This window comes from Polyodon spathula, chromosome 8 (genome assembly GCF_017654505.1).
Source record: "Polyodon spathula isolate WHYD16114869_AA chromosome 8, ASM1765450v1, whole genome shotgun sequence".
In the NCBI taxonomy this organism is placed as follows: domain Eukaryota; kingdom Metazoa; phylum Chordata; class Actinopteri; order Acipenseriformes; family Polyodontidae; genus Polyodon; species Polyodon spathula.
In genome coordinates, this window is record NC_054541.1 from 15047779 (window position 1) to 15149109 (window position 101331).

At 40.8% G+C, this 101331-nt stretch overlaps 2 protein-coding genes across 2 annotated transcripts in view; both read left to right on the plus strand.

Annotated features, from left to right (window-relative positions):
- The first annotated feature begins 18945 nt into the window (after positions 1–18945).
- LOC121319503 (von Willebrand factor-like) lies at positions 18946–84131 on the plus strand. Its single transcript, XM_041256990.1, has 52 exons — positions 18946–19102; positions 21318–21372; positions 22024–22197; positions 22459–22561; positions 22931–23139; positions 23606–23727; positions 24242–24458; positions 25289–25411; positions 28779–28890; positions 29050–29096; positions 30723–30859; positions 32918–33056; positions 36205–36305; positions 37921–38116; positions 39005–39217; positions 39861–40101; positions 42125–42219; positions 42674–42828; positions 43411–43514; positions 43871–44009; positions 44562–44696; positions 45275–45421; positions 46174–46314; positions 48202–48300; positions 49078–49234; positions 50275–50433; positions 51353–51488; positions 52294–53747; positions 56490–56609; positions 59533–59676; positions 60133–60276; positions 61159–61323; positions 65181–65227; positions 67214–67391; positions 68064–68284; positions 70288–70480; positions 72852–73196; positions 73382–73587; positions 73966–74068; positions 74687–74761; positions 75334–75438; positions 75919–76124; positions 76674–76823; positions 76953–77072; positions 77513–77696; positions 78558–78598; positions 79900–80016; positions 80337–80435; positions 82596–82724; positions 82955–82994; positions 83360–83457; positions 83674–84131. Exons 2-52 carry the CDS (start codon positions 21318–21320, stop codon positions 83863–83865), a joined length of 8532 nt encoding a protein of 2843 aa, XP_041112924.1. The 5' UTR covers positions 18946–19102; the 3' UTR covers positions 83866–84131.
- Positions 84132–101280: 17149 nt separating this feature from the next.
- LOC121320214 (anoctamin-2-like) overlaps positions 101281–101331 on the plus strand; it is a 73917-nt gene continuing 73866 nt past the window's right edge. The window contains exon 1 of the mRNA XM_041258467.1: positions 101281–101331. This exon is cut by the window's right edge and continues 43 nt beyond it. Within this exon, the coding sequence (XP_041114401.1) occupies positions 101281–101331 (51 nt within the window).

Consider the following 101331-nt stretch of genomic DNA (forward strand, 5'->3'; position numbering starts at 1 on the left):
CTTCTTCCCTACCTCCTTTTTGCGGTGAGAGAAGTGCCGCAGAGTTCAACGGGGTTCTCCCCCTTTGAGCTCCTGTACGGCCGGCAGCCTCGCGGCATTCTCGACCTGCTGAGGGAGGGGTGGGAGGAGCACAAAGGCTCGTCTAAAAATGTAGTGAAGTATGTGCTCCTACTACGAGATCGCCTGGATTTGGTCGGTCGTTTGGCCCAAGACAACCTCAGATCGGCTCAGCACCGACAACAGCAGCATTACAACAAAAATGCACGGATTCGAACCTTTCGACCAGGGGACAAGGTAATGCTGCTACTTCCCTCATCTGAATCGAAACTGTGTGCTAAATGGCAGGGGCCGTATGAGGTGATTCGGGCTATAGGGAAAGTAAATTATGAAATTAGACAGCCCGATCGCCGAAATGAACGTGAAATTTATCATGTCAATTTATTAAAGCCCTGGCAGGCAAGGGAGGTCTTATTTATAGCCCCAGGCAATATGGAGGATGATTTAGGTCCCTGTTCAGAGACCCCGAGCACAAGAGCGATTTCTATGGGGGAACAATTGGTTCCGGATCAGCAAAGAGAGCTGCGTAAGCTTATTGAGGAGTTCAGCGATGTTTTTTCTGACGTGCCCGGCAGGACAAACTTAGTTGAATATGACATTATCTCTCCACCAGGTGTCACAGTGCGAGAGAGACCGTACCGGATCCCGGAAAGTCGACGAAGTGGCGTTCGCAAAGAGGTATGGGATATGCTCGAGCTTGGGGTGATTGAGCCTTCCAGGAGCGAGTGGTGCAGTCCGATCGTCATAGTGGCTAAGAAAGACGGCACCAACCGCTTCTGTGTGGATTTCAGAAAGGTGAACGCTATTGCTAAGTTCGATGCATATCCCATGCCTCGGGTCGACGAACTTTTAGACAGACTGGGAAAAGCGAGGTTTATTTCCACTCTGGACCTGACGAAGGGATACTGGCAAATCCCTTTAACCCGCAGCTCCAGAGAGAAAACCGCATTTTCAACACCAGAAGGGCTGTTCCACTTTAAAACCATGCCGTTTGGGCTACATGGTGCGCCCGCTGCCTTTCAGAGACTGATGGACCAGGTTTTACGCCCACATCATGAATATGCAGCAGCGTATATTGATGACGTGGTGATATACAGCTCCACCTGGCGAGAGCATTTGGCTAGGGTTGCAGCCGTTCTTCAGTCTCTAAGGGCAGCCCGGCTGACAGCTAACTTGAGGAAATGTGCGTTTGCCAAAACAGAGACTCAATATTTGGGATTTTTAATGGGGAATGGAAGGGTGAGACCTGTAGTCACCAAAATCCAGGCTTTGGTTGATGCAGCGATCCCCAAAACCAAGACTCAGGTGAGGTCACTACTGGGCTTAGCCGGTTATTACCGCCGCTTCATCCCCGAGTACGCCACAGTGGTTAACCCGTTAGTCGACCTCACCAAAAAGAGTGCTCCAAATTTAATTAAATGGTCAGCTGAGTGTCAGGGAGCGTTTGATACTATTAAGCGTACACTTTGCCAGGCCCCCACTCTTATCACACCAGATTTCACCAAGAGATTCATCCTCCACACCGACGCATCGAATGTAGGTTTGGGTGCAGTCTTGTCCCAAAAAGTAGCTGGAGTAGAGCACCCGATATTATACCTCAGTAAAAAAATGTTACCTCGGGAACGCAACTACTCCGTAGTCGAAAAAGAGTGTTTGGCCATTAAATGGGCTACTCACTCTTTACGATACTACCTGCTGGGACACTCATTTGATCTTGTCACAGACCACGCCCCACTCAAGTGGTTAAGCACAATGAAGGACAGCAATGCCCGGATAACTCGGTGGTATCTGGCATTGCAGCCCTTCATGTACCACATGGTACACCGTGCGGGGAAAGACCACCAAAATGCGGATTATTTTTCCCGGGAGGGGGGAGTAATGGGGAAGGTAGATTTAGCCGAGTGTTCCTTCGGCTCCACTCTGAGCGGTGGGATATGTGACGGAAAGATGAGTTCTGGTGATGAATCTTCCTCCCAACCTGTGAGGGCGCTAAAGAACGGGAGGAGAAGCATCTGGAAGGGCTGGCCTGACAGTTCGTTTCCGGGTCAGGGAAGTGGGTCAGCCTGGAGGGAAGCGCGACTCTGTTGTAAGACTGTATTGATTTGAGAGATAAACGAGAGGCAGCTGCAAGTAATAAGGCAGCTGCAACCGTTTACCTAGATATCATGCGGGATTACATATAGGGGCCAGGGTAACGCTGGTCTTTTCCTTCGTTTGGGTTAACGCTTGGAGAGAGAAGGAGCGAGAGAGGAGCTCTCGTTGTTGCAGAGAATTACGTGTTGTGTTTTGTTGTGTTTGTTTGTAATTGTCTGCGTTTTGCACCACCAGACAGTTAACTCACCTATCCGGAGCTGTCGACCAGGGTCAGCACAATCCGGATCACCACTGCACGGAACCGTCACGAAATACAGTGTCTTCACCCACCACAAGCACGTCTGCACTCACCCAGGACTGGTGACCTTGTGATCGTTTTGTTCGGGACTGTGTCTGTATTATTGCTATCCCCGTGCTTTACACATTGTTGTGTATAGCCGGGGATTTATTATTTAACGGTCACCAGACCTGGATTATAAATAAAAGCACCTTGTCACTGGAAACTGTTGTCTGCCTGTCACTCCTGCATCGCATCACCGTTATACCTGTTCCCCTCCACTAGCCACTTTGCCACAAGCCCATATAAAAGTCCCAGGAATCAAAGGCAGGGGGTGTTCAGCTCATTACAGGTAAGAAAATAGATTTAAAGCCTTGATATCACTTTTTCAACTGCTCTTGCTGTCCTCCAATCACAGATAATGTGCAGAAATGTGAACTGTAGCTTTTCAATGGCTGAATAAAAGTCTAAGACCCGTTTGCTTTGCTGTTTACTGAAGCCGCTGCTGAGCTGAGCAGTTACACAGTTCTGTTAGAATGTTAGCTTATTACCAAAACCCTGCTACCGAATGGGAAGAGCCCTCTACCCATGAGTCATTTCCCGTAAAAGCCATGCATGTGTCATCAATGGACAGCGCATGAAGCTCACTTACTCGTCTGGCAGACATGATGGCTATTAAGAATGCCACCTTCAATGAAACAGGGTGCAGTTCTTCTGACGCCCCACAATAGCCCCTGTGGCCAGGGGTGAGCTAGCGCGTCTACTCCCAGGGGGCCCCCGTCTCTCTCCATGAAGAACCAAAGGGGGCAATGAGTGGACTCGGCTGTGGCAAAGAGGTCGAAACCTTTCCCAAATCTGTTTCATCACTTGAGGATGCAGCACTCCGAGCTGTCTGGAGCTCTTCTGGACAGGAGGTCTGCTGCCTTGTTGTCCACACCGGGGAGGTGAACCACCCTGATGGAACGTAAGGATTGTCGAGGCGGCTGTCATCAGCCCCAACAACCTTTGATATACTTTGACCTGTAGGAGAGCGTCCGCTCTTTATAGGGAGAGTGTGGCCTCCAAAGACCGAATCCTGTCTTCCGACAGTGAGGCAAGCATGCTCGCAGAGTTTAGTTTGATCCCCAGTAACCCAGTGGACTGAGACAGTATAAAGTTGCTCTTCTGTTGATGTATTGAGAGCCTTAACTTCGTCACATGATGTTAACTTTGTCACATGACCTGTTTTGTGTGTGCCTCTGCGTATTTTTTGGAATACACGCAAACTAGCCAATTGTCCAGATAGTTCAGGATCCGAATACCCTGCAGTTCCTGAGTGGAGCCAGTGCTGCATCCATGCACTTTGAAAATGTGCGGGGCACATGGAAGCACGCAAAATTCATACGCGTTGCCTTGAAAGGCGAAGCGCAGATACTTTCTGTGCGCGGGACAGATTGGGACATGGAAGTAGGCGTCTTGCAGGTCGATCGATGTGAACCAGTCGCCCGGTTGGACGGACTGGAGGATACACTGTGCTGTCAACATGTTGAACTTCCTCTGTTTGAGGAACAAGTTGAGGACCCTGAGGCCACTAATTGGTCTGAAACCACCGTCCCTCTTGGGCACCAGGAAGTATCTGGATTAAAAGCCGCTGAGGGCATTGCTTGGATCTACGTTCAGTGTTCTTCTGTTGAAGATTGGCAAGCTCCTGTTGAAGGAGTATCGCTTTCGATGGTTCGACGGTGGTGAGGAGCACACCCTTGAAGGGTGGCGGACCTGAGCAGAAATGTAGAGCGTGTCCATGTCTCATTGTCGATAGCACCCAGGAGTCCTGGGTGCAGTGTTGTCATGGGTCATTGCCTTTGGTCAGTCCGGTTGTGAGGGGGGTTGGTGGCTGGGGCCCCTCAGGGGTGGTCTCCCTTGGGCTTAGGAGGGGGCGGGTCTCCAGCCAGAGAACCGGTTACCCCTGGCCGGCGGTGGTCCCTTGCTGCCGGCTCTGCCTCTGCCTGCTTGTCTGTTTTGGGGTGGTGGGTGATTTTCAGGCCCTGTTGCCCCCTCAGGTTGTAAATGCCGTCTTGGGTGCTGGCAGTAAGGTACGAGAACTTGAAGTGACCTCCGTGGCCTTGTAGGACCTTTCAATGCTCACATCAATGGTCGCTCCGAATGTCTGCCCTGGTGTAATAGGGCATCTAGTAGTGCTGCCTTCTTAGTCTCGATGACCTTGACATGTGTTAGCCAGAGTGGTCTGTGCTCGGCTACCAACACCGCTAGAGATGTGCCTGATGCATGACCTAACTCCCCCATTAGATTGGTCATCGCTTTTGTTACCACCAGTAACTCCCCTGTGCCTGCCTCCATTGCCCGCTCCTGCAGCCTCTCAGCTAGCTGTGTCTGGTACAGGACCAATATAGCTATTGCATTGGCCGCCCTGGCTGATAGTGCCACTGACGCATATGCTTTTTTAAGCATGGCTTCAGTTATTCTGCACGGCTTGGATGGGTAGGTCTGGTCTTTGTCCTCTCTGGTGAAGGTGGATCCCTGCACCAGTACTGTGACCATGTCCCCAATGGTGGGGAACGTGCCTAAGCCCGCTTCTTGGGCTCCTGCAATGTTTAGCAGGGCCACTGCTGTTCTAGAGGCAGAGGGAACGGAGGCTGGGTTACTCCAGCACTAGCGAACTAGCTCGAAGAAATCCTGGCACAAGGGGAGGGCATTCTGGGGGTACCCTTTCTTATGTAGGTAGCGGTTTCCCTTTTCTTCCTGTTCTGCTGGCCAGGGGACATCCGTGGCTGCAGCTGTATGCTGCATGATTGTTTGGAATTCTTCCTTTTGTGAAATATGCGGTAAGGAAGGTAAGGAGCCCCCGCTGTGGCTTGCCCGAAGGATGTGGTTGGGTCAGACACGTCTGACCTCGACGCTGTAACAGACAACTCGTCTGGGCTAGGAGGTCTATGCATTGGGATTGGGGAGCGAGAATTGGGAAGTTGGGGCTGCCCAGCGTTATGGGGCAATCTGCCCTGAGATTTAAGCAGGGTCTCAAGCACTGTCTGCTGACCCCTCACAGTCTCTGCCAGCTCCCGAAAACGCCACTCAGCCGAGCTTGGGCATTTCTGAGGTGACTGCGATGGCGAGCGTCTGCACCTGCGCGGGGAAGGAGAGCATCTGTCACCCAGTGCGCTAGACTTTGCTTCGATAGGGTTACAAAAGCATTACAGTAATGGCACTACAATGGCAATGCAATATCGTGAACTTCATAGGTACCAAGTTTCATCAACTAGGGGGTCTGCCAGGGTTTACTTTGGGTAATACACTGGGGTTTTTGAAATGCATTTGTTTGGTTTCAGAGAACTCATTAGCTTGTCACTTAGTCAGTATAGGGTCTCCATAAGGCCCTAACGGAAACATCATTCAACTGAGGCAGCATTGGTGCGCAATGCATTGTGGCCAATCTCAAGCAGAGAGAAGAAAATAACTGTCTCTGTGAGTTTTCTTTTCATGTTGAAATTTTTCAGTCATGATACGTATATGTCTATATTCTCAATACTATACAAATGTTTTTTATGTGAACGTCAGGATCTTATTGTAGTACTGTGGCTGTGAAATCCCCCACCTGTCCTCCGAAGAGGGAGTCCATGACCGTAAAGAGGAGCCAATCTGAGTGAAATCAATGTTTTTTTAAATTTTATTACTATATGTCCCAGATACAGAAACTTCAACAGATGCATACATGCAGAATACTTGGGCATCTGCTGCCCATTTCTGTTCTCTTTTTTACTAAGTATCTAGGCCTGCCGTCCTCTCCTCCTCATATATACAGCTGTGTGCACATGTATTAGAACACCTTATTGCGTCTGTTGTTTAGATTTGTTGTGCAGATAAAATCAAACCACTTGAACTAAAAAATCATGGATAAATTTCAAAACAGGAGAATTAGTTATTGTCTAATTGAATTGACGAATTTAACAGGCCACACATGCAATTCATTTAAAATAGTAAGAGAAAAGGAACACATAGCCACAAATGGGAAAATGTATGAGGCTTTTTGGAAGTTGTTTAAGATGCCTGATTAAAGCACAAAGTGGTCTAACATTTTCACACACCAGTGCCTGGTGTTTCTATATCACTGATTACTGACACCTTTGATGGAAATATAATGAGTTCTGCTTGGAAATCTCCCTCCCGACCTTTGAGGGCACGAAGTAACGAAAGGGAAAGTATCTGGGCAGGATGCCTGATCATTTCCAGGGTTGGGAAGTCGGTCAGCCTGGAAGAAGGTGAGACTCCGTTGCAGGAACGTAGTGACCTGGAAGGTAAACGAGGTAGAAGCTGCAAGTAATCAAGGCAGCTGCAATCGTTTATCAAGGGGTCATGCATGATAGCATAAAGGGGCCAGAGAATTGCTAATCTTTTCTTTCGCTTGGTTTAAAGATACGAGGAACTGGAAGGACCATGAGATTTCCCTTAATAAGGAGAGAGAAATAAAAGAAAGTTTGTGAGTGTTTTGTTTGTTTTGTCTGTTTAGTAACTGTCTGTGTTTTGTGATCACTAGATGGCTAAACACGAATCCGGAGCTGTCGCCAATGGCCAGCACAACACTGGATCAACACTGCACTCCAGTCACGATTAACATTGTTATCACCATTTCTTCACCACTATAGCACGTATTATATTGTACTGCACCACAAGCACTGAGAGCACTCACTTTGGACTTTGTGATCGTGTGTGTGTCTAATTGTGTGTGTTAAGTACTGTGCTTATTATTTACGAGACTGCAACCCTTTTTCACCACTGGTTGTATATTGCAAGCTCTTTATTATTTACTGGCTGGTCATCAGACCATTGGATTATAAAAATAAAACAGCCCATTTCACCCCTACTTTGTTGTCTGTTTGTTCTTTAGATTACTGCATCAACACTGCACCTGCTATACACCTGCTACTAATTACCACTTTGTCACACACCAGATTACTGATTACTGAAATTCTCACACCCAGAGGTTTTCATGCAGCTATGTATATAAAGGATAGAAAAGACCAATCTTGAGGTGTTCTAATTAATGTGCACGTTATAGTACATGTGGAAGATTTTACCCTCAGATATATTATCCATTTACAACCAGTGCTGAATATTGTCTGCTTGGGATATTCGCTCTTTATTTCACCCCAAAATATGAGTTTCTGCAATTGTGGCCAAGACTGCTGCAAGAATCAAACACATTATCTCACACCCAGACTGCTGTCAAAGTGTTGGCAGCATCATTGAACATGAGATTGTTGTTCATTAACATCTTAAGCATGCACAGTATTTAAAGAAGGGGCGCCTTACTACAACTATCTTTATTAGGGGTCTGGGTAAAATACAGGGGCTCAGAGAGGTATTTTTTTCCCCTCTCTCCACTAGTACATCACACTAGTACAGCTCGTGGAGGAACAATATGCCTCTTGTCTCATTATCAGAGGCACCAGTCAGGGCTGGAAAGAGCATTGCGCAAAACACTATCTGGCTGTTTTGCTAGCTTCAGTGCTGTCATTTACAATAGGGAAGTTTGCAACCTTTGGAGGGACACTTTTGAGCAAAGACTGGCAATTCAGAAATGTATTCAGTTATGTTTTTATTTAGTTCCAAGATATTAATTAACCCAATAGAACCAAATAGAATGCACAACTGCAATAATAATAATAATAATAATAATAATAATAAATAATAATAATAATAATAATAATAATAATGGTTCTGACTGGTACTAAGTAAGATTTTTAATTTAAGTTTTAATTTTAAGTTTTTCCATAGTTGAACCTCTTTTTCCATAGGGGGAAAGAAATTCAACACAACACAAATACATTTTAAAAATGTATGTGCAGTTCATGATTAACACACAGCCTGAATGTTTCCTAGTATTGCGATAGACTTGTCTGCTGACTGGCTGTCTCGAGGTCCTGTGATGATTTGATCATGTCTTTAAAGGGCTTTTGTCATGTGAGATCACACTTCAATGACATCATGATTGTCTGTCTGCTTATGTCATCTGTCAATGGCTGAGCTGGCAGATTAACAAATGATACTTTTACATCAGCTGGTGATTGGCAGGCTATTGGTAGGGCACTGAAGAGAGATAAACAAACACTCTGATGTCATACTATATGACTTGGTTTCACAGCTCCTAACCTTATCCCTGCCAATTTAAATACAGCAAAGATAAACTGACTTCATCAGGACTTCACCGGTAGCCTGTAGGGTTATATTGCTGTGGAAATGGAAATATAGAAATAGAGATTTCTCTTTTAAATGTAAGATCTATTCTACTGTGCATGCATAACATTGTAATAATAGAAACATAAGGAAGCTTTAAATATACACGTTAGTGTTCTGCATGCTACTTTATATTAGAACATGTCAATACTGTAAAGACATGTGTAAGTCTTCAAATCACATGCTCTTCAGTCCCAAAGTAATATTAACCCATAAAGTGCCACTATACTCATTTGAGAACTAAAATGTAATTTTCTGGAGCATTTTTAACTGGCATCTACCTGTTGTTTAAATGTTCTCTTTAACTATATTGTTATGATAACGTACTCTAAAGTCAGGTCTAAATGTAACTGTTCATTCTGCAAATTCAGCCCTTCACATGCTTTTATGATGCCTCGAGATAAAATAAAAAAACCGAAGCTTAAAAATGATCAATTTCTTGGTGTTTTCCTTCCTCATGGTGATGATAAAGCTTGATTTTATGTGGAGATATATTGATTTAGAATGTATCTGTGGCAAAGTGCCCAGCCCCTGGGCTATTTATTTGTGTTGTATGTTACGTGGGTCATTTTACAAATGCGGTGGCTTTTGGATCTGAAAATTTCTTGGAAATGAAACTCACCATTCATTAAGAAAAAGTTGTGTAATGCATCTGTGAACATCTTATCTTTCATACACAACTAATGTTAGAGCGTAATGAGTTATTTCAGTTATTTTAATATTTTTAATCAAATAGTGGTTGAGCTGCTCTTTTGTCAGTGGTGTTACTCATAACTAAAATGCAAATATGGGTTAACCACAATCTTATTTGTTAATTTTTTTTGCTCAACATGTTTAGGAAAGAAATGTCTTCTAACAATTTTAAAAGAAGATTTTTGTAATTATTTCTTTATTTTAAAAAAAGTAAATCTAAAATTGCATTGTATGCTATTTATCAATTTGACTGGCCCATTTTTCCTCTAATTTAAACAATAATTGAATTTGTTTCATCAAACTTGCATAAGTATGGCCTTAACATGTTGTCTTTCAAATAATGTTACAAGTAGGCATGTTGAAATGATGAATATTTAGTATGTGGCATTCTTGTTACCAGAACATCAATCCTCTGTGCAGTAACACCACTGACACAGTGTAACACCAGTGACATTGACACATTGTTGTATCAACAAACTTTATTAATTTATGAACTGTTAAGAAATATATCAAATTTTGAAAGCTAACATTAGTTTAAAATACATTGAAAATGATCAATTAAGATGTTTTATTCTAACAATTCAATCGTTTAAAATATTTAGAATACATTTTCTAAAGGAACAACTGTGCCTGTATCTTTTTTATTTCTCTGCTGCACTTTATTTTGCCATACCTGACAAGTCATGTGATAAGATATGGTTATGATATTGCAATACAGTAATGATAATATATAATATATAATAGAACCATCTGGCCAACTCCTTCCATGCTGGACTTTCCTCTATCCTCATTCTTCTCGATCTTTCCTCTGCTTTTGACTCTGTCGACCACCCCATCCTCCTCTCCACTCTCTAGCCTTGGCATCTCTAGCACACCACTTGCCTGGCTACAGTCATATCTTTCTTCATACACCTCTGCCGTTGCCTTCAATAACCCCCCCCCCCCCCCCCCCCCCCCCCCCCCCCCCCGACTGTTGGAGTCCCCCCCTTACTCTTCTCCCTGGAGTCCCACCCCTTACTCTTCTCCCTGTACACCTCACCCCTAGTAGCTATCATTTCCTCATTTAACTTCCGCCACTATTTCTTTGCTGATGACACCCAGATTTTCTTTTCATTCCCCTCTTTTACCCCTGACCTGGCCTCCGGTGTATCTGGTCACTATCCAATCCTGGATGCTGTGCCTTTACCTCTTCATCAACCCAGCAAAAACTGAAATCCTTTTCTTCCCCTCCCCCTCATCTCCTGCCCCACCATTTCATCCCCTCCCCTTGTCCCTCATTCCAACCCTCTCTGCTCGTAACCTCGGGGTCATACTCGATTCCACCCTCTCCCTTTCTGACCATATGTCAGCCAAATACGCACCTGCCATTTTCACCTATTCAACATCTGCAAAATACACCCCTCCATCTCCTTCTCCACTACCAAACTCCTGGTCCATTCTCTCATTTTCACCCAGCTTGGTTATGCCTTTACACCAACAAATTCAAAATGCTGCTGCCTGGATTATATTTAACCTTCCTCACTCCTTCCACACTTCCCCTCTCTTCCCCCAGCTACACTGGCTCCCTGTTTACCACTGTTGCCTTTTTAAATTTCTTACACTAGTATAGCACTAATTTCCTATTATATTTCTCCTCGTCCCTTACGCTCCCAATCACTACTGTCCCTCTCTGTCCCCATCCTCGCCCTGTGCCCAATCCCGTTTCCATTCCTGTTCCCTTCTTGCTTCCCTTCACTGGAATAAACTCCCACTCATCATAAAACAGTCACCCACTCTTCGCAGTTTTCACTCCTCCCTTAAAACTCATATTTTTTTCCCTAGCCCATCCTACCCTTACTCCTGGCCCACGACCTCCTGTTATGACCTTGCCTGCCCGATCCTGACCTAGCCTCTGGTACAGCTATTAATCTCCTCACCTTACTCCAATAATCTTACCCTCTTCACCCATTTTTTCAGATTGCACAAATTCTAAAAACTTGTAAAGTGCCTTGGTTAAAAGCACTATAATAAATGCTAAATAAATAAATAAATAAATAAATACTTTTTATGTTGAACATTTGTTTAGGAGCTGGATAACGTCTAAAAAAGACACAAATAGCCAGTGATCTTCCCCATTGCCAGTGGTGTTACCAGAAAGACCGGTAACACCTCTGACAGTAACACCACTGACAAATTTGAGGAATGAGAGATTTTTCAAGATGGTGACCATAGCCTCCCAGAAAAAAAGTTAATCAACCATTTATGTACCAGTAAAGTATTAAGTGTATTTGATATTTTTGCTGAAATTACATTTTCCCATCATTAAAAGGAGGTAACACCACTGATGCTTTTAAAGTGTGACACACAAAATAACCATATAGTTCATCAAATTTATGGGCAAGTGCAAGGGTGTGCTCACTCACCATATACTCATCGCGCAAGCCCCGCCTCCAATTACCTTTTGCAACAATAAGGACTTCTTGAGGCCTTTTTATTTCATTGTAATGGAGAATTTTCATTGTGGTAACACCACTGACATTAAATTGTGTGACAAATTTTAATTAAACATATTTAAATAATTATTTAAGACTACTACGTCTCCACATATATAAACAAATATTTAAATACACGTGTTTACAACCAAGCTTTAAAAACTATCAAAATATATTTTTTCACACTAGAAAAATGTCATAACACCTCTGCTCATAATATGAGTGACGGGCCAATTTTCATGATGTCACTGACTTTGAAATGTAAAATAAATTAAACTTTTGCAGCTAAAAATGTAGAAAATAATGTGAATATTCAGGACCTTAATTGAACTAAGTATTTTGGTATTTTGTGGTTATTTGCCATTTTTATCTGAATTTAATTACTATAAAGGTGAGTGACAGCATTTGCCACCGCATTGTAGAATGATCCATGTGTAGTGTGTTAATGTTGGTGTATAGTCATTAGTACACGGGATATAAATGGGTCTGTGAAACTCGAGTGGTTTAAAATGTATATTTGTATTTAGGCCCGAGGATTGCACAGCACTTCACATGCAGGTAAAATGTAATAATATGCGAGCATGGGGAATTGCACTTTATTAATTCACGTGCAGTTGGAGAAGGAGTGAGTTCCGGCACTCTGCTATCGGAAGTGCCTGGGTGGCTTGTAGTGTCCTGGAACACCTCCGAGGGTGTCCTGCATTGTATTGTGCTTTTTGAGTGGCCTATGGAGTCTTGACTACATAGCCCTGGCAGATCCTCCTCTGTCACAAGACTCCGGAGCTAAAATAAAGCTTCATGTATATGTGTAACTGGGAGAAACTAGTATACTGAAGTTTGAATCTGAAAGTTCTCAGCATGATACTCACTTCATACAGCTGTACAAAACAGACCCTACTGAGTGATTCACTTCTGTTAATGTTTGTTCTTCTATTATTGTAACATCACAGAAATCTAAATTACAATCTTAAAGTACATACGTTAGAGTACATAACTTAAAGACGTAAAGAATTAAGCTACCTTATTGTAATACTTGTGAAGTCATTGTAATTAACTAGACAAATTACAGAAAAAGGCATACTTACATGTCATAGTTACACTGTATTATTTAGCTTTCAAAGTTAGACAGGACATAAAATGACATAAGTATCTTATTGGTCCGATTTCTGTTTGCTCTGATTGGACTTCTAATACAATGCAAGCAACACATGTACATGTTGCTAATGTAACAGGGAGACTCACTTTATTTAGGCATGTTTTGATGTATTCACATTTGATTTAATGATAGTTTCTTTTTATTTTAACACATTTATAAAGCATGTGTGTGTATGTTTTTAATGGTTTTATATTTCAATATTTTAAAAGGCATTGGGGATTGTTCTTGAATTATAAGTGCTGGCACTCATGGCACTTCCTGTAGCAGAGTGCCGGCACTCGACACTCAAAATGTTCTAACTCCTACTGTGCAGTTGTACCGAGACTCCAATTGAATGATTGATTAGCAATCGAATCTCGGTACAGCTGCATAAAAGCAGCATGTTTTCACTCACTCGGGGTTGTGTGGAGAACGGGTGTGGAGAGGAGAGAATTAATAATAATAATAGTTATAGAAATACTATCTCACTGTGTTTGTCTGTTAGTCCGTTTTGTTTGTATATTTATTTTGGCTAAAGTGCCATGTCCTGTGTTTTGTTTGTCTTGCAACCTTTTATTTTCTGCACTTTTTAATTATTAAATGATGAGCAAAAACAATCACTCAGCTTCACCAAACTCCACCTCTCTGTTTATTCCTGTATTGGTTCCTGGTTCTGGTCTGACGTCACCCACTACAGCCGTCTTTGTGACAGTTTCAAATGACATATATACAACTCCTGTTCAGATTTTTTCCAGTTATAGTGTGACCATCAGACAGACTGATGGACGGACGGACTGACGATTGGACAAGGATCTGACAAGGAAGCTGTCGTATTATATATTGAACTAAACTTAATTATATGTAATTTAGGTTTGTTGTCTTTTACCCATTGAATGTAAATGCTGTTTAGAATATACATTTTGAGATTTTGGAGTTAACATTATGTTCATTTGAGTAGCCTTACTAAGTTAGCCAGATCTTGTTTGTTATATATGTTTTGTAAAAAATGTATTGTATTTACAGGGTAGCCCATTTTGAGTGGAAAAGCTGTTGTCCGATTAGTCTGTTAATCTGTGTTACCGGGAAGCCCATTTTGAGATCAGAACACATGCTTGTGACTCTTAGCGCTGGCTCAACAGAACTGACCGACTTTAGAGCTGGGGAGCAACAACACCGTAAATAACAAAGTTTCCTTCCATATAGAAATGCCTATGAAAGATACAGATCATGTGGAATAAATACTTAAAATTATAATAATAAAATAGTTATTTTGAATGCATAAAATCTTGACATCCATCTTCATTCAGCAATGAGTTCCCGACTACCCAGAAGCATTGATCTTTCAGTGACGTCTTGCTGACTCTCCGCTGAGAAAAACCAAGGTTGAGTTTAGATATTCTGCCTCACCAAGACCCAAGATAAGTGTTGTTATATATATATAAGTGTGATAACTGTGAGCCTGGATTTAGGAATTAAGTTACCTGCAAATTGCTGTGTGCAGAGTGCCAGCCAGAAGGAATTCTGATTGATCTGACATTTGTTATAATAATAATTTACTGTGAACTGTATAAAAGACAGGTAAAGCAAGAGTGGGTTGAATCGCTCAATGCTTGAGAGAAACCACAGGGAGGTAGAAGCGTGAGGCCTGGCTGTTACAAGATTAACCTGCTCTACACCTGCATGCTGCAATGCCTAGTCCTTTCAGCTGAGGGAATACACAGCCACTTTGTGGCGTGGAACTTGGTCTCAGGAGATTTCAGGCCACTGCATGGCACACCAGGGGAGACTTGGGGTACGATATAGCAAAGTTGCCTCAAAATAGTTCTCCTGAAACCAGGTTTCAAGTCACTGTTCACTCAGCTTTAGAATGAAAAACTGCTTTTTATGGGGCCAGCACGAAACTGGACAACACTGTACCTTTGTCACAAATATAAACTGTATCACCCACCATGAGCAGTACTGCATGCACCCAGGACTGGTGACTGTGTTTGTATATTGTGGATGTACTAACTGTGTTTATTATTTGGGACTGCAACCCATTATTATTAAACAGTGCAATACACATTGCTGTGTATTGCCTGGGATTATTGTTTGGTCGCCAGACCTGCAAAGATAATAAAACATTTCTAATTTTCTCTGATTATAATTCTCTCTGTCTGCTTCTTTCACACAATGCATCACTCCTACACCTGTCTACAGTAACCCACTTTGCCACAGCTTGTTATTGTGAACTATGAGGCTGAGCTTAAGTTATGAAAGACTAAAAAATAACACTTTACATTATGTCTCTTAACTACCCTTAGAAATACCAGGAGTTGAATACATTCAATCACATAATTTCAATCCTTTTTCAATGTCTCCATAAAGATTTCTAGTCAAAACATTTGTATTTATGAATTTCCCAACTATTTTTTTTGTCTTTTAAACTGTTGACTGTGGTTTTTATCACAATAATTCCAAACACTGAAAGTATCCCATTTTGAAATCCCCAGGCACAGCAATTGTGGACCAAAATTCAGATTGTATTGCGGCCAGACCATTATTTTACACTGCACCCTATGTAAGCTTAAGAGCAATGCAAATTAATCAACATGCAAATAAAGATCCATAATTATGATAATGAGGGTCTGTGGCAAAGTGTATCAGTTTTGAAAATTATTTGTAAGTACCCCGCTCTGTGTATTCACTGTGCAAAAACAAAAAACAAGCAAACTAAAAAAAAAAAAAAATGTGCCACCTGTATCCAGAGCAGGAGGACAGGCTTGTATTCCTGGCAAACAGCCTGTAAATAAATTATGCACATTGGAAAAAAAACAAAAAAACTTGCTGTATATAGTTTGTGATGCTTTGGAGTTTCAAAATGAACTGTTATATAATGAATATTTAACAATATTCAACAACGTTAAAAATAAATAAATAATCAATAAATAATCAGTGACATTAAACATTAAATTTTGGGTCAGCTAGCGGGTATGTGGTAAGTAAATACATTTATTATTATTATTATTATTATTATTATTATTATTATTATTTATGTTACCCCGGGATTTCCGCATTGTGTTTCACAGATAATGAAGGTTAGGTGGTACAGTATTAACATGATGCAATGCATGATGCTGTGCTGTCGCTGAATTAAAAAAAAAAAAACCCCCCCCCCCCCCCCCCCCCCCTTTTTCGTAAACTCGTGTCTAGTTTATATAGCTTACATTCCAAAGTACTGTAATCTGTTTGGAACAGGTATTTTAGTAACACTCCTGTAGTATGTTAACCTGCTAGGCTTGTTGCGAATGTTGTGTTTTATTTTTCTTTTTCTCTTGACGCTACCCAGGCGTAATTACCGCTCCCATTCAGCTGTGCACAAGCTTTTACTGAACGTCACGGAATGTGGAATGCACTGAAAATGTATGGTACGATCATGGATATTTACTAGAACGATTATATTTTGTGAACCCAATTAATCGATTGCTATTTTGAGGCTTAACTGACATTCCTAGTGTGTACTTTCACTACAAAAAAATATATATAGCGGGTTAGTACCATAGGATGTACATCCAATCTGCAGGATATGGTAAAAGCACAACAACGGAAGCAGGAACAACTTCAAACACGCCCTTGGGTGTCAGCAGCCAACAAGCAAGGTCATTTTAATAACACAATTTGTTAGCCTGTGCGGCGCCCTCCTTATACTGCCCTCCGTTACACCCTCAATTATTAGTACATTTATATAATTTCAATACGTCTATTAAGATATACACGTTATAGGCGATTATGCCACCAGAAACACAGGGTACCTCGGGTAAACTTGATAACGGTATTGAAATGTGTTTTCTTTAATTATAAACGAAATAAAAAAAATAAATAAAAAAAAGGATTTAAAAAAGATTTGAGAATAGTTAGCAGTATGTGTGTAAAACAAGTACTTTAAAAGTATTGAAAGAAATACAGATGCATCATATTTTGTAATTATGTACTGTTTCTAAGTACATTTAAATAAATAAAATGTGTAAATAAAGCAGGAGGAGGAAAGCTTGCTGTCCCATTTTGACAGACTTAAATAAAGGTATTTTTTCATTCTTCACACAGAAAAAAAGACATAACTGGTTATTTTTTCTTTTTATTCAGTTAAAAAAAGTAATTGAAAAATAACCGCTACTATCGTGATAATTGGTGTATCGTGAAAGAGGGGGCTCTTAACTGTTCGTATCGTGGGAATTTACTATCGTTTCATCCCTAGTACAGAGAGCAGTAGGCACTGTATTACATATGTGAGACATGTATTCTATGTTTTCCCTTCAAAAAACAAATACAAACACCCCTGGCTTAGTGGTACCCTTTTGCAAACCACCCCCACATGTAGGAGTCCCACAAGCCTTTGGACTGTTACCCTTTTTGTTGCAGTAACATTTTCAAATCGCAGGAAATTTGGCAAAGTGCTAAAGACACCCTCCCTTCAACACTACAAAGAGCTTCAGTATCTGACAGCACTGTGCAGACATCCTCGGCTAATTACTCACCAGCCATTAGTCAGCGGAACTGTTCGGTTGTCAGGTAGTTCATGAGATTGAGTCTGAGGTTGAGTTTGCCCTAGCTGAGAGGATTGCTTTGTGTTCCTCAGACATGGTGAAGGTTTGTAAAGGTAAAAGTAAAATCGCAAATTGAGCAAATCAATATTCAATCTTAAAAAACCCGCAAAACTAGCAACCTTGTTTCAGCTATATTTTCGCCAAAAATGTAACAAAATAAAATCTGTAAAAGAGGAAAGTACAGCGTTATATAAAACTATTCAGAATTACCTCTCAAACAAGAAATCAAGAAAGTAGCTGAGCCAATAATTTAACAATTTACGAACACAACACAAATGGCTTACAATGTGTAGTTTAAGAATAAATAAAATTAGATAATGTGCAATACAGAAGAATAAAAGAAAATAAATGGATACATAGACTCAATAGCATGATGCCTGCAGGTTTAAACAGAAAGAAATAGTAGATCATTACATCATTAAATACTGTTGTAGTAAATGACATCACAAACACATTCATGCATTTAAATAGAAATAAGTGAGTGTGGTTACCATGGCATCAGAAGCCTAGAAGTACCTCCACTGTTTGTTTCAAACACACTTTCCTTTGACAAAGGCGTGCTAAACATGCAGAAACACTGGGAAGTCGGCTCTTTTGAAAAAAAAAAGAGACAAGGGAATATGTTAGGGACTGACTCTTCTGGACTGCATACTTTTTAATTAGAAACAAAAAAAAAAAAAATGAAACTGATAGTCTGAAGAGCAGTGTTCCTGAAGTATTCATTGTCAATTTCACAAAACCTGTTTTCAACAGTTTTAATCCTGTAGTACCCATTTCTGTATCACCTATGATACTTAGCCACCTCTCTGTATTATTTTTTAAATCCAGCCTCACAAGCCAGACTTTTTCATATGCAGTACATTATGTTGCCGGGTAGGGGAGAAAAAAGTGTTTTATACAAGAAACTAAATCTAGTTACATAAATAAATAAAGTAAGATGATTAGCGGTTCATTCTCATTTTTTTCAAATATAAAGGCTCTTCAAAAAACAGTCCTTGACAAACCATTCCATAAAACAGTCCTTACAGTTCTGTGCAAAGGGCTGCATATATTGAATATGATTTATAGCAGCAACTGTACAGCAGTAATGGAAATCATAATGACAGTGACCTTGTTGCAGCTCTGTACTGTCGGTACAGATTAGAGTATGGTTATTCTGTATTTTTTGCGCTATTAGGGATCATCCTGCTGTTTTTTAAAAGCTTATTATTGTGCCAGGAATTGAAAATATTTTCCTTTTCTTTTTCAGTAATGAGAACTCTGTCAGTCTGTTTTTGTTACCCAGTTTCCTTCCATTGTTTTGCATTTGGCAATTAACAAGACAGGGTCTCTGACAGCTCCAGGATCCAGTACTGCAAAATTATCTGTTCCCCACTATTGAGCAGAACTTCCTGGCTTATATAAACTGTCTCGAAGACAGTCTGCTTGTATTCGTGTCCATTCGACTGGCAGGGAGTGTCCAGGCCTACTCAGGTTGAAGCTGTCTGTCAGTAGGACTGGATTTCAACAGCATGTTATAGGAAAGCTTTACTGCAGACCTGAACACATTTTTTTGCAGTTTAAGGTAAGCTTTGATTCTTAAAAGTCTGCCGCTTGGTTTTGTATTGAGTTCAGTTCAGCAGTTTGGTTCCCAAATGTACCTGTGAGAAAGTATTCTACCCCGAGAGATGGGTGCTTCAGACGATTCCTTCTGCTATTTCAAAAGCTGTAGACTGTCGGCGCCCCCAGTCCATTGTAGGGATGTTCGGTTTTGTTTAATTTCCAGAACACTTTAGGAGTAACCATGTTTAAATGTCTTGTCTTGATTATTGCAATTCCTTGTGTGCTGGTGTACCTGCCACTGCCAGACTGCTTTCTCACACTCGTCTTTCTCAACACATTACTGCAGTGCTCAGGTCCTTACATCGGTTACCAGCGAGCTATCAAATCGATTTTAAAATTGCTGTAATACGTCCTTTGTGGATTAGGGCCATCCAATCTCCAAGAACTACTAACTTTGTACAATCCTGTTCGTTCCTTGAGATACTAAAATGCAGAACTCTTATTGTTCCAAAAAAATCTTAAATCAGCTGGAGCTGGAGCTTTCTGCTGCTGAGCACCTTGGTTAAGGAACTTTCCATCAGGCAGGTTGAAACACTGGATTCTTTTAGTCTAAATTGAAACTCATTTTTAAAGTGCTTTTATATAATTGGTTGTCGATGGAGTGTATTGTATAACAGTACATTTGTGTTGTTTTGTATATATATTTTTGTATTTAAACACAGAGATTGCAGTAACTTCACTGGCAGATTAAAGTTCGTATGAGCATGGTGATGTGTGTGTGGAATAGTGGGTAACAGGGAAGCAGTTAATCCTCCCTGAGAAAACGTGTGGGAATGTGGCTGGAGCCAGGAATTGAATAAATGATTAAATGATTAATTAAGGCTCCAGCCACAGGTGTATAAATAGAGTGATCACGGGTGACACGAAGTTGGTGTGTTCAGGGAGAAAGAATTGTATTTAAACATATTAGGAGGTTTTGTTACCAGTCAAGAAAGCCATCATGATTGATTAAAAGCCCTCCATTGGGATTATGTTACATTTGTTATGTTGCACTGCAATATTATAAAAGTGTCCCATTGTAAAAGTATAGCAAAGTGCAATAAAGCACAGTGAAATCATGGTAAAGCATAGGTAAGCACAGTAAAGCACAGAAAGGTGTTCACCATTGGGAACTTCTATATGGGTGACTCCTCTGAACGCTTCTCAGAAAAAAGAGTGTAAACTCTAAGAACCATTCCTCTGTTCATTTTCCTCAGCTAATCAATGAGCATCTTTCAACCCCAGTGGTTACGCAAGGGCTAAACAGTGATGTGCTGGTGAATGAGAGGAATAATGCACACTGTGGAGTGTTGTTCTGCACCAGAACCAGTGGATTGCTTGACACGCCAATTCAAAACGCTTTGAGTTGTTTATGAATCTTTAAAATATATTGTTTATTACATTCCCAAGAATTACAATAAGTGTTGACGGCTGCACGCCACACAAATGTACAATTGTGAAAACATTTTGGGCTAAACACATAAAGCTATTTACTCTGACAGGAGAATCTGTAACACTTACATTAAGTGTTTGTAATTACTGGTACTCACACATAATTACAGTGTTCTTATACATAGTTACAGTGTAGTTAACGTGTGAATCTTTTTGCACGGTATATGTGAGCACACAATTGTATCAGGAAATCTTTAGGGTTAGGGTTAGAGTTAGGTTTCGATATAGGGTTAAGGTTATATCGTGCAAAAAGATTTACCCATTAAGTACATTGTAACTATGCATAATAACATTGTAATTATGTGTAAGTACACATGTATTAATTAAGTAAATACTATGCAAATACAGAGTAAGAGACACTTAATGTAAAGTGTTACCTAATGTGTGTGCTTACAGCTTTTTTTGTTTTTACCACAATGCGTTTTATACAGTGTACACAATGCAATAGACTGTATATTATGTGCGTTTTTACTTATTATTTACACCTGTAATGAGAACTCTTGACAAATATTAAAAATAAAAAGCGAATTCTGCGGTTGAAAAAACAGCCGGTGATTGTGTGATTGGTGCCAAATCTAAATGTGTTATTTAAGTGAGATACCGCAGGCGTCTAATATGTTATAAATACTGCCAGCTTCTTCCAGTATGCTGTTTGCCAATGAATACCTTTATGTTATTATAAAGTCAAACTAATTTAACTACATTTATTTATGTGTGTCTTGTTTCCTTTAAATACTTTGCCACAGATGGAGTTTTACATGCAGAGGATACTGATGTGTGCTTTGGCCTTGCAGATAATAGGTAGGGTATTACTTCATTGTATGCATTATAAGCCACTCCTCCACAGGAAGCTGTTAGAAGAAACTAGCTCTTGCACTCAGAATGTCAATGACAAAGCATTCTAGATGTTTAAACCACAACGGAATCTATTTGAACAGACTGAATATGTTAATATCAGCTTTTTATCTGTTTTTTTTTTCAAATTTAGATTTAATGACATGTACGTTTCTAAGTGTTTGGTGGCTGCCTCTAATCAAAGTGAGAGTGGACTTTCTCCTGCACTCTTTGCATGACAGACCCTGATACAGAAAAAGGTGTGTGAGTTATACCTTCTCAGCTTGATTAGAGGTAGCCAACAGACTCTTAAAGACATACATTACACAGCACAGCGTGTTCTAAAAGGGATGCCATTTCACCCAGATGTTAATCTTTATGTTTACTGCAACTGCGCCATATCTGCATATGCATTTCTCTACCCTAACCTCTGGTTAGAACTCTTTCACATTTGTCAGTAAAAACGCACAAATTTCATAGACCTCAATTAGCACTAGGTAGCTTTAGTTAGTCCAAGATCAATGCAAGCTAACATATTCATTACCCTAAGTTAGGTCTCCTGTAGATTAGTGTGCTCGACTGGTTTTCCTTTGGCTTAACTCTGCTTCCTTTATCCAGACTGGCCCAGCTCAGCCCTGGTTTCTGGGAAGGGTGGCAACGCCCTTACAGGCCGATGCAGTCTCTTTGGAAAGGACCACATCCAGACCTTCGATGGGAATTTCTACAACTTCCCAGGAGACTGCAGCTACAAGCTGGCAGGGGATTGCCAGAAACGTTCTTTCTCGCTTGTGGGTCAGTGTGCATTATCACAGACTGCACCACGTGTAACAAGGCAGGGATCATCTTTCTGCTTCAGTATCTCAGTACACCTACAACCTGCGACTGGATTCAGAATGGGAGATGTTCTGGACTGTGAACCAAGAGCCTTGATACTAAAACCAATATTTACTGCATGTCAGGGGAGCACATTGAGACTGTCAATACTTTATAAATGAGGATACGTGAACGTGAATTGCTGGCAGTTTTATTTATTTATTTTATTTATTTTTGTAGGTGACTTCCAGAAAGGGCAAAGAAAAAGTGTGTCTGTCTATCTGGGAGAGTTCTTAGAAATCCATCTGTTTTTGGACGGCACCGTCACTCAAGGGGAGAAAAGGTGAAACTAAACAGGAACGAAACCTAGCAGAGGATTAGCTTACTTGCACATGATTTCAGTAATATAACTGGCCTAGTAGCTTTAACTGACATGTTTATCTTGTATACATAGTTCACTGAGCACATAATTCAACCACATAACTCCCACGTATGCTCGTCTTAAAGCTAGAAAACTCTCTCACTGCAGTTACTGGTCTGCTTGGTGCACATGATCATCACAGATTGATTGCTCTTGTAAAATATTAAAGCAACTAAAAAATAAATAAATACAATTACATCTAGTTATTCTTAAATAATTACAATGTGCAATACATCAAGTTGTGAATAATGTTCAAGGAATGAATTCCCTTGTCTTGGTTTGATTCCCCAGGCTATCACTGCCCTATGCCTCCAGTGGTATCTTCATAGAGACGGAGGCAGGATACTACAAGGTGTCCAGCGAGGAGTATGGCTTCCAGATGAAGATTGACAGCAACGGGAATATTCATATGCTTCTCTCGACGATTCATTCTAACAGGACGTGTGGCCTCTGTGGGAACTTCAACAACGTCCCTGAGGACGATTACACGACTCAGGAGGGTACGCTCTAGAGTATGGAAATAACTCATGGGGATTTAGCCACATAAGTGGCATACATATCAGCACTGTGTGATCAATGAAATCCATGAATTAACAAAATTGATATACAATTCAGAAAGAAAAGCTTGGATTGATTTGTGAAGAACCCTCTTACTAATATGAACTGAAAGCACAATGATAGCACCCAGGAATCTCTCTCCCCGGGTTGTTTACAGTGAGGGTTACCAGACGTCCTGTTCATCGATGAATGGAGTGTACATACAAACATATGCGGATAATGACAAACTTAAGATTTTAACATCACCCAAACAGTGATCTTACATGTAAGTTTATTCTGCGGGGTGTACACTGACTGTTGCCGGTCTGAAGGTCACTTGAGGGGTCTGTAGTCTGGTTGATTTAACTTAGGTGCAACAATGATTCCTGATCATCTTTTTATCCCTTGTTTTGATGGTTTTTTTTCCAGGGTTTCTGGCAGAGAACAGCTACGACTTTGCTAATTCCTGGGCCCTGCATGGTGCTGGAGCTCCCTGCAAAAGGGTACTCCCCTCCAGCCAGACCTGCGATGTTTCTACTGAGACACAAGAGGTACTATGAGTACAGGGGAGAGATGGTGTGTTTGTCACTGAACTTCAGGGAGTCACAGGGAATCAGAAGTACAAATAGTAGGGAGGTCAAAAAGGGTTACCAGATTTCCAGAGTGAAAAAACTTGACTTCTTTTTGTTCTTCAGTTCATTGTAGCTGTAGCAACACTGAAGCAGTTGTGGAATAGCACAGACTTGAACTGGTGATGTCCAGGCTATGGGGTGCATCCTGCACTCATGCAGAGCGCCTTTACTGGATGTGCCACTCAGGAGCCCCCAAAATGGTTCCTTTTTAACTGTATATGATTGTGGTCCAATGTAGTGTAGTTAACCAAATAGATGTCGGTACACTTCCAATCAAAAAGCTGAACTTTAAATGACTTTTAATCGAGGTATGAGAATTAAAAATGAATATATGTATACATTATTAATAATAATGGCTTCCTTTCTTTCACCCTGTCCACCTCCTCTTCTCTCCCTCCCCCCTCTCTCTCTCCCCTTCCCCCCTCTCTCCCAGGATCCCATGTCGAGGTGTCGGATCCTGTCCAGCTCTCCTGTGTTTCTGAAGTGCGCTCACGTCGTGGACCCCGAGCCCTTCATCAGCATGTGTGAGGACGACACCTGCCACTGCCACGAGGGTCCTGAGTGCCAGTGCCATGCTTTCCTGGAGTATGCCAGGACCTGCGCCCAGAGAGGCGTGATCCTGAGGGGCTGGCCCGCTGAGAGCCACTGCAGTGAGTATGGGGGGGGTGATAATAAAACATTGTGACTAAGGCCAGGAGAAAATCTAGAGGGGCTTTTTATGACAATTACCCGAAGTGCAAAGAGGACTAGTAAATACATTTGTACTTACACATAATTACAACGCCATTGTGCATAGTTACAATGTACTTCATGTATAAATCTTTTTGCACAATATATACAAGTCACAATTGTATCAGAAAAGGGTTAGGGTTAAAGTTAGTGTTGGGTTTAGAGTTAGGGTTAGGGTTAAAGTTAGAGTTAGGGTTGGGGTTAAAGTTAGTGTTGGGTTTAGAGTTAGGGTTAGGGTTAAAGTTAGTGTTGGGTTTAGAGTTAGGGTTGGGGTTAAAGTTAGTGTTGGGTTTAGAGTTAGGGTTAGGGTTAAAGTTAGTGTTGGGTTTAGAGTTAGGGTTGGGGTTAAAGTTAGTGTTGGGTTTAGAGTTAGGGTTGGGGTTAAAGTTAGTGTTGGGTTTAGAGTTAGGGTTGGGGTTAAAGTTAGTGTTCGGTTTAGAGTTAGGGTTAGGATTAAAGTTAGTGTTCGGTTTAGAGTTAGGGTTGGGGTTAAAGTTAGTGTTGGGTTTAGAGTTAGTGTTAAAGGGTTAGGGCTAGCACAAGTAGTCTAACATTTTCATGAGTGTCCTATTGTTTCTATATCACTGGTTACTGAGCGGAAATTGAAATTCTCACACCCAGAGGTTTTCGTGCAGGTATAAATATAAAGGATATAAATGATGACTCTTGAGATGTTCTGATAGATGTGCACAGTGCTGCATGTCCTGTCTCTGTGCTTTATTAACACGCAGGTGTGATTGTTCTGTTGCAGGTCCGCGGTGTCCCTTTGGTATGCAATACAATGAGTGCACCAGTCCCTGCAGCCACACCTGCCAGAGTCTCAACATCAGTGACGTGTGCAAGGAGGGCTGTGGCGACGGCTGCAGCTGCCCAGGTGAGAAAAACAAAAATTAACGTTCTCTAGGGTTCCATCAACGTTTCCTTTGTGAACTAGGAACTCTCATTGCATAGGAGTCTTTTACTCACCCGGTAGACTATCTGTGGGGGTTGAGGAGGAATGCGGGAGCTTGGATTGGCAATCAATCCCTGCTCATGGAAACAAGTTATTATTCACTGTAAACTCCAAAGCTGGCTTGCTTAAGCACACTGAGGTGCTGATCTCAATTTCTTCACTCTTTATCTATTATTTCAGCTAGCGTTTTACCTCTGGATTAATCTATAGACCAACTTAATGCAATTAAAATCCAATGGAATTGGGGTTTGCCCATATAAAAGTTCAGCACAGTATTTTTGCACAGTTTCCCCCCATGCATCATAGTTTACCCTGGTTTGCCACGTATATTAATGTACAATGCTTCCCTATGCGTTACCATTTTTTCACTGTGCTTTGTTATGTCACTTTGCTGTGTTTTTAATGTGGTAAGCTTTTATAAGGTTGGGAACAATCAGGTAGCATTCCGATCCACTGTATAGATCATTATAATAGCCGCACTATATTACCTGTCCATTGACAATGTACAGTCGTGTGCAAATGTATTAGAACACCCCATTGCTTCTGTAGTTTAGATTTGCTGTGCATATGAAATGAAAACACCTCAGTATTTTTAGAGTGCTTACCTATGTTTAAAACCTGTAAGGAAGTCCAGAGTTGTGCAGCGAAATGCTCTTGAGTCCTCTCTGGCTCATTGAGCACCACAGTATGGCTCTGTCGGAAGTCTCCCTTTTAAGGTTTTTAATGTTCCCACAGCCCTGATAGGTGACCTTAGGCATCGCCTACAGGCTTCATCTCAGACGAGAGATAGGACCCTCCCGCAACGCGGTGGCCGTGGCCAGCCCATGCAGCAACACCCTAGAAGGCGGTTCCAGGGCACCTGCCCTAGGCAACCGCCACAGCCAGCCCCGCCTCAGCCTCAACCACTCCATCAGGGTCCCTGAGGGCTTGCGGCCTTAGACCCAGTTCATGGCACAACAGCTGCACTACTGGCGCGCTTGCACCTCCGATGCGTGGGTGCTCGCAACCGTACAATACGGTTACACACTTTGGTTTCACTTGGGACCCCCTCCTTTTTACGGCTTCATGACTATGTACGTGACGGATTCGCTTCAGGTCTCGTTGCTCCAGACCGAAGTGGCAGCCTTGCTGGCAAGCACGCCATTCGTCTCGTAGATTCCACCACTCTCGGAGAGAGGTTCTACTCGTGGTATTTTCTGGTGCCGAAAAGGGACGGTGGTTTTCGCCCCATCCTGGACCTGCGGTTCCTCAACCAGTTTCTGAAATAGAGGAGGTTCCGAATGCTGACTCGTCGTCACATACTCCCGTCTGTCCGGCCGGGCGACTGGTTCACCATGGTGGACTTGCGGGACACGTATTTTCACGTTCCCATTTGTCCACAGCACAGGAAATATCTCTGATTTGCCTTCAAAGCAGCGCGTACAAGTTTTCCGTACTGCCATTCGGCCTCTCCCTGGCTCCCCGTACGTTTTCAAAGTGCGCAGACGCTATCCTCGCCCCCTTGCAGTTGCATTTTTTAGCAGTTGATTCGGTATCAATAATTAACAGTGATTCTCTTAACTGTTTAAATTGTGTACTAGAAATGTATCAAGGCTTACCATGATGTTTTGTTGCTTGTCTATTTTAGCCCCCACTGGAAATTTGGTAAATCACACCCAGTATCTGTGTGTGTGTGTGTGTGTGTGTGTGTGTGTGTGTGTGTGTGTGTGTGTGTGTGTGTGTGTGTGTCTCTCTCTCTCTCTCTCTCTCTCTCTCTCTCTCTCTCTCTATATATATATATATATATATATATATATATATGAGCGATGTGTTTTTCTATTGTTAAATGAGGTACATTTACCATTAATTATACATTATTTTTTTGAAAACTTAAAATAGAAACAGACAATCATTTTTTCTAAAAAGGAAAAAAACAATGTATAAGACCCAATGTATGATAAATATAAGGTACTAGATTTGAATGGGCACTTGTGTTGTTTATGCATTGTTTAGGCATGTGCGAGCATGAGCAGTGTGCTGCGTACCGCTTTTTATCCACTTTTTTCCATCTTGTTTAGAGCTGTAACTATAAAACTAAGTGACCAGTTAGCAAAAACATCCCAAAGTAGTAAGCAGACATGCTGATTAGCATGAAGAACAATGAAATGAACTGGAAGAGAAAAAACTGAAAAAAAAAACAGATAACAAAACAAAATCTCTTAACCTCCTTGTGCTCCATCTTTTGTGTGAGACGTTCTTGTAAGTGACTTGGCAGCTGATTCATAGTTCACCCACCTTAGCCTTATTTTGTAAAGTGCTTTGTGATGGTGGTCCACTATGAAAGGTGCTATATACAAATAAAGATTATTATTATTAATGTGCACAGTATCAAATGTACTTTCTTTTTCATGTTTTTTATTAAATTAATTTACTCAGTTTAACATAGTGTGTAGTTCAGAGTTATACATGGGACTACTTTATTGATGTAAGGAAATTAAATAATTAAAAAAACATAATTTATGCTTTTCCCCTCTTCAAATCCACTGTTTTTGGATTGTAAATGCAATAAGGCCTTTCAGGGCATCCATACACATGGAATATACAGACTTCCCTGGGGTTGGAGGCACTCGATTAGTGATGGGAATGAAATGGCAATATAACTTCTAAGGTGAGTCTTCCCCCAAGTGGCCAATAGTGGAACAACACGATTCAATAATTCCTTTCATAATAACAGTGAAGCCCTGAAGTTCCAGTTCATTAATAAGCTCTGTTTGCATGAAACTGATACCTCCTCCTTTCATGATGAAGTTTCCATACCAACTCACAAGTGACAGACTTGACTATCCTCCAGAGAGGCAGATAAATAAAAGCCTTCTTTCTATCAGATACTTATTTAAATTAAACACGTCTATCATTTTGTTTTACCCAAGGACTGACCTTGTATCAGTTTACATGAATTGCACCAAAATGGAAGTAGATGTATCATTCTGAACTTCATACATCTGTATTATCAAATAAATGAATAGATAAATAAAACTGTATGCACTCTCCTAAAAGTGCAACTCCAATAGTATTAAAATGTGAAAAAGGAAAATAAATAACAAAGCAAAAAAATTAAAGAGAGCATACCCTTTCTGTTCAGAAAAGAGCTCTAAATGCGACTGTGAGGGGTTCAGCTCTGGTACACAAGATTGCAGTCCCTGATCTGTGACAGTCTCTGTGGTACTGGCTCTGTCACAGTCTCTGGTACTGGGTCTGTTGCTGTCTCTCTGTGGTACTGAATCTCTCACTGTGTCTCTGTATTTGGCAGCGGGGAAGGTTCTGGATGGAGAGCACTGTGTCGACTCCTCTCAGTGCTCCTGCACCCACACGGGCCACCACTACCCCCCCGGCTCCAGCATCGCCCAGGACTGCAACACCTGGTCAGTACACAGAGCAAGAGAAACAGAGGCCCTGCCCTCTAAACAACAATGAGAAATTAACCTGAGAAAGAACAGTGGCCCATCGCTCTTATTTAAAATTGAAATAAAACCATCCTGCGTCAAGCTTGTTGAGGAAGGAACTGTGCTTCTGTTTTACAGCATATGCAGACACGGACTGTGGGAGTGCAGCAATGAAGAGTGCCCAGGTAAGACTTCATAATAACAACTTTGTTTCACCACTCGGATCACACCCTACCTTTAAAGTATGTAAGTACTGCGTCACTGCCTTGTGGGTGGAGCTTTCTTATGGGTGGATCTCTGTTATGGGTGGGGCTATGTTGTGGGTGGATCTCTGTTATGGGTGGGGCTGTGTTGTGGGTGGAGCTCTCTTGTGGGTGGAGCTCTCTTGCACCCTCCTCACCAGTCAAAAGGCAGATCTCCAACTCAAACACATAATGAAGTTCAAAGCTGAGTGGTGTAGCCACATTGTTCAGACAACTGATCTGCAGAAAAGTGAGTGAACAGAACTGGGCAAGAACTGGGAATTGGAACAGCCGTTTACTGGTTTCTGCTCGGTTACCCAGCAATTTATTTACAAAAGTAAACCAGCCTTTTCAGTGTTGATGCAAAAAAATGTCAATACTTTAACAGTATGCATAACAGTTTCTGTATCTGGGGCATATAGTAATCAAATATAAATATTGATTTCACTCAGATTGGCGCCTCTTCAGAGGACAGTGGGGGGGGGGGGGGGGGGGGGGGGGGTATTTCACAGCTACGTTACCACAGTATGATCCCAATGTTCGAAAAGAAGATATTTGTATAGTATTGGGACCATAGACATCATAAATGGTATCATGGTTGAGACATTTTAGAATGAAAAGAAAAGAAAAAAAAAACAACTCAGAGAAACAGTTCTTTACTACCAGGCTCTGCTTTGCCTTTTCTGCTTGATATCACCCATAATGAATTGCGTGTCATCACTACCTCAGTTGTTTGCTGTTTCTGCTGGGTCCTAGTGGAGACTCTGCTGCTGCAATGTGAGGGAGACATTTCCCCGTCGTTGAAAAAGTGAGGGGGACATGCCCCCCCCCATGTCCCCCTGTGTAAACTACACCTATGAACTAAGCAAACCATGAGGCTGATATCTCTCAGTTTAGTTTGAATGTTTAGTGAATGGCTAAATGTTTAATGGAAGTAAGCTAACCTACAGTGTGTCTGTACATTAATTATATGCATTTAAAACCTTCAGTATTTTTGTTTCAGCAGGACTTTGTGTTCATTGAATATATTTTCATCCGTGTCTATGCGTCTCTACTGTTACTCAGATGTAATATATAGCTCACTTTGTTTCTAACTGCTTTTGCTGACAGAGGGATTAGATTGCAAAGGATCTCTGTTCATTGTACTGAAACCAATAGAATTCTAAGATGTGCACAGGTGAAATATCTTGCTATGAGGGCAACATGCTAATAACTCGGCACAGGGTTAAGGTTTCTCTACCCTTTGTACCTTAATTATGAATATTGAGTATTGAAAAGGCACATATATCATGCTTCACATTCAACATTCCACACCAATTACATGAATATGAGAAATTGACCTAATTGTTTTGTAAAAGGGAAAAGCTTGGGTTACCTGGAACACAAAGCTGGGTTAATAAGCTTTCCATTTAAACAGAACAAGTCCTTACCGGTAATAGAGTCAACTAACTCTGTACTACCGATAGGGTTTTACTGTTCAGACTCAGACTAGATTATCCACATGGTTTCCATGAGAGCTCTGTGTTTTTATGGGCTGCAGACTTGCCTAACTCTGGGTTTTCTTTGCAGGAGAATGCTTCGTCACTGGGCAGTCTCACTTCAAGAGCTTCGATAACAAGTTCTTCACTTTCAGTGGTGTCTGTCAGTACTTGTTTGCGAAGGACTGTCAGGATAATGAATTTGCTGCCATCATTGAAACAGTCCAGGTAATTAATACCTCTTATTTCAACCAGCGAGCCACGATCCTAACTGGGGCTGGCAGAGTCCCTTTTCAAACCGGGTTGATCATTGTAGACAGTACTGAATAAAAGCAATGTGAAGCTCTCCGGATAAAGTCAACTGCTTATTGTCACTATATTTTCTCAGTCCCATTACTGTGGTATTAAAAGGGTTTGCTGTTAAGCTGAGGGAACATGAAGCCACTTTGTAGCTTAGAACTTGGTTTCAGGAGACTAGGTTTCAGGCCACTGCACGCCACACCAGGGGGCTTGGGGTTTGATGTGGCAGAGTTGCCTCAAACTAGGTCTCCCAGTCTCCTGGAACCAGGTTCCAAGCCATTGTTCCTGAAAAAGTGGCTTTGTGTTCCCTCAGCTTTAGTGGATGTAAGAAATGCATCACAAGTAAATATTTCAGATTTCAATATCAACTGGGGGCAGTGTTGCAGGGGGCAGGTTAATGGTTACACGCTGGTGTACCCAGTGGTGCTGTGGTGAATAAAAAAGTGGGTAAATGCCCATGTTTGGTGGAGTTGAACAGATAGATTGAACAGATAAACATGAACAGATACATTGTTATTGGCCCTCGTCCAACCAAAGCAGCCCCCCATACAGTTATTTCCCCTCTCAGGTGCTGTTCGTGTGTGAACAGTCACAGACCCTACGGTGCGCTTCACTGAACAATTGTGTGAGCATCCTTTCACGGACTAAGATGAAGGCTGCTATTTCAGTTTTAAGATGCTTTCGTTTTCCCATGGTTCTACTATGCACTTACCATAGTTTACCCTGGTTTTCCATGTTTATTAATATGCTTTGCTATACCTCGCTATGCTTTACAATGCTTCACCTATGCTTCACTGTAATGGAAAAATGAGCTGACAAATGGTTTTTGATTCAAAAACACTTTGTATAAAATAAAGCTATACCTCCAATACACTCATATAAGCATAAGATTTAAACTGACTTCGGACAGGCCTCCATACAGCTCAGTGCATACGTTTGTATCGGAAAAACACAGATATCTGCGGAGTCAGTTCAAAAGAATGAAAAGATTTGATATTTATACCTCTGTAAGCAACTGGTCATTCCACTTCCATTTGTCTTACTTCTGTCCAATGATAGGGGGTTCCACTCCATCATTGCACACTCCCTCTGTGGGGGAAAGGGGGAGGGGTTGACAAACTTACACAATTCTGTATAGAAATGTATTGTTACATGATTAATACCTTGTGCAGGAAGCCATTACTACATCACCATGCTTTAACTGTGCTTTATTACACTGTGTTATGCTTTTACTATGGGAAACTTTTATAAGGGTTAGTTTATCATGGCTTGTTTTTAAGTATGCTTTACCATACTTCCATGGGCTTTACAATGCTTCCCTATGCTTTATCGTACCTCTCTGTGCTTTAAAATGCTTCCCTACACTTTACCATACCTCTCTATGCTTTGTTACACTGCTATGCTTTTACTATAGGAGACGTTTATAAGGAAAACGTTTAAAAAGTCCCCAGGACGTGATAAACAGAAAATGCTACAAAGTAATTCCGTGAGGAACTCATGCGATAGATTATTTACTAAAACATAGACTAGACAACGCTGTCACATTATACATATTTTGCACTACATTCTTTGGCTTTTGGCTTCACCATTCAAGGTACCCCTGCCCATAAATGAGCTCAGAACAGTGGAGAGGCTGACTGTAGGGAAGCTACGGGCAGGGGGGCAGGATAGCTGCCCTTCCCGTTAGACATGCCAAGAAGCATCCGGGACATAATGGATTGATCCCTTCCTTGCTGATTATTGGACGTGTTGTTTATCGAAGGACAAATAAGATACTAGCCATTCAACTGAAGATTTGATTTCCTAAAATAAGCTTGATGTTGATGTTATTTGATCTGAAGTTAAAGAGAGTTCCCTGCCTGAACCACTGCTTCGCTTAATTACTAAACAAGTGCATTAGTTTAGAGAGCTGTGATCTCTCAGACCTGTTTAAATAGATTAATGAGTCTGTCCGGTGTATTAAAATGCTGGAATGTTTTCTTGCAGTGTGCCGATGACCAGGATGCGGTGTGTACCAGGTCAGCCACTTTGCGTTTCCACAAGCTGTCCAATATCACCATTAAGATGAAGCACGGAGGAGGGGTGTCAGTAAATGGTCTGGATATTCAGACTCCTTTAGTACAAGGTATGTAACAGCCTGCTTCTGTATACCTGGCAAGGCAGCTGCACTACAGAAGAACTATAATGTATTTGTAAAGACGATCAGTGGTAGCACAGAGATGGCTACAATGGGCTGAGGTTGCCCTTGTTAGATTTCTGATTTTGACATACACTACCGGTCAAAAGTTTTAGAACACCCCCATTTTTCCAGTTTTTATTGAAATTTAAGCAGTTCAAGTCCAGTGAATAACCTGAAATGGTACAAAGGTAAGCGGAAAACTGCCAGAGGTTAAAAAAAAAAGTTTAGGTTACCAAACACTGAAAAATAATGACATTTCAGAGTTATACAAAAAGGTCTTTTTCAGGGAACAAGTAATGGGTTAACAGCTTACAGCTGTTGGGATTCAAGGAAACGCATGTACATGGATTAGGGAGTGGTTAACATGTAGAAAACAGAAAGTACTGATTAGAGGAAAAACCTCAGAATGGAGTGTGGTAACCAGCGGTGTACCACAGGGATCAGTATTAGGTCCTCTGCTATTCCTAATCTACATTAATGATTTAGATTCTGGTATAGTAAGCAAACTTGTTAAATTTGCAGACGACACAAAAGTAGGAGGAGTGGCAAACACTATTGCAGCAGCAAAGGTCATTCAAAATGATCTAGACAAGATTCAGAACTGGGCAGACACATGGCAAATGACATTTAGTAGAGAAAAGTGTAAGGTACTGCACACAGGAAATAAAAATGTACATTATAAATATCATATGGGAGATACTGAAATTGGAGAAGGAATCTATGAAAAAGACCTAGGAGTTTTTGTTGTCTTCATCTAGACAATGTGGGGAAGCTATAAAAAAGGCTAACAAGATGCTCGGATACATTGTGAAAAGTGTTGAATTTAAATCAAGGGAAGTAATGTTAAAACTGTACAATGCACTAGTAAGACCTCATCTTGAATATTGTGTGCAGTTCTGGTCACCTCGCTATAAAAAAGATATTGCTGCTCTAGAAAGAGTGCAAAGAAGAGCAATCAGAATTATTCCGGGCTTAAAATGTCATATGCAGACAGGCTAAAAGAATTGAATCTGTTCAGTCTTGAACAAAGAAGACTACGTGGCGACCTAATTCAAGCATTCAAAATTCTAAAAGGTATTGACAGTGTCGACCCAAGGGACTTTTTCAGCCTGAAAAAAGAAACAAGGACCAGGGGTCACAAATGGAGTTTAGACAAAGGGGCATTCAGAACAGAAAATAGGAGGCACTTTTTTACACAGAGAATTGTGAGGGTCTGGAATCAACTCCCCAGTAATGTTGTTGAAGCTGACACCCTGGGATCCTTCAAGAAGCTGCTTGATGAGATTTTGGGATCAATAAGCTACTAACAACCAAACGAGCAAGATGGACCGAATGGCCTCCTCTCGTTTGTAAACTTTCTTATGTTCTTATGTTCTTATGTTCTGCAGCAATGGAAGTAAATTAAGCCTTGAATGTTGATGCTAACAATTCCTACAGGTGTCCCAACTTTTGTTGATTACTTACAAACCCTCTGTCTGTATAAAAGCAGTGTTGGAACAGACTGTGTTACTACACCCTCTTAAGCATTATTTGGACAGTATTGTACTGCAGGATGTAGTATATTGCTATCATAATGGCAAGAAAAAGGCAATTAACAAAGGAAGACAGACAGACCACTATAACCCTTTAAAGTGTAGGTCTTTCCTTTAGAGAAATTGCAAAGAAAGCCAAGGTGTCAGTGAGTACCGTTTCCTACACCATCAAAAGGCACTTGGAAACTGGAGGAAACTCTGACAGGAAGAGATCTGGCAGACCCAAAGCCACAACAGAATCATTAGACAAGTTTCTGAGAGTCAACAGCTTGCGTGAGAGGCGGCTCACAGGACAACAGCTTCAAGCACAGCTTAACACTGGTCGAAGTAAGCAAGTCTCAGTTTCAACTGTGAAGAGAAGACTTCGAGCTGCAGGTTTGACAGGTCGAGTGACAGTAAGAAAGCCATTGCTAAGATGGCAAAATAAGAAAAAGAGGCTTGTCTGGGCCATGAAGCACCGCCATTGGACTACTGAAGACTGGAAGAAGGTGTTATGGACTGATGAACCAAAATTTGAAATCTTCAGTTCATCACACAGGGTTTTTATACGCCGTCGAGTAGGCAAAAGGATGTTTCCTGCGTGTGTGACATCAACTGCCATAAATGGAGGAGGAAGCGTGATGGTCTGGGGCTCTTTTGCTGGATCCAGAGTCGCCGACTTGCACAGAGTGAGTGGCATCCTGAACCAAAATGGCTACCACAGCATTTTGCAGTGCCATGCAATACTCTCTGGTATACGCCTAGTTGGTCAGGGGTTCATCCTGCAGCAAGATAATGACCCAAAACATACCTCCAGGCTAATTTCTATTGGTTCTGTGTACTCTGCCTGGTTCTGATCACAGCCTTGACAGGGCATAGACTCCACAAGATGTTGGAAGAAGGTTGTGGTGGCCATGAAAGGTGCCTGATGTCTGTCATTCCCCTTGAATACCGATCCAGTTTAATACTAATACTAAGGGCATTTTATGTGCAGAATTACCAGTTTCAGGGATGACAGTCTTCATTGCTTCTTCTGGTCCAACAAAAGAGCTCTAAACAACCCTTTGCATACCTAATCTGTGGTTACAACAATTCTTTCTTTTGTAACTTTTGTCCAGTATAGTTTGGTACCCTCTTGGTCCTTCTAATAAACATTCTCACAGTTCATGCATTGAACACACACATCCTGCTAATTAGACATATTACTACCAGAGATTACAACAGAAGAGTGAAAGACACCAGCAACCTCCATATATAAGATCCAAATAATGTGTCCTTATTAGTAACTTTCCATAAGCTCGCCATTACATTGAAGTTAAAGAAGATACACAGACCAAGCAGAGCAACATATAACACAGAAAATCAACAACAACACATTTTTCTCCTAACGCTATGGAATTCGCTTGACCTGCAATTAAGGATCAGGGTATACCAGGAGGTCATGCCCCACCCCAGCGCATAGACAGATCCCAATAAAGTGGGCAGGCAGTGCATGTCAGCAGTATCCTGTGGACAGTGGAGGACCAGGTATAAGCAGCAGGTGTTGTCTGATTCTCACAGTAAGTGTAATTCTTACATTTCAGGACCCCTTCGGATCCAGCACACTGTTATGTCATCTGTGCAGCTGACTTACAATGAGGACTTTCAGCTGGACTGGGATGGTCGTGGCAAACTCCTGCTGAAGGTATCTTCACCACATTTCAACTTATAACCAACTGTCATGAGTCAAAGGGATTTCGGTCTGTGATTCAGCCTCCCGACAGTAGATTGCATCAAACCAACTCGGGACTTCCCTTACCAAGATCTCGTGACCATGGCAAAAGTCATCTTTTGAGGGGCGGCACCTTGGTGAGGGGCGGAAGTACGAGTATGTAAATTCCAGCCACTGGAGTCAAGTGAAGGATAAGGACACTTGTCAGTTGGGGATTGGTGTTCCACTGACTACAGAGGCGGGACATTACATACTAAAGGGAACGTACTACTGTGTTCAGGGTTGGTCCGAAAGTAAAATAGGAGGAGTAACGGGTGGAGGGAGAGACTAGTTTGGTGCAGCGGGATTTTTAAAAAAAAAACACTAACATTTCTTTTGTCTTTTTTTGTTTATGTATGGTTTACCACGAAGACGATTAAAGACGAGTTATCACGATCAGTTTTGGATTTCACCCCTGCACTCCTTCCCTCACACCATTTTGTTTTCTTTTGCTATTTAATTATTTTGTTGTGTATAGATAATAAAAATAAATTATTTTATTTTTGTACACATAAATTACTGTCTGGACATTCCATTTAATACACTCTCGCCTCACACCAACTCATATTTATTACCATACTTTTCAGAATATTACAGGGAGGGTGTGGTTTGGAACCAGCTAATGACAGAATTGTGGACCAATCGTGTCTTTCCTGTTGATTTGCTGTCCAGTAGCTGTGAATTGACCCTTCATTACAATGTCCTGTCACAGACGTTATTTCCCTTGTCTCTAGACCAGTGTCAGAACGTATTAGTGTTTAAGTAGTTTTTTTATGTTATCAGATAAGTTATAGATTAGACTGTGAAGGGAAAAAGCCGGTATTTATGCCCGGATTGATTTCAAATTGAATTCACAGTTAAGCACTTCAGTGTTCTAGCAGAACAGAAGCCTGCTAGATCTGGAAGCTGATTGGCTGTTCGCACTCAATGCTGTTTTATTTTATATATATATATATATATATATATATATATATATATATATATATATATAATCATATATATAGATATATATAGATGTGGGGACTATAAGCTTAGGAAATACAAGTCACAATTTTACATTTTTATTTAATAGTGCTTGACACCCCATTCCTTTAAAATTGTTTGAGTGTTTTTGACACGTGACCTGGTGGTTTTTAGACAGTGTTCCCAGGACCCTGACAATTCTTAATCCGGCCCTTCGCAGGCTTTCGTATCGGGACTGCCTGACTTTATAACAAATGTGCAGTTTATGCTTAATTGAAACACAATTCAGTGTATCCTGTATTATTCCTTACTTTACCACTCTGCTTTTAACACACCAGAGAAGAACATTTTATGTAAAAAGTAAATTTAAAAGTGGGGAGCATTATATTAGGGGTGCACATTATACAAAGAATGTTAAATGAACCTGCTTGTGCACAATGGACAGAGTGCATGTTATATTGTGAAACTGTCTACCGACTTGAGGTGAAACAGGCCGTGGTGTTTGTCTGCCCATGCTAGGTATGCACTGGACATTATAATTGAATTATGGGGACTATTGACCGACTGGAGTGTTCTGTGTTGACAGCTAAGCCCAGCGTACTCCGGTAAAATGTGTGGCCTGTGTGGAAACTACAACGGTAACCAGGGCGATGACTTCCTGACCCCCGCTGGCCTGGTGGAGGTGCAGGCTGGGGGCTTCGGCAACTCCTGGAAGATAAACGGGGAATGCAAGGACTTGACCAAACAGGATTCGGACCCCTGCAGCCTGAACCCTAAGAGAGGTAAGAGACACATTTACAAGCCACTGCCAGTCTGCTGCTTATATTTCTTACATTGATAAATTAATAAAGCAGAATTAAGACCAGAATGACTCCTGATTGAACTTAAACAGCATTACATTTATTGATTCCAAGTCTGAAAGCACACATGCATAAGAAGAGATCAACGTTAGACATGCTTAATTGGGCACTAGGTTTAAACGGTAGTTAGGCAGTCAGACATACTACCTTCCCATTGGGAGTCACGTTGGGCATACCTCGGCATGATGTTCCAGGGGGAGAATGGAAGCGCTTGTGTGACTCCCAATTTATACAGACAGATAAACAAGCTTGCAAGCTGTGCTAAAATTACCTCCTATGTCTACACTCTACTTCCTCTTTTCTATCCATAATTGTTTCCGTAAAACATTTCTTTCACACGCTCTTACCACCAGTTATTCCATTGTGTGCTGTCTTAAGGTTTTGCAGAGTTTGCTGTTTGTACTTTGCAACAGCTGAGCTAATGCACCAGCGTTGAGCTTAAAGCAGTCATGATCTGAGCTTATGCACTAGCAGTAATCTCTCACAATACATTCTGCTGCGCCAGAAGACAAACACTGTACACCCCTGTTGGCTCTAATATTGCTTTGTTTTATTTAATGATGTTCATTTATACAGTGAAGGTTAGCGCCTAGCATATTCCACAGTTATCCTTGTATTGTATATTGTCTTTACATCTGTGGCGAGAGGTGTGTATTATCTTTTGAGGTTAACAAAGTTAGAGTAAGTTATCATAAAAATACAGTTAAAGATGCCAGTTAGAAATGCTTCAAAAAAATCTACAAAGTAGCCTGTCCTCAAATGAAGACAGTGGAGCTTAATGGATTAAGTCTGTGTCGCTTTTCATTTCAGTGCGGTATGCAGAGGCCTGCTCTGTGCTCACGTCCCCGGAGTTCGAACCCTGCCACTACGAGGTGAACCCTGCTCCGTTTGTGAAGAACTGCCGCTACGACGTCTGCTCCTGCTTGGACGGGAAAGAGTGCCTGTGCTCTGCTGTCTCCAGCTACGCTGCCGCCTGTGCCAGGAAGGGGGTCTTGGTTAACTGGAGAACACCAGATTTCTGCGGTAACCCTATAACCAGGCTTACAAAAAAGCTGTTGTCTCATAGAAAGTCATTAGAAGTTTCACTCTGAGACCAAACACATACCAGTGGGACCAAAAATGTTAATGTTTCATTAGCCATAGTTCTTTAAGTTCCAGTACGGTTAAACTGTGTAACAGCACAAATCATTCCGATAGTTTAGTTTAGCTATAACTAAACCGACACATCGGTTGATTTAGTAAGCTCCATTTGAAATTGAAATTGTTAATGTTTCTATAAACTGCAAACACACAGCTCAGGGTGTATTTCTTTTATTAAAGGACGCATATCTACATGTGAGTGGTTTCTTAGCAGCTGTATTTATTTTGTGAAGCAAACAGTAAATCTGGCATCAATTGAAAAATCTGTCAAGAAGCAAGTTTCACGGGTGTAGGACTCCTTGCCAGTTTGTGGTCTCTTTGTCAATCTACAGCCAAATATATCCCCTATGGTAGTTCCATTAAAGGTGAAACAACAACATAGTATAACATATCATTGGCTGTCAATACAGACCCTTGCCCTTTAATTGTCTAAATAAGCTTTGGAGCTGTCATACCTCTGGGGCAGCCAGTTGTGAGGAACCTCTTGGCTGTCGTGTTTGCATTTATGAGTGGTCTTATCCTGCAGAGATGAGCTGTGCTGAGGACCATGTGTACCAGCAGTGTGGGAGCCCCTGCAACCAGACCTGCCGCTCGCTGTCCTTCCCTGACACTGCCTGCAGGGAGCTGTGTATGGAGGGCTGCTACTGTCCCCCGGGGTTCTACGCTGATGACCACGGGGACTGTGTGCCCAGGGCCCAGTGCACCTGCCATTATGACGGAGGCGTTTTCCAGCCCGGTGATGTCTTCTCTAGCCACTTCACCATATGGTAAGAGCGCAAGGGCAAACCATTCTTAACAATGGAGATCACACATATAACTATGACCAAAAGCTGTGCATCACCAACAATTGCAGGATTAAGACATAATAAAAAAAAAAACTAAAAATGTAGTACAACACAACACCATACTTGCCAACATTTGGAAACTGTTCAGCGGGACGCTCGTCCCTGGGGGGTGGGGGGGGGGAGGTATATGCATCATACACATGGGAGGGGTCATACGCAAAACACTCATTATCATATAATAGACGTATCCCCCCCCAACTCAACACCACACGACCAGCATGGCAGTAAACACAGACACAATGAAACGTTCTTACCTTTGTATACTGGTAAGGTAGTGATCAGCAGATGTGTCAGCAGCACAAAAAGCACAGCGTGTGGTTTTCACTAACTCTACTGTGCAGAATAAATAATTTTTTTCTATGTGTAAATATCGGGACTTTCTTCCTATGCATCAGGATGCGGGACATTTGCTAGGAAATCAGGACTGTCCCGACCATATAGGGACTGTTGGCATGTATGCAACATTGCAATACATAACTACTTTATTTACAAAATCAATGCATGATCTTTCCAGAGGAACAGGGATGAAGGCAGTAGCAGAAAGACTTGTTTGCTGCACAGTTTGTGAACTACTTGCACATTGCAATACCCATAGCAGTGAGCGCTCAGGAATGGTTATGCTTAAAGGATGGATGTTTTTGAGGAACATTTTAACAATGAGCAGTTTTTATTGAATCCATCAAGTCATTCAATCATTCACAAGTTATTAGAAGTTCAAGCTGTCATTGAAAGAAATAGATGCAGCACAGGCAGTAATGAGAGACCAGGAGGCTGCAGGTTAGACTCTAAATCTGTACTTACAATAAACAACCACAAACACAAAGATAAGCAGAGCAGTGATAACGTTGCTTATTATTTTAAAATGAGTGATCAGCAAGGCTTTAATTCCTAATCTTTAAATTACAAACCTGAGAATAAAAAATAAAAACATCACTGACATGTATGAGAAACCATGTTATTATCTTCATATTTATACTGTATTTATATTACCTTTCTATTGCTATTAATTATAATGTGCTCAAGTAAAGCGTTGACCAATATGAATTGAACTGGATGTAACAGTTAAATATTATTTAGTATTCGTTCTATTTTATATATATATATATGTGTGTATATATCCCTCTTAAAGTCTAACCGCCACTGCCTCAAACTACCAGGAGGGTGATGGGTTCTCAAGATGAAATACATCAAGGTCCCTTGACTTTGGCAGGTTCAACCATGCTGTGAAAGCTTGAGTGACATACTTGACCAAAGTTGAAGAGGAACTCTTCAACCCGCCTGGCCAGCGTGGTGAGTTATGGCCAACCTCCCACCATGACGAAAGCACAGACAAACACATGGTCCTTATTCCCCGGAGTCCTCAAGAGGAAAATCTGCGACCAATGTGTACTGCCAGTGCTAACTTACAGATGCGGAACCTGGACCCTCAATGCTAAAATTACAAACGACTTAATGGAGTATGTAAAGATGCATGTTGGGAATAAGAAGAAGAGACAGGAAAAGGAATGAATGGACAAGAGCTCAAACAAAAGTAGGCAATGTTATTATAAGAGCGAAAAAAGTGAAATAGCAGTCGGTCGGACATGTAGCAAGAAGAACAGAGCATCGCTGGACCGAGGAGATACTAGACTGGATCCCAAGAGATATAAAGTGACCAAGAAGAAGAGCTCCAGGAAGATGGCAAGATGAAATTAGGAAACATGCCGGAGCAACATGGATGAGGGACGCAGCAGACAGGCTTTTGTGGAAGATGCTTTCACCCAGCAGTAGATTGAAAAAAGCTGAAGCTGATGATGATGATAATGATATAATGTGCATCTATATAATATATGTATCCTATTGTCTTTGAAATGAATAAAAACAAGAAGCATGGCTTTAAACCCCATGTTGTTGCCTCTGTGATGTGAGCGTCAGGGTTCCTCACTCTTGTACGTTTGGTTCCCAGTTCCTGTGAAGACGGTGCGATGCACTGCAGCTCCAGTGACCTCCCCACTGCCATGCTGTCTGACCTTCTCATGAACAACTTGCCATCCACACGAGGTACGGGGGTTTCCTTACTGCATCGCTAACATTCAGTGTCTCGAATTACTGTGTGCTTTGCATCTCCTGTGTGTAGAGTCCCCTTGTTGTACTGGACAGAGCAATTTTTACCACAGCGATTTCTGATCTTTGATGCAGCTGGTTTCTTTTTCATTGAAGACATTCTAAAGAAACAGTGCAGCTCCATGCAGTGTATGTTAAATCATTTGCTGAAAGCAAACAAAACCTGCCAGGTTCCCAAAGTCAGTAAGGCAAACGTTTGCTGTATTTATTTTTAAGTGATTAAAAAGGATCTATATTTACACAGTTCTTTCAGCAATGGGAATTTTTACTGGGAGCTACCTATCACATGGTTGCAATGGTTACATTTCGTCGTAAACAAATAACATTGCAAATACAACTACTCAGAGTGATTGAAAATACCTCCTGATTTGATTGATGCCTCTTTTGTCAGTGAGAAGAGCGCTGTCCTGCAGACCCCCTATGGGCATGTTTGTGTGCAGCAGCCCTATAGAAGAGGGGATTGAGTGCACCAAAACCTGCCAGAATTACGATCTGGAGTGTGTGAGCCAGGGCTGCATCTCAGGCTGCATGTGTCCTCCTGGATTGGTAAGGGACATTCTGCACCTGCTTCAGAGAACAGAGTTACCTGTACTAGCAGTTTAGCACTAGCTGAGCACATTGATTTTGGAACAGAATTCAATGGCCTCATTATATACTCCATTTACAGTGGAAAATGGAGCAAAAACTCATATTGGCAAAACACTAACACTTTAGCAGGGTTTGGGAGCAAGTGTAACATTTTGACATGTAGTCAGTTATATGCTAAATACACACTCTTATATTATTTAAGCTGTCTAAATGTGGGATTGCTTTTATTGCTGCCTCTTTGTCTTTCGACAATATTTCGTATGCTGCTAACTAAAATAACTGGTTTATGGATCCCCTGCAGGAAAAGATGTAGCTCCTTGCTAAAAGCTCTTTCATGAACCTTAAATCAACAGACTTTTTATAACACAGTCCCGCTTTTGCCTTTTGAGGCCGTGTGGTACATCATGTGATAGTAGAGATGGACAAGGGGAGCTCAGTGAAACAAATGATATCAGGGGACTGGGGTGGAAAGCCACTGTGTGAAAGAAAGTGGCAGCAGTGGTAAGCACACTGTCGTCATGAATACGTTTGTGTTTGTAGGTCCGACACAGGACGCGCTGCATGGCCCCGGAGCAGTGTCCCTGCTTCCACAACAGCAGGGAATTCCGTCCTGGACAGACCGTCTCCATGGACTGCAACACCTGGTAAATCAATCAGATCCCACTGTCCTGCTCTCACCCAGTCTGTTTTCACATCTAAAGCCATGCAGTTGGTTTCTGTTCTCTTACTAATTATCAGTAGAAATGAGCTATTCAGCAGTTACTTCATTCAAGTGCAACTAACCACCAACTACTCTCTTTTACAAGGTTACTGTGGTTAATTGTTTACCATTTCTTATTTCCCATACTTTCTGCACATGCTTCATATCTCCAATTATTTACCTTAGCAACTCTACTTATGCCAAAGTCACTGGTCAACAAACTGTGCGCCCCCAAGTTTGAGAACCGCTGCTATAGACTGCCCTCTTCAGATCTTCATCTGACAGTAACTTGTTTGACAGTGTGTGTCGTGACAGAAAGTGGGAGTGTACAAACCAGGTCTGTGACGGGTCCTGCAAGTCCATTGGAGAGGCGAACTACCTGACCTTTGATGGCATGAAGTACACGTTCCCAGGACTCTGCCAGTACGTGCTGGTGCAGGTGAGCCAGGGGTCACATTTACACATGAAAGCGGAACACAGATCTACCAGATCAGCAGAGAGACTCCACTCATAATAATAATATAATAATAATAATAATAATAATAATAATAATAATAATAATAATATAGTAACACCAAAAATTGAAGCTTTGGCTGAAAAACTCTTTAAGAAGTATTTATCTGCAGGTATTAAATACATCCATTCATTAATATGCTGTCCTTCCCTCATGTTTACAACCGGGTACCAGTCAATGGCAGTTAAAGTCCGCATTGTGTGTTTTAAATGCTGATTGGAAGATGCTTTGCCTGTAAAAGTTCTAGTTGCCTCTCATTTGAGTAAATACTTCATAGGCATGGTCTGAATAATGTGTGCTGTTATTTTATTAGCTGTGATAAACACAGATGTAACAGTGAGATAAGGTTAAAAGCGCTAAAAAAAAGCCGCAGACAATCCCATTCAAAGCAAATTGCTCTTTCATGAATAGACCATGATGAAGCCATTCAACTTGCCCAGCTGTTACAGGTAACTCATGTGCATTTTGCCTCTCCAGGATTACTGCAATGGCAATGAGGGAACATTCCGCATACTGATGGAGAAGATTGGCTGTGGAGTACAGGGCCAGAGGTGCTCAAAAGTCACCACGGTGCTGTATGAGGGAGGAGTCATAGAGCTGGCCAATGGAGTGGTGAGGAGCACAGTATTCAATATTATTGAATTCAGCAATTAATTTACAGAGCAGCATGTCATCTAAATACAGGGTCCAGCGTTACTGGAAGTGCATACTTGAACTTCATTTGCATTACAGCTGGACTCCCTGGATTGTCTTTTAAAAGGTTTCTCTCCAAGTGAATGGTTAGACTCCGGTTGTTACAAACTGTAGTGCAGGGATGGACAATCAATCCAAGTCTTTGTTCCAACCATGTCCTCAGTTAATTAATATAAATTAATTAAACAACTGACTAGAACTCTTTGTAAAGATTTTTTAGAGGTGATGTAGTTAACACAGATACTTTAAGGGCTGTACAGAAACCAGGACCAGTATTGCAGGAAAAGTAAGAGGTGATGGACTTAAGAGAGGGAAGGAGACACTTCACACAGAGAGTGTTGAAGGGATGGAATGGGCTGCCTAGTCATGGTGTTGAGGCAGAATCACTTGGATTCTGGATGAGTTTAGACGGGCCGAATGGCCTCCTGTCGTTTGTAAGTTTTGGTTATTAAAAGATTCAGCTGGTATTTAATCTGATTTGTTTGTCCTGTGCTCAGGTGACGATGAGGAAGCCTGTAAAGGACGAGACAGAGGTGGAGATTATCCGATCAGGGCTGTACTTCATTTTGCTGCTGGGGAAAGGGATCTCTGTGACGTGGGACCTGGGGACGAGAGTCACGGTGCAGCTCAAAGGACAGTACCGGGTATGTACATGCAAACCTGCCTCAACAGAAAGGAGTTAGTAAAGATCCCATACTCTTAGAACCAAGTCGAACTACAACGTAGCATAGCAAAGCCAGGGTAAAGGTTGCGCTTACCCTGGAATGCAAAACTGTTCTGGTGTTTCGTCTGCTTTTACAACTTTGTCACATCGCCATAGTGAAGGACAATAAATAAAACATGGTGAACACCTTCCACATAGTGGCATTTGGCACAGAACTCCACGAAGAGGCATGACTCAGTTTGCAGATTGAAGAACGTGGTCCAAATAATCTCTTTTAGGAAGAGAATGGATTTTTTAAGCCTTGGTTGACGCACCTTTACAGGAGGGCGGTGAGAATGTTGCTTGTGCAAATTAGAGGAAATAAATAGGTTGGAAAGCCATGAATCTTGAGCTGCCTTATGTAACTTGACGCTATTGTCCATGATTACTGCTGCTCGGTTATGATGTGACGTAAGCCTTCAGATATTTTGTAGCAGGTGCTTTCTTGTTTTCAAATTTATGTTTTTTTTCTTAATTGTTCTCTTTTTACAAACTGGCTTTTTACCTTCGTTTTTCTAATCTTACAATTAAAACCACATTTTTTTGTATTTAATGGTTTGATTGTTCTAGTGTGTGTGTGTGTGTGTGTGTGCGTGTGTGTGTGTGTGTGTGTGTCTATGTGAAGCGCTTTGGGATGCTTGTGATGAAAGGTGCTGTAGAAATGTGATTTGCTGTTGTTTTTGGTTCTTACAGAACAAAGTGTGCGGGCTGTGCGGGAACTTCGATGGAATTCAAAACAACGATTTGCAGAGCAGCAACAACCAGGTGGAGGTGGAGCCTTCGGACTTCGGGAATACTTGGAAAGTCAATCCCGGCTGTGCGGACGCTGTGCAGGTAGGATACAGCAATGACAAACTACAGGCTAATGAAGGGGGTGTCTGATCAACATGACTGGACCTGCACTTAAGCTTGGGGCTGTTTCAGAGCAGAACCGGATCATAGTTTTGGATTACACCCCTTGAATTAGGGGCCTCTGTTTTATACAGGATTAGAAACTCACACTAGCCCTGCAGCACCCAGTCCTGTTCAGAACCCCCCTTGTTTAGGTTTATTTTTGAGATGACCAGGTGGTAGGAGTTTGAGCATTCAGGCCTCTGCTAACTGCTCTGAACTGATGACATTTCTCATCACAGTATGAATAAGCTCACCGAGTCTGCAGGTTTACTAATGATTCTTAAAAAATGATCAGAACAGGCAAATTAGTGATCGTCTAATTCAATTGATGGCTTTAATAGGCCACACATGCAATTCATTTAAAATAGTGAGAGAAAAAGAACACATAGCCACAAATGGTAAACTTTTTAGAAGTGGTTTCAAACATTTTCACAGACGAGTGACTATTGTTTCTATATCACTGATCACGCAATGAAAATTGAAATTCTCACACCCAGAAGTTTTTTAAGCAGGTAGGTACTGTATATAAAGGATATAAATTACACATATTTAGGTGTCTAATACTTCTTATATACAACTTTCTCAAAAACACCATACTATATTAGAATATATTTCAAACAATCCAGTATACTTTAACCCTTTATATAACACCACAGACTTTCACTTGCAAATTGTAAGAGTGCATGTTGTTTGTGGAGAATTATGGTAATCCTATATTAGAAAGTTTGCATAGACTAGAAGAAAAAAGTAAAAAGTCATGGTTCAAGTTATGTTGAACAGCATTAAGCATCCCTTTTAAGTACCTACAGTGTGTGTGTCTGTATGTATGTATATATGTGTGTGTATATATGTATATATATATATATATATATTTATGTTACATTTTGACACTGTTTATCAAATTTGGATTAAACTCGATCAGGACATTCTTTAAGTACTTGATAATACCCACATCATGCAATATATTGAGGCACCTGTCTGTCAGTTCACAGGGATGTCCTGTTTATCAAATTTGGATTAAACTCGTAAGTGCCTGTCAGTCATTATTATCATCTTTAAGTGCCTGTCAGATAATACCCACATCATGCAATATATTGAGGCACCTGTCTGTCAGTTCACAGGGATGTCCTGTAAGTGCCTGTCAGTCCCATTATTATCATCTTGTAAGTGCCTGTCAGTCCCATTATTATCATCTTGTAAGTGCCTGTCAGTCCCATTATTATCATCTTGTAAGTGCCTGTCAGTCCCATTATTATCATCTTGTAAGTGCCTGTCAGTCCCATTATTATCATCTTGTAAGTGCCTGTCAGTCCCATTATTATCATCTTGTAAGTGCCTGTCAGTCCCATTATTATCATCTTGTAAGTGCCTGTCAGTCCCATTATTATCATCTTGTAAGTGCCTGTCAGTCCCAGTATTATCATCTTGTAAGTGCCTGTCAGTCCCAGTATTATCATCTTGTAAGTGCCTGTCAGTCCCATTATTATCATCTTGTAAGTGCCTGTCAGTCCCATTATTATCATCTTGCAAGGTTACTATTGGTGAAATCCTGATAAAATCTGTTTACTGTCACCACAGTTGTCCAGTACCTAAAGTGAAAAATGCTTTCATTTTATACATCTTATCAAAACGAGTATACAGTTGCTTTAAAAATATGTATTTTACCATGTCGTACAGGATACTTTATTTCTATTTTGACTAATTTAACGTTAGCACTGCCTAGTTGGAGCCGAGTTATTCACCCCGACCAACAGTTATTTATGGTTTCAGCACAGTGTCTTACAAGGTCCATCTAGAAAGCAGTGTTGATTTGGGTTGTCTTCGCAGCTGCCTTCCCAGTGCAGTGACAGCATCATGAAGCTGGTTTCAGTGGAGCAGTCCTGCAGTGTGATGGTCAGCGAACTCTTCAAGGAATGCAACAAGCTGGTAAGGAATCCTGGAGCCTCACAGAGGGAGCCCCAGAGAACCCACAAGAAAACCCTGAACCCTGCAGTAAAACTGCTCAATAGTGACCCCACAGAAAATATCAGGGGGCATGGAACAGATCCAATTAAATTATTAAACACGATAAGGCCAGTTAAAAAGTAGGCTCAGGTGAAGCTCAAAGCCAAGTAAAGACAGATTTAGAGATCAGGGGAAGAAAACACAGAACCTCTCAGAATGATTGACATAAAACAATAAAAGTTAAAAATGATTCCAGTTACTTTTGAAGTGACTTACTGTTTAGATAATCAGACAGTCCTGCAGTAAACAGCAGGGTTCACAGCCTAATGCCATAGCATACTCCAGGAAGGAGGAGAGATGACATTTCACTTACACTCTACAGCTTTAACAAGCACATTTAGTTTAGTTTAGTCTAGCTGTATTATTTTTTCTCAATGTACTCATTTTAGTTTTAGAATTTATTTTATTTGGGTAACATTACACAAAGTGTCTTTAATTACTGTATTTTTTACATATTAGTTACATAGTAAATACATGTGTGCTTACACATGATTCCAATGTTATTATGCATAGTTACAATGTAAAGCTGTTATAGTTTATACACTACTGAACCTAAAAAAAAAAAAAAAAGTATGCAACTCAATATATTAACGTAACATTATTCATGAAGCAAAATGAGTTAATTCTATAGGGTGATGTAGCTGAAAGACGAGAAAGCCGCTCCCCTGCAATATAAAGACGAGGCATTTTGTTTTCCAGGTGGACCCGGAGCCCTACATGGAGATCTGTACCTACGAAACCTGCTCCTGCCCGTCCATCGGAGACTGTGTGTGTTTCTGTGATGCCGTGGCTGCTTACGCACAAGAGTGCGCCCAGCACGGGGTCCTCGTTCACTGGCGGTCCAACAGTCTGTGCCGTGAGTTTACAGCAATAGGAGGGCTGTGTATTTTGTGCTTAAGCAATATGGCACGACAGGGTGTATGTCGATTTCAGATATCGTTAGCACGGATTTCACGATTTCCATGAATTAGTGAACGATTGCCTTCCAATTTATAAAATAATAGTGTAAGCGAACACATTTTTTTTAGCACTTAAAAATAAATACAGCAAACATTTGCTTTACTGGCACACTGCCTATCACTTTTAGGAACCTGGCAGACGGTTTTCTTTGCTTCTGGTTAATGATTAAACACACTGCATAGAGCTGCAGGTTTTCTTTAAAATGTCTTCACTGTAAGATACCAGCTGCAATAAGATCAGAAACAGTTCTGTTAAAGATCGCTGTGTCCAGTACAAGCAGGGGACATTTCACCTGTCTGGTTATTTTGGCATTTATTTCAGTTTTTATTTTGTTAGATATTTCACTGATGGTGAAAATAGAACGTCTTTTAAAAGGTGGACATAAAAAAAAAAAAAAAAACATTCAGCAATTTAGCATTTACTGTTTTTCAGGTAAGCATTGACATATTTAGGATCATTTGTTGTGTAATAACTGTAGAGAAAATGATACATTTTGAACCGGCATTGCATTTTTTTCTGTTTTCTAAATATTATGTTTAATAGTGAAATATCTTCATAAATACGTATTTTTGGACCATGAAAAGCAGTGGAATAAGCCACCATGAAAAAAATACATCCCAGTTAATATCCAACAGTGACACACACTCTGGAGTGCTATATTGGGGTTATACAATGGCTATGAGGTCAAACAAAAACAGGCTTAAAGTGAATCAGTGTCCTACAATATCTCCACAGCTATGACATCACAAAGCCTATTAATTAAGAGGACGATCATTTCCGTTCTATAATATCAGTAAATACCTTGTGTGTAGGGCATCTATTATTGTTATAAGCGATCTCATCATATGCCTGACAGCATCCAATAACACCATTCCCCCTAGGACAGCTCCCTAAACAATAATGCATGTAATACTGGCACTTATGTTGTGTTTGCAGCCCTGAGCTGTGAGGAGCTGAATGCAGCGGAGCTGGAGTTTGCGTGTGAGTGGAGGTACAACGCCTGCGCCCCAGCCTGCCCCATCACCTGCCAGCACCCTGAACCCCTGGGGTGCCCTCTGCAGTGTGTGGAGGGGTGCCATGCAAACTGCCCCCCAGGTTAGTATGGGCAGTGTTACCCCAAAACCGTCATCAATTTCTCAACATAGTAATACTAATAGACTTAATTAATGAATGGGTACATCTTTTTGCATGATCTATGTAAGTACACAGTTGTATCAGAAAAGGGTTAAGGATATGTCGTTGTGGCAATGTTGCCCCGTCCCTGTGTGTATTTCTGTGTTGTATGTTGCGTGTTTTGTGTTAATGTTGGTGTATAGTCATTGGTACACGGGATGTAATATGGGTTACGAGCACAAGTGTTTAAAATGTATATTTGTATTTAGACATGAGGATTGCACAGCACTTCACATGCAGGTAAAATGTAATAATGTGCGAGCACGGGGAATTGCACTTTATTAATTCACGTGCAGTTGTACTGAGACTCCAATTAAATGATTGATTAGCAATCGAGTCTCGGTACAGCTGCATAAAAGCTGCATGTTTTCACTCACTCGGGGTTGTGCGCAGTGAGTGGAGATCGGGATTGGAGACGGAGGTAATAATAGATATAATAGCAGCTCATCATGTTTGTCTGTGTAGTCCTTTTTGTTCTTCTCATTGTTTTGGCTGCCAGTGCCGTGTCCTGTGTTTTGTGTCTTTACAACCTTTTATTTTCTGTCTGTTCAATTATTAAACGCTGAGCACAGCTCATCTTCACCAAAAACTCCACCGCTCTGTTTATTTTGTGTTGGTTCCTGTTTCTGGTCTGACGTCACCCACTGCAGCCGTTTTTGTGACATTCATGCAAAAAGATTTACACATTAAGTACATTGTAACTATGTGGAAGTACACATGCATTTACTAAGTAGATACTATGCAAATACACAGTAATTAACCACTTCATGTAAAGCGTTGCTTTATTACCTTTCTTTCAAATGTCTAGTAAGTTGTTACTCCATATCTGCTGTCTCAATAGGAAAGATTTTGGACGAGGTGGCTATGAAATGCATCGACCCCGCCCAGTGTCTCATGTGTCTCCACGAGGGGAAGAGGGTCGCCCATGGCAAGAAGATCATTCTGAACCGGGAGAATGAGGACCTGTGCCAGATCTGGTAAGCTAGTCACTGTATAACTCTGCAGTTCACTGCTTTTAACAGGAGATCTTTCATAGCCAAGCAGCAGCTCTTCATGACAGATCAGTCGTTCTATACTTAGGGGCACCAGGCCTAGTTAAATTAATTGGAATTTGGTATTGCATAAAAAAAAAATCAGGGCTAAGTTTTTGTACTAATAGCTTCAAATAATAGATGTATTATTCAAACAATAGATATATTCAGGAAAAACTGAAACTTACTGTCTTGATACCTTTAATGGAGTTCAAACAAAACAATTGACAGCTGTGCAGTCGAGACGTGTTGTTGTTTTGGCTGGTGCTCCTGAATTGTTTCTTATAATTTGATTATCTTGTTTGTATTGGTTGTGTTCATTTCAATTTGTTTTGTATTGCATGCCACCTTCTTGACCAGGTCTCCCTTGAAAAAAATAGATTTGAATTGCAACAGGACTTTCCTGGTTAAATAAAGGTTAAATACATATTTCAAAGAACCACAGCTAGATTCACAGATCTTGATTATCACTCAGCATGGGCTGTCCGATTTTACTTTAGATAGGGTACCAAGATAGGTAGGATACCGATAGTTTGCAAAATTGTAGATATGCCTTTACAATTCCTGGTAAAAATAGGAAGTATCTATTATGGTCAGAAGTAATTCTTTTAGTTTTTCGAAATTTGGTTTAGATGCTGTTAAGACCATTACCCTGCTTTGTCAAATGTTTGAAGACTACCCTAAGATGGGTGTACTAATTTTCTGATTGATAATTCAGCTTTACAGTTCATTTCTCATTTCTTTTTTGCAGTCACTGCGAAGGCAGTAACCTGTCCTGTGAGGTCTGCCCATTGGAGTTAGTAACCACCCCAGCACCCACCGCCCTCCCTGTCACCACTCCTTACGGAGACCTGGTCACGGCTCCAATCCCGGAGAACGTGTGCAGCCGGGCGCTGGACCTGGCCTTCATGGTGGATGGCTCGTCCTCTCTGACGGAAGACGACTTCGAGACCGTGAAGGACTTCATCATCAACGTGGTGGACCGGTTCCACATGGGTGCAGCTTACACCCGCGTGACGGTCATGCAGTTTCACTCGGGCATCAAGAGCTACGAGATGCAGGTGCAGAAGTCCGCCTTCAAGAAGTTGGTGAGGGCGATGAAGTACAGTGGCGGGGAAGCAGCCTTCATCAACGAAGCTCTGAAGTACTTAGCACTGAACATCTTCGACAAAAACAAGCGAGAACACGCTTCCAGAGTGGCCATTCTGCTGACAGCCAGTACTTCACCGCGCAAGGTCAAGGGTATGCTGAAGCTGCTGTCCAAGAAATCCATTACCATGCTCTCCATTGGCATGGGACCTTACATCAGCATGGACCAGATCAATCAGATCACCAGCAACTCGCCCAGCAACAAGGCTGTCATTCTCAGCAGCAGCAACGAGCTTGAGGAGAACACTGAGGAGCTGGCCAAATATCTGTGCCAACTTGGCCAGATTCCTACAGTTCCGCCTCCAAAGATGACCAAGTCTCCCAAAGCCCCTCCTACCACCACAACAATGGCTAGCCCTATTGTCAGCAAAACTCTTGTCCCTCTAAACACTGCTCCGTCTACTACCTCCTTATCCAGTGGACCCACCACCTCTGCTTCCCAAGCTCAGATAGATATCACCTTTGTCATTGAAGGCTCTGACAAAGTGGGCGAGGAGAACTTCAACATCACCAAAGAGTTCCTGTTGAAGTCCATCGAGAAGATGTCAGTTGGGGAGAAGACCATCCGCATCACCATCATCCAGTATTCCTACAACTTTACCATTGAGTACTCGTTCACCGAGAGCCAGAGGAAGGACAATATCCTGAAAAGAATCCGCCGCATGGAATGGCGAGGCGGCAATGCTACCAATACTGGAGCTGCTGTCTCCGAAACCACCTTCACGACTGTACAGGGGAACAGGGACCAGGTTCCTGATTTGGTTTTCCTGATATCCAGTAACCCCCCAAGTGACACCATCACAAAACCAGCCGAGGATTCCCAGACAAAGATTATACCCATCGGAGTGGGACCACAAGTGAGAGAAATAGACCTGGAACTCATCGGTTATCCACAAAAACCCATAATGATTAAAGATTACAAAAGTCTTCTTGAACAAGGGGTGACGAAAGTGATTGAAACAGTCACAGCAATAGCATCACTATCACTCCCTGCTGCTCCCACAACTGCTGCCATTCACATCACCCCAGTGCCAACCACAATGCTGCCCTCTTCAGGTAATCTGCCAGGCGTTACAGTGAAACAAAAGCCCCTTTATATTTGCATGTGTTGATCAGCATGCATAAGACGATCTCATTGCAAATCTTCAAATATGTCAGAATCAGAGAGAGAGAGGGATGCTAATACTGTCTCAATACGACTAGACAAATATGAGTCAGAGAGAATACAAATAAAGAAAACAATAGACACTTTGCAGTGACTGGACTGCTCACTAGCTCTCCTTCTGTTAAGCTGAGGAAACATGATGAAGCCACTTTGTGGCTTGGAACTTGGTTTCAGGAGACTAGGTCTCAGGCCATTGCATGGCACACCAAGGGAGACTTGATACAGCAAAGTTGCCTCAAACTAGGTCTCCCGGTCTACTGGAAAAGTGGCTTTATGTTCCCTCAGCTTTAGACCTAGAACTGAAACCAAACCTTGTACTGTACACACTACTTAGGTGGAGACATGCAAGGGTGCTTAATATCAAATAAAACTTTTCAAGGGGTAGCTATGCATGAGACAGAGGTTCATTACACTACATGATCAGGAATAGAAGCCGTCTGGAAATTTGAATTGAACATATTAAAGGAATAAAAGAAACCATGTAAAAAAAAAGATATGTAACCGTATGCCACATTAAAATGAGTGAAATTTAAATAATTAAAGTCAAACACCTTAGCTATTAAATCAACAGGTTATTTATTTGCTTACTCATTATTTGAAAAGTTTATTTCAGCATTAATGTCTGATCATTACTGGTCCCTACCTGCTTGATAACTGACTTCAGGTAAAGACAGTTGTGTATGATATTTCTGCTATTAGAAATGATTTGCTGAGAGTTTATAATATGGTATAATATCTATTACTGACTATATATGGAACGTTAGGTTATTACCATAACCTTGGTTCCCTGAAAGAGAATGACAACCATTACCTAAAGGGAAGAGCCCTCTCTGACCGCCAGTCACTAGCATATTTAAAAAAGCTGCCCTATCAGGGCCCTGCTGTGAGGGGAAAGTCCCTCCCACCTCCTGCTAAAGAGGGACGTCCTCACAGAAGCACATCGCCATTTTCTTTTGAAAACAGAGGTTAGCTGGGGACACAACCTCGAAGGGTAATGGTTGTCATTCTTTTCAGTGAACCAGGGTTTTGGTAATAACCTAACATTCCCTTTCAATGGAATGACAACCATTACCGAATGGGAAGCTGTACCAAAGCTGTCGTGGCTCCAGGTTACCGATAGTACAGCCTCACGGTGATAGCCTCAGAGCCTAAATGACGCCTAAGGGCATGCCGCCTGCAACACCTTAGTGCCCAAAGAGGGTCTCACTCGGTTTGCAACATCAAGGCGGTAAAATCACATAAATGTCTCACTACCTGTGCATGTAGCAACATTGCATAACTCATCTAAGGAGGTGCCATGAAGGAAAGGCCACGAAGTTGCCTGGGCCTTGGTAGAATGGGCCGTAATGTCCCCCGGTAATGGGGAATCCGTCTGTTTGTACGCCAATTGTATCACATCTGCCACCCAGTGAGCTAAACGTTGCTTCGGTAGGGTCTGACCTCTAGAGCGGGACCCATAGCAGACAAACAGCTGGTTGGACTGTCTCCAGGACGCCGTCCTATCCAGATAAGATTGCAGAGCCTGAACTGGGCATAGCATGTGCTGTCTACAGTCCTCGACTCGTGCGGGTGAGGTCTGAAAGTTTCCAAAACTGCTAGTTGGTTAATATAAAATGAGGATTCCACCTTTGGAAAAAAGGATGGATTTGTTCTTAATGTTACCCGCGAGTCATTTCCCGTATAAGCCATGCATGTGTCATCAATGGACAGCGCATGAAGCTCACTTACTCGTCTGGCAGACGTGATGGCTATTAAAAATGCAGATTAACCGGTGCCAAGTTAATCGGTGCCAGGATCGGCGTCGAGGAGAGCACTGTCGGTGCCAAACAGTCGGTGCCGACTGGACCTTTTCCAAGGTCGATGCTGATGGTAGGCCCGGTCGAAAGCTTGAGTCTACCGTGGATTAATAAAATTTGTCGGTAAAAATATGACAAATCTGCCAAATTCGGACAAAGAAAGCACAAAACAATCTGTGACCTGTCTCAATGGAGTGAGAGAGAAAATGGGGATGTGCTACTGTGAGGACGTCCCTCTTCCACAGGAGGTGGGAGGGACTTTCCCCTCAGAGCAGGGCCCTGATAGGGCAGCTTTTTTATATATGCTCAGAGATTGGTGGTCAGAGAGGGCTCTTTCGTTCGGTAATGGTTGTCATTCAATTGAAAGGGAACTGTGTTAACTGTAAGAAAGCATTGTAACGCACAGGCAAGTATGATGAATCACTGAGAATAAGTGTGAAGCATGTTTAACAAAGGGAAAGGGAAATGCAAACAAGTAAACCTCTATAGAAAGAGTAATTACAAAACAGAGAACAGTATGTACAAACAGTCAGCACACCCCTATGTCACATAGCTTTTACATTCAGCTTGAATTAAAGATCACCTTTATAGACTGATCTTCTTTTTATAGTGATTGATTATTATAAGTAATCCCTGTGTTGTACATAAACCTTACAAAAACGCATCCTTATATTGCTAATACGCTATTTACATTTGCAGTTGTGTCTGTTAAGCATGGAACCGTCATGCTCTTTTTGACTGCATACGTGTATGTGTCTGTACATTGATTCAGTGCTTTTGGAGGTGTTACAAGTGCACCAGTCCTGTTTCACATCTACACTGTGCTTCAACCTCTAGTTCCGTGTGACAGACCGATGGATGTGATAATCATGCTGGAAGGGAGCGCAGGAATCCCACAACCACAGTTTGAGGAAATGAAAACATTCATAAAAGCCTTCATCAACAAAGCAGACATTGGTGAGTGACCAGCTGACACAGTGGGCACAGTGCCTGACCTTACCTGCTAGATAGTGAACCACCGGACAGTCTCATACCCTGAGCCCAATACTATGCAGATAATGGTCTCTGTGGAAGATATTAACCCTTTCAGGTACAAGGGACATGTGTCCCACAAATAAAATTATGCTAACTTTCTTATTGGTTTGCAATGAGGTGCACAGAACAGGGTTTAAAATGTACTGACAGGTTGGAACTGGTCGTCCAAATTGTCCATTTCGTCCCTTAAGTGTATTTTAAGAAACACCCCAGATGAGAACAAAAATAATCTTCCAATGGGCTTTTAAGTTGCCATTGATTGGTACTCAATTGGAAACGTGAGGAAGAATTTTTTTTTCTGTTTTGAAATGGGCTTACTGCATCCCTGATTTTAAATACTAAAGACAATAAGGAGTCCAAGTAATGAGTAACCCCTAGAAATTACAGTGTGATCACAGACGCTTCAGGAAAATTGTTAACTTTTAAACCAAACAATTGCTTTGGTGTATGAAGACATTGTCTGTTTATTATGTGTTTTTAGTTTATATTTTGGATTGGATCGCTTAGAATACCTATATTAGTGTTTAAAATAGGTTTCTAAAGATTCTAAAGTCTGTTAGCTTTTAGAAGCCATCTACTGCAGTATAGTGACTAGGGATATATTTGTTTCATTATTTCCCTAAAACCTACCCATTGCAGTGTAATATGCAAAAGGCATCAAAGATCGGAAATATTTCTGCTAAAGATCGCTCTGTCCAGTTGTTTGTACATGTATTTATATTTTTATTTTGTTGATAATTCACTGATGGTAAAATAGAAGGACTTTAGAAGTGGACATAAAAATGAAAAATTCTACAATTTAGCTTTAACTGTTTTTTAAAATATTTAGGACCATTTGTATAGTGAATCACTATGTAACACAATTTTTGTTCCTGGGTAGTAAGTGTTATTTCCTAATTGCTTATGCCTCAAAAGTATAGAAAATGGCTATTATTCCCCACAAACTACAAAAGATTTAGAAGTAAGTAGTTTTTCAAGATCTACAATTATACTGTATTTACAGTATAATTGTAAATCTCGAAAAACTACTAACTTCTAAATCTTTTGTAGTCATCTTTGTATTACTTTTGTATAAATACATGTTAATTTGGATTCATATGTTGTTTTTTTCTGACTTTATGTGAATGAAAAGACACACATTTGCCCATTTTCCCATTGGAAATAGTGATATTTTGAAATATCATTGTCCTGGTCACAAAAGAAAAGTTTGTGGGGAATAATAACCATTTTCTATACGTTTGAGGCATAAGCAATTAGGAAATAACACTTACTACCCAGGAACTAAAATTTTTTTTTTTTTTGTTGCACAGTGTTATCAGTTTTGAATAAGACAACACTATTTATTTCTTCTTTAATAAATACTATGTTTATTTGTGAAATATCTTGAATACCTATTTTTGGACCGTGAAATGCCGTGAAAAAAAGCCATTTTTTACTGTGAATAAAAAAAATACAGCCCAAGTAACGACTCTACTCAGAAAATGACTATAGGAGGGTGTGTGGTCCAGGGGTTAAAGAAACGGGCTTGTAAGCAGGAGGTCCCCAGTTCAAATTCCAGTTCAGCCACCGACTCATTGTGTGACCCTGAGCAAATCACTTAACCTTCTTGTGCTCCGTCTTTCAGGTGAGACGTTGTTGTAAGTGACTATAGTTCACACACCTTAGTCTTCTATCTTATAAAGTGCTTTGATGGTGGTCCACTATAAGAGGCGCAATATAAAAAATAAATATTAGATTGTTTTATATATATATATATATATATATATATATATATATATATATATATATATATATATATATATATATATATATATATATATATATATATATATATATATTGGCTGAGAACACTTCTGCCTGGTTTATAATAGTTTTCAATGGCTATGGAGGGCAGTGGCACTGCGATGAAAATGCAATATAACTTCCATCACCACAGGGGCACACTTTCTATTTCTCACTGGCTCATGAGCGCAAGTTTGCTGTACTCTACAAACACCTTGCAAATTAGCGTAAACATTCAACTAAATATTAGATTTTATTCCTATTCAAATTTGTCAAAAGTTTACAAAGATTTCATTTAATTGTGTTAGAGTTCGAGCCAAATTCAATATTGTAGTTAACTTCTACCGACCCTTTACTGTATAAAAACACCAAATCTGAGTTTATTTATTTTAAAAGTTTTTATTCAGGACCCATCTACTGAGATACAAGCACCTCGTTCACAGGACCATTCCAAGTCCTTTGAGTTAAAAATGCAAGTGTCTCGCTGACCAATGAGAAACCTCCATTACGCTGTGTAGCCAATCATGTCCCTCATTGTCACCATACAAAAAGACAACAAAATAAAAAATTGTGTTCTGAAATAAATGTTGATAAGAAGTCATTCTTACCCCTACTGTAGATTTAAACTAAGTTAAGCAAAGCAGCGGTTCATACAGGGAACTCAATTTAACCTTAGATAAAATCAGTAAACGTAAAGCATATATTACCAGATACCAGAACACATCGTCAGTTGAATAGCTAGTAACTTGTTTGTGTCTTCCATAAACAATACGTCCATTCCGTTCCCGCTGTGCACCAGAGTTTGCCTCCCCAGCTTCCACTTGCTTTTTGGCTTCATCTAATGGGGGAGGGCAGCTATCCTGCCCCCCTACCCAAGGCTTCCCTATGGTCAGCCTCTCCATTGATCTGCAAGCTAATTTATGGGATACCTCGAAAGACATGGCCAAAGGATGTCATGTGAAAGTATATATAACGTAGTATTGTTGTCTAGTCTAAGTTTTAATAAATAATCTATCGCATGAGTTTCCTGACTGAACAATGTGTTTCTTTTGAAACGTTGCAGGTGCCAATGGAACCCACTTGGCTGTTCTTCAGTATGGAAGGAGCAATAATCTTGAAGTGTCATGGGTAGACCGTCAGAATAAAGAGAGTCTCCTCAGCAGTGTGAACTTAATGCAGCAAAGGGAAGCGGGTCCCACCAGATTAGGTAACGAAACTGATTCAGCCTTCTGCAATTTATTTATGTCGACTACTTGAAGGGGGGGAGACCCAAGTAAAACTATTACTACCTTTATCAAGTAGACATAAAAAAAAAAACTGCTGAAGGCACCAGCCAAAATGTTTGTGTACTTCACAATCAATGGCAATTAACCATGCCATTGAGTAATTTAAGTACTGCTGGGAAGCAAAATTTGGGCATGTAACACTTTATATTGTGTCTCTAATTACTGTGTATTTACGTAATAGTTACAAAGTAAATACAGATGTACTTACACATCATTACAATGTTATTATGCATAGTTACAATGTACTTGTACATTTTTTTTTTTTGCATGATATAACCCTAAATCTAACCCTAACCATTTTCTGATACAATTGTGTATTTGCATATATCGGGCAAAAAGATTTACACATTAAGCTGTTTCTCTGTGATGTGAAACAGGGGACGCCCTGCTATTCACCATTCAGAGCGCAGTGTCGGAGGTGCACGGGGGGCGTCCGGGGGTCCCCAAGATTGCAGTGCTGATCGTGACACGCCCCTCCCAGGACCCCGTGGAGGAAGCTGCCAGGGAAGCACTGACTGCGGGTATGTAATCAGCACTCAAACAGACAGACACACTGTGTATTACAGGCATGGACAGACATGCAGTTACAGTGTAGTAAGTGGGTAATTTACAGCTTGGGTCACCTTAGTCCAAATCAGACATCACTCTACTAGAGAAGGTACAGAGAAAGGCAACTAGACTGAGCCCAGGACTAATGACATGAGCTATGATGACAGATTAAAATAATGAAATCTCTCCAGCCTAGAAAAAAGAATCATACATTTTATAGATAAAGTGAATCCAAGACAGGACTTCAAGTTTAGGACAGAGAGAAGAACAAGAGGGCATGAATGGAAGCTGAGTAGAGTTTAGAACAGAAGAGAGGAAGCACTTTTTTATACAGAAAGATATAAATGCATGGAATAGCCTTCCCTAACTTTTCTTATGTTATGTACTCTGTAATTATATGGAAATTGTCTTGAGAAAAACATTTTACTTTCTTGATGTACAGGCCATTTCTATATAATCACACACGTTTCACCAGCAGTTACCACTCTCAAAACAGGAAAAAGACTTTGCCATCAAAGTTTGTCATTGAATTTATGATGTTTCTTTTAGTATTTTTTAAATTTAGCATAATTTTATTATTCATCCACAACTAGTAGACATTCAAAAGCGCTAGATTTAGAAATACTCAAAGGAACATACTCAATTCAGTGACAAACGCTTTGACGAGGAATCTTTCTAAATGCCTTCAATGTTGTCAGTAACTATTTTATTGTTACGGATGTGATATGATTAATAAGAGAAAAATCATCTTCAAAGGTGGTGCTGTAGCTTACCGATGAACTGAAAGCAAGAGTTCTCTCTGCACAAATAAACCTGGGTGTAACATTGACGTGCTGCTCTCTTACCCTTCCTAGGAGTGGCAGTGGTCCCCATTGGAGCTGGGACACAGTTTGATGAGGACCAGCTGGTCACAATAGCAGGGCACGCCATGAAAGACAACATTATCCACCTCCATCGAGTGGAAGACCTCCCCACCATGGTCACTCTAGGGAACCAGTTCATTGACAAACTCTGCAGAGGTAATCCCAGGGTCTTGGTGCTATATTTATATTCAGGACGATGCTTTAATATGTGTGTGTGTGTGTGTGTGTGTGTGTGTGTGTGTGTGTGTGTGTGTGTGTATATATATATATTTTTTTTTTTAGCCTTGCAAAAGTATTCAGACCTTCTCACAGTTTTCACATTTTGTTGCTTTAAAGCTTGCAGTCATGACACTTTGAAAAAGGAATTAATATGTGTTATATACACAACCTACTCCACTCATTCAAAGCAAAAACAAAAAGAAAGAAGTAAATAGATAATTAATATGAAATAAAAATGGAAAAATCATCATTGCAGAAGTATTGAAAACCTTTGCTATAGCAAACCTAAATTAATTCAGGTGCACAAAATGACCTTAATGAGCCACACAGTTAGTTGAATGGCCTCTGTCTGTGTGCAATATTAGTGGTTCTCACGATTTCAGAATAAAAACACCTGTCTCTGTGAGGTTCATTGGTCAGGTAGTGAATTTCAAGGAGAGACTCAACCATGAAGACCAAGGAGCTTTCAAAGCAAGTCAGGGGTAAAGTCATTGAAAAGCACAGATCAGGAGAAGGGTACAAAAAATATCGAAGTCTCTGAATATCCCTGTGAGCACAGTCTACTCAATCTTCAAGAAGTGGAAGGTGCATTGTACCACCCAGACACTGCCTAGATCAGGCTGTCCCTCCAAACTGAGCAGCCGGGAAAGGAGGAAACTGGTGAGGGTTGCCACTGTGAGGCCAATGACAACTTTGAAAGAGCTACAGAGTTCAATGGCTGAGATGGGAGAAAATGTGCATCAGTCAACAATATCCAGAACACTTCACAAAAGTAGCCTGTATGGCAGGGTGGAAAGAAGGAAGCCATTACTAAAAATAAGCCATCTCAACTCTCTGAGTTTTCAACAAAGCATCTGAGTGATCCTGCATAAATGTGACAAAAGGTGTTGTGGTCAGACGAGACCAAATTGGAACTTTTTGAGTTAAATGCCAAGCGTTAGGTTTGGTGCAGACCCAACACAGCACATCCCAGTCAACATCATCCCTACAGTCAATGGCAACCTCATGCTATGGGGAAAGCTTTTTAGGATGGAAGGAAAAATTAATGTTAGGATTGAAGGAAAAATTAATCAAAGTACAGGCAAATTCTAGAAGAAAACCTGTTTTCGGTCTGCTAAAGACTTAAACTGGGGCGAAAATTCACCTTTTAGCAGAACAGTGATCCAAAGCACAAGGCCAATGCTACTCTGAATGGCTTAATAATAAGAAAGTGAATGTCCTTGAGTGGCCCAGTCAAAGTCCTGACTTGAATCCTATTGAGAATCTGTGGAAAGACTTGAAAACTGCTGTCCATAAGCGTAAGCGACTTGAGAGCGCATCAGCAAATCTGCCAAGAATGGGCACAAAGTGCGTCAAGCCGGTGTGCAGAGAGACTTGCCCAAAAAGACTTGCGGCTGTAATTGCTGCCAAAAGTCCTTCCACCAAATATTGAGTTGACGGCTCTGAATAGTTATGTAATCAACATATTTCAGTTTTTTCTGACATTTACTGTAACTTATCTTACTCTTAGAAGTCTTCAGTTTGTGCATTCAAGTTTTGAATAAAATACTAAGTTTAAAAAAAAGTGTATGCATCATTTTGTAATTTCACAAAATGGGACTTCATAGGAAGGGTCTGAATACTTTTGCAAGGCACTGTGTGTGTGTGTGTGTGTGTGTATATACACACAGTGCCGTGAAAATATATTCCCCCCCCGTCTGATTTTCTGCATTTTTGCACATTTTTCACATTGAATTTGGTCAGATCTTTTTGTGGGTTGTAGTAGTGTATAGAGGGAGTCTGAGAGAAAAAATGACACCAAAGTTTGGTGCTTCTTTCATTTGTTTGGTGTGCAAGTTAATCAAACATGCAATCTTCAGGTGTGAAAAAGTTATTGCCCCCCCTAGTTAACTCAGCTCAATTAAAGGGATAATTGGGGTCAGCTGTTTGAATACTTTGGTTAACAATCAGGCCTGATTTGGACCAGCCCTGCCCAATATAAATCTGACTAACTTTGGCCCTTACCATCAGAGTGAAGTTGTCAGAACACAGGTTCTAGAGACACATGCCACGATTAAAATAAATTCCTGAAGACCTCTGGAAAAAAGTTGTTGATGCCTATCAGTCTGGAAAGGGTTACAAAGCCATTTCTAAGGCTTTGGGTCTCCAGCAAACCACAGTCAGAGCCGAGCCATATTGTCCAAATGAAGAAAGTTTGGGACAGTAATGAATCTTCCCAGGAGTGGCCATCCTGCCAAAATCACTCCAAGAGCAAGGTGTAAAATCGTGCAGGAAGTCACAAAGAACCCTAGAACAACATCCAGGGATCTGCAGGCCTCTCTTGCCTCGGCTAAGGTCAGTGTTCATGACTCCACCATTAGAAAGGCTCTGGACAAAAATGGGATTCATGGCAGAGTAGCAAGGTGGAAACCACTGTTCACTAAGAAGAACTTGTCTCAAGTTTGCCAAAAAGCACCTTGATGATCCTCAAGAGTTCTGGAACAATGTTCTATGAACAGATGAGTCAAAAGTGGTACTCTTTTCTTAAGAGGTAACATTTAGTGACAGAAATATGAAAAAATGTAGAAAATCAGACAGGGGGCAAACAGTAGAAAAACCAGTAGGCCCGGCGCCTATTGGAGACTGGCAACTATTTGAGACTCTGCGTTTATTATGTAAGATCACTAACATCTGCAAATACTTCATATGCAATCATGAAAAAGCTGCCTGAACACAGCATTATAGAAACTAAAGAAGTAAATTACAACATGCCAGCAACATCATTAAAGGTTGTGTCAGTGGGTAATAACAGTTTGTATTGTAATAATAATAATAAAAACAGTACAATCCACAGCCCTGTAAATATCGGAACACAAGTGTGTGTCAAGGTAGGCTTGCAGCAGAAAAAACAAAACAAAACAAAAAAAAAAAACATGGTTTTAAATTACTAAAAGCAATACGTGTCATCTTTATTAACACATATTTATTGTTCACCCTCAAAACGTGTTCATTGGAAAGCATGGACAATTAACAAAAATTAACCAGCAACGAATCTTCATTGCAAAACAACCGCATGAAGTACTGTTTTAATATGAATAATAAGTTCATACTGTTGGCCCACAAGACACTCAAAAATGCTTCAAACTACCAGTTTTAACACAAAATCATAGCAAAAGTGACTAATTTGTTTTTATAATGTGTACATTGATAAATAAGAACGCTGGAGAAGGAGCAAAATCCGAATATACATTACAAGACTCAAATGCACGAAATATTGTTAATATAAAAAAAAAACAACAACAAAAAAAAAACACTTACAAATACACTAAAAGGCAACCTTGTTAATATCAGAAAACAAGTTTGTATTTTACTTACTTTCAGCACGCTCAAAAAAGCTTCACAATTGGTTTTAAAATGAATAACGTCATAAATTGCATTATGTGTACCTTAAAATAAATAAAATGTATTTTTCTTATCATTCATCCTGAGCCTCACAGTCTTTTCATCGCTGTTGAAAAAGAGATTGGTAAACTCTCTGTACAGCTATATGTGTGTGTATCGGCTGGAGCATTCAGTATGACGTGCATTATATTATTATTCATAACACAGCGTTTAAAACAGACCCAGCGTCTATTTACCATATTTCCCAGCAGCCCCTCTGCTTATTAGAGACCAGCAAGTATTAGAGACCGGTGAGTATTTGCAGTTTTATGGTATTTATATATAATATGCATTGTTCTTACCATATTATATCACGCTGTTTGGGGTGGTTGATAGATGTCTGTGTTGATCATTGTTTTTCTTTTCTCTTACAGTCAAACCCCCTGGGGTGTGTGTGGATGATGAAGGAAATGAAAGGAAGGTAATACGCTCTCTGAACATGCCACTGTACAGTCAACCAGTACCCCAATATGTTGCATTTCCATCAGCAGTGGTTTCTTGTCAGCTCTTCCACTGAAGATTGGCTTCAACTAAAGCCCTTGTCTCAATTCAGGGGTGGCAAACCCTGGTCCTGGAGAGCCACAGTTCTGCAGGGTTTCTGGGTATCTTTAAATCCTCAATGGTGAAAGACCTGGAAAACAAGTTAGTGTTGACCAATTAAGAACATAATTAAGTAATTGAGAACTTCTGGTGGAAAGAAAACCAGAAGACCCTGCGGCTTTCCAGGACCATGGAGATTAAGATTAAGATGGGGGCTTTATTTGAAGACAAACTTCAGAGAGGAGAAATGTGATTTTTATGATACAAATCTAACAAACATCAGAACTATAGTATAGACTCTTCTTCCAGGGTCATTCCAGCCAGAACCCAGATTTAATATCATTTTGTGGCTGAAGTGCATTGGCATTCATCTAAAAACCATCAGGTCACGTGCCAAAAAGGCTCAAGCCATTTATTTATTTTTTTAATTTGGAATCAGCCGTTATTTTACCCCTGATTTTCTCCCAATTTGTAATGCCCAATTATTCAACCCTGCTCACCACTGCAACCCCCTCACTAACTCAGGAGAGACGAAGAAGAGCACTCCTGTCCTCCGAAACGTGTGCCATCAGTCATCTGCTTTCTTTCACTCTGCAAGTCTGCCGTGAAGCCTTACAGAACTACAGCTTTGGAGGACCACGCAGTTATGAATTGCACACAGCCCGGCCAGCCACAGGGATCGCTGGTGCGCAGTGAGCCATGGACTTCCCAGCAGACCTAACCTCTACCTAGCCCAGGCAGCGCTTGGCCAGTTGTGCGCCGCCTTCAATCCGGGCAGAGTGCCTTTACTGGATGCGCCACTCGGGAGCACTTCAAGCCATTTTAAATAAAAATGTAAAATTCTGACATGTATTTCCTGCACTTATAGTGAGGGATTGTGGCAAAATGGTTGATTGTATACAGGGGCAGGAGGGATGCAGTGCATGAAAGAAGCAGACAGATAATTATAATCTGGTTTGGAAATGATTTCATTTCTTGATTCCAAGTCTGGAGACCAAACAATAATTCGCCGGCAGTATACATCAATGTGTACAGCACAGGGTATATAACACAACAACAGACAGTCCCAAATAAATAACGATAATACAAACACGGTCACCAGTCCTGGGTTCATGCAGTAGTGCTCATGGTGGGTGATACAGTTTATATTTGTGACAAAGGTGCAGTGTTGTCTGGTTTCGTGCCGGCCCCTGGTGACAACTCCAGAACTGTGTTAACTGTCTGATAACGTACAAGATGAGACAATTACAAACAAAAACAACACTCACGACTACAGAAACTGTTTCTGGTTTTCACTGTCCTTCTCGTTTCTTACTCACAATAAACCAAAGCAACAGAAACAGAACAGATTATGATTCTCCGTCCCCTTTTTTATGCTGTCACACACTGTCACACCTTGGTAAACAAGTGCAACCACCTCCAATCTGCGTCTGCCACGTCGTTTCCCTTCCGGTTCAAAGTGTTCTTCCAAAGTCTCACCTTCTTCCAGACTGGCCGACTTCCCGACCCTGGGAAAGAAAGAACTGTCAGACCAGCCAGTCCACAGAACTCTGTTTTCGCTGCTTAGCGCCCTTACAGGTCGGGAGGGAGATTTACAACCAAGAATCATTGTATTTCTGTCACAGGTGTATATATATATATATATATATATATATATATATATATATATATATATATATATATATATATATACACATACACGTTTTAGGGCCCCATAAATAAAAAAAAATGGGTGCCGAAATATGTAATAGGCCTGCCCGTTAATACAGCTGGGGAAGAATTTCTTCTGTTTGTGGCTGATGATGTCTAATGGTGGTAAAAATACCTTCCCTGATGACTTTGACCTTATTGTTGTCATGTGTTCCAGCCCGGTGAAACTTGGACTCTGTCTGACCAGTGCCACAGCCTCCTATGCCACCCCAATGGGGCCATCTCCATCCAGAGCCACAAGGTGAACTGTGAGAAGATGCAGAAGCCAGCCTGCAGGAACAACCTGCCCAGCATGAAGATCCAGGAGACCTGTGGCTGCCGCTGGGCCTGTCCTTGTGAGTACTGATGCCCCCGGGGTGCTGTCAGTGCCATGCAGAGCTGCACTTCCTTTAATAGCTCAAGAGCAGCATTATCACTGGTTTAGTCATTCATTCATTCTTTGACCAGGAATAAACCCATTGAGACCGTGGCCACGTTTACAAGGGGGTCCTGGCAAGAAGACCAGCAACAGAGAGCAGTTAATTCACATTGTTGAAAACAACATTGTACATTCAATCTAGGAGCAGAAACATTTACACTTCGATAGATCTCCGAACCTGCTCATCAAAGTAGTCCTAAATGTAACCTTTGACATTGTTCTACTTATAATACGTTGAGGTGTGTATTTTCATACAAAGACTCATTTGCCGACTTAACACAGCAAAGAGTGCATGAGAAATATACTTTCGACTTAGAGGTAGCCACCGAGTAATAGAAATACTTTACATTAAGTGTCTCTAATTACTGTGTATTTACATAGTAGTTCCTTAGTTAATACATTAGGTACATTGTAACTATATGTAAGTCTTTTTGCAAGAGATACGTAAGCACACAGTTGTATAAGGTTAGGGTTAGGGTTATAGCACGCAAAACAAATAATACAATACGTTCATTGTAACTATGTATAACACATGTATTTACTAAGTAACAGCTACTTAAATGCACAATCGTTCATTAATTTCACACAGGCATGTGTATGGGGAGCTCCACCAGCCACATTGTTACCTTTGACGGTCTTGCCTTCAAGCTGACGGGATCCTGCTCCTACACGCTCCTGCATGACGTGGCGCACGGCAATGACATCATCCTGCACAATGTGCCATGCCCAGCGGACCCCAAGCAGAGCTGCATGAAATCTATAGACGTGAAGTACGCTGGCACCTCCATCACGCTGCGGGATGACATGAAGGTACATGCGTCCTTTACCTAAAGCTTAGGGAACACGAAGACTCTCTGTGGCTCAGAATTTTCAGGAGAAAGTTCTGAGCCATAGAGAGAAAGGTTTCAGGAGTCTAGCCTTCAGGCCACTGCATGGCACACGAGGGGAGACGTCGGGTTTGATACAGCAATGCTGCCTCAAACTAGGTCTCCAGGTTTCAAAAAATATTTGGTACTTAATGGATTAATACAATAGCCGAAAAGGGAAGTATTAGGCCAATCAGTGCTTACAAAATGGCAACAGTATGCGGTACTGTAGAAATTACTTTGTGAACGCACAGATGCATATATAGCTCAGCTGCAACTCTGCAAAAGTTCTCTGGCACACTCTGCTGGAAGTAGAAGGTATTGATTTATAATTAAAAGACTCGCAGCATCACTGCAGTAGATTTTCCGTTACCACACACTTTGACACATTACTATCAGGCACATTCAGCGTCCCAAATAAGCTGTGTACTGTGTGTTTTATGCATTCAAAAAATAAGAATTCCTTATGATATTGAAATTTAATACGTAACGAAAACTCGTAGCAATTTCGCTGCACAGCTTGAGTTTGGATGTTAGGAAGCTTCTCGTACTTTGTTGGTTCCCTGGGGTGCCATGTGTAAAAAAAATAAATAAAAAAAGAATGTCTTTTTTCCAGATTTAGCTTAAATCTTGTATTTTTTCCCAAAGATTTAACTTAAATCTTGTATGTTTCCCCCAGATTTATAAATGTTGTGAAAATAAATAAATATTTTTTAAATGTGTACATTCAGATATAATGTATAAATCTGAATATACAACTAAATCTTAAATCTCTTAGCAAGATTTATCATTTAGCTAAATATTTAACTGGCCAGCTAAATCTGGAGTTTGTATGCAAATAAGCTCCGGCTGCTTTGTGATTTCAAGCTATTTGATTGGCTCTTGTAATGCTAATCGGGGAATATAGACATTTCAGCATTACAAGAGCCAATCAAATCATGTGAAAGCACAAAGCGGGCAGAGCTCATTTGCATACAAACTCCAGATTTAGCTGGCCAGTTAAATATTTAGCTAAATGTTAAATCTTGCTAAGAGATTTAAGATTTAGTTGTATATTCAGATTTATACATTATATCTGAATGTACACATTTAAAAAATATTTATTTATTTTCACAACATTTATAAATCTGGGGAAAAAATACAAGATTTAAGTTAAATCTGGGAAAAAAACACAAGATTTACTCTAAATCCGGGAAAAAGACATGATAAAATATTAACGTTGTTTTTTACACAAGGCACCCCATAGTCTCAATAATCAATTCTTAATTTACTGCATGTGGTGGCTGTTGCCAGAAGCATGTGACCACTAAGTCTGATGAACCCACTCATTTGCAATGTGTGTTTGGGACTGGTGAACAATCAACTGGAGTCTGGATTTTGCATTCTGTATTTCTCGGTGCCATCTCAGTGCCCCTCGACCTAACCTATCAAGTTAACTGTCTGTCAACCGAATTTTTGGAAATCTATATCGTAAATACAATATTCTGTGTTTGGAGAGAGTCGGGATGCTTTATATTGCTCAATTAGGAATAAAGCATTATCGTTTCTTAGCAATTATATAGTATGGCCTTTTGTTTAGTATATTCCATCTGCAGCGTTGGAATAAATAAACAAGTTTGGTTTCCGTGTTTGTTTGTTTCGCAGCTATATCGTTTGTGGTTAATGAAGCAAATAAGAATAATTGTTTTTATTGTAAGATCCAGTTTTTGTGATAGTTCTAACTAAGTAACATTACAATTAAAATGTAGTAAGGCTGTAGTTAATGCATACCCCATACATTTAAAATAAGTACTCAGGACTTCAAGGCAATGTTACATTTTACTCACCCAAAATACATTTTACTCACATAGTGTCTAAACTGGAGAGTAAATTATTCAGTGAACCTAACCCTTCTGTGCAGCGCCGACTCATTCCCCACACTGTGGTCTATACCTGTGTGTGTTTCAGGTCACACTGAATGGCGTGGAGACCCCTGCTCCCTTCATCTCGGGGGGTGTTGAGGTGATGCTGTATGGAGCTCTGATGCACGAGGTGAAGATTCCCAGCCTGGGCTACGTGTTGACCTTCACCCCCGGCAACAACGAGTTCACAGTGCAGCTCACACCCATGCTGCGCACAGCCAAGACGTCTGGCCTGTGCGGTGAGTGCATCATATATAGATATAAATATATATATATGAGAGCCGGAAATAATGAAACAGAAATGCGTCCACACTAAATAGGAGTTTTATCTCAGTATGTTGTCGTGACTTCATTTGTCCACAACTGAAATAAATACAGTGCCTATAGAAAGTCTACACCCCCTCAGAGTTTCATGTATTTAAATGAGGATTTTTTTCCACTTATCTACACACCATACTCCACACTGTTAAGGGGAAAAAAAGTTTTTATTGAGAAAAAAATTATGTATTAAAAATACAAAACTGAAAGGTCATAATTGGATAAGTCTCTACCCCCCTGAGTTAATACTTGGTGGAAGCATCTTTGGCAGCAATTACAGCCGTGAGTCTGTTGGGATAGGTATCTACCAACTTTGCACACCTAGATTTGACAATATTTGACCATTCTTCTTTACAAAACTGTTCAAGCTCTGTCAAGTTCCTTGGGGAGCGTTGATGGACAGCAATCTTCAAGTCATGCCACAAATTTTCGATTGGATTTAGGTCGGTGTTCTGACTGGGCCACTCAAAGACATTTATCTTTTTGTTCCTTAGCCACTCCAGTGTAGCTTTGGCTGTGTGCTTTGGGTCATGGTCATGCTGAAAGGTGAACTTCGGTCCCAGTTTCAGCTTTCTTGCAGAGGGCAGCAGGTTTTCCTCAAGGACTTCTCTGTACTTTGCTCCATTCATTTTCCCTTTTATCCTGACAAGTGCCCCTGCCAATGAGAAACATCCCCATAACATGATGCTGCCACCACGATGCTTCACAGTAGGGATGGTGTTCTTTGGGTGATGTGTTGTGTTGGGTTTGCACCAAACATAATGCTTTGCATTTAGGCCAAAAACTTCCATTTTAGTTTCGTCAGACCACAAAACTTTTTGCAATGGCTACAGAATCTCCAGAGAGTTTTTTTGCATACTTCAAACGGGATTCAAGGTGGGCTTTCCTGAGTAATGGCTTCCTTCTTGCCACCCTACCATACAGGCCAGATTTGTGGAGTGCGTGGGATATTGTTGTCACATGCACACTTTGACCAGTCTTGGCCATAAAAGCCTGTAGCTCTTGCAAAGTTGCCATTGGCCTCTTGGTGGCCTCCCTGATTGGTCTCCTTCTTGCTCGGTCATCCAGTTTGGAGGGACGGCCTGATCTAGGCAGGGTCTTGGTGGTGCCGTACACCTTCCACTTCTTAATAATCATCTTGACCGTGCTCCAAGGGATATTCAAGGCCTTTGATATTTTTTTATACCCATCCCCTGATCTGTGCCTTTCAACAACTTTGTCCCGGAGTTCTTTTGAAAGCGCCTTGGTGCTCATAGTTGATTCTTTGCTTTGAAATGCACTACCCAGCAGAGAACCTACAGGAACTGCTGAATTTATCCTGAAATCATGTGAATCACTACAATTTAACACAGGTGGAGGCCACTTAACTTAGTGTGTGATTTTGAAGGCGATTGGTTACACCTGAGCTAATTTAGGATTGCTATTACAAGGGGGGTAGACACTTATCCAACCAAGCTATTGCAGTTTTTATTTTTAATTAATTTTCTACAAATTTCTAGAATATTTTTTTGACTTGGGAGTTGTGGGGTAGGATGTGTAGCTAAATGAAAAAAAACAAAAAATAATGCATTTTAATTCCAGGCTATAAGGCAACAAAAGGTGAAAATGTAGAAAGGGGGTGTAGACTTTCTATAGGCACTGTATATATGTAGAGGTATAGATCATTACATTACTAACTATGTAGTAAATGTCATCACAACACACATTATGGATTTAAATAGAAATTACTGAGTGTAGTTTCTATGGTATCAGAAGCCTAGAAGTACACCACTGTTTGTTTTCAAACACACTTTCCCTTCACAAAGGTGTGTTATACCAGAGAACCCAAAAGGTGGTTCTTTTGAGTAAAAACTATATATAATTTTTTTTTAAGCGATTAATAAAAGTGATCTTTTGTCAAATTATGTACTTTTCAATCTTGTGCTGATGTTAGAAGTTTAAAACAAAATGTGAGTGATGGGAAAAGCAGTTATTTGACCTAGAGAAGGAGAGACAGTCACAGTCCGCACACATTGTCTTTTCTTCTTGATTACCAGTCACTGCTTTTCCTATGACTGACATCTGTGTTATTCCAGAAGAACACTTCAGACAAAAGCAATTGTTTTTATTCATTAATTGCAACAAAAAACTAAATAAAATGGCATGAAATACAAGTTTACCATAGTATGTGCATCTTTCATATAAGAAGACCTATGACTATTAAGATGAAGATTTAAGATTTATCTATGAAGATTTACTTGAACTATTTTGTTATCTAATGCCCTTTGATAAACAGTGGTGCTCTTTTTGTAGGTTTTTGTGACCAGAACGAGATCAATGACTTTGCTCTGAAGGACGGCTCTGTGACTCTGGCGAGCCATGTGTTCATCAAGGAGTGGACCATCGAGGACCCAAGTGGCCCGAGCTGTGAGCCCATGGACAGCCTAACCTGCACCCAGCCGGCCAGCGACCAGTGCCTGATCCTGCGCTCCAGCATGTTCCAGCTGTGCCACGCTGCCGTTCCCCCTGCGCCCTACATCGCCCTGTGTCAGGAGACCAGCTGCCGTGGGCAGGACCTCTGTCAGATCGTGGCTACCTACAGTCACCTGTGCCGGCTGCAGGGAGTCTGCATCAACTGGAGATCCGCAGGCTTCTGTGGTGAGCAGCAAGTCCTTATGGTGTTGGGGGGGGGTTTATTCTGGTCAGTGTGTAGCTATGCCTCCGTGTTGTTAATCTGGTCAGTGTGTAGTTATGCCTCTGTGTTGTTAATCTGGTCAGTGTGTTATGCCTCTGTTTTGTTAATCTGGTCAGTGTGTAGCTATGCTTGTGTCTTGTCTCTGCAGCCCAACAGTGCCCTGGCTCCATGGTGTTTGACAGCTGTAAAACTGGCTGTATCCAGCAGTGTGCCGGCCCTTTCAACAGTACCCTGTGCATGGACACGCCCACTGAGGGCTGCTTCTGTCCGCCGGGCAAAGTGTTAAACAACGGAGAGTGCGTCAAGGAGGAAACCTGCTCACAGTGCCTTGATGAGAACAGAGTGGCCCACAGGGTACACTATTACTATCACTATTAGTATTAGTAGTTGTATTTCAAATAATTTGATTGGGCAGCCAATGATGATGAGGATTAGTAATAATTTGCATATTCTTAGTCTTCTTCACAGTGGTGGTAATAGTAAACATGGTGAATGATAATTGGTTTTCCTGTCTTGCACAGTGGTGGTACAAGACCCGTGTATTATAGGATTGGGTGATGGCATGAGATCCATATATAATAAGAATGCCTGTGTGTAATAAGACTGGTGATAAAACTGCTCAGCTCAATTTAAAAAAAATGAATGCTACCACCAGTACTTGAACACAACATAACAGAAGCCCTTGTTAGAATTATAGCCTTATTATGCATTCACATGCCTTGTTTCCTTCAGCATCTGGACTCCTGGATTCCAGCCCACAATCCTTGTCAGATCTGCATGTGCCTGGACAACAGGAAAATCAACTGCACTGCACGGCCATGCTCCAACACCAGAGGTGAATATGGGAGCAGAATACTTCTCCCTTTAACTGGCTGTCCTTGATTTCTCATACACTGCACTCACAGGCTGTATCCGTCACTTATAGGGATGCTTATAGGTGTATAATGGAGATGCTTGTATGTATGGGAGTCACGCTTTAGAGTTTTAAATATATCTAGAGAAACGCTAACCCAATTGTGATGGAAAGTGGTGAGGACATTCTTTAGCACAAGTAGGTATCATAATGTATGGCTTGATGAGAGTATATGGAGGAGCCTTGTACATAGATATAGTACACACTGTCATTGTTAATGGTATTTGTAGTCCATTGAATTGAATGGGAAGGCAAGGGCTGGGCACGAACCATACATTTCAAAGAGGACTGCCTTCCTATTCAATTACAGAGTGAGCTCTGTAGCAGAGGTGAGTACAGGACTGGTGCGAATGTCAGTACTGACTAATCAGCTGCTAGGTAGAGATTCTTTCCATACAGTATGCATTGTGAATCTATAGCCATTTAACTCGCTTTTTCATGAAACTCATAGCTCTTAGTTTGCCTGTGAAGGGTCTATGTTGCTGTGTTGCTTTTTTCCACCTCCTCTTTCTCTGATGCTGTGTGTATTTGTATTCCCAGCTCCGGTGTGTGGTGCGTGTGAGGTGCTCACCTTGAAGAGGGGCTCAGAACAGTGCTGCCAGGAGTATGAGTGTGGTACGTGCTGGGTCTAATGTGACAGCTCAATTTTTGCGCTTATGTAACAGGGCTGAGGGGGTGAACTGGCGACCCTGCACACTGCAAGCGAGCACCTTAACCACTATGCAAAAGAGCTGGGCTCGTCTGCATTCCTGGTTATAGAGCGTTTAACCCCATCTCATCTCACTGATGGGATATTTGTAAATGAAACACAGACAACGACAATATTTTCAACATGATCTGACAATGTAGTTTAAGATATTTTAAAAAGTCTTTAATGAACTGTTGTTTCGAAAGAGCTGAAACACCTGTTAATTTTACAAAACTAGAACAACTAAGTAATACATCCCAAGTTCTCTTAAATATCTTAAAGTGGTTTTGTTTGTCGTTTTATAACAGCAGCTATTTTTTTCTCATTTTTAAAAAGTAGAATATATGTCCCATAGGGTACAATGTAAACTTTTAACAGCATATTTAGGATATTACAGGAAAGTAGAATCAGGGGAGGGGCTATTTTCTGTGATACAGAGATGATGAGACGGTTAGTTTCCTGTTAAAGTAACCTGCTTTTCCTCCTCCTTTCTCTGCAGTGTGTGACGTGTTGAGCTGTGACCTGCCTCCGGTGCCCAAATGCGCAGACGGAATGCATGCTGTGCTGACCAACCCAGGGGAATGTAAACCTGCATATGAGTGCGGTGAGTGGACATGAGCAGGTACCTTCATCTGTCTGCGTGGTGGTCAGCTTTCTGAATCGAACCACCACAGAGTATGTTTGCAGAAATTATCAGTGGCCACATATCAAATGCTATGTAAGCTCACTTGTGCAATTTTAACAATTTTAAGGTCTCCTTACTTCACACCCATTTTTTAAAAAATGAGTTCCATCTGTAACAACTTCAATTTTCATTATGAGCATTGTTTAAAGATGGCACTCGCATTACAAAATTTAGCAAAGTAGAACAAATATAGCAAAGGGGTAGACACATACGGCCGAAATAACATTGTGCTAATAGACAACTTCATTTCTCCAAATTAAAGGTGAAACAACTTCCATGGTAACTATTTCATTTTTGTCTGTCGCTTAAGAGAGACAAATTTCCGATCTCATCTCATAGCCCCTTGTTCTTTCCAGTGATGCACAACACTACCCTGAACCTGTGTTTGTATCCATCAAGCCTGCAAGAAAGAAGCCTGTAAGCTGGAGCCCAGACCGAGCTGCCCCTCCCACCGCAAACTCAGCGCTAGGGAGACTCAGTGTTGTGATCGATACGATTGTACCTGCAACTGTGTCAACTCCACAGTGACCTGCCCACCAGGATACCTCTCCACGTCTGTGACCAACGACTGCGGCTGCACTGTGGTCAGCTGCCTTCCTGACAATGTAAGTGATGCCTAAACACGCTTCCAAGGCTGTGTATCAGAACGGTCGTTGGGGGTCCCAGATTGGCTCACCTGGTAAAGGCATGGCCATGTGGTGTGCAGGGGGGTCCTGGCTGTGCAAAGTCACTAGTCGTTGCTGAGGATTCCCAAGGGAGCGTTGCATTGGCTGGTTTTGGTTTTGGAGGCAAAAGGGATCCTATTAACCAGGCTTCAGATCTGTGCAACTAGTAGAATGGTTATCAGTTTTATATAGTGTGAGTAATTCCTTTTTGTAATTAATGTTTTTTTTTAAGAATTCAGAGAGCAGGGATCAATCTTAGTACCGCAGGGATCAGAGGCCAGATTTGTATCCATTAGGCTGCAGCAGCAAGCAGCTAGGGGCAGACCATCAGGTTTCTTCTATCGGTAACAGTGCTGCAAATAGCAGATTGTAAGTATTTTGCACCAGCCTTAGTAGCGGACTAGCGCTTGCTGTATACAAGCAAACAGTCCTCCTTACCTGAGTTTCATTGCCCTCTCTTCTCATGCTTTCTCTGTGAAACTCCTGTAGGTGTGTGTCCATCATGAAGTTGTGTATCAAGTTGGAAGTGTCTGGGAAGAAGCCTGCAAGACTTGCATCTGCACTGGCAAGCAAGACAAGGTCACAGCGCTCCACATTGTTGACTGCACAGAGAAAGTGTGCAATGAGATCTGCCCGGTGGTAAGTGTGTCAGTTTAGCGTGGTCTGCTGTAAAGTATCAGCTATTCAATGAGAGCACGTTTCGTACACAGGATTGTAGGTAGTGTGAACAGGGTATATAATGTTCAGTGTCGTTTGTTTCTTTTATAGGGGACTAGTTACACCACAAAGGACGGCGGGTGCTGTGGAAAGTGTCAGAAATCCGCCTGTCAGGAACACTTTGTTGGGGGGCCGCTGGGTGACATGGACAGTGGGGGCCGTCTACGACGTGTAAGCTTGTGTTTAATTTTGTTTTCATATTCTCTTTCAGAATAAAAGATACAGACATTCATTTTTTTGTACTTGCTTTGCGTTTTATAGAAACATTTTTGTTCTTTTTGCTTCTCAATTAAAGAAGTACGGACCAGGGTTCTTACCTCTAACCTCTTAGCAAGATTATCAATTTTATATTACAAAATAAAAACATTAACCCAACAACTGAGGATTGAACAGTACTTCACACATACCGCTGAGCGGTCATTGCTTCATAAATATCTAGGCACCATGAAAAGCTAACTGTCCCCTCTTCAAATACATGTAGTCAGTTTTTCTAATGTTGCTTTCACTGAGGGACCCTGAGGGTCGGAATGAGGTAGGATTCCTTTGCTAATATGCTGTGGGAAAAGAAATGACACATTTTTCAATAGAAATTCGATGTATTATGTGTGCAGGTGGGTGAGCGGTGGCACTCTGCTGAGAACCCCTGTGTGATCAACGAGTGCGTGCAGGTGAACGAGGAAGTGTTTATAAACCAGCAGAACCTGTCCTGCTCCCAGCTGGACACACCCCACTGCCCCCCCGGGACTGCACTGCAGTGCAACACCTTCGGAGACTGCTGTCCCTCCTGCCACTGCGGTACAGTTCACAGCACTCGAACCTGGAGGCAGGCAGGGCCTCCAGGGAGGATGAAAATGTAGTGCAGTCATATGAGAGTGAAACAAAAAGGGTTAAAATGAGCAGAGACAAAGCATGTGCAGGAATGTATGGAATTAAATATGGGAAATACTTTCCCACAGTAAAAGAGATTGGTTAGTGGTCACCTGTACTTGAATGGAGTAACAGCCGAAGGGCTATAATCTATTGATAATTAGTAAGATAACAAAAATAAACCCTCTACTGGCCAGCTCCAACAAGCCTAGCAGAGCCTCCTCAGGCTTGATAGCATCAAGATACTTCTTTTGGTGACATATTCGAATTGGGCTAAAAAAAAAAAGGGGGGGGGGGGGGGGGGGGTGTTAAAATATATAGAAATGTGGTCAAATTTGTGTGAAGCTGAACTTTGTGAACTCTGCTTGCAATGTGTTTCCCTAACAATATCTAAACACTTATCAATTTCTTGGCACGAGTTACAATGTGGTTCCAGACACAGAAAGCATGCACAAGGCCAAAAGCACCCCACTTTATCAATTCCTTATCTTGAGAAAAATGTTTCTTTGTTAACAGCACTTCTTGCTTCTTAGTTTAACATTCATTGACTCAACATACAGTACAAATCAGTGAAAGCACTGCAAACCAGGATCAGTGGTTGGTTTGGGGTATTGGTACTGATTGGAACTGGATGCGAAATATATTTTTTCCTTGTAATTATTACCTTATTGTGAAGGCAGCAAGTATTGTGCACAGTGAAGAAGTCGATGCAGAATTGCAACTTCAGTTGTATAAACAGTAGGGTAGCTTCAGTGTAGTTTCTTATTGTGCGTCTGCTCTCACTTTTAGCTCCTGTGGATGGTTGTGTCATGAATAATACCGTCATTGGGGTAAGACACTTCCTCTATTACTCTGTTATAACCCAGATTCATCTGTTAATTTGCTGTAAAGGGTTAACTGCTTGGCATTATTATTAGCTTATAATACATCTCACCAACATATTTCACTTGCACAAAAATAGCAGGGGAACAGGGATCAGACAAATAAAGATCTGACGTCTATGTTACAAAACGAAGGCTGAGCAAGACTTAATTAGGGCTACTTTTAAATGCAAGCTGCAACGTTTACGAATATGAACAAAGCTTTATATTGTATAGCTTTTGTTTTTTTCTTTCTCTGTTGGTTTGGGGAATGTAAAATGTTTTAGTCTGACGTAACTGCATGTTGCAGCAGCGGGAGGTTATTAATGTCTTCAGCAAGCTCTATAAACAATGAAAATTTTTTTTTTTCTTTTCTGTTAAACATGACAGGAAGTGCTTATAAAGCTGGTATTTTAATACATTGGAAATATGAACAGTTTTTTTATATCCCTTTTTTTTTTTTTTACCCCTGTGGCAATGTGGCTGAGTGGAAACAGGTGCAGGAGTGATGCAGTGCAGTAATGAACATACAGAGCCTTGTAATCTGGTTTGGAAAGTGATTTTTATTTGTACCCAGGTCTGGTGACCAGTAACAATAATCCCTCGGCAATACACAGCAATGTGTACTGCACAAGGTAAACAATAACAGGCTTGCAGACCCAAACAATAAATAATAAACAACACGTATCCATCCCACAATAATACTGAACACGGTCACCAGTCCTGGGCGTGTGCAGTAGTGCTCGTGGTGGGTGATGCAGTTTAATTTTGTGACAGTAGTGCAGTGCTGTTCCGGCTTAGTGGTGGCCCTTGGCAACAGCTCAGAAATCATGTTAGGCATCTAGTGATTTACAAACAAGACAAATTACACACAGACAAACAAACAAAACAGTCACAATACTGTGTTCACTGATTACGGTGTCTCTCACAGTCCTTCTCAGTTTAATACACAAAACCAAATACGAAGGAACAGATTATGATTCTCCGTCCCCTTTTATGCAGTCACACATGACCCCTTGGTAAACGAGTGCAACCGCCTCTCCAATCGGCGGCTGCCACGTTGTTTCCCTTCCGGGTCAATGTGTTATTGCAACACGCCCCCTTCCTAGCTGGCCAACTTCCCTTGAACCCTGCGAAGAACTGTCAGGCCAGACCGTCCAAGGAACTCTGTTCTTGCTGCTTAGCTCCCTCACAGGTCAGGAGGGAGATTTACAACCAAGAACCATTGTATTTCTGTCACAACCCCATTAATGCCTTTGTTCTGTGTTCAGTCAGGAGAGATGTTCTTGATCGATGAATGCACTCGGTGCCAGTGCAGTGTGGAGATGGGCGTTATCAAGAGGTATCAGCTGTTGTGTGGGAAAATGACCTGCTCCCCGTGTCAGGAGGTATGCCACTGTGCTGGGGTTACCAGGGAATTAAAGGGATTGGAGTTGAATAACAGATACACATGGCTATCCTCTATATACCTATCTGCATGAAAACCTCTGGGTGTGAGAGTTTCAATTTCCGCTCAGTAATCACCGATATATTTACACTTTACTGGGATTTTACTACGAGAAACTTTTATGAGGGGTTTTATTGCTTTACAGGTACATTTTCAAGCATGCAGCAGGCGATCGAGTGCATTCCATGCTGTTGGTTCATTGTTGAGATAACAATTGTGCACAATGAGAACACATTTCCATGGCTTGTCTTTTTTATGCAGGGGTATCGGCTGGAGAAGGTGAACGGGTCGTGCTGTGGGAAATGTATAGCAACCACTTGCTCTTTCTCACTTAAAGATGGAACAGCTGTTCACCTCCAGGTGTGTATCTTTCTGTCTTCTGATCATCTACAGTATCAGATTTCTTTCCATTGCTCTGAATGGAAGAAAGAGGAGTTCCTGCTGTCCGATCTTTATTCAAGACAACCTGTCGAGTGCCTTTACATTTGGACTTGGTTATTCTAATGGACATAACTAATGGGATTACAGACATTTTAACTAAATAATTTTAATACTATCTAAATTATGAACTCCTACTGTATCAGTGTAATCCAGAATACAAAGATACAATCGTACCCCATGCTTAATATAAGATCACTCAAGAAAACATGTAGAATTCTTAAAGAAAACAATGATAAAAGTTCTGGAATGGCTTTCATAATCATCAGATCTCAGTTCAACAGCAATGCTTTGGACTGATTTGAAAAAAGCTGTAGCCTAGCATTGTGCACCGATCTGTCTGAGCTGAAGGAATTATACAAGACAGAATGGGCCCAGATTTCACCACTAAGATGTTACATACTGGTTAAGAATTATCATCAACATCTGAAAGCTGTAATAAAAGCAAAAGGAGGCCACATGAAACACTAATGCAGGGGTGCCAATACTTCTGTCACAAACAAATCCTTTAACTGAAATGTTTGTTTGTTTTTTTGATAAAGACTGCTTGATACACTGTGTTATACTATAATATTCTGAACTTCGGCTTAGCGGATAGACACTGTATTTGATTGTTATCTAGAATCGGTGCCTCGTAGGGTTGAATTGAACTGCTAGCCTCTCTGACTAGAGTCAAACCTCCACAGCAAAAAGATGAGATGTGTGTTAGTGTCTTTTGATAGTTATTTTTATGACACTTCAGTTCATATCACTGCATACATTTAATAGCAATGAATATCACTGAGGTGTACTTTACGTGTGACTTACATACGCTGTGTCTGACTGCAAATGCAACATACAGGGAACCTGCCTGTGAAGGGAAACAGGAGGGGTATGATTTATTTTATTTAGATAGGGGTGGAAGAATAGATATCAAGAATTTCTACCGACAAAACCTACATTGGCATTCATTTCTTTATTATTTGTTTTTGATGTGATAATTATAAAGTGTATTAATGTAGTTGCCTATTTTGTTCTCCTTACAATCACCCCCTTTTGTTGTACTATGGCACATACTGTTTGTACAAGCTGGCATCAGTGTTACATTAGAAATATCCTCAGGCTCCTGGCAGCAGCGTTCATGTAAATGAATTTATCCCCCAGCTGTGGGGGTGTGGCAAAGTGGCTGCTGATTAGAAACAGGTGCAGAGGTGATGCAGTGCAGAAATAATCACACAGAAGGAAACTGTAATCCGTTTTGGAAAACAAGTTCTTTTATTTGTAAACTCCTGGTCTGGCGACCAAACGATAAACCTCCGGCAATACACACCACGTAAAGCACGGAAGGAAATGATAATAAATGGTTTGCAGACCAAATAATAATACACGTTATCCATCCCACAATAATGCAATACATGGTCACCAGTCCAGGTGCGTGCTGTAGTGCTCGTGGTGGATGATAACAATTTAAACAGTAACTGTAGTGCAGTGTTGTTCCAGGTGGTGCTGGTCCAAGGCAACAGCTCCAGAGACGTGTCAGCCGTCTAGTGAATTTATAAAAACAAAAGACAATTACTAAGAGCGACAAAAACAAACAAAACACTCACAAACTCTTTTTCTTTCTATTAGAGATCTCTTCCGGGCCTTCCAGTTCCTTATCTCTTTGAACCAAACGAAGGAAAAGATTTGCGAGTCTCTGTCCCCTTTATGCTATCACGCATGACCCCTTGGTAAACGAGTGCAGCTGTCGATTGTCTGCAGCTGCTACGTCGTTTCCCTTCCAGGTCAATACGTTCCTGCAACAGAGTCTTGCCTTCTTCCAGACTGTCCGACTTCCCGGCCCGGGGGAAAGAACTGTAAGGCCAGCCTGTCCAAAGACTTCCTCTTTCGCTGCTTAGCGCCCTCACAGGTCGGGAGGGAGATTTACTCAACCAAAAATCATTGTTTTTCTGTCACAGGGGGACATCGCTCTGTCAGGGTCAGGGAGAGAACATTTCTGTATGTGCTGCGGCCCACTGGAACCATCCCGTGGCCCCCCAGGGGTTCCCTGGCCCCAGTTTGGGAACCCACAGATTAAAAGCTTCCCCCACGTCTGTTTTTCAGGAGGGGGAAACCCGAGAAGATGGATGCACTTCTTTTGTGTGTAAAGTCAACGAGAGGGGAGACTTCATGTTGGAGACTAAAGTGACCAGATGCCCCCCCTTCGATAAAGACAAATGTGTGGCTGATGGGGTAAAGCACTCAGGGCTGATATTGGGTGAAACCGAAAGTCCATGCTGAATAGCAGCGGCGCTTAATCTCCTTCCTGATCTCAGGAGCTGGTGAGCTCGCCAGCACAGAATGTTGTTTAAAATGTAGTGGAATAGCAATTCTGTTAGTGATGCTGGCAGTAAGGTTGACAGTGGATTATATTGTTTGATTGTAACGCAGAAATACAATTGTTTCTTTTTGTGTTTAAACAGGGTAAGGTTGTGCAACTGGGAAAAACCTGCTGTGAAACATGTAAGTAGTTGGCTTTTTAAGTGTCTTGCTGCATAATGATTAAGGCAGTCATTGGAGCACCACATCTGGTGATGAACCTCAACTCCTGCGAGGGATCATATTTCCCAGAGTTTTCTTTAATGAAGAAGCTCTTGAAATGTAACTGTAGCTGTCAAAATGTGCCCCTTGTCAGAAAATGCCACCCTTGTTTATAGAGCCACCGAACACCAGTACAGTTTGTTAAGAAGTAACAAGCAAGCGTCATGAGGGTTTGAATCACCACAATACAATGTTGGCAATGCAAAGTCTGTAAAACTTTTCCACTTGTATCACTTTCGAACATGGCATTGCGTCCCAGAAGAATGAGTGTTATGTCTTTTTTACAGGTGCAGAGCCAGAATGCAAGCAGACCGTTGGGATTCTGAAATATATTAAGATGGACGACTGCATGTCTGAAAATCAAATGGACATTCATTACTGTGAGGTGAGCAGATCAGCAATCCATTCCACAATGCTGGTGGACTGGTTTATTCAGGGCACCTTAACCCACCATTAGTTTGCCCATTTTTACAATTTTCCAAGATTTTCAGTTGGAGTGGTTTCATTTCATGTGCAATTAAAACTACAGAAGCAATCATTTCTAATACATTTGCACATCACTGTGTATAAATGCTCAAAGCAGTTCTTCTCTTCCTATCAGGGGAAATGTTCCAGCAAGTCCATCTACTCTTTGGAGCACCATCACGTGGAGAGTCACTGTGTGTGCTGTTCAGCCACAGCCACAGAGCCCATGGTGGTTCCTCTGAGGTGTGCCAATGGGACTGTGCTGCAGCACGAGGTGCTGAACGTCAAGCAGTGTGACTGCTTATCCCACGCTTGCGCAGGAGAGTGAAAAACAAGCATGTCTATATAAATATATACAATCCCAAGCATGGAATGCTCTGTATCACACTGTAAGGTAGTCACAATTCCACTGTTGACGTAGCTGCTTCATTCTGCTATCCTCCATTATTGCACTAAACAGATTTGTTGCACAATATTTTCACTCTTGCTTTGCGAATACTGTGGACTTATAATAGCCAATTCCACGTTTCCACCTTTTGTATTTTTACACGTTGAAACTTCTCTCAATAAATGTTCTGTACATGTTTTATCGAACCCGTTTTTATTATTGTCTGCCTCTCACAACAAGGTGAACACGAAAACTGCCTCGAATTTCCACATTTCTCCAGACTTTAATGTAGCCTCCTATATGGTATGCTGAATTTCATTCAGGTAACTTTAACAATATTTTAAGGACCATTTGTGTATGTGTGTGCACTGGGTTATCAACCAATGATCAAAGTCCTTTCTGTATAAAGAAAATGAAAGAAGTCAATGGGTATTCAATGGACTGACTGAAAGCGATCTTAATAGACAGGTGGTCTTTATAGTCGTGTGTTTAACATTGGAAATACTAGTGCATTTGGATCCGCAACCTTGAAATTCTTCCGATTCCCAACCCCCTTATTGTCCAAACTTTTAAAGAGTAAGGAGCAGGGTGATGAAAAGCGCAGCAGTACACGTCCCCATGTGTAACACCCTGACAACTTTTTTACACTTAGAATTTTAAAGTCTGTTTTAAAGGTCTTTTCAAAATGTCCGCTGTAGTGCACTCGGTTCAGAGGTGTGTCGGACAGGTAACACAGCAATAGCGATCCGTGATGTTACGGAACAGAAAAGCCAGAGCACTTGTTATCATCTTTTTTATTTTGTATTGCTCTTCATGCAGTGATTTAGAGGACACACCCCTGATCTCAAACCCTAGTGCGCTAGAGCTTTAAAACAGACTTTACAATTTGTCAGGGTGTTAACAATGAAAAAATTAAAATGACAGGTATGTTATTTAAACAGTTGTAGCAGCACATGAGGACGTGGACTGCTAGATTTTTTGGAACCCCGCTACTTACTCTTTAACTGTATAAACTCACTCAGCCAAGCTGACAGGTGATTGCCTCACATTGCAGACAGACTGTAGCAAACCACAAGGATGGATAAACAAGCCAAAAACATTCTCTTAATGCAATGGAAAAACCACAAACTAATTTTACCTGTCAGTCTGTCTCTAGAGACCTTTTAGTTTTAAAGGACTCAGAAGCAATAATACTAATAATATGATATTGATAATAATTTTTCAGTATAATAATCAGACTAAACAGATTATTGGTAATATCATGATAACCAATGCAAAAAAACAAAAACAAAAGTGAAATATTTAAGATTGTTAAGAGATTGAGTGCTTATTCAAACTTTTTTCTTAAAATACATTTGAGACTAACTCAAGTATCACGCGGAGGAAACTGACCATTTGGATGTCAGTACATTTTAAACCTTGCTTTGTGCACCTCACTGTGCAAAAATGTTAATGTTATTTGTGGGTAACATATGTCCCTTGGTTAAGGGAGAACATTTCATCCTAATTAACTGTAATTAGCCCTGAGTGTTTAGCCAGCTCTCCTTAGCAGTTTAGCGAGCGAGCTCAGGGCAGACAGCCCATCTCCCTGGGAACTTTGTGTGATTAAACTTCCTCCATTAGTGGGTCAGGCTTAGGTTGTTATTTGAATAGGAAGTACTGAGCAGTATGAAGTCTAATCTCTGAAATGTGTTGCTCTGCTTAGTCATTTCCTTGTAAGGTTTGTGAATGAAGGTAAACATGGAATTAAGTGCTTTGTTATGCTATAAGGATGAGACCAGACCATGTTTCAAATCTTAACAATGTACCATTTATTAGTTGCAAATCCCCACATTGCATTCTACACTGAACTTTATTGTTTAGATGCAATACGTGCCGCTAGTATTAACAGAGACAGGCAATTGATCAGATTACCTGAACCCCTGGAGCGAGCTCTCAGACTGATTCACTGATGATCCACGATGATTCTGGAGTTATTAGAGGCTTCTCTCTCTGTGTTACCTTTATGCTTGGTATTTATGCCACAGTAGGCTCAGAACATATGTGACTACGGTTTATTTCTGTTATTTTACTAATTATCAATATAAATGAGTTATTCAGCTGTTACTCCATTCAAGTAGAACCAGCCACTAACTATTTTACAAGATCACTGTGGTTAATTGTTTACCATATGTTCCTTTCCCATACATTTCTGCACATGCTTTATCTCGCCAGACAATTTAAACCTAAGTTACCTTAACAACTCTACTTATGTCCGAGTCACTTTCAGTAAACTGGTTTAACATTACCAACACAGTTTCTCTTATATGATCACCAATACATTTCCACTCTAAACCCTCATTCACTGCAGTTCGACAAGGCACCGGTGAACGTAATACTGTTGCATTCCAACAAGACTCCCCTTGAAGTGCAATGCAATACAATACGATAAAATTCACATTTCTATAGCTCCTTTCATCACAAGGATCACAACACCAAAAAATAATATTTAAACCATTACATCAAAAAACAATATATCCAACCATGGCAAACTATAATACTGTATAGTATAAACTTGGAACAAGCTTATGGGGAAAACTGCAAATTTACCATGATCAACTTTTATAAGAGAAGTTAAAGTATCCTCTATGCCATCAAGTAATGTGGTACTTCCTTGGTAATATCACCCTCTTTCATGTCATTTACCAATATGCTGCATCCCTTTTTGACTGACATGTATGGCCACAAAGACATTCCCGAGGCGAGACAAGGCTTTCTTCAACCTAGTGTGGTGCCAGATATCATTCGAGACGTGTGTATCTACTGGGAGTGCACAAAACTACACCCTATTTACAGTGCTTTGGCAGGTGAATCAGTCCCACAGTGTACACCCTATTGGCAGTGCTATTGCAGATGACTCAGTCCCATGGTGTACACCCTATTAACAGTGCTATGGCAGGTGAATCAATCCTACGGTGTACACCCGATTGACAGTGCTTTGCCAGGTGAATCAGCCCCATGGCGTATAACCTACAACACTCACTTCAAGCTAGCAATAAACCTGCTATTGGTCCCGTTATCTGCCTGGTATACGTATTTATATATTTATACATCAATAGTTCTTGGAACCTACTCATTAAAGTAAATGTAATCTTAGTCATTGTTGTACGTTTAGCTGCTACATCTAAGTTATTTATCTGATGCACTATCATATACCAGATACACTGGTCCTGACTATTCCGTGCCATATGGGGGCGCTATGACTATAGACTGATAAACTGTACTTAAGGTATATTTACATGTAACATCGAGCTTAGGTAACTTGGCAACAAACCTATTAGAGTTTTACACAAAACAAGTAGCCAGTCCAATTTTCTTCTATAATTTAACCACGTTCAACTTAAAGAAGCCAATAACTGGCAGTGATGGGTTTGAGGGGGGCATTCTCATACAAATGTGGCTGCTTTGTTCATTAGTCAATCCAGTTTTTTTAATTGCTCTGCAAAGGCCCATGGTACGTGTGTGTGTGTGTGTATATATATATATTATACACACTCACAGTGCCTATAGAAAGTCTACACCCCCTTGAACTTTTTTTCACATTTTGTTGTGTCAGTGCCTCAGAGTTTCATGCATTTAAATGAGTATTTTTTCCACTTATCTACACACCATATTCCACACTGTTAAGGGGAAAAAAGTTTTTATTGAGAAAAAAAATATATATTAAAAATACAAAACTGAAAGATCATAATTGGATAAGTCTCCACCCCCCTGAGTTAATCCTTGGTAGAAGCACCTTTGGCAGCAATTACAGCTGTGAGTCTGTTGGGATAGATCTCTACCAACTTTGCACACCAAGATTTGGCAATATTTGACCATTCTTCTTTACAAAACTGTTCAAGCTCTGATGGACAGCAATCTTCAAGCTATGCCACACATTTTCGATTGGATTTAGGTCGGGACTCTGACTGGGCCACTCAAGGACATTTACCTTTTTATTCCTTAACCACTCCAATGTAGTCTTGGCTGCGTGCTTTGTGTCGTTGTCATGCTGAAAGGTGAACTTCCGTCCCAGTTTCATCTTTCTTGCAGAGGGCAGCAGGTTTTCCTCAAGGACTTCTCTGTACTTTGCTCCATTCATTTTCCTTTCTGTCCTGACAAGTGCCCCAGTCCCTGCCAATGAGAAACATCCCCATAACATGATGCTGCCATCACCATGCTTCACAGTAGGGATGGTGTTCTTTGGGTGATGCGCTGTGTTGGGTTTGCGCCAAACATAACGCTTTGCATTTGGGCCAAAAAGTTCCATTTTAGTTTCGTCAGACCACAAAACTTCTTGCCACATGGCTACAGAATCTCCTAAGTGTTTTTTTGCATACTTCAAACAGGATTCAAGGTGGGCTTTCTTGAGTAATGGCTTCTGTTGCCACACTACCATACAGGCCAGATTTGTGGAGTGCTTAGGATATTGTTGTCACATGCACACTTTGACCAGTCTTCCCCATAAAAGCCTCCAGCTCTTGCAAAGTTGCCATTGGCCTCTTGGTAGCCTCTCTGATAAGTCTCCTTCTTGCTCGATCATCCAGTTAGGAGGAATGGCCTGATCTAGGTGGGGTCTTGGTGGTGCCTTACACCTTCCACTTCTTAATAATTGTCTTGACCTTGCTCCAAGGGATATTCAAGGCCTTTGATATTTTTTTATACCCATCCTGATTTGTGCCATTCAACAACTTTATTCCGGGGTTCTTTTGAAAGCGCCTTGGTTGAGTCTTTGCTTTGAACTGCACTATCCAGCAGAGGGAACCACAGGAACTGCTGAATTTATCCTGAAATCATGTGAATCATTACAATTTAACACAGGTGGAGGCCACTTAACTTGGTGTGTGATTTTGAAGGCAATTGGTTACACCTGAGCTAATTTAGGATTGCAATTACAAGGAGGGTAGACACTTATCCAACTAAGATATTTCAGTTTTTATTTTTAGTTACTTTTCTAGAATATTTTTTTCACTTGGAAGTTGTGGGGTAGGATGTGAACATAAATGAAAAAAAAAAAATGATGCATTTTAATTCCAGGCTAAAAGGCAACAAAAGATGAAACTGTTTAAAGGGGGTGTAGACATTTTATATGCACTAATATATATATATATATATATATATATATGAGAGAGAGATGACAGAAAGACAGTGATTCTTGGTAGTAAATCTCCCTCCTGATCTGTGAGTAACAGGAACAAAGTACCTTGGACTACTTGGCCTGACACTTCATTCCGTGGGTTAAAAGAAAGTTGGTCATGTAGAAAAGAGACAGAGCTTCAGTACATTAACTCCTTGACTTGGAAGGGAAATGATGTGGCAGCCGCAGACTGGAGGAGAGGCTGCAATCACTTTTCATGATTGACTGTATAAATCTGGGTCGAAGCAATGTTATCTGTTCCTTGGTTTCGGTTTATGAAAAGTGACCCGGATAGATCTATGTTTTGCGTATCCATATCGTGAGTGTTTGTTTGTTCTGTTTATTTGATGTTTGCTATCACTAGACAGCTAACAAGTTCCAGAGCTGTTGCCAGAGGCCAGCACTGCACTCTTATCACAATAACTGTATTTGCACCATTAGCACTAATTAACGCAGAAACGGACTTGTGTATGTGTTTTGTATGGGTATATAATAAAAAAAGAACCAGGACTATTTGCAGGACAAACCTGGGGAATTATAAACTAAGTAATACACTCTGCTGTATTACTTATTATTGTTTACTGTTTGTTTTGCCATCAGGCACTGGACACATATCAAACAAACTGCAGCTGGATTATAGTTGTCTGTCTATTCATCGATCACCTGCAATCTATCAGCCACACATTTATATTTGCATAATTTACATGTGCTCTTACAGCTTTTAATGTCCTTTAATGTGTCTATTTGTAGTGGGATGAAAGGCATGCTGTGATCGGGTAGAGTCAGCAATGAGACTCAGAGACCAGAAAGCTGCAGTTTAAGAGACAATGCAAATTTACAAATTTAAAAAAAAAAAAAAAAAAAGGCACCGCACTTTAAAAACAACAAATGCACCGCACTGCCATACCTCACAGCGCACCATACCACACCCCACACGGAACAGCCCTGCACCCCAGCCCACCCCAAAGGGCACCACACACACACACCACCACACCCTGCACCGCACCCCACCACAGAGCACTGCCACACCGCAAAGCCCAGCCCCTCAGCCCACTCCACCAAAGAGGACCACACACCACCACACAGCCCCGTACTGCACTCCACCACAGCGCACCGCACCACCTCGCACAGCTTACCACAGCACCTGCCCTGCAGATCCCACCGCACCGCCACACCCCACCATCCCCACCACACTGCATCCTTTCACAGCACACCACCGCACCACTAACCGCCCTGCCCCGCAACAGAGCACCGCACACCACCACCACCCCGCACAGCCCTACAGCACACCCTACCACAGGGCACAACACACCTGCCCTGCAGATCACACCACCCCACCCCACAGCCATCCCTACCACAATGCATCCCTTCATAGCACATCACTCACCGCCCTGCCCTGCAACAGAGCACTGCACACCACCCCACCACACACCGACCTGCCATGCAGCACACCTCATCACAGAGTGCCGCGGACCACCACACCCCGCACCATACCACACTAAACACTGCACCACCACAACCCGCACCGTCCTGCCCCACACTACCACAACCCGCACCATACCCCACCACAGTGCACCACACATGACTCAACATGATTACTGCTTTCCAAACCAAATACTAAACCGCTTTGTAAAAAAAAAAAAAAAAAAAACAATGAAATAACTAGTCCCCTGGGCAGCTGTGTAAATAAACCTGTTGTTACCACCAGCTGTGCGCTCGACAATAATTAGAAAGAGGCAACCTTAAATACACCAGTAGGCCAACCTTTACTTCATACTTTTGGCACACTTGGGGCAAAATTCTCTGAAGGTCATCCTGCGACAATATTTCAAATTAGATTAGTTTGGTTGGTAAGTATTCATAAACAAAAAAATATATACCCATAAATGTTATTGACATTTTGAACTACCCAACGAGTAGACCAAATTCATCTAATTAAGTGCTGTCAAAAAAAAGGTATAGGACTTGATCGTATGAGAAAGAGACTTATCAGTGGCACTAATTAAAGAATACTAAAATATGTTTAATAATTTAATAATCACCAAATCCAATTAATTGACATAGCCTATTTGTGGCAGGCTGGCAAGTGGATAGAGACCCAGAGACAAACTGCAGTTCAAAAAAATAACTATTTTATTATAAATAAACACAAAAATGAAAGGGCACAAGGGCCAAAACGAAGCAATTTAAACACAGAAAGACAAAAAAACACAAAACTTACAATTTCCAGGCTGGGCAATGCCTTCACTGGATTCAAACTTTCCAAACAACCAAAACCCCATCTTGCTTCCTCAGCTCCCCCTCTTTAATGGGAAGCAGAGGCCTCCTTTTATGTCAGGTGGCTGGGTGCTGATTGATCGTTAAACTAATCAGCAAATCAACCCCAGCCACCTGAACACAATGAACCCAGGCAGGTAGGGGAATTTAACCCCATCCCTGCCAATTTCTAAAGAGCAGAGCTGTGCTCTGCCACACTATTAGATAGTTTGTGTAATTTTTAATTTATTTTTTAAACCTTTGTTCTTTTAATATCTTTTAATGCATTAACAAAAGTATGTAACACTTTTAGAATTGGCCTATGTGTTTTTGTTATACAGAATCTTTTTTTTTAAACTGGTACCCTACCAACAATATCCAGCCATAGCCGTTTCCTCTACTGATATTTGACAAGGAAGAGTGTTGAAATTGGGGAACATTCTGGTTACTACCCCCCCCCCCCCCCCCCCCCCCCAACCCCAACACCCCAACCCCAACCCCTTAAAGCGTTGCGCATATTGGCCTATATTTTCTCGCAGGGAATTGCCGCATCTAAATATTTAGCATTACAAAGGGAATTTGTCCAGTGGAAACTCGAGCTAATTGAATCGTACTGTAATATGTTATCATAACGTTAATTCAATGTGTTTATTTATTTGTTTTTATACAGACAATCTACCCAGTACCTTAGTCGAGATAAGATGCCATTCAGGTGTTATGCCAAATTAGCGTCATCGGAAGAAAAGTGTTGCAATTGTAGTCAGTGCGCGTGTGAAACCATTAGCTCATGACTTGTTTATTTTTTCCACCACCTTTGAATCTTGCCTGCCAAAAAAGTGTCACATTTCAATGGTTTTGCTCCAAAAGTATTCAGTACCTCTTTAATTCTTGTATAAGAGGGGCAGAGTATCTCAACTGTCACATATCATAACTTCAGGTCTATTAGACTTTCTTTTATATAGCCAAAGTTTGAGTACACCTGCTTGAAACCAGGTTTTTCATGATTATCTATGCTTTTAACTTTATAAACTTGTCTATAAACACTTAATATTTCATTATATGATACGTGTACTTATATAAGCTGATAATCATAAGTGAATTGCATTCAAAAATTAACATTTTTAAATGAAACTGTAAATCTTGTCAATTTCAATGAAATAGTCACCCAAAGCAAGGGGATTTCAGTCTGAAGCCCAAGTCAGTTAAAAGTCTGAAATGTGTATAACAGTGTTAGAACACTGGCCTAAGTATAAAAGTGTTTTTGTTAGATGTTCACTGAGTTAACTAGCATGTTATCTACCTCAAGATATTAACTAGCTACTACAACAATTGATAGAAAATAAAATAGCTAATTCAATATCAGGTATGGTGTGGTAATTATTTAATTCATGAAAGCAACTTACCAAATCAAAGACAGTTCCACAGTGGTGCGTAGTAGTGAACGTTATCCCGTGGCTTTGTTTGTTGTCATAGACCATTGCCTTCGGTTGAACGGGCAGTGCGTCATACCTTGCTCAGCCATCACTTTATATGTACAGGATTCCACTCAGTGTAAGGAGGCCCAGTGCTTGAAAGGAAAAGTAGATCCACTACATGACGAGAGGTCAATGCAGTCCGTTTGTCCGTGATTATATTGTTCACAATGCTGAAACCTCTTTTGCAGTCAGTGTTGCTCGTCGCAAGAGCGTCTACAGCGAGCATTAGTTTCTTTAATTTATCAGGAACGGTTCTTCCTGCACAAGACTTAAATTCCACAAGTCTCAGCTGTGTTTCATGGTGACTGACCTTCAGAGTTTCACACAGTGCGTGAATTTCACTTTCTCCATAAGGCTGTGGTAAGCTCTTTCCCTGCTTTCTGTTGTGCTTTCGTTAGTCTTGTTGTTTGTGATGTTGGTGAACAACTTACACTTTATGTTGTCAACAACTGTCTGAATGAATTGCGAAGAAATGAACTTTTCCCGGTGCCTGTCAATTTTGTGTTCTGGAACATCATAGTCTCTTCGGCTCGCCGTGTCTGTTCAGTGTGCAATCCAGGGATTCTATGTAGGCTCTATATTCTCTGCGCATACATTTTCATCAGGTTGTCTGCTTTTCAGATGGTCTATTCTCGTTCTTGTAAGAGTTCTGACAGATTCTTGAGCTCAGTGAGCACATCTAACATTAAAGATTTTCACAAAGGCTTCTCAAAATGTTTAGCTAATGCTGGGTAAGTCTGCCAGATTGCATAGACAGCTCTCCACATTGATGCTACCATTCGTACATTGAAAACTCACATATTATTACATTTTACCTGCATGTGGAAACTCTGCCGATTTTGTTTACAACATGCAACTCGTTGGCATGTGCACTGAGCTTGTGGGTGTTTTTTGGGGACTGACTGTACAGTGAGTACAAGCTGTCTAAAAATACCCTGAAATCATTTGTATCCCCAGTAACACACAGCTCTTGATCAATGGCCAGTTCAAGCCTATGGTTATGGCAATGCTATAAAATGAGATTGGGGAAGTCTTCTTGTAGCAGTTTGCCTACCACAGCTTTGATTCCTAACATGACATTTGCACCATCACTACAAGAACTGACAAATACCCCACTCAGTAATTCCATAGTGAATTCATAGCGCAGCAAACATTGTATTATGTCTCCCTTTATGGTCTCAGCAGACACGTTTTCTAGCTCAATCAAATCCAAAGGAAATGTCACAGGATTCATAACGTAACTATTTTCAAGCAAGTGTTGTAGATTTGTCAGTTAGTATAGGTGATTTTGGATTTGTTGTCAAATAACTGCAATACAATTTTTTTCTTCACTTCTGAGGAGACATGCTCTATGATATCACCACAGACAGTTTCGCTTTGAAGCAATCACCCTATCTCCACCCCATTAATTTGTTGCAGGTAAATAAATGAAAATGGTTCATTAACATAACAATATATTAAATCTGTTCATAAAATGTTTCTTCCCGGTACACAGTACTGGCAGTAAATGTCTTACTGGTACGGTGTACTGGACCGTACCCGCTTACTTTCACCAGTGGTTTTACTGCAAATAAAAACAGGAACTGTTAGGGTGGCATATTAGCCAAATAAAGCGTAAACTGTATTCAATAAATTTAGTATACAATAAATCTACATTGCAAGCAGAGCTGTGCTAGATATGGAAGGTTCTTTGTGGCAATCAAAGTGTGATTTATTTGCAATCCACAGTTTTGAATCCAAGGTCTTTCTATGATAGAAAACCTGGCAGTAGAAGCGAACATTCCACGAATTGGTCCATGCTCTGAAGATCTCTGAAAAACTGATTGCTGTTTGGTCGCATTCGCAAGTCTTTGCCTTTTGAAGACAGTTCTTATTTTTCCAGTCCTTATATTCTACACTTATATTTTATATTCTCACACCATATATTTTGGAAGGTAAGCATATATTTGATTGTAATATCTCTTTTATATTGATGCTTTGTATAAGGTATAGAAATTATGTTTTAGTCTTGAGAGCAATATATATGTTCTAGAATTTAGCGTGGGTGTTTTTAGCTTTATGCATGCATAGCCTGAAGGCTAAATATATAATAACCATATTCGTAACCACTTGATCAATTTTTAAAGTATTTAATAAACCGAAAAGAGGACTAATACTGCTCTTATTCATTAAAACTTAAATGAGTCTGTCATTTTCTTGAATGTTTAAAAGTCATCTGGATATGCTGCAAGCCCAGTGCATGAATGATCCACTTATATCCTCACTTAGGAGGATTTACTGAGCGCTCGCGAGTCTCGTAGCGAATATCATATATATATATATATATATATATATATATATATAATATATATATATAAGGATATATGATATATATATATTGCTCACGATTATGTGCAAAAATTCTGATAATGTACACATGTTTTAGTTGTCTTTGAGAAGGGGTCTGATTACCAAAAAATAGCTTTAGGACACATTTGAGTGCTTAAATGAACTGACAAAATATAAACTTTGTTTTCTTATTTCTTCTCATATAGAACCAACATTGATTGTGCAGCAAACTGATCCTGAAGAAAATCTGTTGGCCAATGACTCGCCAAGCTTACAGCCACAGCCCCTGAACCACATTCCCCATTTTATTTTCCATTAATGTGATGTAATAAAAATAGAAATATTAATTCATAGGAACAAAAACCAAGGAGGTCCATTTACATAATTGAAGGGGAATGTTCTATCAGATTGAATGTTTTTTTAAACACAAACTAAAATGGAAAAATGAAATGCATCATTAATATGTCCTGAGATTAAAACACTTAGGCAGTGACCAGTTTCAGGTTTAATCCAGTAATTGAATTTGAAATGCAAAAAAAGCAGTTATCTATGAAACATTAGTGTACTGTGTGCTACCTGTAGGGCTGGAGGAGAAAAACTACATAGGGATGCTTAAGCATTCTTTAGCTTTAGCTGGCAGCCATGACAGTAAAACAAAAGTGATAAAACAGAAAATACTAAGTGAAAGAGCCTTTGGTTTGTTCACCAAACATCCTGTCACTTGATGAACAACGTGTAATATGGTTGGCTGACTCACTCCAAATTGACCCTCCTTTACTCCAAAAGCATTTAATGAATCCTGTGCATTTTACGACTTTTATAGTCAATGATATGCAAATTAGAAAAATGTGTGGTTTTACCGAACTATCGGATTGTGGAAAACAGTCGCTTTTTGTTATGAAGTGACGTCACAAAGTTGTCGGAAACACAGAGCATGCCTTTGCTGAATCAAACACAGTTCTTAAACCATTCATAACAGTGATTTTTGGAACCAACACTTCAATGATTAGGGGCCCACGGACACGTAAATAAAGTGAAGTATTCTGAAGAGAAACACACTTAGTGGAAATACTTATAGAAGTTAGATAAATGCATTACTAATATGTGTGTTGCTATAAGTTCAGTATGCAGATCACATTGTAATAATTATTGTTTAACAAAATCAATATTTTAGTTGTGTCCCAGTACCTTCAGGCCTACCCATCAATTAAAGTGAGAATATCTGTACACAGCTTTTGAGTACTCGGTTTGGCGCCGAGATAGAAACGGGATGTGCTTGTTGAAGTGAAATGTGTGCTAGTCTGTTTACTCAGAACTCTGTTTATAAGTACATTTAACCTATTGCATTATAAGAACAATGTAGGCCTCATGTTACTGCTCTAATAATAACACTCGCTATTTTAGGGTTATCTGTCTAAATTTGAATTTGAATCTGAACCAGGGAAAAAAATGACTTGATTGATAGGTATGTAAATCTTTCAATTTCATCTTTCAATTTTTACTTGGTGCCATGAGCATGTAGCGATCACTCTGTCCAACCGAGAAGCAATTGTACAGTCCTCCCTAAGGAGATACTACTGGCCCAATATCTATAACTAATTAAGTCAGCAAGAGTGACAGACAGCAAAAGCAGGGACGTCAGAGGTGTCAATTTCACAAACAGTTTATTGTTGTGAACTATAATGTAATAAATGAAATATAAGGACAACAACTTATTGCAGAGAACAGTTAATTAAGTGGAAGGTACAGGCAAGTAAGAAAGTAAAGTGAACTACACAAACATCCAAACAAAATAACATTAAAGCAAGATGAATGGAGTGTCTGGTGGGCCTCCAATAACCCCCCCCCCCCCCCCCCCCCCACACCACACCACACACACACACACACACACACACACACACACACACACACACACACACACACACACACACACACACACACACACAAACACACACACACAAAACCAACAGGCTGGCAGGCAGAAAAGACAAAGGTGAATGAATAATTATACAGGAAAACCAATTACAAAGACAAAGACAGTCTTGATGGCAATGGATGATAAATGAAAATTTAGGCCTTACAAGTCCAGTGAAGCAATACACATGTAATCCAAAGCAACAAAATAACAAAACCAAAATTACAGGAACCAAAGTATCAAAGTAAAGTAGAAAAATCAGCAAACAGAAAAGGAATAATCTCACCAACAAATAACAAAGTCCTGAATAGAGTCCTGTACTGATGATGATGGATGAAGGTTGATGAAAAAATAACGATCGTAAAAAATGTTGAGTCTGTCGAGTAGTACCAGGATGAATGGAACAGCCGTTTCGAAAAAAAACAGGAGGATAAGGAACAAAATGGAGACTGAACACACTAACAAAAAAACAAAACAAACCCTAAACAGACCTTGAACAGCCACTAAACTCAAACAAGTAACAGTGTAAACAAAAAAGAAAAGTTTTGACAAAGTACAAGATTTTAACAAAAGAGTAAATTGATGCACATGTATTATCTAAAATAAAATTAAAGTTACACTGTAGTTAAGTAAAATGCTGCTTGTATAATGGATTCCTCAAGAGAAAAGGGAGTGTTCCCCTGGCCTAGTCAGCCAGCTTTAATACAGGTGCTGGCTTCCAAGGAGCTCTGAGATTGGAGGAGTGGATATCTGAATGAGCCAATGGGGGGAGAGGATGAACAGAGGGTGATAGCAAGGAACTATGAGAAATTGAGTTTTAACCTGGCCAGGCTAATGACCCTAATAAAAGCAACTTACACCCACTTGTCGGAGCATATGAATTGCTACAAGCAGATACTGTGATGTTTGGCTTTGGCATTGGAAGACAAGCACAACATGACCAATAAGTTGCCACCAGTTCCATCAAAGCATTACACACAAAAATCAATATACCTCTGTCCAGGAAAGAAACCACCAAGTAAAGGTAAAAAAAAGGTTAAAACCAAGCCTCATCCAGGACAACTGGAAGCTGCTAGAGACTTGAAAATGCTGGCAGATGTTGGTCAATGGTTTATTTTTCCACCTGAGATTGCCACCACTAACCTTTTTGTCTTGTGGTCTGGATCAGCATACCTTGTTTATCTGGTGACAGTACCTTGGGAGGATGCTGTGGATAAGTTGTATGAGAGGAAGAAACTTTGGTATGCTTGACTAGCTGCTGAAGCAGAACAGCGAGGATGGAGAGTCCGGGTTTATCTAGTGAAGGTGGGTTGTCGAGGATTTGTGGCACACTCTACAACCTGGTTTCTCAGAGATGTCAGGTTCAGTGGCCAAGAGTTGCGTCGCACAGTGAAGAAACGCAAATGGATGGAGATGCAGATGGATTACATTAGTTTACTGTAAAGCTACGTCTTAGTTGGTGCTTATCTTATTGAGAGCAGAGTTCAACTCAGCATGAAGTTTTAACATCTACTCTCGTGTAATGGAAATAATAATCTCTAAGTTTAAACTTAATAAAATAGAAGTATCCCTCTTTCTTCAGCCCTGATGATGTTACACTGCTGACAGCAGTCTTCATGGGGCTTCTTACTGGCAGTATATGTCTGCTGCTAGTAGATATTCGTCCTAATCACTCCGTTATTAAATAATAATAATTATCATTATTATTATTTTAATTATTCGTTTTTTTAATGTTCGTTATTTAGTCATGTCCTGTTAGGTACCAGGCAACAATGACTTCGCTGGGAGTCTTTTTCTTATACAGTTCGTACAAGTTTTTCGCAAACTCCATATCAACAGCCACCTCATCTTTCGATTTGTTTTGCGGGACGGAGAAACAGTTGGTCACTTCGACTGTGTAACGTTATTTAAATCTAATTTTGTAACAGTATGGAACCCCTCCAACCATATCACCTGGAATTGGACAAATTACAATTTTCAATGAGTTGACGAGATAAGCGTTTCCCACGTCACGATGTGCTAGTTGGTCGAATTCATTTTCACAAAAGAGATTCCTGTGTACTGTACAGTTTGAGGAGAGCCATGAGAGAGTGACACACACGAGACAGTCAGGCATTCCCAGCCAGGCTACGACCGTGCTGTGTCTACCTATTAAACCCTGTTGGGGTGCAGTCTAAGAACAAGTTATATTTATTAACACGGGATGCTTATTTTTATATATCATAACCCATAACACAAGGCTTTTCAAATGGTGTGCAGAATTGTAAAAATGATAATAATAATAATAATAATAATAATAATAATAATAATAATAATAATAATAATAATAATAATAATAATAATAATAATTAGGCACACTGCTGGTCCTAATTGCGCTATACTGATTAGAAGATAACTGTTTACATATCTGAGCAAGAGCGATACATTTGCATACATTGAAAGAAACCTGAGATCGGAGGTAAGAGTATAACTCTCGGTTCCGTTGAGGTCAGAAAAGATAAAGCACCTGCAGTTACGCGCCACGTGCTTTTTTTTTTTTTTTTTTTTTAAATCCTTTATTGGGGAGATACGTATATATTGTTTAACGCTTAAATGTTACATATTTATTCGGTCTGGTCTCAGATCGTTACTCAATGGTCTCGAAATGTTTTTTATTTTATTTATTATTATTATTATTATTATTATTATTCCAAGGGAAGAATTCCAAATTCTAATAAGGAAAGCGACAATTGCGTATATACTTCAGTGAAAGGTGGTTCCGTGTTATGTTTGTGTGTTTGATGAATGAAACAGAAGGTCGGGTCTATTAGCTGAAGTTCCTGGCTTGCAAAATACCTGTCCAAGCAAGGATGGAATCAACAACTACAGCAGTTCGCGAATTAAGCCACTACACAACGAGGAGCAGATTGTACACAGTAACGACTAAGCCTCTCTTATTATCAGCCACTCGGCTCATTACCCAAACCTTCAGCACAACATGGAAGACAATTCCAGAGCAAGCGGTAAGTGGGTCATTCTTAACAAGCCCTCAACCAGCTTTATTGGGAACGGGACGGGTAAAACAGATATGCTGCGGTAATCACGACTGAAGCATACGAAAGTGATACTTTTATTTTTGACACTTGCAGGTGGTTGTATGGGATAATGGTCATTTTGCGTAATAAACGTTTCGCATGATTCTCTTTTGAATATTATAATTTCGGCATCGGCGCCCTTGCTGTATTTGTGCACGAGTGTTCTGGTGTTGTATTGGAATCCACTAATAGGTTTTAAGTTAGAATTCAGACTTAATGAAAGCATATTCTATTGCCACATGTCTAATCGCAAATGTAAACAGGCTTATGGAGTGCTATCTAGTTTTATGGTGCTTTCCAGATTTGTTGTGGAAGTCAAAACAAATATAAGCGTTAAAAATCAACGTGCTGATTAGTACTATTGTCACAGCTGGGTTGATACTAATAATCAGATGGTACTCGGGTTAATAGGTACCTCAATATATTCGGTTACCACATTGAAATCGAAACCACGCAACAGGTATGAATATAAAATGACATTAAAAAAAAAAAAGTTAAAAAAATGATGGCTTATTAAATGTGATTGTCGATTTAACAAGGTAATACGAAGTATCTGTTTTTAAAGTGTGTATATATTGAGATCCGAGATATTGCCTTTGCATCAGTCTTTATAATTGATCTTCATTACAACACAATTGGACGCACGCTTTAGTAAAGGTTTTAAGCGCTGTCAATTAACAATTAACGATGGAAAAATGTGTTGTAATTATTCAATTAAATAACATGTATATTATTAGTATTAGTATTGGTCGTAGATAATCGTAGTATTATAATTATTATTCATTTTAGCGCCATTAAAACATTTACCACTATGCTTAGTTTACACAGAAAATAAACTGCTACATATGAAGCACCAACACGAAACAACTAAGGTGCCGGTATAGGCTCTTAAACGAATCTCCTGAGTTTTTCATTTGAAACTTTTTAACATCAATATTTTGTATTCTTAGGACAAAAAAAAAAAATAGCACGGTGGCGAATTATGAGTATGGGCATAATAGGGTGAGGACGGACAATGGAAATAAAAAAAAAAAGTATGCAGAATTTACCAATTTATGAACAATAAATCGCTCGGGAGAACTCAGAGCAGCTTCAATAATAGTTTAAAAACACACCTCGTGAGTTTGCAATTGCAGGTATAAATGGAAGTTTATGGAGGTCGTCTCTGACTTACTAAGACAAGGAGTGTGCATCACCGAGGAA

Bases quoted from the DNA above. Each gene is read 5' to 3' on its own strand.
- LOC121319503 (XM_041256990.1), top strand. From the start codon at position 21,318: ATGGAGTTTTACATGCAGAGGATACTGATGTGTGCTTTGGCCTTGCAG. The intron at 49,235-50,274 runs GTGAGTTTACAG...TTGTGTTTGCAG, and splicing joins GCGGTCCAACAGTCTGTGCC to CCCTGAGCTGTGAGGAGCTG. The intron at 75,439-75,918 runs GTGAGTGGACAT...GTATCCATCAAG, and splicing joins TAAACCTGCATATGAGTGCG to CCTGCAAGAAAGAAGCCTGT.